This window comes from Plecotus auritus, assembly GCF_963455305.1.
Source record: "Plecotus auritus genome assembly, chromosome: 3".
Lineage (NCBI taxonomy): Eukaryota > Metazoa > Chordata > Mammalia > Chiroptera > Vespertilionidae > Plecotus > Plecotus auritus.
Genome location: NC_137772.1, coordinates 204,100,482 through 204,244,660, shown reverse-complemented (window position 1 = coordinate 204,244,660; position 144,179 = coordinate 204,100,482). Strand labels below are relative to the sequence as shown.

The following is a 144,179-nucleotide window of genomic DNA, read 5'->3' as shown; positions in this document are numbered from 1 at the left end:
ATTATGTTTTACACATCCAAGACTATTCCTTTAAAATCCACTCCCCCCCCCAAATTTTCACATGAAAAAAAAAGATGAATCTTTTTAAGATTATTGAGAGAATTTTTAAACTGTTTTCCAAAGGTTACACTAAATCAGTTTATATTATAACCAGCAGTCTCTCTGGTCATATATTTTTTAACATTTTGTCCAGAATTTTTTTAGCAATTTAATTTTGGTTATGATATATTTCCATGTGTAAAAATCTTGTTAAATTTATAAAAATTGAGAACAAGCTTAGGAAAAGCATTGCCATATTTATATTATAAAATTTTGAATCAATTTAAGACTGGCATCTTATCATTTTTTAAATACTTTTAACTTTATTGAATTTCTAAAATTATGTAAAATAAGCTAGTAAAGAATTCTTTCCCTTTCCAGAGAAGAAATTGAAATTATCTTGGAAAAGCAAAATAAAACACAGATAACAATAATGATCTTCAACCAGGTATGTTCTCAGTCATTTTTCATGTATTAACTAATTCAGTTTCCAGCTATTTTAACTACATTTCTAACTAATTCTAAGTTAAACAGCTAATCCACTAGTGAATGGCAGAGATGAACTCAGGCAATCTTTCTCCTGGGATCTGGCTATTAACAGCAACACTTTCCGCTTACACATTTTATGGAACACAAATCACAAGACATTTTTTTCTAACATGACTCAGAAGAGTGACTGAAATATGTATAGCATTTTGGAATTGAACAAGATGCTTTTAGAGCATTGGTTATTAGGATCAACTATTCTCTTATTGGAGAGAGAATGAGGTTATAAATAGGTCCCCACAAAATGACATTAGGCATCTTCTACTTTCACTATACTTCTTTTTATTTAAATTTATTAGTTATAACCATCTTTTTAAAATTTTTTGTATTGATTTTTGAAAGAGGGAAACATCTGATGAAAGAGAAAGATTGATCAACTGCCTCCTGCATACCCTCTACTGGGGATCAAGCCTGCAATCCAGGCATGTGCCCTGACCAGGAATTGAACGCGTGACCTCTCAGTGTAAGAGACAACGTTCAATCAACTCATCCACACCAATCAGGCTTATGTTTCTTTAGTATGAGGGTGATAAACAATAAAGAATAAGAAAACAATAGAGATGAAACATTTTAAACAGCGTATATTCTTTTCAAGTCAATTATAATATTTACTGAGCATCTGCTATTATACAGAAAAATGGATAAGGCCTTTTTAGAAACAGACATGTAAAAACAATTCAAAAAGTAGAAACCACATTATAAAGCTAAGGTATTACAGTAGATAACTTTTTGAAAAAAAAATGTTATAGCATTCTGTTTTTCTTATTTCTAGTATGACATAATTTTTAGTGTATTTTAAGGGAGCAAACACTTCGCAGAAGTCATTTTGTTTCCGTTTTTATTTTAACATATATAAAAGCAGCTTATAATCGCACTGAATACAAAAGACAAACAAACACTTTATTGCACTAAAAACACCTCACATGAAGTACTGCATGTGATAACATCGATTAGGAGAGGCACAAATTTATAATCAGATATTGTATTATTCTAGGTTTGAACAATACAGAATTTTTTCTGATAAGGATTTGCCACATCATATATTGCACACTTTCCAACACTTATCTGTTTTACAAATATTTCTCATGCTCTTTGGTTTTGTTTTTATCTTTGTAAAATATGGTGGATAAGGTTTTAAAGGCAAAGAATTAAGTACCATTGAAATAGACATTGAAGAAGTAAAAACAAACAAACAACATAAATATGTGGTCATCCCAGTCTTTTGGGAGGAAAAAGTGACAAAGTAGCATGGCAGACTTCTCCAAAAAGAGAGAAACATTACGAAGCTTAGTTTCATAAGCATTTGTCCACCTGTAAATGTTCTCTGAGTTTAACAAATACGTTTAGACTAAATATCTGCGTTACCAGTTAAGATTTCTTTTGTTTACATTCAGTTTTTAATACTGCCATCTAATTCCTTCTAATAGTGCAAATGCATGAAGGACACTCATCATTGGTAGTCATTCGGCAATAAATAATAACTCTAAACCTAGCTATTATATTATTTTTGAATTTGAAAAATTATAAAGTGCATTCAAAAGGTTTAAAGTCATTCTTCTCAATCTTGGACATAGATATCCATCAACCTGTGATGTTTTCAGGTCACAACAAGGGTGTTCTGCAATGCAGATAGTCCTGCAATTTCCCTGCCTTTCTTCCACAGTCTTGTTTGGAAGAAAGTTTCCAAAATCATAGCAAGTTTTTTCCACAAAGTCATCATGGCAAACATCTGACCATAGAGCAGCATCCATCGACACAAATTGCCTTGAGTTCCATGATGTAATAGTCTATAAGCAAACATGGCTCCTCATTGTTTGAAGGGTTTGCTACATATCCAATGTAAATGCCGTCCACATTCTGTGCTGCTGACTTCTGTGCGATTCAGAAATGCACAGTTCTCTGACCCTGTGAGATTGAACCTGTCAAACAATAAAGAAACTGAGAATTACTTTCAGTTCATCATTTCCATTCAGTTACATGAACATAAAAACTTTGTGGTAGTAGTGGCCTTTGCATTATTTATTTATTTATTTATTTACTTACTTACTTACTTACTTATTTACTTATTTACATACTTACTGAGTAGAAATGCATGAAGCAAGTCTGCCAGTCAAATGATCATAGACTAATCTAGAGAGAGAGGAGACAGGGATTGAGAGGAAGAGTATGTGGAAGGAAGGTACAAAGCTAAGAGTAAAGTGTATCCATTTGGGCCGGCCAGCATGGCTCATTGGTTGAGCATTGATCTATGAACCAGGAGGTCAAGGTTCAATTCCTGGTCAGGGCACATGCCTGAGTTGCAGGTTCAATCCCCAGTAGGGGGCATGCACAAGGCAGCTGATCAGTGATTCCCTCTCATCATTGATGTTTTTATCTCTCTCTCACTTTCCCTTCCTCTCTGAAATCAATAAAATCTGTATTTAAAAAATAAAATAAATAATAATAAAATAAAGTCAGAATCTTTAATTCTGGGGCAAGTTTTCTTTCAGGTCCACAGAAGCTGCTAATTAGGGATGAAAATATTGTTCTTTATCCCTGTGGAGATGAGAACAGGGAGAGAGTAAGAGGGAATTGTTTGTCAAAAACTAGTTCATTGGTAAAATATTAATATGAGATTGAAATGTTAAATTTTATCATCACAATTATTCCTGGAATATTTCTGAGTCTTCTATTCACACTAATTTTTTTTTCTGCGATCAAATTACTAGAAGCATTTATTGTATGAATTCCAAGTAGATGAAAAGAGCAAAATGAGCCCTGACGGGTTTGGCTCAGTGGATAGAGCGTCAGCCTGTGGACTGAAGGGTCCCAGGTTCGATTCCGGTCAAGGGCATGTTGCAGGCACATCCCCAGTAGGGGGTGTGCAAGAGGCAGCTGATCGATGTTTCTAACTCTCTATCTCTCTCCCTTCCTCTCTGTAAAAAATCAATAAAATATATTTTTAAAAAAAAGAGCAAAATGATAATATGAAAGCTTTTCTTTAAAGAATTCCAAAGAGTATAAGCATACAAAAGCGAACAGTGGAAACGGAAAATGGTTTCCCTGAGCTACCAGCCTGGCAAAGATAAAGAAACATCTTGAAACTTACCAGTTGTTAAATTCTTTGCCATTTGACCATTTCCATGTCCGACCAGCATCATTTTTCAGCCCAATCCAGTGTTCAGCTCTACCCACATATCTTTTTAAAAAGATCTTGAAGAAATGACAAAGGGGGTGCTTGTTAAACAGCCGTTATGGGTAAATATATATAATAAATTCTCAAAAGCTGCATCTGAGGTAAAATAGCTGATCATTTATTAGCTCTGTGTAGAATTGCCTCATTTGGATTTCTAGCCTTTGAGGCTAGGCATCCAAATCAAATTTACAAGACTAAATAGAACCCTCATCTGACCTCAGACTAAATGTTCCTACATAAACACAGGTACAATGTCTTCTTCACTTATTAGGAAACAGAAGGAAATCACAGATTAGCTCTATAAAAGAAAATAGCAATATTTTATGAAATTGTGTTTGAATACTATCTTACCATGTCTTTTTCAGAATCAATGAGAGCAAGAGTAGCACCATGTTTGAAGCAAGAGTTTTGGGCCAAGGTCCAATTCCTTGTTATATTGGAAATAAAGTAGCATTTCCTCTGGTATCCAATCCAATCATCTGGGCATGAAGAAGCATGGTTGTTTGATGGTTCTGAAAACATATATTGTGCTGGACAATTGTACTGGCCCACTGTGGACAGGAAAATTGTTTTAGTAACAAAATAAGTTAAATACCCACAGCATGCAAACCTAGTTCTTGGGGTAGGTGATAAATGAGAAGGTCCTCATCTTATCAGATCTCCCATTGCGCCTAATCATCATTGGACAGGGTATACTAGTAAGAGAAAAGGAGGTGGCTCTTTGGCCATCATGTCCAAAAGTGGTAACAAAAAAACAAACAAACAAAAAGGACAAGAAAAATCTTAAAAACAGCCTTGGACTAGAAAGGGTAAAGTGCTTTATAAATTTCAAGAAGGGTTTTGAACCTGAATGCAGAGAGGTGGAGGGATTTAAACTTTCAGGAGACAAAACACTATATTGGAAGATGAAGGAGAGAATTATTTGCAGGGAAGTAATTCAGAACACAAAAAGATCTGTGACTGGAAAAATTTCATAAATTTATAAATATAATGTTTGCAAAAGACACAAATGTATCTTGGTATAGTGGTATTCTTTGAATATCTTATGACAATTGACTCCGGGAGTTTCTAGATACAGTCATAATTATTCATAGCCACAATTTGGCAGTCTTTGAGTTGAAAGACAAAAGACTGACCAAATCTTGATTAATCTATGGCTTAGATAATACATTTTTTTCTGTCAATAATGAATGTGAAGCCCACATTTTTTTCTAACTAACTGTTGATTTATTTAGAATCTAAGTCAGCTCCTGTCATCTCATATTTAAACCCATAGTAATGTAATTTTCTTCCACAGTAATCATAAATCAGAGATACTTTTCATACTTATAGAAAGGCCCCCGAGTTGTGGAGACTAAGGAAGGATATAAAACTGGAACTCATAGACACAGACAACAGCATGGTGATTTTCAGAGGGAAGGGGGTTGGAGGGCAGTAAACAGTAAAGGGGGCTAAATATATGGTGACGGAAGATGATCTGACTGTGGGCGGTGGGCACACAATGCAATATACAGATCATGTATCATAAAAATGTACACTTGAAACCTATGTGATATTATTAACCAATGTCACCCCAATACATTTAATAAAAAAGAAAAGCTCTAGAAAACTCTAAATGGTATTATATTAATCGCCCAAGGAACATGGAATTGTATTAGTAATTTTTAGGAAATCCACCATGTATGATATATGGGATACTGCTAAATTGCTCAAAATTGCTGATTAATTGGACCAAGGAATCCCACTGATTTCAGCTGAAATTACAACAGATACGGCAAAGAGACTTGATGAATTCATGAAGTGCAGACCCACCTGATAAAGCTATGAGAGCTATTGTCAAAACGGTGATGATGACCACATTCAGTACAGCACAGGGAATAGGAACTTGAAGGGACCCTTCATGATGTGTTGCAAAGTGAAGGCTGGCAGCATTGTCTGAAGAGAGAAAGTTGATGTGAGTTCAGTCAGACTACAGAAGTAAGATGGGGACATTTGATATTTTCTTGCAGTATTTAATTTAAAAAGTAATGTGTCTCCCTATCTTCTATAAAATTTATGCCAGTTTCCCCCAAATTTTGAGTGAATTTGGATAATTTCTTTTTGGCTAGAAATGAAACAATATAGGCATAATGATGAGATCATAAAATATCTTCCCAATATATGTACTTAGTAGCTATGAAAATTCTGCCTCTATCATAGTTTTATTGCTTTAATCCCAATAACATTTATTAAACACCTGATTACCCTAGATGACATATTTGAAAAAATCCCAACCATAATCCCTTAACCTCTCTGTATTTACTATTTACTGTTTAAGACTAATGATGTAAATGAGAATAAATGGGGGATAGTATAATGAAAATATGAACTGATATATTAATATCTATAACTAGCATGACAGAAAATAAAAACAATTGATAATTTTTGGTAAAGTTGGTACAGATGTGAAACAATTGAAATTTTCATAAGTTATTGTTGGAAAATTAAAATGAAAAAAAAAAAACTTTAGAAAACTGTTTCTTACACAATTAAGCATACACCTACCCTGTGATCCACAATTCTACTCCTATGTATTTTTTCAAAAGGAATGAAAATATGTCTCAAAAATGCTTTGTATAAAAATGTTCATAGCAGTTTTATTCTTAAGAGCTAAATTCTAGAAATAACCCAAATACACATCAACAGGAAAATTGATAAACAAATTATGCTATTATCCATAAAAGGACATATATTAAAAAAGAACAGCTGATACATGCAACAAAATGGAAAAATTTAAAAAAGTTGAGTGAAAAAATCCACCTACAGTTACATACTGCATATTTCATTTAATGTAACATTTAAGAATAGCTGAACTAAGCTATGGTGACAGAATTCAGAAAAGTGAAAGCTTTTATGTGTGTAGGAAAGGTAATTTGAGTAGAAAGGAATACAGGGGAACTTTCTAGAGTGATGACAATTTCAAATGTTGATTGGAGTTGTAACTATACCTCATTAAGCTGCACACTTATGATCTATGCATCCATTCTATGTGAACTATACCACAATTAAAACATGTGAATGAACAGTAAAATATTTGAATTTTCAAGATAATTTAAAATAATAGAAGAAATATTACAGTATTAAAGACCAAACATTGGGAAGAAGTTATTTTTTCCCATTTATCCTTTGTTTAATGCTAAAACAAAGTAAAATTTTGATTTCACCAATAAAAATACTTCTGTGGAAGGATTTAGAATATAAATATGATGTCAGTGATGATTCTTAGTTACACAGACACACACCGAAGAAAATCTAGAAGGGTATCTGTTCCAAAATACAAATAAATAATTGAGAAAGGAGAGAAGGGGATCCTGTGGCTCAGAGTTTGAATTTGATTTTTGCTAGGAAGAGCTGTCATTTTAAAAAACTTTGGCCTCACAAGAAATACATAGTTCCCTATTATGTTCTGAGAAACTGAAATATAAAATTGCTACTTGAATGATATTAAAATTTGCCGTCAAAACAGTCTCAAAATGAGAAAATATCTTGTTTTTGAATATAGATGACTTTTACAGTTAAGAGCACATATCTTGAAATGCATGTATTTTTCCTTAAAACATTTCTCTGAAGTTAAACTGGGCTAAGAGATGTTGCTTTCTTCACTAGGAATTTACCATGCACTGAATGTCAGCATCAGCCTCTGCTTGGGGGGTTGTTTTTCCCAGCGCAGATCTGCATTCAGGTTTTTCACGAGATGCCTTTACTTCGCTCCTATCTAGTTCTGTTTCTTTCAGCTTCTCAAAGCCAACCTTCCTTTTTTCACCAGAATCCAACTGTTACCGGAAGGAGCCCGTGGTAGGTAGATAGCAAGTTCAGAGCTCTCTGTCTAGTTTCACTTCTCATCATGTTTCTTAGCCTCCATGCAGCAACACAGCCCTTGTTCCCGAGCCAGTATTAACTCATCCAGGCAGCTCAGGGACTCCGAAGTACCTATTGGCTTAGCCAGTGGGTAAACTGTGCAGATGATTTTCAGGTTGTACTTTATATCCATTAGTGAGGGCTGTTGTTGTTGCTCAGTTTGGTTTATCACCTAGGTGACAAAACACTCCCGCAAGAGTGTACTTCCGCTCTGATTATGGTCTCTGTCCATTAATGGAGAAATTGAAAATAAATCCACCATTACATATTGAGTCACCTAAGGGTTATGCCCAGTGTTTTTTCACACTAATAAAGTATGTATAAGGCAGCATAAACTAAACATTCAACAGAAAATGGGGATGATCTCAGGAAAAGTTAAGAATTCCTGAATTAGGACCTTTTTGCAACTATGCCCTCTATTGAGTTAGTTTTACTATTACAATTATTTTTCTTTTTGGTAGTTCAACTAGTCCATCAAGTTATGGTTATGTGGTTACCAGAAATTTTGTATAGTTTGCACTTGTTATCCATAGTTGATTTTGTGTTCTAAAGTGAAAGATGGGTTTATGGGAGGTAATCAAAACTTTTCTAATGCAAGACAGTTTAGTGGACACACTCTAAAAACAATCTTTTCTCTAGATTTTTTCAGCTCTGCTATCCACAACGCATCCCTTAATTACTGCTTACAAATAAACTGTATTTCTTACATATTAGGTTTTGGGGTACCTCAATAATTCAAAAAGGAAGAGGCATAAATGAAAAAAAAGAAAGCCTCATAGAAATAAGTTATAGAAAAACTGGGAAAATTCTGGTATAATAAATAGACTAGGTCTCTGGACAGAATAGACAAATAGAAGAAAGGAAATAGTATACAGCTACTATAGTCATATTTTGATGAAAAAAAAGAAAGAAAAATGTCTGATTCATTTGGAAAATGAAGCCAGTGACTAGATACAGTGAAGGATGAAATGTAGAAAAAGAGTCCCATAAAGATTATAGAAGCAGAAGATGGAATTTTCAAGAATTATTTCATGACATTCTCTGAATAAATTTCCGTTAGACACTGTATATGTAAAGATGCCTATATGGCTATTCTCTCAAAGATTGGAAACCTTTATTTTCAGCAACTAGAAGATGCTGTCCTGAGAACACAAGATGAGGCACACAGAAAGCACACAAAGGTACAAAGTGAAGGCAGTCAAGAGTGTAATGGCTTATGTGCTACACGGAATTTTTATAAAGAAAGTCAATGCTTCCTGGAATATGTGCAGATGGATATGGAAAAATTATAGAGAGTGCACTGGGCTAGAGCGGGGAGTTTTATAATTCCGTCTAAAAAATAGATAATATAAATTGAAACAAAGAAACACATCTTTGAAAATCTTCTCAAATGCACCTTTGTGTTTCCTCTCTTCTCAGGAATCCTGTCTTTCCATAGATTAAAAAAAATATTTACTTCTTCCCATTTTCTCTTTTATCCTGACTGAAATAGAATCTAATCAAGTTCTTCAAATGACAAAGGCTCATTTTCTTCCCTAAGTTCTAAGTCCTGTTTCAGGGGGTGGGAGGGGGGCGAAAGTAGGTTTACAGTTGTTTGTATGGAAAAATATAGTAATTAGTCAAATAATAATATCAGAATAAACTCTGTGTTCATGTACTTACAACTGTAAACCTACCTTTGGCCCTCCCTGTATATATCATCTATACAGATAGTTATAACCAGAATATGAAAAGAAGATCTGACTTACTTTGTCGTCCTCTCTCCAAGGAGCTGTTCTCTGTTAGGGAACAATCTTCAGAGTTCATCTTTATGCTAGCCAATATCCTCTGGTTAATCTCAGGTCAAACCAATCTACCGTGAATGTCTTTGCTGGAGCTCTAGCTCAGTCTCTGAGAGAGCTCATCATTTATAGTCACACATGCTGTCTCCGCCCCCTTCCTCTTGACTTCTAATCACTCCACCACTCCAGTTCCTTTTAATTTATGCCCCAGTGGCCCAGACAATTGACAATGTGTTGTTGTGGTGAGCTGTGGGTTTTCCCTACTGTCTGAAATGTGCTTTCTCACAACTGTAGGTGTAGCATGAAAAGACACCTGGGATTTCCCAGAATCGGTGACATCCTTCCTTAAATTTATAGAAAACAAAAGTAGTTTAGGAAACGGTGTATCTAAATAAAAAATTCAAAGTTAGAGATTCCTATTTTTGAGATGGAAATAATTTTGAGAGTAATATTTCTCTGGAATTCTCATTCACTTATTTAACTAATATTTATTGAACATCCACTATGAACCTGACACTGTTTAGAGCTAGAGGATTTATTGTTTAAGAATTTTAAAATGTCTATCTTCCTGCATCTCTCTTCAGTGTGGAAGAGTTTCTTAGGAAGCTATAAGTTGGCTTTCAGAAGTCTATCATTCACTTCTTTCCTGGGGACTAGCTTTTTTTTTAAAGGTATCATTTAGTAAGTAGGTGCTTTAATGCAGGAAATAGAAACCCTGTGGTCTGGAACTTCCTTTCTATGTTCTAAAATTGTTTATCTTGAATTATCTGTTTCATTTATCTCCTGTTAATATTTTTTTTTTTGTCAAATTTTACTGTCATTTAAACCACTCTGGTTTTCCCTCAGTAGCATCTTATCCTCTTATTTTTCACTATGTACTAGATTATTTTTTCATATATCTCTGAGGTTTAATACATTTTAAGTATGATTATTATAAAAATATATTGCCATAGTATGAATATAATACAGATAATTTATTAAGATCAATATAAAATAAACACAAAATGTCCATGTATGGTGACTTAAGGAGGGGATCAAAATACCATTCTGGTTAACAATGGTGCCAAAAATTGTATCATTAATATCACTTCTTTAGAGTGGAGACATTCTGTTTGTACAATAAGGCCTCTGAGAAAATGTTTTGCTTAGGTGGGTTGGAAACTATCATCTACTGTAGGTTAGTTAGGCCATCATATTTATTTGTTTACCTAAGACATGAAGAGGTACATGTTGGTCCTAAAGTCTCTTTGCTTTCATTCTATTTTTTCAGTCAATTTCCTGGTATGTTTTCCAAATAGCAGCTCAAGGATTTGTTTTGTAATTAAATGATATAGTTTTCGTGAGTTGTTCAACTCTTCTCCTCTTTCCACCCTCAATGGCTTCTTGTCAGACTTACCATAAAATTCAACCTACTTATATTTAAGTAGGTCCATGATCTGGTCCCTGGCCACCTCTCCGTTGTTTTTCCTATTAGCCACTGCTTTCTCTCATAGTAACCTCTTTGCTGTTCCACAAAGATGTCAAGCATACTTCCACTACAAGGTCTTTGCCTTTTCTCTGAATGGGTCTTCCTCCACCTACCTGCATGGCTTGCTCTACCTTTAATTCAATTCCCTCACTATTAAACTTTCCTCAGCCCAGAGAGGTCTTCACTTGCCTCTCATATGTAGTAAAATAAAAATGTCACACTCTAAGCTTCCATAAAGCTTTATCTTTCTCTATATCTTTTGTCAATATCTGATATTATATTATCCTATAATCAGTGGTCAGCAAACTCATTAGTCAACAGAGCCAAATATCAACAGTACAACGATTGAAATTTCTTTTGAGAGCCAAATTTTTTAAACTTAAACTTCTTCTAACACCACTTCTTCAAAATAGACTCACCCAGGCCGTGGTATTTTGTGGAAGAGCCACACTCAAGGGGCCAAAGAGCCACATGTGGCTCGCGAGTTTGCTGACCATGGTCCTATATAATAAAAGGCCAGTGACCGAAATGGTGGAACAACCAGAATGACCAGAGACCAGAACGACCAGAGACCAGAACACCACGGCCCCTCGCCCCTGCTGGCCCTGCCCCCCAGGGAGTGGTTAGAGGTTATCAGGCAGGCAGGCGAGTGGTTAGGGGTGATCAGGCAGGCAGGCGAGTGGTTAGAAGCCAGCAGTCCCAGATTGCTAGAGGGATGTTCGACTGCCAGTTTAGGCCTGATCCTGCAGGAATTCCTGTGGGATTGGGCCTAAACCAGCAGTTGGACATCCCCCGAAAGGTCCTGGAATGTGAGAGGGTGCAGGGCAGGCTGAGGGACCCCCACCAAGCACGAATTTCATGCACCAGGCCTCTAGTATTGTTTATAATCTACTTTCCTTACTAGACTGTAAGCTGCTTGTGGCAAGAACTTTTCCTATCTTGTCCCGTCTGTCTTTAATACCTGACATAGTAACTCGAACCTAGTGTGTATGCTCAATATATACTCATTGAAAAAGTGAATAAATAAATCAATAAATGTGAATTTAAAAAAGAGTATGTATAAAAACATATGACTTGCAAAATGTTGAGTGTTACCCTGAGAGACTTGTGGGACTGTAGGGTTAAGAAATATGTAATTTTAGACTGCCATTAGATAGCAAGCACACATTTGAATACTGCTGATGATTGTTGGAGGTGTTAAATTTGGTACTTAAGGGAATAGCTAGTGCATTTGCTAATTTCTTTGGGTTAAAACAACTTAGATATTTTATTTATTTATTTATTTATTTATTTATATCTTTATTGTTGAAAGTATTGCAGATGTCCTCTTTTTGGCCCTGATTGAGCCCCTCCAGCCCGCTCCCACCCCCTCCACAGGACTTCCCTGCACTATTATCTGTCCACGGGCTATCAATATATGCATATAAGTTCTTTGGTTAATCTATTCCTGATCCTCCCCCCTTTCCTCTAAAATATGCCAGTCTATTGCATGCTTCAATGTCTCTGGATTTATTTTGGTCGCCACTTTATTTTGTTCATTAGATTCCACATATAAGTGAAATTATGTAATACTTGTCTTTCTCTTACTGGTTTATTTCGCTTAACATAATACTCTCCAGATATTTTAAATGTGTATCTGACACTAGCTATACATAGCATGTTGTGGTTGTGATGACGCATGAGAAAATATCAGTCCTATAAATCTGCAACATGATTTGATCTCTTTCAAGCCTGGGGTATAGAGAAAGAAAACATCCTTACACACATGATAATCCTTACCATATGTATTTTCCACATGCAAAGCAGGACTTTTCAACAGCTGATTAGACTAACATAAAAATCATAGTCCAGTTACACCATTTACCAATGTACCTTTTCTCCTCTAGTAATTCTCATAGAAGTGTGAAAATATAATTTTCTTAGCTGGACACCAACTATCTTTGAAGTTTGGATATCCTAGAATAGTTAGGCTGGTTATCGTAATGAAAATAGTGTACGTTTTACAGATAGATAACCATTTCCCAGGTGCGCAGGTGGGAGTAGGCAGTCATTGCAAAGGTAAAATCCAGCCAAGGTACGAAGCACAGGTTATCAGTAGGCCTTCAAGGTATGCATTGGCCCTCATGCTACTTAAGTCCTCTATAATAGTCTAAACTTTATAGTAAAATGAGTAAGTTGTTCATTAACTCTTCCTTCCTTCCTACAGTAATTTTTTAAGTGTAAGAACTCTCCCTTAGATTTGAGAAAGCAATCAACTTTAATTCCTGCAAAGAAGTGAACACTGAATAGGGGTTGTCCAGCACAGCCCTTGTTGATACCTACTGCCCTGACATAATTAGTAAAAGCATGTCATTTCTCTTGCAACAGTGTCTTCCTGTGTACAATCATTTAGATGCACAGATCATCCAACATTATTTGTTAAATGAAAGGAAGGTATCTGTACATGTGAAATTACAGCAAATAGGCCAAAAGTAGGTGTAGAGGGTCAGGATGCAGGGTGGGAGAAGTTTTGGGGTCAGAAGTTTTTTCAGTTGTCCCTATTTATCTAAATATGGAAGCAAACTTCCTGTGTGGTCAGCCCTGACGGATTCAATTCTCCAAAGCAAAGAAATACTTAATGAAAACCGAAGAAACAAAACTAGTGCAAATAAACTCTTTTCAATCTCCTTATAAAACACACATGACAATAATATAAAGTATCACGTTCAGAGATACTTTATGTCTTATTTCATAAATAATATATCAAAAATTTAAGGATATCCACCAGGCAGAGATTATCATTGACATTTTATAGCTCTGTTGAGGAAACTGAGGCTTAGAAAAATTAGTGCCTGGACAAAGTTGGAGGAAGCCACTCAGGACACCAGAACTCAATGTAGCTCTCCTTTATGTTTGACCTTATATGAAGAATCCGGGGGGAAGGTCCCAGAAAGGAAATGAAGTAATGTGAGCTAGATGCAAAGTGATGCAGAGAAGACAGGATATACAGTCCTTATCAGGCAGCAGCTCTGCAGAAGGCTTTTAGTGGCACCTGTTCACAGGGACCGCAAACTTCCGACCAAAGACAGTTTCCGAAGACAACCTGTTCATTTTTTTTTTTCAATTTCCTTTCTGTTTCAATGAGTGATTTAGGTTTCTGAATGGCTTTTAATCTTCTTGGGAAGCAAAACTTCAATTTATAATGTTTTTTCTTCTATTAAATCAATACAAATTATGCAAATTGGTAAAAATTAGTTTTAAATCACAGATGCGTTCATGCTTTCAATTGGTTACCATGAAGGGACAATCAAGGTAACCATGAGTAAGTGGGGGAATTTACAGTTCTAAACACTTTCCAACCTTCTCTCCTCTCTGAATTGATTCTTTGAACTTTCTAATTTTCCTCTTTGGTGGAAAATCTCCTAAAGAAACAACAGAAATAAGTTGGTTTGGAAAGTATGAGCTAGTATATTTCTCCTTATATCATTCACATGTACAGAAGCTCAGAATCTAAAAGATCTGACAATTTTTTGAAAGTAAAAGATATAAAAGAACTATGTCAAAGATGAGATACAATGTTTAACCGCACCATAGGACTTTACATAAATTAATTCTGGCCTTCTCACATGTATAAAATATTTAGGAGGATTATTCCCAAACACACTGGTGTGGAAATGGCAAATGTAGCATATAGAAATTTTAGTTAGGCCAGGGCCCATGACAGTAAGTGAATTAAAACATATACATTTGTATTTGAATCATGACAGATGAACAATGAACTTGAAAGAACTGTTTATCCCACCTCCTATAGGTCTATTAGTACCTACTTACATAAAAAGCCTCCAAGTAAAATATATTCAAGGATTGTTATTCTTCTTCTGCCCAACCAACTTGAAGTTTAAATGTATTAAAATAATTCTGATGGATCAGATTGGCCTTTTCTGAGGCAAGATGCTAGAATCCCCCATAAAAAGGAATTCTTCAGAAAGCAGGAGAGGTCAGTCAGCCATTAAAATGCATAATAGTGTATTATGAATGATTTTAAGCTAGCATACTTGACAATTTAAGTAAAATGAACACATTTTTTAACTAAAATGAACAATTCCCAGAAAAAAATCTTTAAAAAATAATCTTTAAAAATATTGAACAATAAATACATCCTCTTGGAGAAAAAAGAAAATGTGAAAAATATAACCAATAGACCTCCATGCCCAGATCATTTTATGTTCTAATCTACCAAACATTTAAGGAACAAATAAGAAATTACAAATTTTTCCAGAGAATATAAAGAAATCATGTCAGGAAAACACTTCAATCAAAATCTGACCAGCCAATCTTACTCATTAACATAGATGGAAAATTTCTAAAAATAAGTTTAAAAAAGTTGAACTTAACAATATGTAAAACATAATATACCACAACAATATTGGGTTTACTCTAGGAATATAATGTTGTTTTTCGATTCAAAACAAAATCAATTCAATTGAGAAATGGGCAGAGGACCTGAATAGACACTTCTCCCAAAATGACATACCAGTTGGCCAACAGATATATGAAAATATACTCAACTTCACTAGCTATTAGGAAATTACAAATAAAAACTACAATGAAATACCACGAGACAAGTAACAATAAGTCTTGGAGAGGTTGTGAAGAAAAAGGAACACTCATTCACTGCTGGTGGGAAAGTCAACTGATACAACCACTGTGAAAAACAATATGGAGTTCCTAAAAAAGTTAAGAATAGAGATACCATATGACCTAGCAACCCCTCTTTTGGTATCCAAACATTTTGAATACATTTATTTGTAAAGTTATGTGTGTCCCTATGTTCATTGCAGCATTATTCATGGTGGCCAAGACATGGAAACAACCAAAGTGTCCTTTGATAGATGATTGGATAAAGAAGATGTGGTACATATATACAAAGGAATATTACTCAACAATAAGAAAAGATGAAATACTGCTATTTGCAACGACATGGATGGATCTTGAGAATATCATGCTAAGCGAAATGTCAGACAAGGAAAGTTAACCATAGAATTTCACTCATATGTGGAATATAAAACTGAAAAAAAAACAAACACAAATGAACAAATAAGACAGACAAACAAACAAATAAAAACTCATAAGCACAGATAACAGTATAGTAATTGCTATAGGGGAAATGGGGTGGGGGTGGTAATAAAAAGTAAAGGGGGTCATATATATGGTGATAGAAGATGATATGACTTTGGGTGACAAACACACAATGCAATATACAGATGATGTATTATAGAATTATACACTTGAAACCTAAATAATTTTATTAACCAATTTTATATAATAAAGAGGTAATATGCAAATTAACCCTCACGCCTTCACAAGATGGCTGCCTATGACCAGGCCAGCAGGGGGGTTAGTGAGGGACAACCAAATGACTGAACAAGCAGGCTGCATGGGGCAACCAGGCTGGCGGGGGAGCCATGAGAGATGACCATGCTGGCAGGGGGTGCAGTTGTGGGTGCCCAGGCCGGCAGGGGGGACAGTTGGGGGCAGTTAGGCTGGCAGGGGGGGGCAGTGAGGGGCAACTAGGTTGGCAGGGGGGGCAGTTAGGGGCGACCAGGCCAGCAGAGGGGGGCTGTTGGGGGTGACCAGGCCAGCAGGGGGTCAGTAAGAGGTGACCCAGCTGGCAAGGGGGGCAGTTGGGGGCAACCAGGCCAGCAGTGGTGGCAGTTGGGGGCAACCAGGCCAGCAGGGGGGGCAGTTAGGGGTGACCAGGCCAGCAGAGGGGGGCAGTAAGGGGTGACCAGGCCTGAGGAGGGGGCAGTTAGGAGCAACCAGGCTGACAGGGAGGGGGCAGTTGGGGTGACCTGGCCGGCAGTAGGGGGCAGTAAGGGGCAACCAGGCCATCAGGGGGGCAGTTAAGGGCGATCAGGCCATCATGCAGAGGCAGTGAGGGGCGATCAGGCTGGCAGTAGGGGGGGCAGTTAGGGGCAACCAAGCAGACAGGCAGGTGAGCCATTAGGAGTCAGCAGTCCAGGATTGTGAGAGGGATGTCCGACTGCTGGTTTAGGCCAGAGATTTAGGCCCGATCCCACAGCATTGGGCCTACACTGGCAGTCAGACATTCCCCGAGGGGTCCCAGATTGGAGAGGGTGCAGGCCAGGCTGAGGAACACCCCCCCCCCCCCATGCACTAATTTTGTGCACCGGGCCTCTAGTAAATATAATAAAAACAACAATCAATACAATTTGTCACATTAACAGATTAAAGGGAAAAATTAAATCAAAATATGTAAAATATGGTATTTGATAAATTTAAGCATACATTCATAATGAAAGCCTATCACATACTAAGAATCATATGAACAACGTTAATCTATAGATTATAGAAGAAGGGTATCTATAAAATATATCATACTTAAGGACAAATAATTGAGAATGTTTTTCTGTGAAATCCGAAATGAGATGTAATGTAGTAAGGCAATAAGGGTAAAAAATAAATACAGTAAATATAAAAAATAAACAGATACAGATAGAAGAGTCACACATTTTTAATTTAGTTTTTTAATGTTTTGAGGTAATTGTACATTTCAATTACAAAAAATAAAGCATCCCTTTAAATGTTAACCATTTTGTTCCAATGGCAAAGTTTTACAAAACTATGGTGCAATATCACAACTAGGATATTGACACTGATACTGTTAAGGTACAGAACAAACCCACTGCCACATGAATCTGTTGTCCTCTTAAAGGCAAATCTATTTCCCTCCTGCATCTCCCTCAGCCCTGCCTGTCCTGGCCTCTGTCCTTAAGCCCTGGCAACCATTAATCAGATCTTCATTCAGTTCAATATCATTTTAAGGTTTTCATGACACTGTATTTGACCCATGGATGATTTAGAAATCTGTTGTTGGAGTTTCAAGTATTTGGAGATTTTCATATTCTCCATATGAAATACGTATTCTCCATTCACATATAAATGTCTTTTAAACTCGTTGGTTGCTGGCATTGTTGAGTTTTTCTATGTTAGTGTTTATGTCTAGTTATTCCACCATTTGTTGAGAGAGGATGTTAACATCCTTTACCGTAGTTGTGGCTATGTTTTCATCTCCCTTCATTTTTATAAGTTTTGCTTCACATGTTTTACAGCTCTGTTTTTGTTGCTTTTGTGTTTAAGATGGCTATGTCTTTTTTTTTTTTTTTAAATATATTTTATTGATTTTTCACAGAGAGGAAGGGAGAGGGATAGAGAGTTAGAAACATCGATGAGAGAGAAACATCGATCAGCTGCCTCCTGCACACCTCCCACTGGAGATGTGCCCTCAACCAAGGTACATGCCCTTGACCGGAATCGAACCCGGGACCCTTCAGTCCGCAGGCCGACGCTCTATCCACTGAGCCAAACCAGTTTCGGCTAAGATGGCTATGTCTTAATTTTATCATTATACAACTTCCCTCTGTCTCTAGCAATATTGTTGCTTTGTTTTATTTTTTACTTATAAGTCTATTTCATTTAGTATTAATATAGCCACTCCTGTTCTCATTTCATTAAGGTTTTCATGATACATCTCTGTCTACATTTTTATTTTAAACCTATGTATAACCTTATAACTAAAATTAATTTTTCATACAATATTTTGGTCATTTTATTTACTTTATCATATCAATCTTGTCTTTTAAATCTCATATTTAGGCCATTTACATTCAATATAATTGTTTATATGTGTTAAGGCTTAATTTTGCCACATTATTTTTTAAATATTTGTTTATTCTGTGTTTTATGATTCTTTGTTTTCTTTTTCCTGTGGACTACTTGAACATTTTCTTTAAAATTGCCTTTTGACTTATCTATAGTGTGTTTTTTAAAACGTATGTCTTTGTATAGCCTTTGTAGGGATTGCTCTAGGTATTGCATTATATACACATAACAACACAGTCTACCTACTGTATTAATATTTTACCAGTTTGAGAGAAGTAAAGAAACCTTATCTATCTTTATATCTTTGTCCTCCACTACTTAAATATAATTTAAAAAAATATCTCCTTTATATATTTAGTAGCACAGCAAGTCTCAAATGATTTGAAAATTTTAAGAGAAGTGAAGTCAAATTAGGTAAGGGTTGTAAATACAAACTTTATAGTAGATTTTGAAACCGACTCTTTTTAAGATCAAGAATTATTTTAAAAACTATAATATTTTAAATTGATAGTCTACAAACTGTGAGTAATTGCCAAGATATCCTATGTAATAAAGCCCAATATGCTAAGTATCCAGTCATTTGGTCATCAGTTCCTCCAATCAAAGTGTAATATGCTAATATGCTAAGGACACTCAACTGCTCACTATGATGTGCACTGACCACCAGGAGGCAGATGCTCCAACTGGTAGGTTAGCTTGCTGCTGGGGTCCGGCTGATCGGGACTGAGTGAGATGGGCCGGACATGCCCTGGAGCCCTCCTGTGGGCCCTCTCCAGCTGTCCAACCTCCCACATCCCTCCCCTGCTCTGATCGTGCACCAGTGGGGTCCCTCAGCCTGGCCTGTGCCTTCTCACAATCCGGGACTCCTTGGGGGATGTCAGAGAGCTGGTTTCGGCCTGATCCCACAGGCTAGGCTGAGGGACCTCACTGGTGCATGAATTCATGCACTGGGCCTCTAGTTTATTATAAACACAATGGACTAGTTAGAATAGAAGTGAACTCTGCTTACAAAGAGATTTTAATTACATGAACTCAAAACCTCTAATAATTTCTGCTATTGTAGTAAGACAAATACAACAAAGACAAGTAAAAGAGGCAAATCAAATGTAAATTGTTTTAGTGCTGGTGAAATATCTTTATTATGGACTGTTTTTCAAGATTAAAGCTCTTCTGGAATGAAAACTCTATGACAAAGATGTATGGTGCTTTGGGAAAGCTTAAGAGAAAGGCACATTAGCTTTCATAGGTAAAATAATTGTCCAGTGCTAATAGAACTAATATAACAAAAATCAATCTAAAAAATTAGTCTTTATGGCTATTTTTCTCTTCTGTATAAACCCATGGTGGTAGGAAATTTATTATGGAAAATGTGGGAACCCCTTTCATGTCCCACGTGGTTCAGGGTTCCAGTTCAGGGTTCAGGTTCTGGAGAAGGCCACACACTAAAATGAAGAGAGAGACTAGAAAAGACTTAATTTGGGAAAATGGGGGGCCAGGTGGGAGCCCACCTTTAGTGGGAGGACTACCCTTTGCTTTTGCCTTGCCATCCCTTTTTTTCAGGTTTGGGATACACCCATTGCTCTTAGGCAGGTAATTCCAGTAACAGGCAGATTATCTGATTATTTGGTGGGGAAGTTCCTTCAGCTACCGTTGTCTCAATTAGATAAGGAGTGGTTGGCTCTGACCTTTCAGAGCTTCAAGATTGACCAGCCTTCCAAGGTTCTTTGTCCACACTTTTCTAATTAGTGAGACAATGATTGGTTTCCGGCAGGAAAATAAAACTATAGTGAAATTTTCCCTACTTATAAAGAACAATGCTTGTCTTGAAGCATAGTAACCTCCATCTTGTACAAAACTGCTGTTTGAATTCTCTGCTATTGTTAGATAGTCCCTTGTTCTGTAAACTCTGTCATTTTCAGACAGTCTCTTATTCTGTAGAATAACTGTTTTAGTTTGAATAATAGAAGAAGATAAAAACTTAACTGTCTGACCATGCAAGCTAGCCATCTAACGTAATGGACTAATACTGATAATAATTCCCATATTCTTATGCCAAATGTTTGTTCTTTATGTATCCAAGATTACAAACTGTCTGTTTCAATAACTCACACAGAGCTCTTTGTAATATGTGCAAACAAAGAAGCTCGAAAAGTATAAATACGGGACACTTCCTGTATGTGTTGCTCAGAGATTTGGAAGTAACACCTCTCTCTGGGCCTCGTGCAATAAATGACTCCTAATTAATTGGCTCATTAAGGCATCTTGTATCTCATTCGCTGATTTACGATACAACAGTCTTATACACTAATATGCCACTAATTAATCAAGAAATCAGCCCACTGAACAAGTTTCCAAGCACTGTAGAGTCACAGAGAAATTTTAACCTGGTATAGTCCTCAGAATTACCCTATCCTTTGAAATAACCACCCCCCTGAGTCTTCCTGCTTCTAACTCTTCTTACCTGGAGATAACTCACAGTCTAGTTTTAGAGTATTTCCTCTCAGGTTCTTCACACAGGAGCCAGAACCTTTTAGTAATTTCCATGTTTTAGCCTACATGCAGCATATCTCTGAAAAAGTCTATTTCAGATAATCTATCCAACTCCTCTTTAGAAGGGGCTGTCAAGGATAGAATAATTAAGTTCAAGTTACTTTAATTGTTCCTCAATATTATTAACCTTAAAATGAAAATAATATGTGTATTTTGTCATATAAGGTAGGTGTAAAAGCTTAATGAGTTAACACATGTAAAACACTTAAAATGGTGCATGGCTAAAAGTTGGTAATAAACAAATGTTAGCTATCATGCCTGACTGGTGTTTCATAACCCAACTGTTGGCCAAAAATTGCAGTCACCATTATTATCAAGATCAATTAGGATTATCAACTGAGTTCAAGGGTGGCATCTGAAACACCATGGCCACATGGAATGCCTGAATATGCTCTAATTTCTATTAGGAAGAAGGAAGGCAGCGATTGCCTACTAGGCAGGAAGTCATAATAACCTGCAACCATTATTAAAGAAGATTTGCTAGAAAGAAATCTTTGTTACTGATCTTTTCTGCAAGATCTGGAACTTTATGTCCCCAGCTTACACTTTACCTTAGTCCCCTAACAGGAAATTTTAAAACCACATGAGTAACTTGAAAACATTTTTAAAGTGCTCTTGTCCAAACACAGAGATTGTCTATGATATAGAATTTAAAGAAGTGGGTGGGGAGTAGCAAGATCAGATAAAAAGAAAACACAATAGAGCTAGTTCACATCAGTAGTAAAAGCTTGAAATACAATGACTATAACATATGTAACACAAGTGGTAGAGCGCTAGGTTGGAAATCACAAATGGATGCAGTTTAAAGATGGACTGCAATCATAAACTTAGCGAAGTTGGTATACATCACCGAGTTGCACTCATTCGTTTATATTTAATGCTTTGTGCTAAACACTGAAATAGGTACTGGACATACAGAACTGGACAAAACAACCATGATGTCTGTGCTTTTAAAGAGTGGGCAGTCTCACAAATATGCCAGACAACTACTAATTTAATCTCCTTTCTTGGTCATTCTAGCTAAAATTTTAATATTTTGTTGATTAAAAAAAACTTCTGGTATCACTCATTTCCTTTTTTTTTTTTTTTTTTAAGTTTTTATTGATTTATTTGGGAGAGAGCAGGGGAGAGAGAGAGAGAGAGAGAGAAAGAGAGAGAGAGAGAGAGAGAGAGAGAGAGATTTGTTGTCCCACTCATTCATGCCGTCTTTGCTTCTTGTATGTGCCCTGACCAGAGAAAAAACCTGCAACCTTGGAGTATGGGAATGACTCTCTAACCAACTGAGCTACCTGGCCAGAATCTATCACTGATTTTCCGTATTGTTTTTCTACCCTTTATTTTCTTTCACATTTCATTTCCTTCCATCTTCTTGTTTAGGTTTAATTTGCTCTTCTATTTCTACTTTCTTAAAATAGAAGGTTGAATCATTGATTTAGATACTTATCATTTTTAAAATAGGTATTTATGGCAATACAGTTCTTCTACTGCTTTTACTTCACCTCATAAACTTTTTTGGTATGTTGTGTGTTTATTTTCATACATCTCAAAGTATTTTCTAACTTCTCATATGAGTACTTTTTTTTACTCATCGCTAGATGTATATTGCTTAATTTCTACATCTTTATAAATTTCCCAAATTTTCTTCTGTTCATATTTTTAATTTTATCCCATTATGTTCAGAGAGCATACCTTATATAATACTAGTCATTTTAAATTGATTAAGACTTGTTTTAACTTGTTTTGACCTAACATATGGTCAATATGGAGAATGTTCCATGTTCATTTGGAAAAAATTCTTCTGTTATTCTGTATTCTATAGATGTCTTTTAAGTCTATTTAGTTTATTGTGTTTTCAAAGGCTTCTATTTCCTTGTAGTATTTCTGATTAGTTTTATTCTTTATTGAAAGAAGGGTACTGAAGTCTCCAACTGTTATTGTTTAATTGATATTTTTCTCCCTTCAATTTTGTCAGTTTTTACTTCATGCTTTTTGGGCTATATTTTTAGATGCATTTATGTTTAAAATTGCTGTGTCTTTTTGATGGATTGATCTTACATCATTGTAAAATGTCCTTTAATGTCTCTAATAATTTTTTTTAAATTTATTTTATCTGATATTAGTGTACCATCTCAGCTCTCTTTTGGTTACTATTTGCATTGCATACCTTTTTCCATTTTTAAATTTTTTAATTTAAAATATGTCTCTTATATACACACCAGTGGCCCAGTGCACAAATTCGTGCATGGGTGGGGTCCGGTTGGCCCGCCTTGATTGGGGCCTGTTGGGAGGGAGGAGATGGTGGGAGATTGGCCAACTGGCCCAGCCCCAATCAGGGCCTGATCAGGGCCAGGCTAGCTGGGGGGAGGGGCTGAGGGCAATTGGTCAGCAGGCCCCGCCCCCGATTGGGGTGGGAAGGGGCCAATCGGGGGTCAGCATCCAGGGGAGGGGCCATGGGAGGTTGGCCAACCAGCCCCACCTCCAATTGGTGTTGGGGGGTGCAGATTGGGGACAGAGCTGGCTGAGGGGGGGGGGCTATGGGCTGATCGGGGTGTTGGGGGTTGATTGGGGGGGCTGCTCTTAGGGAGGGACTGTGGGCAGTGGGCCAGCTAGCCTCACCCCTGAATTGGGTGAGGGGGCCGATTGGGGACCAGTGGCCTGGGGGAGGGTCCATGGGTGGTTTGCTGGCTGACCCTGGCCCTAATCAGGGTGGGTGGGTCCATCTGGGGTGGGGCCAGGTGGGGGGAAGGCTGCAGGAGGTTGGCTGGCTGGCCCCACCCCCTTTTGGAGTGGTGGGGGCAGTCAGGGGTGGGGCCGGCAGGGGGTAGGAGCTCCAGCCCCACCCTGTGATCAGGCCAGTTCACTGGCCGCAGTGGGCTTCATAGCGATTAGTCATTCCTGTCGTTATGGCGTTCTGGTCACTGGCTTTTTATATATATAGATTTGCTTCCATATAACTGAAAGTATCTTTTACATACATAGTTGGAGTACCTTTTGTCCATTATTCCAATCACTGCCTTTTGATTACAGTGCTTAATCCATTTGCTTTTAATGGAATAAAGTGGTGTTAGAGTTTAGGTCTTTCATTTTGTTATTTGTTTTCAATATGTTTTGTCACTACCCTCTTGTTTTATTATTGCCTTCCTTTGTGTTAGATACTTTCTAGTGTACAATTTAATGATCTTGTTTCACTTTACAATATACTTTTATTTGTTTTCTCAGTAGTTGCCCTGGGTAATATAATTAACATCCTAATTTATAACAATCCATTTCAGACTAATATAAACTTACTTTCAGCCCTGGCCTCTGTGCTCGGTAGTTAGAGCATCAGCCTGTGCATCAAAGGGTCGCAGGTTTAATTCCTGGTTAAGGGCACATTCCCAGGTTGCAGGTTTAATCCCTAGCTCCCAGGTTGGGGCCCAAGTGGGAGTCAACCAAAGTGTCTCTCTCACATGGATGTTTCTCTCTCTGTTTCTGTCTCTCTCCCTTCCCCTCTCTCTCCCTCTGTTCCACTCACTCTAAAAAATCAATGGAAAAAATATTCTCCAGTGAGGATTAACAAAAAAACAGCAACTTACTTGCGGTAGTATCCATAGACTTTGCTCTTATATAGTTCTATTCCTTCTCCCCTCTTTTGTATTGTTGTTATCATACATATTACATTTGTATATATTAAATATCTACATAAATTTATAAATTATACATCTACACAAATTTGTAAGTATTGCTTTACATAAGTATGTTTTAAATAAGATAGAAGAAAAATAAAATTATAAACAAAAAATAAATTTATACTGTCTTCCATATTTACCCATATAGTTAACTTTACCAATTCTCTCTATTTTTTTTAATATGAATTCAAGGTACTGTATAGTGTCCTTTCATTTTGGCCTGCAGAACTCTCTTTAGCATTCTTGTGGGTAGGTCTGTTAGCAACTAATTGTCTTAGTTTTTATTTATACTTTCTAATGTTAAATCAGCTGTTAATTTCATTGAGATTACTTGTATATTAAGAGTATTTCTCTCTGACTGCATCTAAGATTCTCTTTAACTCGTTGTTGTTCTTTATAGTTTGATTATAATGTATCTAGTAGCAGATTTCTTTGAATTTATCCTACTTAGAGTTTATTAGCCTTGTGGATGTATAGATTAATGTTTTCATCAAATTTGGGGATTTTTGCCATTACTTTTTCAAGTATTTTTTCTGCTCTATTCACTCTCTCTTCTTCTCTGGGATTCCTATTTTGCATGGATTTGTTAGTATTCCACAGTTGTCTGAGGCTTTGTTTATTTTTCTTCTTTTCTTTTTGTTTTGTTCCCAGACTTGATAATCTCAATTAATTTATATTCAAGTTCATTGGTTCTATCTTCAGCTAACTCAAAGCTGTTATTAAGCTATTCTAGTAAATTTTTATATTTCACTTTTTGCAATTTTCAGCCCCAGAATTTCTATTTCTGTTCTTTTTTGCGATTTCTATATCTTTGTTAACATTTTCTACTTGATAAGATATTATTCTCATACATTATTTTATTTCTTTAAACATGGTTGCTTTTACTCCTTTGAAAATATTAAAATAGCAAATTGAAAATCTTTACTTTGCTCTCTGCTTGTGCAGAGTCTTAAGGTCAGTCAGAGGGAGAACTGAGGGCCTTGCCCTTTCTTGGGCATGTGCACAGCCGCACACGTGCACATAGCCTCCTATATTCTTAGCAATAGGTTAGATCTCTTTAAATGCCCTCTATGCATCTTATCCCAGAAGTTTCTCTCTTAAGATTTTTTTTACCAGCCATTTTTTTGCCCCAACTTTTATTGCCACTATAGACAACTAAAATGTATGGCAATTGATGCTGATTGTTTTTGAAAAATGCCCCTGGGGAAAAAGCTGTTGGCACTGAGCAACCTCTGTATGATTGTTTTTGTTCAAATAAAGACATGCCCTACAGGTGGGATTTCCAGGGAAATGCCAGATAGTTCAAATAATGACTACTCTAAGATTCATCTGTTGAGGACCTCCCAATTCTTTCTGCCCCTCCAGTTTCTGTTATGCTGCTGTTTTTCCCCAGCTGCTGTAGTTGTGAGATTTGGCTTTCAAGGTTACTGTGAACCGAGAAGAAGGGGATAGGAATAAAGGAATTCAAAACTCCACGACTTCTACTATTCTTAATGAGATTCAGCTGTTTCGTTGAGTAAACTTTTGCAAGTTTTTACAAGTCTTTGGTTATGTTTCAGCAACCTAAGAAAGTTGGTTTTGACCTCTTGTCAATGTTCCTATTGATTTCATAAAGAAGTAGCAATGTGTAGGTCATAATGCCACCATTTCTACTGATGTCTGGCCAGATAAACATGTTATTACAATGATGTATGTTTATTACTTCAATAGGAAAAGTAAAGGGAACTAAAGAAACATATTGGGGAATTTAGTATGAGAATAGCCTTATGTACAAAGTGACATTTACTATGAGAAGTAAAGATGAACAGAAATTTTCCAGATGAGTAAGGCAGAAGAGGTGTTAGATTTTGACAAATAGTACCTCTCAGATGTCGAAGAAAGAAAACATTCAAACCTATTAAAGAATTTTTGGGAGTTTATTTGAGCCAAACTGTCAACAATTGCGGGGAAGCAGAATCTCAATGTATTGGGATAATGCTCCGGAGAATGGCAGTTTTTTAACCTTGTTTTATACATTACAATCAAAAGAGATGTGAGTTACATGAACTTCATAAGTTAGGGAGGTGGGAGAAAGCAAAGTGGGGGAAACCTCTGGGATTGGATAAAAAGTAAAATGATAGACACGTATTTCTTTTACTTAGGTGGGTGCAGGACAGTTAATAGTCAACAATTAACTCAATAACCATGAGGGGCTTTGTGGTCTCAGAGTGGTGCCTGAGCTTTGAGGGGTTCAGAAAAAAGGAATATTACTTTGACATTCCAACAATATGTTACAGATGCAAAAAGATAATAAGCTCAGTCAAGGTAAAGATGGACTTTTGTCAAGGAAGGAAGATACCTGCCTAGGATGTGACTACCCACCATATACTGCTTTTAGTTTAAGTTTTAATAGCAGACCCTCCTTTATGGTTACTTCAGGTCTTTTGAGTTTACAAGGTCACCACACAGGCCTTCCCTGAGTTAGTTAGCATGTGGCCCCTTTTCGTCCATACAGAAATGAAAGTAGGGATGGTCAATTTGAGCAACTGAAGGAAATTCAATAAACCAAAATAAAGTGAGACTAGAGAGTGAAGCAGTAGATAGATAACAAAGCACCAAATAAACGTTGTTAAATAGTTTAGAATTATTCTGAGTACAGTGAAAAGTCTCTAAAGCATGACAAATTGTGAATAACTTGGATTGGATATTCATTTTTAGAAATATTCTCAGGCTGACTAATTGATACAAGATGGACTGGAGTGAACTGTTACCATAAACAGTTGATTGTATTCAAGATTGGTGTGAAGGAAGTATAGATAAAGGAAAGGTGTTGAATTAAATACATGATTAGTAAATATAAAACATGATTAATTAGATAAGGGAATTCAAAGAGATGAGATACAGAGACAGAGAGTGTGTCTGAGATGGCCCTAATGTCTTGATTCAGCAACTGTGGACAGTATTCCTTAAATAAGATGGAGAATAAAGATTGGATTTTGGTGAAAATCAAAAAGGTTAAGTCAGTTTCTAGAACCTGTGAGAGGCTTCAACTAGATATTTTAATAGACATTTGGATATATGATTCTAGTCCTAATCAAAGGAGTTTGATTAAGCTATTGTTTACATATGTGTATATTTGATTTTTCTATCTTTTGTTTAGAAAGGGATTTTCCTATCTGCAGTGAATGCAGTAGAGTGTCAGCATTCTGGACTGAAGCATTCATTCCCTCAGCTGATAGAATTGGCATCTCAAGGTTTACAGCTGAATATTTATGGAATGACTTTCAGCCCAAAGGTATCACCTTCTCAAAGTCACAGTATCTCAGGACCAACTGCATCAAATTATTATTTTATGTGAAACAATTACAACCTAGACCTCTTGACTTATATCAGGAGAAACTTAAAGGACCACTTATCTCCAGAGCTCTCTGTGGTGTCAAGTTAAAGCTTTTGCTGGGACTGAATCACAGTTCAAAGTTTTCATTTTCCCAGACATAAGTTTCTCTTTCTTTCTCACCCACAGAGGTTGATTTCAAAATACCTCCCTTATCAAAATCCTGTATGTAGAACCTGACTTGCAACACAGTCTAAAGAAATATTGGGGACATATCTTAGCCAAAAAGTGAATTTTCATCCTTGATATATTTATTTGTTTGGGGTGATACATGTAATCTTTACTCCCAAGAAGCAATACTACAAAGGAATGAGCAAATGTAGAATTCCTCTGCAGCCTGTATCTTGACAATAACTGTTTCTCCAACTCCTTTTTGCATTTGAAAATTTTGGATGATGATTATAATGAACTGGAGGCCAGGTGCACGAATTCGTGCATGGGTGGGGTCCCTCAGGGTGACTGTCAGGGATGGGGCCGAAACCCACAGTCCAACACTGCCTGCCGCTCCTTCTCATCCCAGCCCCGCTGCACCTTCCCCGGGCTCTCGCCCAGTCAGTCCTGATTGGGAGAGGCTTGCACCGCAGCGGCGCTCACCAGCTGTGAGCCCTGCATCTGGCACTGTCCTGAGGGGGGTCGGGGGGGATGCAATTGGCCCTCTGGGCGGGTGATGGGATGCCCTTGCAGGCCCAGGATCCGGACCCATCCGCTGATGTTCACGACAGCTGTCAGGAGCCACCTGGCAGCCGCTTTTATATCCCTTCTACCTTGCAGAGCATCTAGGGAGGGGAAGCAGCCGCAGTGCCCAAGGCCGACTTCCAGGAGGCCATTGGCCGGCAGCACAGGTCCATCAGTGACTGGTCCGTTCTCCAGAGATTGGACCTTCAGGCCTACTGAGGGAGTGAGTGGCTGCCGCCCGGCTGGTCAGGAGCACACTGACCACCAGGGGGCAGCTCCTGTGTTGAGTGCCTGCCCCCTGGTGGTCAGTGTGCATCATAGTTCAGTCGTTTGGGTTGCTTAGGCTTTTATTTATATCGATGTTTGACTCTCCAGTAAACACATGAAAATTCGTATTATGCATGAAATAGCACATTTGTAGAAAACATCAAATAACGCATACAAAGAAAAGCAAACATGGTTCTACTTACAGCAGTCAGAGTGCTGTGGGAACAGGCTCTTTTATGGGATCATGAGGAAAGAATTCCAAGGACCTACACATGGGAGATTGTGATCTCATGGCAAGTTTTATTTGGGCTGCCCCTATGTTCATAGTTGTGAAATTTACAATAACTAAGACATGGAAGTAGCCCTGGCTGGTTTGGCTCAGTGGATGGAGCATCTGCCTGTGGACTGAAGGGTCCCAGGTTCGATTCAGGTCAAGGGCATGTACCTTGATTGTGGGCACATCCCCAGTAGGAGGTGTGCAGGAGGCAGCTGAATCGGTGTCTCTCTCATGGATGTTTCTAACTCTCTATCCCTCTCCCTTCCTCTCTGTAAAAAATCAATAAAATATATTTTTTTAAAAAAAGACATGGAAGTAGCCTATGAGCCCATCAGATTAGAGGATAAAAAAACTATGGTACATTTACGCAATGGAATACTAGGCAGCAATAAAAAAGAAAGAACTGTTACCATTTGCAACAGCATGGACGGACCTGGAGAGTATTATTGCTGAGCAAAATAAGCCAGTCAGAGAAAGATAAGTATCACATGATCTCACTTATACGTAGAATCTAATGAACCAAATAACCTGATGATCAAAAATAGACCCAGAGTCATAGAAGCATGAACAGACTGTTGAGCCTCAGAGGGAAGGCAGGGGAGGGGGGGTGGGATGAGATCAACCAATGAACTTGTATGCATATATGCAGAACCTGTGGACACAGACAATGGGGTGGTGATGGCCTGTGAGGGGAGGACGGGACCGGCCTGGAAGAGGTTAGTGGGGGAAAAAGAAGGTCCTATGTAATACTTTCAACAATAAAGATTTTTTAAAAAACAAAAAAGGAAATAAAAGGAAAATAAAAAGATTTATTTGGGGAGTCTGCCCGTGCCCCTGGGTTTTCAATGTCCCATCGCCCTCTGTCCCGCCATGGAAAAAGTCCAGCTGTCTTCAGCAGGGCCAAATAAAAGCCAGTGTCCAGACTTTCTGCTTCATATTACAACTGAGCCCTTTGCAGTCTTCCACCGGCCCCAGGTGGCCACAAGACAGGCATGGTCACATGCTCCCGGGGAGAGCGAAAGCAATGGGCTTCCAATGGGGTCCCTGACGAATGATCCCTTCTCCAGGTTAGACTTCCTAGTCTCCATGGTCAAGCACCTCCCCTTGAACCATTTTGACTTTATTGTGCATGTGCTTATTTCTCCCTGCTCCCCCTTCAACAATCCAGGAGGGGAATGGAGGGGTATTAATCCTTGGCAGGGCAATGCTCTGATCCCCTGGAGTGTAGCTTCCTGGTAAAGCAAACAGGCCTCTGTTTCCCAGCTGAATATGCTCAACAATGTCTGACTCCCCTGCTCGTTTCCTCATTAATATCTAGCTATCTATAGTACAAGAGTATATAGATCCATATTTTATTTTATCAGTGGCTTTATCTGTCCATATTTAAAGTAATCATTTTAACTAGGGCTATGGTAGAGTCTGGCTGACAATCTCCCAAGACCATAGTAAGTGAGCAGATGATTTTTCCAAAGAAATAGGAATAGGAAGACAGATGCTTGGAAGACACAATTTGTAATAATGATTATTTCCATTGACTAAATAATGGGCTCAATGGTAGGTTTACTGAATTGAATATGATGAAAAGATAAAAATCAATGAACATCTAGTATCCAGAAGTATAACAGAGCATATCCAGTATTAAATTGATGAATAAAATAAAAATGACTTTATACAGACTTTCAACTTGCAAAACACTAGTGTCCCATGCTTCTCAATGAATATCAGAAAAGTAAGAACCATGAGAGGTGGGTGAAAAGATCAATGCCATGACCTCTGCTCTGGAGGTCTACAGTCTGAGTTTATATATAAGAATTATAAATAAATCATCTTACCTGCAAAAATGTAACTGTAAAATTACATAAGTACATAATTACACCCAGTAATAAGGAGAGATTTAATCATAAGCCTTAACTGTATGATAAACCAGTTGAAGAGAATATGCTACAAAATCTTGCTTTTATTAAAATATATTTTTATTGATTTTTTTAGAGATAGAGGAAGGGAGAGGGATAGCGATATAGAAACATCAATGAAAGAGAAACATTGATCAGCTGCCTCTGCACAGGCAATCGAGCCCGCAACCCAGGCATATGCCCTGACCGGGAATTGAACCAGCAGCCTCTTGGTTCATGGGTCAACACTCAACCACTGAGCCACACTGGCTGGGCTTGCTTTCTATTCTGAAACAAATTTCAAGTGTCCAGGTTTTGGGAAAATTGACTTTTAATTTTTCATGAAAGTTTCAGAATTCATTTGCAACCAAATAAGCATGTAACTCCTATACATCTGTTTCCTTTTCACATTTCTCTTAATTTGACCACAAACGCTACATAATTTATAGGAAGTCAATTTAACGTCTTTGCTTAGAAACAAGAAGTTACAAATTTCAAGGGTATTTTTAGGATTACTGAAAGTTTACAATTTCATTTAAGTTTTAAGAAAAAGAATTACTTAATTGGGTCATAGTGTGTAACTTTGATTACTATTTTTAAAAAACCTAATACAAAATATAGTCTAAACTAGGAAATAACAGAAATACTTTTTAAAAAGATAAAATTAGAATGATTATGAGTATAAATGTAGAAGCCAATGTATCTTAAAATCCAGTGAAGCCAAAAAATTATTTTCCTTAAAATATTTGTCTATATAAGCAATAAGTGGGCTGGAATTGTAAAAATCTTTTTGTAACAGCAGAATCACTTTTGCTTTATAGTGATAGTGTCTCTAGTCACAGCTATGTGGCTTGACTAATATAATATGGCTATTCCTCTGCAATTAAATCTACTTTTCTGCCTATATGATACCTGCACCTTCATAGATTTATCTAGTTGGGTAATAACACAGAACCATGTCGAAATGTCTCATAAAACTATAAACAACTCTAGATATATATTTTCTCCCTCCAAACCTCCCATCCCTCCACACTTGCCTCTCTCAATTTGGTTTGCATGAAACTGTCTCTCCTTCTAAGTCATTAGACATCTCCTCTGCAGAATCCTTCTTTCCTCTCATTTTCTTCTAAATCATACTCTATCAGCTTCTTAGATGATTCCTTCCAGCCCCATAGCGTTAAATGCTACCCATATTCTTATAACCTATATTTTTGACCCTGACTTCTTTCCTACATTCCATACCTGTCTATCAGTTCTGTACCCATACTCTGTACTTCAATATCAAATAGGCATCATAACCTTAAAATGCTCAAAAGTAACCTAACCTCAACTCTTGCCTTCCATTGTAGCAGGGTTTTGTGATCTTTCTGCTTCTATCCTTGCAGAAATTGCAAAGCAACCCCCATTTTTATGCTTTGACTTGATTTATCTTCAAGCCACTTCCTTACCAAATGAATCGTTATGGTTTTGTTTGTTTGCTTTGTTTTTGCATATCTTCTTCTATTTCAATGTAATCAGCATGAAAGTATCAGTTTTGTTGTATTCGCTGCTATATCCCCAGTGCCCAGAACATCTCCAGGAAGATAATTTTTTGTTGAATTAATGAATCAATTAATGTGTGTATATGACAGTGAGTGACAAAGGGAGTAGGTCCAGGTGGAAGTATTAGAAAAGGTGGTCAGAAAGGACTTTTCTGAATAATTCAGATTTCTCCTAGGCTTTGCATTTGTGGCTACAATAGTGCCCTGGAAAGAATCAGGCATTGCAGAAATGATGTGCAGACATCAATTCCAAAAAATAAGACAAGAGGCCTTATTACTTTAGGATACCATGTACCTTTCTTAGTCTTACCCCTGCTCTAAAAGGTACGATGACTCTGTAGCTCTCACAAAACTTTACTACCAATGGTCCATTAGATACCCAGCTTGGCTTTGCTGAAAAAAGGTTGTGTGTGTTTTTCTGGGCAGATGATATTGGTGGTATTGTGGTAGGGAGTCTAGTGTAGACAATAAAAAAAAATTATAAAGTTTGTACTGCATTCATTCCTTTCCTTGGGCCAGTTAACCACTGAATATTTAAGTCTATATCCTATCTCTGCCATGGGAGAATGATGGGAACTCCGAGAGCAGTGGTATGCGGACTGCTGCCACTTGTGAGGATGAACACATTGGCTTTTGCATGGGTTTTAGGCAGACCCACTTGATCCATAATGTTAGTCTTCACACCCAGTGGAACTATTCAAAAATTTGTAATTGAGCTGAAACCTAGATGGTGATTGATTTTTAGTTTGGGAAGACAATATTATTATTATTGTTATATCATATCTGACAGTTGAAGATACCACAATATTTTTTTCTTTAGGGGGAAAGAAACCTTGGTTTTTCTGCTGTATTCTTCTGGATAAATCTTAAAATAATTTTTTCCAATAGTCTCAAGGTCATTATTGACCTATTGCTCTATTCTATATATAAGTACTCAATTTTCTTTTTAACGGACTTTAAAAAAATTGACACAATTGATATTTCCCTTTCCTTTATAAATGTTCTTTTTTTGGCTGTTAGAGAAATAGTACTAGTAATATCATTAATATTGAAATTACAATCTTCATTACCTCTAGCACTTCCACTGAATCCACGACTATCAGTCTTCTCCAGTGAAATCTACACAAAGATGTTCTTTGTCTCATATTAACTCTCTTGGGTGTTTTCTTTAAATTAGCCATATTTGTAACTATAACATGTATCTTCCTATGTGATCTGATTTGACAGTGGAGAATTTATATAGAATGTTATTTTCATTAGCCCATATTAAAATTTCATGCTCACTGGTGAAATTTCTGTTGTTAATTTCCTCCCATCTATAATAATAAAAGTGTTATATGCAAATCGACCAAATGGCCAAACAGCGGAATGACCATCTGGACGACCATGCTATGACACACACTGGCGCCAGACCAGCCAAGGCGGGTGCAATGCAATTGGTTGGGGGCCCCACCATCATCCCACGATTGCCCCACAGAGGGAGGCCCAGGCCAGCCAAGTGATCGCGCCCTACACCTGTCGCCTGCAGAGGAAAGCGACAGGTGGCAGGGGGTGTGGAGGCAGTGGCAGTGGCGGGGGTGGGGCCAGCTGCTGGCAGTGGGGGAAGGAAAGCCCCGATAGGCCCTGATCACTGGCCAGGCCTAGGGACTCTACCCGAGGGGTCCCAGATTGCAAGAGGGTGCAGGCTGGGCTGAGGGACCCCCTACCCAGTACATGAATTTCGTGCACCGGACCTCTAGTAAGTATATATATTTAGTTTGTTGCCAGAATTATGTCTTTGTTCACTGGGATAGTCATAACTGTTTATTTCTTTTTATTTATTATTTATTTATTATTTATTTATTTATTTATTTATTTTTTAAATAAATCTTTATTCAGATTATTACAATTATTTCTCCTTTTTTCCCCCCATAGCTCCCCTCCACCCATTTCCCACCCCACCTTCTGCCCTTACCTCCCCCCCACTGTCCTCATCCATAGGTGTATGATTTTTGTCCATTCTCTTCATGAACCCCCCATACCCCTTTCCCCCTGAGAATTATCAGTCCACTCCCTTTCTATGCCCCTGATTCTATTATATTCACCAGATTATTCTGTTCCTCAGGTTTTTAATTCACTTGATTTTTAGGTTCGCTTGTTGATAGATATGTATTTGTTGTTCATAATTTTTCTCTTTACTTTTTTCTTCTTCCTCTTCTTTAAGAATACCTTTCAGCATTTCATATAATACTGGTTTGGTGGTGATGAACTCCTTCAGCTTTTTCTTATCTGTGAAGCTCTTTATCTGCCCTTCAATTCTGAATGATAGCTTTGCTGGGTAGAGTAATCTTGGTTGTAGGTTCTTGCTATTCATCACATTGAAAATTTCTTGCCACTCCCGTCTGGCCTGCATAGTTTCTGTTGAGAAGTCAGCTGACAGTCGTATGGGTGCTCCCTTGTAGGTAATTAACTGTTTTTCTCTTGCTGCTTTTAATATTCTCTCTTTGTCTTTTGCTCTTGGCATTTTAATTATGATGTGTCTTGGTGTGGTCCTCTTTGGATTCCTTTTGTTTGGGGTTCTGTGGGCTTCCTGGACTTGTAAGTCTATTTCTTTCACCAGGTGGGGGAAGTTTTCGGTCATTATTTCTTCAAATAGGTTTTCAGTATCTTGCTCTCTCTCTTCTTCTGGCACCCCCATAATTCTGATGTTGGTACGCTTGAAGTTGTCCCAGAGTCTTCTTACATTATCTTCAACTTTTTGGATTTTTTTTTTTTGCTTTTTGCTTTTTCGGTTGAGTGTTTTTTGCTTCTTTGTATTTCAATTCTTTGACTTGATTCTTGTGTTCCTCTATTCTGTTTCTGGGTCTCTGTATAATATTTTTTATTTCAGTCAGTGTATGTTTAATTTCTAGTTGGTCCTTTTTCATATCTTCGAGGGTCTCGTTATATTTATCGGCCTTTTCTAGGATATTCTTAAAAAGTCTTATAACCGTGGTTTTGAATTCTATATCCAGTCGTTTGTTTTCATCCATTTCTTTCGTTTGTGATCTGATTCTTTGACCCCGCATTTTCACTGATTCCCTGAGTTGGTAAGGTAGATATGTGTGCTAGGTTTCCAATATCGCCCAGTGGGTCTGCTTCCCCAGTTAACCTGAGGTGGACACTCTTGGTGCACCCCTTTGTGGACTGTGTGTACAGCCTTGTTGTAATTAAGTCTTTATTGTTGTTGGTATCACTGGGAAGAATTGACCTCCGGGCCAGTTGGCTGTAAGGATCAGCTGTGTCTATGCTGGGAGAAGTTCGGTGCTGGAGACAGCCTTATAGGATTAGACTTGCCAAATTGCAATAGCCTCTGTGCTCAGCTTGGATGGGGTGGAGTCTCAGTCTTGGCTTCCTGTCAGCCTTGCCCTTGCGCGCATGTGCGCTTTCAGTCCTCCGCCTTCCCCGGCTCCCGAGTCTCCGCCCGAGAGTCCAGACTCCCCCCACAAGAGCGTGGGTCCCCAGGGGCTCGCCTGGAACTGGGGTTCACTGCAGTCAGAACTGGGGCTCAGTGCAGTCAGAATCCTCTGACTCCCTTCCACTAGGGAAAGCCTGTGGCAACTTCCGCAGCCTTTGTGTGCACTGGCGCGTGCGCGCGCGGGCACTTTCAGTCCTCCGCCTTCCCCGGCTCCCGAGTCTCCGCCCGAGAGTCCAGACTCCCCCCGTAAAAGCGTGGGTCCCCAGGGGTTCGTCCGGAACTGGGGTTCAGTGCTGTCAGAACTGGGGTTCAGTGCGGTCGGAAGCTTTCTTCCCCCTTCCGCCAGAGAAAGTCAGCCAGGCTCTCAGCCGCCCTTCCTCTCTGCGTGCACAAAGCCCCTTTGCCGTACCTCCAATTCTCTGTGAGCTTTCCTCTTTCCTTCTAGTTGTAGAATTTTCACTCAGCCAGCTTTCCTGTGGTTCTGGATGGTGTCCGTTCTGTCTTTTAGTTGTAGTTTTGAAATTGTTGTGCGAGGCAGCAGTTTAGGTGTTTACCTATGCCGCCATCTTGGTTTCTCCTCTGTTTATTTCTTTTTAAACAAAGATGAAAATGTCAAATTCCAGGAGACTGAATAAATTAGAACTAGACATAAATTCTCTTTTTTCACTGTTTCTTTTATCTTAATTTACAGCAATATAAAATGTTCAGATATTATCTGGGCTGGCTAACATTACACTTTGTTTTCTCAGTGGAGTATGAAATAGGAAGCCAACATAATTTAGGACAATTCTCAGAAAAAAATGAAAAGAAAATATCGCATGTTTTTATTTTTTGCAATTTTGAAATGTAACTTTTAACAAAGCTCTACATAGACCTTAATGTGACTTTGACATAATACCTAACACATAACTCATTAATTCCATTTTTTACTCCTTAAAAAATTAATTAATTTTACGGTAATATTACAGTCTTCAGGCCTATTAAGAGCTATTTGACATAGGGTTTTCCAGATTGGCACTGAGAGTATTTCAACTTAAACTTTTGTAAGTTATTTTTACTTAGCATTCTTAAGAGGAAATCCTATATAATAAAGAGGTAATATGCAAATTGACTGTCACACCCTCACAAGATGGCTGCCTACGACCAGGCCGGCAGGGGGGTTAGTGAGGGATGACCAAAGGACTGAACAGCAGGCTGCATGGGGTGACTAGGCTGGCAGGGGAGTTATTGAGGGACAGCCAAATGACTGAGCAAGCAGGCTGCGTCAGGCAACCAGGCCGGCAGGGGAGTTCATGAGGGACGACCAAACAACTGAACAGCAGGCTGCATGGGGGGACCAGGCTGGCGGGGGGGGTGGGGCAATTGGGGGTGACCAGGCCAGCACAGGGGGACAGTTGGGGGATACCAGACTGGCAGGGGGCAGTTAGTGGTGACCAGGCCGGCGGGGGGGGGGGGTGCAGTTGGGGGTGAATAGGCTGGCAGGGGAGGCAGTTAGGGGCAACCAGGCTGGCAAGGGGGGGGGGAAGTTAGGGGCAACCAGGTCAGCAAGAGGGGCAGTTAGGAGTGACTAGGCCAGCAGGGGGGCAAGTTGGGGGCAACCTGGCTGGCAGCAGGGCGCAGTTAGGGGTGACCAGGCCAGCAGGAAAGGGGCCATTGTGGGCAACCTGGCAGACAGCAGGGGGCAATTAGGGGTGACCAGGCTGGCAGGGGAGGCAGTTAGGGGCAACCAGGCAGGCAGGCAGGTGAGCGATTAGGAACCATCAGTCCAGGATTATGAGAGGAATGTCTGACTGCTGGTTTAGGCCAGGGGTCCCAGATTGGAGGGGGTGCAGGCTGGGCTGAGAGGACCCCCCACCCCCACCATGTGCATGAATTTTGTGCACCAAGCTTCTGGTGTGTTTATAAAGCAGTAAAGTTTGTCATATCACTTTGTCATATGTATGTTTCATATAATAAAATTGAAAAACATAACTAGATTGATTGCTTTTGCATGCTTCATGAAAATAATTAGATTAATAAAAGCCAAAGAGTCAGTGAGTTAAAGCACATTACTTGATTTTTGTGTTCTGAAAAGCCTAGCGTAAATGAAATTGGCTGGTTGATTTCTGACACAAGGCTGCTTTTCAGCCTTCTTTTTCTGTATTCCAGCAACTCACATGGGCAAACCTTCAGTTCCTCTTGTGAAATGGCACTCTCTAGTGGCTGTGTGAGGTCTTAAAAAAAGAACTAGCTACTAGGTCACTGAGTTAGACAAATCTCTGTTGAGAATGAAATCAAAGACTCTCATGCTGCTCTCCCTGCAAGCATCTCCATTTCCCAACTGAATACCTTCACCAGATGCTACCTTCTTATTCAGTCGTTAGCCAAACACTCACTAGTGAAGTCTCATGGCTATAAGTCTTTGTCTTTCCATTCTGGATTTGCTACAATTGCCAGAGATTTGACATCTAGATACTTAAATTTTAAACTACTTCATCTCTTTTTTTTTAAATGTTTTATTTTTTTTATTTCAGAGAGGAAAGAGAGGGAGAGAGAGATAGAAACATCAATGATGAAAGAGAATCATTGATCAGCTGCCTCTGACACTCCCCCTACAGGGGACTGAGTTCGCAACCTGGACATGTGCCCTGACCAGAATTGAACCCAGGACCCTTCAGTCCACAGGCTAATGCCCTAACCACTGAGCAAAACTGACTAGGGCAAAGTTATCATTTCTAGAACTGTGTTACTCTTTTTGGTTTGGGCCTAAGGGAACTTTTTATAGTGAGAAAAAGTTCTAAACTAGATTTAGTGATGATTACACACACCTATATATTTACAAAAATCCATCCATTCATGTACATGAAATAAGTGAACAACATGGTTTGTAAATTAGACTTAACTATAGCTAAGAGAAAAAATGCACACATTTCTGCTCTGCATCATGAATATTGGGCATTATCTTTAAATATCAGAAAAGATCATTGGGAAATATGGTTTCTTTACTGAATTCACCCTGATGTTTCAAATATTATATTTAGGGTATCTTTAGCATGCCAAAAATTGTCAGTATTTTTTTTCTTCAAATTATATAATTATATTATTAGTATAATTTGAAAAGTTTTAGGATCAAAAAAATAATTTAACTGTTAGGTAATTGCAAGCTAAGTATTAGGGAGTGTAACTGAAAATTTACATATTTAGGCTAAAAAAAGGCAGCTATATATATCATTTAACTCAACTCTTAAAAGGATATAATTTCTATTCTTCTGACTTTATGGAGTTATGAGAAGAAATTTTTTAAAGAACCGTTATGATATTAAATTAAACATGTGGTAGAAAGTTGAGAAATCATGTTATCTAGGTCATGAGAAAAAGAAAACATTTCCTCTGAGGTTTTCACCAACGATGAAACTGTGAAGCCTTGGGTGTACCCTGAGTGGACACCTTGAGAACAAATTAGTAGTTTGAGGACAAACCCCTGATTAGCATCAGGTTTATTACTTTCTTATTACATATCATACTTAAAACAAAACAAAACATACACATATACACACACATTTACTCACATTAAAGATGCAAGATGAAGAAAGATACATGACATTGAATGTGCAGTTGAAAAAAAGGAGTTCTAGCCAAACATCCCAACTTAAATTTAAAGGTATGGAATTCAGTTTTTTTTCCAAGTGGTGTGGATTAATATGGGCATGGATTTAACATGGGTTAATATTAACATGAATATTAATGTAGATAGTAGCTTCTAATATTCTGTTCTTGAACTATTTCACTTTTTGGTGCTTCTGTCTTCCGTCTCTCTCTCCATCTCGCCTCTCTACCTGTTTCTCTCATTTATCAATGTGGGACTAACAGTTATTTACTTTTAAAATAATATTTTGTCTCATATAATTTATTAGGATACTCTCAGCAAATATATACATTAAATTAAATTTAATAGTTAGTAATGAATATGAGTTGTCAGTCATGCACCTCATTATTCATAAAATATGGCATTTTAAATACTAAATTTTAATTTAGCTTGTTAATCACTTTAAAATATGGTTTCCACCAGGTGAAAATTTTTGTTTTGGAAAATAGAGATATTAGACTGAAGATCACAAAATGTGTTGGTCCTATGTGCAAACCTTTTTCACACTCACTTTGTAGATGTCGCATAAAAACCAAAATGTGTTTTGGTGCAAAAAAAGGAGCTCAAGGTGCTACAAATAAGAAATTTGCAACTTTTACTAGTAGTTAAATAGTACATTCTAATATTAATACTTTACTGTAGTGTATTCTTCGCTAAAATTTAGTAAAGCTTGGGGTAAAACATTACATTTGAGTCTAGTTGACAATTCAAGCCTCGCAATTGTGTATTTGTATAACTTTCCTCAGATCTTGGCACCAATAATAAGAAGAAATTGTATTTTTGCCATATGTATAAAGTTTCAGAACCACTATAGATAGTATTACTAATAATAGAATTACTTACAACAGATTAAAATGTTTTGGTGGTTTTTGTTCTTACTATATACTCCATTGGACTTGCACAGTCAAGTTATGTTTTCAAATTACTTGAAATAATTTCTCCGTCTATAGTTAAGCCGCTAACTTAATACCCAGTTAGGGTCCTTTACTTCAGATTCCATTTTATTGTTAGTGATCACTTTTTAAAATTTTGGCTTATCTTTATAATTATAATTATGTATGAGTACATATATTATGCAATTATAATTATATAATACATGTTACACAATAAATTATAATTACTTTATAATTATGTAAAACATTATATATTTTTATAGCAAGGTAATTCCAGAGATTGCCAATTCCCATAAATCCAGTTTCTGTCCCTTTTACCCTATTCAACTAATTGATTCAACTAGTTTATTCAACTAGTTCCCCTACTGTTGGACATTTATGATATTTGCATTCTTTTAAAAATAATATTACTATTACAAGGCCTTGTACATAGGTCTTTTTTATATTTTTCTAATATGTCACTGGGACAGGTTTCTAGAAGAGTTGCTGGATGATGTCATAAATGCCGATAGAAGTTTGTAAACTTCTTTAAATATCTCTCCATAGCATTGTACCATTTCACGTTTCCATGTTTTTCATTGTTTACCTGGTTGCTTACTTGTTTGTTCTTCCAAATAATTTTATAATAAAGTTTGCAGAAGTTCATTGCAAACAACCCAAACCATAGCAGATTGATGTAGCTCCGTATACTAAACCACTTCTTAATTTATCAATTAACTTAGGAAAAGTTTATCTCTTTGACACAGCCTCCAGACCAAAAGTGGTTGAATTTCTATTTGTTCAAGTCTACATTTAAGCTTGTCAGTTCTTTATGTGTTTGTTTAGTTCTCCTTATGTTGGTTGTGGCACTTGGTTTGTTTGGGGTGATTTTTAAGTTTATTTCCAATTTTCTTCTTGTTTGTTTTTTGTTTTGTTAGCTACCCAAAGTGATAATTTTTCTTTATTTATATTTTTAAAGGATACTGGATATATAAAGGCAATTGATTTCAGTGTGTTAATTTTATTTCTAATTGTTTCATGTATCAATAGTTTATTTTTTTTATATTGCTGAGTTATATTACATGGTATGGGACTAAAGTTTTCTTAACCATTCATTGAAGGACTTCTGAGTTATTTTCAGTTAATGGTTATTATAACAAAACCGCTGTGAACATTATAAAAAAGCAAATGATTAATTAGAAAGGTTTTATTTGTGTGAATATATGTGTCTCTAAGTGCCATGCACACACATGTGGGAGTGTATGTGTATGGAGGGGAGATTATTACATATGTAGATTAAAATTCTTTTTTCCAAAGGTAAATTATGCTGAATAGAAGCAATATTTTAAGACTTAATATAATACATGTCACAGTTTCTGACCATGCAGAGTATTATAACTATACAATAAAGTAAATATTTTTCTATTTACTTAAGTTTTATGTTTTTGATTGCCTATTAGCCTTTGAAATTCAAAACCAATATTATATATAATTCTATTGTTATAATTGCCACTCCTTAGAAATGTCCTTTTCTAAGCTAATTTATGGGATTAATTTCTCAGATTTTTCTGTGAAGTTGCACTGGTACAAAATCTTATTGGGAATATCTGGAACAGTAAATGGTATTCTGGTTTTGACTTTTATCTCCCTGATTCTTTTGGGTAAGTGAAAATATCTTTAATTAACTAAATATATGAAAATGTGTACTTTTTATGATTCTTTTCATATTTTGTCTCATTTCACATTTATAGTTCCTTACATTAAGATTTAACAAGGAGCTCCTCTGTATCAAGCAATATATTATACTTCATTGTAATGTGTTTAGTATGCAGTCAGATGAGTATTTGTTCTCAAGTGGCATACAGTCTGATAGGAGGAAAGTGTGTGTATGTGCACATATCCATATTTTTGAGGTGAATATTTAAAAACAATATTTCTTTATTTGTCACCTTCTTGTAAATACATTTTCTGTAAGATTAATTTACTCTTACTTTTTTACAACAAATATTTTACTGAACAACAAGTATACCTCAAACAAGTATACAAACTCCCAAAATGAAGAAAGGAATAATCACGTGGAGGAAGCTCATATTTGGAAGAAATAGATTTTCGGTTAACAATTACGGTGGGATGGGCTAAACACAGTATCGTAAGCCTTGGTAAAACATTAAGAAAGCATGAAAAGAGCATGTGTACTTCCTAGAGCAAGAACTTTGTTTCATTTGCTGTATCCCCTATTCTCAGGACAATGCCAGGCACAGAATAGATCCTCAACAAATATATGTTATTTAAGTGAATTAATTGTACGATATTTGAAATAATTTCTCACTAGACATGAAAATGAAACAAGAAACTTTCTAGTTATCCCTTCAGTGATTTCTTGTTCCAATCATCAGAATCATGCTAAGAATTTGTCTCTGAGACATTGAGCAGGGAAGATATTTACCCAACCTTACAATAATCCTGTTTTCAAGTTTCTCAAGGAGTGTTGCTCAAATGCCCCAAAGGAAATAATTCAAATATCACCCAGCATGATGATACTGGAAACCTGAAAATGAAGAGTGACACAAGAGGAACTATAAGTACTAAAGACGTGGACCACAGTGCTTCAAGTGCTACAGACCATAGAGGTATTTTTCAAGGCTTTAGCCTATTTTTGTTATATTTTATTTATTTTATATATATATTATTGATTTTTTACAGAGAGGAAGGGAGAGGGAGAGAGAGTTAGAAACATCGATGAGAGAGAAACATCAATCAGCTGCCTCCTGCACACTTCCTACTGGGGATGTGCCCGCAACCAAGGTACATGCCCTTGACGGGGATCGAACCTGGGACCCTTGAATCCGCAGGCTGACGCTCTATCCACTGAGCCAAACCGGTCAGGTGTTTTAATCTTTTAGACCTTCTAAGTTTGAAAAATCTCATTGAACATATAGGTAACAAATTAAGTAAACACATATCTGGTATAAATCTACTTGACACTCAAAACTTTATTCACATATATATTTATAGTTGCAGGAGAGCTGTAAAACAGAAGGTAAAGATTTAAAATCAAGTTGAGACATATAATTATGAAAACTTAATTGTGATGATAAGGCAATATGTAATTACTATTTTTTGTTTCTTATTTATCTTTTTTTGAAATACAAATAGATAAAAGCAGTTATATCAAATAAATTGATATTGTGTTATTAAGCTTAGAACTTGAAATCATACAGAATTTTGGAAAACTGTTCTCTCAAATTTTTTAATTAAACATTTTAACAACTCTTTGAACCTTGGACATTTATTTTAAATATATTTTATTGATTTTTTACAGAAGGAAAGGGAGAGGGATAGAGAGTTAGAAACATCGATGAGAGAGAAACATTGATCAGCTGCCTCTTACTGGGGTTGTGCCCGCAACCAAGGTACATGCCCTTGACCGGAATCGAACCTGGGACCCTTCAGTCCACAGGCCAACGCTCTATCCACTGAGCCAAACCGGTTAGGACAGACATTTATTTTATAGTATATGTGATGAAGCTGCAGATTGACTTATTTTATAACTATTTATCTAAGTATTTTCTCTATTCCCCTAATTTGTGTAGTCCTCTTTATCATATATGAATTGTGATAATAACACATATCACACATAAAATATTATGGTCACCCTAGCCGTTTTGGCTCAGTGGATAGAGCTTTGGCCCTTGGACTGAAGGGTCCTGGGTTCGATTCCAGCCAAGGGCATGTATCTGGGTTGCAGGCTTGATCCCCAGCCCTGGTCGGAGCCTGTGCAGGATGTGTCTCTCTCACATCGATGTTTCTCTCTCTGTGTCTCTCCCCATCCCTTCCACCCTAAAAATCAATGGGAAAATATCCTCTGGTGAGGATTAACCAAAAAAGAAAAAAAAAGAGAGAGATTATAATGGCCACATTTGGGTAGTTATTTTGGCCTACACTTATATTTTATATATAGTTCACTTTCCCTCATTATTATTTCAAAAGTCTCAGATCTTTTTACTTGGAGACTTCAATTTAATTTAAGAAAATTAAAGGACTTGATGAAGTTGAAATTACAAAGAGATTGAAAAAAATGAATCTCAGTCTTACTTAATATCAAAAGGAAGACATTAAGAGAGATTACACAGATAAAACAAAGATAGAGATTCTAAAACTTTATGTGGATAAATTCTAAGCAAGTGGTATAGATAATCTTTTATTTACTCTCTCAAATAGCATTAGTGCAATATATATATATATATATATATATATATATATATATATATTAATTGGTTTATGTTATTTTAATAGTTATATTGGATCATAGCATGAAAAAAAACTTTTATGTCTAGGGTTTGCTTTGTCTCACTAAATTAATTTTAAGTCCCAAGAATTATATTTGTATTTTGGACACTGTGAGTCTGAACACCCTGTGATGAGTGCTTTTATTATAGCTCCACTCTTATTTATATAACACAAGTGTTCTCACTGTCAATTTTCAGAGATACACCTATAATTTAATTTTTCTTTGTTTTTCCTATTTCTCTATAGGATTGTGCCCATCAGAATGGCTCAAATATCAAGAAAAGTGTTATTGGTTCTCTAATGAATTAAAAAGTTGGAGTGACAGTTATGGTTATTGTTTGGGTAGAAACTCTCATCTAGTAATAATTCAGGACCAATTTGAAATGGTATGTGGTTTAGTATCATGGCATTAGCCTCTTTACAGTTCAAAAGGACTTTCCTCAAATTTCTTCTGACCCTTCATTAAATTATCATTTATCTTGATTACTGAGTTTTGGGGACCCTCTTAAATTGTGTGCTCGAAGCTGGTGCCTCACTTTGACTCATACTAATCCTGATCTGAATACTTTTTGCAAGTAGACTATGTGTATGCATATAATATATCAAATAACATGTATGAATAAGATGAATTAATTAGTATAAGAATCCTCATGTGCAGTGCGAGAAGCCCAACAAAATTCTAAAATTGTATATAGTATGTCTAAATTATTAAGATATTCTGTTCATCTAGTTACGCATTACTCACTTTTTAGGCTTTCATACAGAAAAACCTAAAACAATCAAATTATGTGTGGATTGGACTTAACTTTACCTCCCAGGAGAGAACATGGAACTGGGTGGATGGTTCTCCATTAGCTTCAAAGATGTGAGTCTTGACTAAAAGGCAATCTGGTTTATTGTTTATTGTAAGACTTATCTTTATAAAACATCTCTTTGTCCACCAAAATCAACTCTGAAGTAATTATTGGTACTAAAGAATTTTAAAGGATGAAAAGTAATTGAATGTTCACTGGAGTAATAACAAATATTGTAGTTAGGTTTACAAACTAAAAAAACTAAAAAACAATAGTAGTTGCACATTTATTGTTTAAAGACTACTCATGATTTGTATGAAAAGGTGGACTGAATCAATGTACTCTTGCGTTTTCAAATTCTCAATGTTTACTTCAGGATCTTTAGTAACTAAAAAACAACTTGTGTATAAAATTTTTGTACTATATGATTGATTGTCATAACATTAAAAGATAAATGAGAAATTATAAGATCAAACAAAAGAATACAAAATGTTCTCAGCAATTGCATGAGATTATTGAGGATTTTAAAATTTTCACCAATATTTTTGTGTTTATGTTAATTTTATAATAAAATATTTAGAGATACAAATAGTAAAACCAGTAAATTCAAATTTTATCCTGATGTTGGTAGACAAAATAATGGTCCCAAAGATGTCCATATCCAAATACCAAAATCCTTAGACTGTATTATCTCTCTTGGCAAAAACGATTTCAAGGCTGTGGTTAAATTAATAATCTTGAGATAAGAACATTATGCTGGATTATCCAGGTGGTCACAATGTAAACACCAGTCCTTACAAGAGAGAAAATAGGGGCATGTGGTCCAAGTGATATAGCCATGGCCCAGGCAGTGCATGCAGCCTCTAAAAGTTGCAAAGGGCAATGAACAAAACTACCCCCTAGGGCCTGTGGAAGGCAGCGCTGTACACACTTCATTTACTCCCGTAAAACTAGTTTTAGAATTCTGACATCCAGAACTGCAAGATAACAAATTTGTCTTGTTTTAAGCCACTAAGTTAGTGGAAATTCATTAGAGCAGTGATAAGAAACTAATACACTATGTAACCAACTAATGATACTATTGTGTTATTTCCATTCCATTACTTTGTCATTAAATATTACTTACTTTCCACCAGGGGGCAGATGCTCAACACAGGAGCAAAAACCACAGGCATGGAAACATGGAACAGACTGATGAATCTCAGAGGGAAGCGGGGCGGGGAGGAGGATGGGAAGAGATTAACCAAAGATCTTATATGCATACTAGAGGCCCGGTGCATGAAATTTGTGCATGGGGGGGGGGTCCCCTCAGCCCAGCCTGCACCCTCTCCAATCTGGGACCCCTCGGGGGATGTCCGACTGCAGGTTTAGGCCAGGGATCGGGCCTAAACTGGCAGTTGGACATTCCTCTCACAATCCTGGACCACTGGCTCTTAATTGCTCACCTGCCTACCTGCCTGGTTGCCCCCAACTGCTCCCCCCTGCTGGCCTAGTCATCCCTCACTTCCCCCCCACCAGCCTAATCACCCCCAAATGTTCCCCCTGCTGGCCTTGTTGCCCCACGCAGCCTGCTTGTTCAGTCATTTGGTTGTCCCTCACTAAACCCCCTGCCGGCCTGGTCGCCCCATGCAGCCTGCTGTTCAGTCATTTGGTCGTCCCTCGGCCCGGCTCTGGGTGTCTGGGCAGCTGACATCCAAGGCTTGCCTGTGCCACGGGCCAGTGCTGGGGGGCTGGGGGGTTGAGAGGACTGGGGGACACCGAAGGAAGGCACACGAAGTGGCCAGACCTACCTGGGGGCGGGCCTGGCCATGCCGTGTGCCTGCCGCCCCAGCGGAGCTGAAGGGACTGGGTGGGCGCTGCCATCTTGTGGCTGTGGGCACTGCCATCTTTGAGGACATGGCACTCAATTAGCAGATTCCCTCCTTATTGGCTGTGGGCGTTTCCATCTTTGTGAGGGTGTGACAGCAATTAGCATATTCCCTCTTTATTAGATAGGACTAGAGGCCTGGTCCATGGATTCGTGCACTGGTGGGGTCCCTCGGCCTGGCCTGTGCCCTCACTGCACTAAATGAATCAATGTAAGCAAGTCAATCAAAGACATTATTGGAATGGAGAATACACTTATGAGATGGTATCATCTGAGGGTAGGGTTGTAATACTGGACATTCTCTGATTGATCACCAAGGAAGGTGCTTAGTTTTTCTCTGCCAAATCCACTCAACACTACCTATAAGATTTAGTTTTAGCTTTAGACCATGTCTGGGGATTTTTGTTCAATGTAAAATTCAAACATAAACTTGGAAACAGTGTATTTTCCAACATGAAAATCCAGCACTTATTTGCTACTTATTAATTTGGAAGTTTTCTTGACCCTGTACAACTTGTTCATGATTCTTTCTTAAACTTTTTCCTAATTTTAAATAAATTCCTAACAGAATAAAATCACTAACGTTATAGTATTTTATAGATAACTTTATAATTGTATTTATCATACTTCTTTATGGATAATCTAGAGGCCCGGTGCGTAGATTCGTGCACTGGTGGGGTCCCTCGGCCTGGCCTGCAGGGATCGGGCTGAAATCAGCAGTCCAACATCCCTTGAGGGGTCCTGGATTTCGAGAGGGCACAGGCCAGGCCAAGGGACCCCACCGGTGCATGAATCCATGTACCAGGCCTCTAGTATGCATATAAGATCTTTGGTTAATCTCTTCCCATCCTTCTCCCCTCCCCCATTCCCTCTGAGATTCATCAGTCTGTTCCATGTTTCCATGACTGTGGTTTCTGCTCCTGCGTTGAGCGTCTGACCCTGGTGGTCAGTGCACGTCATAGATAATACAATAAATGTATACTTTAGTTAGAGCTTCTATAGGTCAGTTTGTGTACAAAGTTCTATGAAAACATTAGTTCATTTAACCTCATAATAGTATCATGAAGCAAATATTATTAATACCATTGTACAATTTGATATGAGAATCTAGCCACAAAAGTTAAGTGAGTTGTTCATGTGACTTAACCTTTTTTTTTTTTTTAACCTAAGTACCACATGGAACAATGCCAAAAATACTCAAATGGGAATGTGGGCACACATTTATTCTTAGCTCTATCATTTGCAAACAAAGTCTCTGAGAACTTTCTGCCAATCAGATAGTAATACTAAGTTACAGAGATACGGTAATGTTTAGTGAGTCAAAGTATTTGCAAATGCCTTGAAATTTTGAATTACCCTTTAATTAAGGGAGGACATTAGCTGCAAATACAAATGGATCTCTTCAGCAGCAATGATTAACAATGTATTTATCCTCTCTTCTGCAGATTCTTCATAAAAGGACTAGCTACTGAAAACAGCTGTGCTGCCATCAAGGGAAACAAAATTTACTCTGAAACCTGCAGCAGTGTTTTCAAATGGATTTGTCAATGTTAATATTCTAAAAAATAAATTATAGTGGAATAATCAGTTATCAAAGTTTTTTGCCTATTAGGTTCTAATATTAATCTTCAAGAGTAAGAATTTAACACTGGAATTAAACACCAAAATCTTTTCTCCATTTTCCCTTCATCACCCATATTGATCCTAGCCTCAAAATAACTCCTGCTTATAACCTGCAATATACCCTTTCTAGTTTTTAATGTGATACTATAATCTAGTATAAACCCATGCATTTATATTCAGGATTTTTATTCATTTTTTTTCATTTATACATTTTTTTCATTTTTTTTATTTCATTTTTCATTTATTATGTCTGCTTTTCTGTATTTTGCCTTTTTATTATTAACAATATTCTATGCAAGTTTCATGTAGTCCTGAGTTGCATTATGATGTGGATTTATAGATTCTCTACTCCTATTGATGAACATTAACTTTGTTTCTAGGATTTTGTTACTATAAACTGTTTCAATAAGCATTCTAAATATTTTCTTAAATAATAGCACTTTTTTCGATGATATAAACTTTAAAATTGGAAATTCTGGGTAAAAGTGTTAAACATGTTGTTTGTTTACTTTAGATTTTATAAAAGTTTTATCTAAACTTGGAAACTATTATAAACTTTCAAGAAGATTGTGGGTACAGAATAAAGATCTAAATATTTTTCTTGAACCTCTTGAGAATTAGTTGTCAAACTGATGTATTTAACTATGAAATTTCAGGTATCATTGAATAATGCTGTGTATATTTCCTACAAAAATATTCTACCTAATCACAATACAATGACCCAAATCCACATTAACATTGCCATAGTGCTACCAACTAATTCTCGGCCTACCTTCAGTGTTTGCCAATTATCAAAATAATGTTCTTTAGAGTAAAACAGCCAGTTCAGATGTTTATTTAATCTCCTCCCATCTAGAACAGTTCCTTAGCCTTCTTTGACATTCATGACCTTGATCTTTTGAATACTACAAGCTGGTGATTCTGTAAAATGTTCTTCAATTTGAATCTGATTATTTCTCATGGTTATATTCAAGTTATGCCTCCTTGGCAGGAATAGCAGAGAAGTGATATAGTGAAATTGCCTTCTTCTCAATGGCTCATAATTTCCTATTTTGATGATTGAATTGTTCTAAACTGAATCACAAGAGTTGCCCTTCAAGGTGACATCTGTCCCTGATCTCCACAATCCTTTGCTTGTTTGTAGTTTGTTTGTTTTTAATGGTAATAGCCTCAGTAGAATACCAATAATCATTTTTGCCAATATTTGAACTGCCCTTTATGTTCTAGCCCAGAGGTTTTCAATTGGTGCGTTACAGAAATTTTAAAACATGCAATACCTGACTATTTAGTCAACAGCACTGACCTCTTTCTTTCTTTTTTTTTCTTTCTTCAATTGCTTTGCATGTTTTCAGCTGTTCCTCCCACCTGAGACTGAAATGCCCATAATAAACTTTGAGTTTATGCCTAACACCTCCAGAGTGGTAGAAATACACAGCTTTTCTCCTGTGTTGCAACACCCTTTAAAGAGGCAGCCTCTTTTCTCCCTTGAGACTTTCTTCTCCTCTCTGAAGGTGCCCTCCCAACACCTCCAGGGTTAGGGGCACTGACCTCTTCCCCCCTCAGCATGTCAAATAAAAAATGACAACAGCCAACACAACAATAGATTTCCTGTGTGAATGAATCAAAATTATACCTATTTTTTTTGTCAGATTGGCAGAAAATACATTTTTTGGTGAGCCACAGAATTTTAATGTTGGAGTACTTACTCCTTGACCCTGCTCACCATGCCAACCGTGGGAGCACAGGTCCTTCTCTGCCGGAGGCTAACCCCCTGTAGACGCCGGATATTGGATGGAGAAGACATGAGAAGTCGTGGGCATATAGGAGAGTCTTTATTGTAGCCCAAGTAGCCATTGCTAACAAGGAGCCACTAGACGAAACAGTTCTTCAAAGTAGCCTCACCAAGTAGCTGCACAAAGCAGCCTTTGCAAATACGGTAGTAAACACAGGAGCCCTTGTAAACATGGCAGCCATTGCTAGCAAAGCAGCTGGACCGGTAGCCAGCCCTACCTAAAAGCAGCCTCCTGCTGGCTGGTCAGTAACACACTTTATACCAATTTAGACAAAAGAGACTTCTTGCCAAATAGTGACACCAGTATTTGGGTTATAGAAAAGCACACCTGTGTAGTGTATACAATACAATCACTGTGCCCTTGCTCAGATTGACCTTGAACATCTGGCGTACTCTGGACAGGGCCCCCATACTCCAATTGGCCTTGAACATCCGGCATACTTTGATTAGGCTTCCCACACTCCACCCCTTACACTGGATGGTCCTCTAGGGGTACCCTGGCCCATTTGCCAGCTCCTTGAACGTGGAGCCTATAACAACAATACAAACTGTAGGATGTTATGACCAGTGCTCTGGCCCCAATAGTAAACTTGCAAATGCCTAACTTCATGTCCCTGATGGTCTATCCCACCAGTCTTGAGGGGGGAGGGGAGAACGGGTCTTGGGAGAGGGCGTGTGGGGCCTGGACTTTACTATCTCTTACAGGGTACTGGTTACATTGCCAGGACTGGATCAAGGGGTGAGACTGTAACTTATAGTTGTACCTGCTTCCCAAAGGGATAGGAGGGCCACCCATAGCTCTTCCCCAGTAACAGGCCGTGGCCAGGTCCATACTCCCTGTGCCCCCTCTGCAAGGGGGAAGGCCTTGGGTCGCAGCAGTTCATGTGTTGCTTTCACCTGCACATGCAGTGTCTGCGGATACCTCCGTATATATTTGTCTAGCCTAATCTTTTAGGCAAGGTGGGTCCACCCCTAGATGGAGCTCTCATTTTCCTGTCCCTACATGGGGTGATGGCCTACTAGCCACTATTGCTTGTGTCATCGTGGCAACTATAAAGTTAAGCCTGTAAAGACAGCCCAGCTTCAGTTCTAATGGCCAAAGGGCTACGTTGCCCAGTATCTGAATCAAACTACATAGTTCATTAGTATCCAAACGGACAGTCACAGCTGTCCGTGTAATAGGATTCTTCGCTACTAGACCCGTCTTTACACCACATGTTCTTCGGGAACGGTGGCATACCCTCTCGGAACGGACTAGGGAGTAGCTCATCCATAGAAATTTTATCCCTTGACAGGGTCTCATGTCACAGGACCCAACAGGGTTTAAAATTCCTGTGACAGAGGGCTGGTACTCACCGCTTCCTTCTGTTCTAAATAGGCCCCCACTTTGCTAAATTTAGATTTGTGCCACTCCCAACATGGGCATGGTCACACAGGCCTGCAAGTCAGCACACATGGCTGCCAACTGTCTCTCAACAAAAGAATATTGGCTCCCAGTTTTCTTCCATAACTGGGACTAAAACCTGATAGGTACCCTTCTCTGCCAACTTGGGCAGCTGCCCTCTTGGCGGCTAGGTGCCCTTTTTTTCTGGGGTTCAACCCCACATCTCCCCCTTCTGAGACAACTGACACATGGCTGTAACAATGGCGCCAGGTGGGGACTAGACACTTGCTAATACCCCAAAAGACCAACATAGATCTGTAACAACTGCTGGCAGCTGCGTTCAAATCTGCAAGCGATTCAGAGGTTAACACATCATTAACACAGTGAAACGTTGGCCCTATGGGAGGCTTGCCCCAGGTAGCTAAATCTCATGCCATCAAACTATGACAAATGGTAGGGCTATGCAAACATCCCTGAAAGAAGGCGACCAACGTCCACTGTCAACGCTCCTATGCAAACGCAAACTGTCCTTGACTCTCTGCAGCCACGTCCATGGAGAAGAAGGCACCAGCCAAGTCCATCACATAGGGCATTGCTCCAACGCCAGTGCAAGACGATCGATGCAACCCTCTAAGCCAGCACCGTGAAGTGTAGCAGGGGAGTCAATCTGGTACCGGAGAGAGTTGCCTACATTACAGGGACAGCTCTATTCGGCACCCGTCTATATGAGCAACTGGGCCCGCATATCTATCCAGGCCACCACAGAGCAAACTGTAGTCCACATGCGGCCTCCTGGCCCCCCAACCGGTGCCTCCGCCATCCCTTAGCAGGAGATCAGACTCCTCGCTCTGATCCAGGGGTAGTGCCTTCCCTCTGCACTCTCAGGGATCACTGCTCCACCAGCAGCTGCATCCAGAAGGCCAGCAGCAGTCACTGGGTGGCGGATCTATTTTCTCCTTTTTAACCTCTGCTGTGAGCAGGCATTATCTTACAGTCACAGGCCTTGCCATGCCCCTCTCTCACCGCTTGAACTCCAGGTGGCCATGGAGCCACATACTGCTGGGGCTGCAGAGAGAATCAAATCTTCGTGTGCATTGCAAAACAGCAGCAGCTTGGGCACCAGACCCTCCTGCTGTCTTTCACCTGCTCTGGCCCCGTGGTGGTGCCCTCCATGGCCTCTGCTGTAGCCTCTGCGGAACTCGGCTCCGCCTTCATCTCTGCCTGGGTCCCAGAGGCTTAGTCTCTTTCAAGCTGTGCAGCTCCCAGCCACTCCTCGGGGATCTGGTCTGGCAGGGACCAAGGAGTCTTCTCTGCTGCTACCGGTGTCACTGCTACCAGATACTACAGCCTGGTTGGAGGAAACATGACCTCCAGCGGGGCAGATGGGACACTTATCCCCACATCCTGTTCCTGATGCCAAGTGTCCGAGTCCTTACTCCTTGACCCTGCTCGCTGGGCCAACTGTGGGAGCAGAGGTCCTTTTCTGCCAGGGGCTGTACCCCTGTAGACAACGGGTATTAGATGGAGAAGGTATGAGAAGTCGTGGGCATATAGTATTGTAGAAGACCGAAGAAACCCAAGGGAGCTTAGAGAAATGGAGTTACACAGCTTTATTACCCTGGCAGTCTCAGAGGAGTTGCCTCCAGAGTCTGACCAAACCAATGTGGTGGAAGCCCTTCTTTTATCCCCTTTTGGTTTATTTGTCCTCCAAATACGGACCTTTCGTGGGCTTTGGAAAAAGCCCTGTGGGTTGGGATGGGGGTCTTGAGGTCATATCTCAGGGCCTGGCCTGGTGCCAGCGCTGATAACCCCCTCCCGGGGTTATTTATTGTTCATGGTTTATGGCATCTGTAAAATGTGAGCATTTAGGTAACAGGTCTTGCAAGACCAGATTGTGGAGGAAAGGGGCAGTGACTTAATTATAGGTTATCAAGAATGTACACTGGGCTTGCTGGCACAGATGCAGATCGCTAGCCCCCCAAACATCAGGGTTACATTGGAATTAGCCTTTTAGCCTTCTCAATGGGACAGTATTGTAGCCCAAGTAGCCATTGCTAACAAGGAGCCATAAAGACAAAACAGTTCTTCAAAGTAGCCTCACCAAGTAGCTGCACAAAGCAGCCTTTGCTAACACAATAGTAAACATAGGAGCCCTTGTAAACATAGCAGCCATTGCTAACAAAGCAGCTTGACCCAGTAGCCAGCCTTACATAAAGGCACCCTCATACCGGCTGGTCAGTAACACACTTTATACCAACTTGGACAAAAGAGACTTCTTGCCAAATAGTGACATCAGTATTTGGGTTATAGTGACATCAGTATTTGGGTTATAGTGACATCAGTATTTGGGTTATAGTGACGCCAGTATTTGGGTTATAGAAAAGTACCCCTGCGTAGTGTATATACTACAACTGCTGTGTCCTTACTCAGATTGGCCTTGAACATTTGGCGTACTCTGGACAGGGCCCTCACACTCCAATTGGCCTTGAACATCTGGCATACTTTTGTTAGGGTTCCTACATTTAGTAATTAGTTTATGTGTGCCATGAGATGAAAAATGTTGAAAATTGCTGTTCTAGCCTGATTCATGAACATTAATTGAATAATGAACCAGACAAATATAAAAATAAAACTTTCTTTTCTCAAATAACTTGCTTTTGTTTTCGTCTTTCAAAATACTATATTTTATTTTTCTCTTCTAGAATTTAAACTCCATGTGGGCAAGGTTTTTGCCTTGTTTAGATATCTGTTGTATCCTTATTTTCAAAGCAATGCTTGACACATAATAGATGCTCAATAAATATTAATTGAATCAATTTTGATAGGTACTATAAATTAAAAATTGCATGATACTTATGAAAATATAAAGTAGGGTATCTGATGTATCCAACAGAAATAGCTCTCAATAATGAAGGGGGGGAAATACTTTTTCAGACTAACAAAAGTTGAGGTAATTTATTGCCAGCAGGTCTGCATTATTAACAATATAAAATGGAGTTCATATGTGGACTCTAATGAACAAAATAAACTGATGAACAAAAATAGATCCAGAGACATAGAAGCATGGAACAGATTGCTAACCTCAGAGGGAAGGCAGGAGAGAGAGGATGGGTGGGAAGAGATCCACCAATGAACATGTATGCATACATGCATAACTCATGGACACAGTAAGGTGGTGAAGGCCTGGGGTGAGGGCAAGGGTGGGCTAGAAGAGGTCAATGGGGGACAAAAGGGGACATATGTAAACTTTCAACAATAAATATTTAAAAAAAAATAAATAATGAAGGAGTCTTGCCCATGGGTGTGGCTCAGTGGTTGAGCGTCGACCTATGAACAGGAGGTCACTCACGGTTCGATTCCCAGTCAGGGCACATGCCCGGATCATAGGCTTGATCCTCAGTATGGGGCATGCAGGAGGCAGCCAATCAATGATTCTCACTTTATTGATGTTTCTATCTCTCCTGCCCCTTCCACTCTGAAATCAATAAAAAATACATTAAAAAAAAACAAAACACTCCAAAACAAAAAACAATAAATATTAAAAAAAAAATAATAATAATAAAGAAAGTTCTTGCCCAGCCAGTGTGGTTTGAGCATCGACCCATGAACCAGGGGATCAGTGTTCAATTCCTGGTCAGGGCACATGCCCAGGTTGTGGACTCGATCCCTAATAGGGGGCGTGCAGGAGGCAGCTGATCAGTGATTCTCTCTCATCATTGATGTTTCTATCTCTCTCTCCCTTTTCCTTCCTCTCTCTGCAATCAGTAAAAACATAATAAAAAAATAATAACGCTTCAATAAATACAGGGGTGCATGCATTCTTTCAAACTGTTGCCTCTGGTTTCTTCAGATGTATTCCCAGAAGTGGGATCACTAGGTCAAAGGAAACTCCATATTGTTTTCCAAAGTGATGGGAATGCAGACCTTGGAAGCTTCTCTTTCCTCCACATCTTGTTTGTTGATTCATTGATGGTAGTAATCGCGTCAATGATAAAAAGAAAGAAAAAGAAAAAAGAAAAAACTCACTTTAAAATTATATTTTTAAAAACTAGGTAAAACACCACTAATGTTGAAATATTTGAAACATTTCCCTTAAAATGTCAAACAAGTCAACACTATTCCCCATCAATAACTTTCTGGCAGTCTTACCTTTTTTCATTAGACAAGAAATAGTAGTTATAACACAGGAAAAAATAAAGCTTATTATTAAATGCTATATTTTATAGCATTTAAAATAATCCACAGATTATTTGAAATTGTGAGAGCTTTCAGCATGGATGTTGAACAGAAAAATAATCAAAAGCAGTTATATTTCTATATAGAAACAACTATTTTAAAAGACAATAAAACTGCATAACTCCAATAGGAGAAAAATTATATATATATATATATATATGTGTATATATATATATATAAAATAAGGATGCATGTAGTAAATAATTTTCAGTAACTGTTTAGAAAAATTGTAAATTATATAAGAAGACAAAAATCAATAGAAGATACATATTATAGCCCTGGCCAGTGTTGTTCAGTAGTTAGAGTGTTAGCCCATGCACCAAAGAGTCGAGGGCTCAATTCCCAGTTAAAAATTAGATAAAACGCCACTAATGTTGAAATATTTGAAACATTTCCCTTAAAATGTCAAACAAGTCAACACTATTCACCATCAATAACTTTCTGGCAGTCTTACCCTTTTTCATTAGACAAGAAATAAGTAATAGTTATAACACAGGAAAAAAATAAAGCTTATTATTAAATGTAATATTTTGTAGCATTTAAAATAATCCACAGACTATTCAAAATTGTGAGAGCTCATATCTGGGGTGTGGGTTCATTCCCTGGCCCCAATAGAAGCACATGTGGGAGGCAACCAATTGGTGTCTCTCTCTCACATCGATGTCTCTCTCTCTGATGCTTTTCCTCCATCCCTTCCATTCTCTCTAAAAATCAATGGAAATAAGCCCTTGGGTGAGGATTAATAAAAAAAAGATACATATTATCTATATATATAAAAGCCTAAGCGACCTATTGACTGATTGCTATGATGCACACTGACCACCAGGGGGCAGAAGCTCAATGCAGGAGCTGCCCCCTGGTGGTCAGTGCACTCCCACAGCCAACTTCCTGTGGCCCCTTCCCCTGGCCAACCTCCTGCGGTCCCTCCACCCAGCCAGCCAACCTCCTGTGGCGCCCATCAGCCCCAATCGCCAGCCAGGCTGAAGGACCCCACCCGTGCAAGAATTCATGCACTGGGCCTCTAGTAAATTGATAAGAACATAATGTTATAAATATAATACTGCCAACACTGACCTATAGATCCTGCGAAATTATAAGATTCTTCTAAAATTGATATAGAAAAGTAAAGATCCAGGACATATGAAAAGTAAAAAGTAAGTTGAAGGAATTTAACAAAAGTGAAGTTATACAGAGGGAAAGAAAAAAAGGTTATAGATATTAAAACTTTATTACCTATGGTTATAAGCCATAATCAGAAATGTTTATGTAGTACTATTTTTTTCCCCTGCAAATCCATTTTCTTTCTGTGTAGCATCTAGCTGTTGCTACACCATCATCACTGAGGTAAGCACATTTTTCATTTCCTCTCACATCAAACCTATAATAGAGAGAGTACGTTAAACACTTTATACTAGGGAGTCCTATAATTTCTCCCTTGTCCAATAACACCTTTAAAAAATCTCTCCCCGAATCGTAAAAATGTGTACTGTGATATACCAGTAGTACTCTCTTGCTAGGGTTAAGATATCTGCACTAAACTGGACCATAAGAGTCTGTCTTCCAAGCATTTATATTTATCAAGCATTTATATTTATTAAGTTACATTAAGTGAGTTATACGTAATGAGTGGAACTCCCAGTTCATATAAATCAATGGTTCTAACATGGGGCAATTTTGCCTTCCCCCGACCCTCCACAAGGGACACTGGCAATAATGGGAGACATTTTTGGTTGTCACCAATGGAGTGGGTAAAAATCAGAGATGCTGCTAACATCCTACAATGCACAAGAAAGTGCCCCCCGCCTCCACCTTCAACAAAGAATTATTTAGTCCAATGTGTCAGTTGTGTTGCTATTGAGAAACTTGAATAAAAACTAAAGTGGTGAAGTGGCTGGCAGTCATCATTTGGGTTGGTTACACTGAGATCATGTGTGCAGTGAGTTCAGGTCTTTTGATCCAATTTTTCTTATTGTAAAATGAAAGATACAAAGCTCAGGATAAATTATGTTATCAATGCAAATAAAATCAGGTTAAAATAAACAACAAATTGATCATGAACTATGATCAAAATATGTCAGCAAACAGGTAGCACAAAGCTTGAAAAATAGATGTAGAATTGGAAAAGATAATTTAGAATCAGGCAAAAGTTTAAATTCTTTTGGACTGTATTTGTGACTTTTAGGTCTTTATTTTCAAAATAACCAAGTACAAGATCTTCCCCTTCTATATATATACATATATTTTAAAGCAAATTAACAACAGTGAATATTTATTAATTGCTGTGATCCAGGTTTTCTTTTTTAAATTTATCTTTATTGTTTAAAGTATTACAAATGTCCCTTTCCTCCCTTGCCCCCTCCTCCCCACTCCCATGTCCTCCCCATGCAACTGGCTGAGGATTCCTCTTATATCTTGATTCCCAGCCTCTCTGGTTGACTCCTGGAGTTAAACTCAATACATGGTACAATCTTCCCATTTCATCTTTTTAACATGTGCTCAAATCTTGAGCTCTAGAGAAATGTAGCTAACCCATGGTTTCTTTTGGTTGCACTATCTGAATTTAAATAATCTCAGAAAGAAAGAAACTCACCATTTGTTAAATATTCCTCCATTTACCCATTTTCCTGTTTCATTTTCTGTCATCTCCAACCCAATCCAGAGATCATAAATACATTTGTGTTGTCTTAGAAAATCCTTTAGAGACAAAATAAATTTCATAATTTTACTTCTCAGTTTTTACTACAGCCTATTGTGAGGAACAAGGTGACAAGTGTTCAACTCCAAGCTATCCCAGAAAATAAAAAATATTTTACTCTCTGACCCTCTGTTTTCTTATTTATGAAACAAAGATGTGAGATACATTTTCTTTCAGATACTTTCTGATTCCAAATGAATAATTTTTCATATGAAAATCTATTCCTCCAATATTTTTAAACAAAAAAATTATGGAAATCCAGTTTGTTATGAAGCTCATTTTAATCATCACATATTTACTATAATGGTTTTCCTGTTCCTAGCAATTACTAGTATATTGAGTTCCGTGTTGTATTTTACTTCAACTTCTCTCCCAAAATTATTATCACACACACACACACACACACACACACACACACACACACACACATGCCCCTCAGATAACTAGTTATTTTATAATCTAGTTATCAGATTGTATTTTTTGCAGATATTTTAATGTTTAAAGGTATTATTCAGGGAAATTATAATTTTTCCTGATATTTCTTCTTTTCTCCTTCTTATTCATTCAATGTTACAACTGAGCTCATTTTCAAGTCATGGAGTCTTCTCTGCTACTGACTACATACCAGGGAAACCTTCAGCTTTACATTATATAACTCCATGTTTCAAGTTAATGATAAATATAAAGGAATCATGACAAATCACAATACTCATGGTCCATTTCGATCTAATACTAGTAACAGTGACAAAGTAGTCTTTGTCATTTTAATATGCCATCCTCTGCAGCATTTTATAAATTTATTTTTAAAAAGTTCATTTCATTGAGCTAAGCTTTGGGATTACAAAGAAATATATTAATAAAATATTCTCCCTGGATTGAAAGGGCTAAATTTAGTGAGAAAAATTATGTAAATATAGAGTTAGAAAATATCCTACCAGTTAAGGGGAAGATAATGAGTATAATAAACAAAAATTAAATTTGAGTTTACAAAAAAGACGTATCTGGTTTTTATGGGAGACTTTCACATAGAATGTGCCCTAAGAGGTAAATCTGGAAGAGAAGATTTCATGATACATATAGAGGGTGAGGGAGAAAAAGACATTCATAGTCTAGATTTAGCAAAGAGCTTGTCTGAAGGCAGAAAAAAATATATTAGGATAAACATATTGGAAACCAGCAGGGGAGATCTATGCCTATGCCTATGCCTATATATTCATAAGAAAAATAATACAATAATTAATGAATAGTAATACAAAAATAAATTGTTTTGTGTACTTGCAACTGTAAATCTATTTTTGCCCAGCCTATATGTGTATATATAAATTATTGAATAATGGGAAAATTGGATGATGTTCAGTAGCTGTGGTCTTGGTGACAGGCAACTGGGAGGTGCATTTTCTAGAACCTGTCCAATGAAAAAATATTAATCGTTATTTGTTCAACACAGGGGTACCCATATAGCTTATTGTTAAAAATGCAAGATAATTTTAAGTAGATGGAAATAAACAAAAAAAGTTTCATGAAACAAGTTTTATCTCATTTTAACTTAGGACATATTTTGTAATGTAAATATATATATATATATATAATATTTAAATTTTTAAAAAAAGTCTTAAAATTCTTGTATACATTACTGCCCTGGCTGATGTGGCTCAGTTGGTTGAGGGTCAGACCATGCACCCAAGGACACAGGCTAGATTTTTAGTCAGGGTGCATGCTGGGGTTGCAGGCTCTATCCCCAGCAGGGGCCGTGCAGGAGACAGCTGATCAATGTAATGTTTTATCTGCTGGAAACAAAGTCCAGCAGGTCATAATTATGCAAGAAGTTCATCAGAAGGCTGATGGATCTTGGGGCTTCAGTGGGACTGAAAATCTGCATATATTATTACCTGCTGCTGAACAGCTGTAGGCATTTTCCCTAAACTGATAATCTTTTCCTGTTTACCTGCTGCTGGAGGAATGGCTGAAGGAATTTCCCCTAACCTGATAATCCATTATTCCTTATTGTACCTTACCTTTGATATGTATATCTGCTTTGCTAAAGGGAAAGATCTATACTAATAAAAGGGTAATATGCTAATTAGACTGGGAGACCTTCCGGATGTCCTTCAGGACAAAGCCATAGTGGTGGGGCCAAGGCAGAGGCGGTTAGGGGCAATCAGGCCAGGAGGGGAGGGCAGTTGGGGGTGATCAGGCCGGCAGGGGGGACAGTTGGGAGTGAGCAGGCTGGCAGAGGGGGCAGTTGGGGGTGGTCAGGCCGATAGGGGGGGCAGTCAGGGGTGAGCAGGCCAGCAGTGGGGGGCAGTTGGGGGCGATCAGGCCAGCAGGGGGGACAGTGGGGGTGAGCAGGCTGGTGGGGGGAGAAGTTGGGGCAAGCAGGCCAGCAGGGGGGACAGTGGGGGTGAGCAGGCTGGTGGGGGGAGAAGTTGGGGCAAGCAGGCCAGCAGGAGGGGTAGTTGGGGGGTGCAGGCCAGCAGGCAGAGTGGTTAGGGCAATCAGAGAGGCAGGCAGGTGAGCAGTTTAGGAGCCAGCAGCCCTGATTGCTAGAAGGATGTCCGACTGCTGGCAGTCGGACATCCCCCAAGGGGTCCCAGATTGGAGAGGGTGCAGGCCAGGTTGAGGGACACCCCCCACCCCTGTGCACAAATTTCGTGCACTGGGCCACTAGTGTCTTAATAAAAAGCCATGGGTCCGGAGATTCAGAGAGCTTAGTCACTAGAGCTAAGACTCCACTGGCTCCCCCAAAATGCCTTCCAAATTTATATTTCTTGTCTAGTTTATCCATTTATATGCAGCCCTTTCTCCAGATTCCTGAACCCTTGCTGTGAAAAGACTGCAACATTTATCGATGTTTCTCTCTCTCCCTCTCCCTTCCTCTCTCTCTAAAATCAATAAAAAATATTAAAATTATTGTATATATTACTTTTATCACTCCTTTACAGACAGGTTTACCTCATTCTGTTGGTCACTTATATTTTGCCCAGATTATATAGTAAACTAGAGGCCTGGTGCACGAAATTTGTTCACAGGGGAGGGGGGTGTCCCTCAGCCCAGTCTGCACCCTCTCCAATCTGGAATCCCTCTCACAATCCAGGACTGCTGGTTCCCAACTGCTCTGCTCGCCTGCCTGCCTTCCTGATTGCCCCTAACCGCTTCTGCCTGCCAGCCTGATCACCCCCTAACCACTCCCCTGCCAGCCTGATTGATGCCTAACTGCTGCCCTGCCAGCCTGTTTTCCCCTAACTGCCCTTCCCTGCAGGCCTGGTCCCCCCCAACTGCCTTTCCCTGCAGGCCTGGTCGCTCCCAACTGCCTTTCCCTGCAGGCTTGATCGCCCCCAACTGCCCTCCCTTGCAGGCCTGGTTTCTCCCAACTACCCTCCCCTGCTGGCCATATTGTGGTGGCCATCTTGTGTCCACATGGGGGCAGGATCTTTGACCACATGGGGGCAGCCATCTTGTGTGTTGGAGTGATGGTCAATCTGCATATTACTCTTTTATTAGATAGGATAGAGGCCTGGTGCATGGGTGGGGGCCAGCTGGTTTGCCCTGAAGGGTGTCCTGGATCAGGGTGGGGGTTCCCTTGGGGCATGGGGCGGCCTGGGCTAGGGGCCTGTGGTGGTTTGCAGGCTGGCCACACCCCCCAGTGACCAAAGTGGAGGCCCTGGTATCTGGGGTTTATTTATCTTCTAAAATTGAAACTTTGTAGCCTGGAGCGGAGCCAAGGCTTCTGCTTGCTCCGTGGCGACAGCCATTTCTGTTGGGATTTATGTATCTTCTATAATTGAAACTTTGTAGCCTTAAGCGAGGCCTGGGCCAGCCAGGGTGTGCAGAAAGCTTGGCTTCCTCCATCGCCGGGGGCAACCCTAGCCTCCTGCTCTTTCCAGCTCCATGGCTGCTGCCATTTCTGTTGGGCTATATTTATCTTCTATCATTGAAACTTTGTAGCCTTGAGTGGAGGCCTAGGCTGGCAAGGGCAGGCGGAAAGCTTCGCTTCCTCCATTGCCAACGAAACCCAAGCCTCCCTCCTGCTCTCTGTGGCCATAGCCATCTTGGTTGGGTTTATTTGCATATTCACTCCTGATTGGCTGGTGGGCATGGCTGGTGGGCGTGGCTTGTTGGTGTAGCAGAGTGGTGGTTAATTTGCATATTACTCTTTTATTAGATAGGATAACAGGCATTAACAATCTTCAAAATACATCAAGATATTTTATGATGAATTTTTTTTAATCCAAATAGTACCATCATTCTTATTTGCTATGTTTAATGATTTCCCTTAAGCTTAAAACTATTGTTGTGTACTTCTGTTCTTGGTGTTCTATAATATTCACTATTTTTCAGTCTTTGCCAACATGATTCTTGTAAGTGAAGAGTTTAAACAGTATGCCTTGTTCTTTCTTTATCCCTCAAGAATTTTATTAACATTCATTATTTTTCCATTTTGCCGGTAATTTAGCCTCTTTTTCCTTAAGAGGAACTGTAAAAGGCAGTATAAATATTTCCCAGAATGTTCATTATAAAAGTCTTGCAAAATTCATGAGTGAGATTATTTATAGAAGCTCTTCCATTTAAGCATATTTTATTTTCTGTGTCTGCTCTTAACATAACTTGTTTTTCACATTTTATTCAGATTTCCATACCTTTTCTTGCTTCCAAAATAGTTTAGTTTCTTTGCACTGATCTGTAAATTGTTCCAGTCTGGTTTACATTCATTTAAATTTGTACCAATCATCAAGCAGATTATATAAATAGACTGTTCACCACAGAAATAACATACAATTCTAACAATGTTGACTGCTGTGCTGTATTCTTTACATTTTAAATGCTTCTTAATTGTACATTATTCACAAAGATATTTAAATCAAATTACATTATCTCTTATATTGATCCTTTTAAAGAGATTAAACAAAAGCAAAACCATATGTTTACTGTAAAAGTGATTTAGGGAAATAACAGATTTCACAAGTGCAGCGTTACAGAGTTTCACAATCTCTTATTCTTGGAGATTCTCTTTACTAAAAGAAAAAAATTGTCAGAAGGAAGGCAGGGTGGGGGATGGGAGGGGACTGATTAACTGGGGAATTTATATGCATAAATGCATAACTTATGGACACAGACAATAGAGTGGTGAAGGCCTGGGAGGGACAAGTTCATGGTGGAGGGGGTCAATGGGGAGGGGAAACACAAACAAAGAGGATATTTGTAATACTTCCAACAATAAAGATAATTTTTTTAAAATATATTTTATTGATATTTTACAGAGAGGAAGGGAGAGGGATAGAGAGCTAGAAACATCGATGAGAGAGAAACATTGATCAGCTGCCTCCTGCACACCTCCCACTGGGGATGTGCCCGCAACCAAGGTACATGCCCTTGACCGGAATCGAACCCGGGACCCTTCAGTCCGCAGGCCGACGCTCTATCCACTGAGCCAAACCGGTTTTGGCAATAAAGATAAATTTTTAAAAAATTTGTCATGGAAAATAATATTTATTCAACAAATATTCATTAAACTTTTATTTGTATCTGTCTTCATGCTACAGCAAAAGATACAATTTCAAATAAAGCATAATATTTATTTACTGGAAGCTCATACTCTGGTCTAGGGGGAAACTTTCAATTACACACCTATTGCATTACCAGTAGTGAGGGCTGTGATGGAGGCTGCCATGGGACCGCAGAGGCAGAGAGCAAAGCAATAGTGAGTAGTTAGAGGAATGTGGAGTGAAGAATTCCATCCACCCCGAAGCAGTTCTCTGTTTGTGGACTATTGGCTTTTAAAAGGGTTTCCAAATATTATCAAGCTCTTCTATTTATACCCCTTAAAATATAAAGTTAACTATCAAGTCTACTAACTTGATGTGTTACACTATGACTATTCAAACAAAATATCATCAGGCCTGCTATGAACATCTTTAATATTCCATATACAAAGACAGGCCTGGGTAAAAGGTTTTAAAAATCATAATGGAATTTGAATATTTCCAATGCCCTTACACACACAAAAAAAAATCCATAAGGAATATGTATTAGATTACTTACCATTTCTTCTGTAGTATCAATCACAGTTAGGTCAGCATGTTGAGTAGAACACTGGTATCTACTTGAATTCCAATCCCCTTCTTGTTCAGAGAAATAATAGCAATTCTTTTGAAAACCAATCCAACCATCTGGGCAAAAATACTGAGTAGATGGCCATTGACTTGATATAACTAGAAATGAGACAAATACATAGTTTAAGAACCAGATGAAATAATATACCTCTGTATTTGAGATTATTGGGGAAAGACAGGATTGTGATGTAAAAGATTATGATCATGATTAGAATTGCATATCTACCACATAATACGTTTTTAAAAAATTTCTGTTACATTAAGTGACAGCAGCTTAGGATTTGACAGGACACTCATATTCCTTTTGAAGCATAATAATAATCCCTCCTTTGGAAAAACTGCTGTTTGAAACTGCTGTTTTAGAATTCTCTGTTGTTTTGAAATTCTCTGCTATTTTTTTGCTAGTCCCTCTGTTATTTTTAGACTGTAAAATAACTTCGTTTTTTTTTTTAGTTTGAATAATAGAAAAGATAAACTTAATTGTCTGACCTTGCAAGCTAGCCATCTAACATAAGGGACTGATATGTTGATACTGATGCCAGATGTCTGTATAGATATGTACTCAAGGTTACAAGTTGTCTGTATAGATATGAGAGTTGTTTGCTAGATATGATATATACTCAAGGTTACAAGCTGTTTGCAAAAATAACTTACACAAAGACCTAGAAGGATATAAAAAGGGAATACTCCTTCCTGTGTTTGTTTAGAATTTGACAGAGGTATTCTGCTCTGAACTTGCGCACAATAAAGATGACTTCTAACTAATTGGCTCATTAAGGCATCTTGTCTAGATTGCTGATTTCCAATACGACACTTTTAACTCTAACCTCAATGATACATAGGCATTTCAGAGTAACCATTGTTATTTGTGTCAATTTCACTTGTGTTAAACCACCTTTGTCATTTAAGGGTAAATGAAATATAATAAAATCCTAGCATTATCTGCAAGTAATAAAAAATACTAACTATACTAGACTGTAAAAATGCAGGAAGCATGTTAAATGCTAAGGAAGTAATGGAAAGAATAAAACAGAATTAGATTGCCTATTGTCAAGAAGGTACCGCCATCACTGTCTAGTTCTGGGTTAACCAATGAAAAGAACCCACATGAGATTTAGAAGGGGGAAGTGAAGCAGAAGTCATGATTCTTAAAGACTTGGGCATTGGCAATTCATAGGTCTCTTCATGAGTAGCCTTGGCAGCTAGATGTGTTAACTTCTTAGACTTTCTTCTAATCTCTGGATTCTTCTAAAACATTATTAGTGGTTTAAGCCAAAGTTATTAGTGACTATTTCTCCTCCAGCAATGCAGCTTTCCCGACCATAACTCCATAGCTCCTTTAAAGTCCTAGTCTTGAAACATTTGTAGTGTCTGCTTTTCTGAACACAGGGAGACTTGAGTCAATTTTTGGTTCCAAAATAGTTCTAAAGAAATAGAACCTTAAGGTTCATATTGGTTTTTCAATGTCATTTGCTTTAAAGGCATTAATCTAATCACCAGTTGTAAATGGGATGCTGGTGATTAAGGGTGTACAGAGAGAAAACAACTGGTTGAATTATTATCTGCACTCATTTCCACAATGAGTCAATGAAATTTTGCTTCATGTTATGACATGGAAGAATAACACAGCATAATGTGGAACAAAAGAAATGAGATGCAAAGGCTACATGCAAAGTGCATGATTTTATTTATGTAGAAATGTTTTAAATGGGCAACACTAACCTATGCAACAGAAATCAAAATAGTGATTATCATTATCAGGGTGAATAATTTTGTCTTAATCTTTGCATCTCCCAATGCCTTACATGGGCCACATATTTCATAATAACTCATTCACTGACACCATTAAATATATCGTGACTAATGGAAAGGGAGTGAGAATAATAAGAAAAGATCATGATGAAACAAAAAGAAAAAGAATCATTTAATAGTGAAACGGAATTTTTGGACTGGAACCCGTATTCTTTTAAAATATATATTTTATTGATTTTTTTTACAGAAAGGGAGAGGGATAGAGTTAGAAACATCGATCAGCTGCCTCCTGCACGCCCCCTACTGGGGATGTGCTGGCAACCAAAGAACATGCCCTTGACTGGAATCGAACCTGGGACTTCACCTGGGACCATTCAGTCTGCAGGCCGACGCTCTAACTAAGCCAAATGGGTCAGGGCATGGAACCTGGATTCTTTGTTGGCCGGAATCAAAGAATGAATCCATGGACAGAAGATGGTATAGCAAAGGTGGAAATTTATTGAAGAGCAAGTACGGACTACCACATGGGGAGAAGGAAAGAATCCCACAGAATGGACTCCCACGTGGGGAGGGGGAAAGGGTCCCACTGAGTTCTTTTTCCCCATGGCTTATAAAGGCTGCAGATCCTGGTGCCTTGATATCCCCTCTGATTGGTCACTATTCCCTTAGACTGGTTACTATAGTAACTCCTAGGCACAAAGGTGGAACCTCAAGTGGGACATGTGATGCCCTCCTCCCTCATTGTTCTTTTCTTCCTGGGTTTTCTTCCTTCCTCTTTATTTTGTAAATATAGACCTTTTGGCTACTTCCAGCTCCCTTGTCTTATGTAAATGCAACTGTTGCTGCTCCCTGCACCTGGCTTCCTGGTGTTATGGGGATGTACCTATTGCTGCTTCCTTGTCTTATGGAAATGTGACTGCACCTGGCTTCCTTGTGTTATGGAGATGTACCTTCTCCCAAGCTGTAGCCCTGTGTTTTCCCATGGACCCCAATCCTAAAAATTCTCTAAACCTCCCTATATTCCCCTAAAATTCCTGTTTCAATAGGAAGTCCTGAACAGGGGAAAAAAAGAAAAAGATGAAGAAATAAAGAATGTAATTTACTCACCACATATAATTAAGACAATAATTACAACTAATACAATAGTTGACACCTTATTCTTGTCAACACCTGAAAAACAGCAAAAAAAAAAAATATATATATATATATATGTTTAGATTAAGAAACAGCTAAAAGAAAAACTAAAGTTTGCATTCATCACTTTCTAAAAACCTCTTTAGGCAATCTTATTCTGCTACTTCACAAGGAATGACACAAAACAATTTTTTCCTGTTTGTCATATGAGAAAATAATTCTGATTTTTATTTTTTTGCTTGAAATTTCTCAGAATATCCTTATATCCACTTCAAGTGTTACCGTGGATTTTGCTGTCATAGCCCAAGGAATCAAAGACGTACGTGTCTTTAGGCTAGACTTTCCTCAGGCCTGGAGCCACTCCCAGACCTTCACTCCCCTTCCTCTATGGCAGTGATTTTCAACCTTTTTCACCTCATGGCACATATAAACGAACTACCAAAATTCTGCGGCCCACTAGAAAATACATTTTTTGCTGATCTGACAAAAATAGGTATAATTTTGATTCATTTACAGCAGATGGATATTGTTGTGTTGATCGTTGTCATTTTTTTAAATTTGACAATGTAAGGAAAAAGAGGTCAGTGACCCTGGCTAAATAGTCAGGTGTTGCATGTTTTAAAGATACTTGTAGCACACCAGTGTGCCATGGCACATTATTTGAAAACCACTGCTTTATGGTAAAATATTAGGACATCCTAACATTCTTTTAATGTTTCTAAGAAAATAGACTTTCCAACTAATGAAAAGTTTACTTTAAATTACAGACTGCATAGCATATTTGAAAGGTCATAGAATAATAAATCAAAAGATTTGGGATTATAATTTTTAGCACAAGCAAGCAATGGGAACTTGGTTAAGTCATTATTTTTTTCTGGCTGTATATTTCCTCATTGGCAAAATCAGTAGAACACAACTCATATCTGGCCAGAAATTTTTTTTCTTTTATTAGTGCCCATTTTGGGAGAAAAATGGTATATAACTTTTAAAAAATGAAATATTTTTATTTTACATGATTATAAACTATTTATCCTTATTGTAAATTTTAAAAATTTATAAAAGTTACCTTTAGATAGACTATAAACATTGAGAGTGTTTATCATTCCTCTTTGTCACCTAGTAAAAAACTATTCTTTTGTTGAATACTTTTTCCATAGTATATGTATTAAAAATAATATTTACTAGTAAAATGCATCCAAATTTACACTACTTAGACAAAATCAGCATTCTCATTTGAATTAACATCCTTCCATCTATGTATCTCTCTAGTTCTATTTTCACACATAGAACCTCTCTCCAAAATACATATAATCTTAAATAAGTACAATTATCATGTACCCATTGTCATGTAATTTAATATTTTCAGTTAACAATTTGTTCTTACTACTGTGCACACTGTTTAAAACGGCCCCCAATGAATCATGCCTCCTGTGTCTACCATCCCTTGCACACATGATCTTGCTACTTCTCCCATCAAGAGGTACACTGTATTTCCTGAAACTTGAGTATGAATTAGCTTTGTGCCTTGCTTTGCCCAATCAGATATGGTAGATATGACAGTCTAGCACAGCCGTGGGCAAACTATGGCCCGCGGGCCGGATTCGGCCCGTTCGGCTGTTCTATCCGGCCCACGGAGCCGAAAGAGCGGAGGGTTCTCTTGCTCTCCCCTCCGCTCCTTTACTTTGAATTTATATTAGTTCACACAAACACTCCATCCATGCTTTTGTTCGGGCCCTCCGGTCCAGTTTAAGAACCCATTGTGGCCCTCGAGTCAAAAAGTTTGCCCACCCTGGTAGCACATTAGAGCCCAGGCCTGGAAAGATACTGCAATTTCTATTTTCATTAGTCTGGAGCCCCGTCATTGTCTTAAAAAAGGAGACAGGAGAATGTGAGAGAGAGAGGCGGGGGGGGGGGGGGGGGGGGGAGGGAGAGAGAGAGAGAGAGAGAGAGAGAGAGAGAGAGGAAGAATATAGCGGATAAACAGCTGAATCCAATCACTAAGGCTTAAATCTGTGAGTGACGACTTAAATCTGAATGATGACATTTGCATCCTCAGTCCCTGCCCAAATATAGCAGTTGGTATAACATGGAGATGAGCCATTTCACAAAACCTTGTCCACCTTCCTAACCCATAGAACCACCAGCACCAATGAGAAAGCTAAAAGGCTAATTCCAATGTAACCCTGATATTTGGGGGACTAACAATCTGAATCTGTGCCAGCAATCTAATGCACGTTCTTGATAACCTATAATTAAGTCATTGCCCCTTTCTCCACGAACTGGTCTTACAAGACCTGTTACCTAAATACTCACATTTTACAGAGGCCATAAACCATGAACAGCACACAGCCCCTGGAGGGGGATTATCAGCGCTGGCGCCAGACCAGGCCCTTAGGTATGGTCTCAAGACCCCCAACACCTGGGGCTTTTTGCAAAGCCCGTGAAAGGTCTGGAAGTATAATCCATATTTGGGGGGGAAAGACACCAAAAGGAGATAAAAGAGGGGCTTCCACCATATTGGTTGGCTCAGAATTTGAGAGGCAACCTCCTCTGAGTCAGCCGGCATAATAAAGCTGTGTAACTCCATTTCTCTAAGTGTTGCCTGGTTTTTCTCTGGTCTTCTACAACACTATCATGATTGTTGTTTTAAGCCACTAACATTTTAGGGTCGTTGTTCATTCAGAGCAACAGATAAATTTATCTGCCATGCAAAAGTGTAATTTTACATCACAATTTTAATGTCTGATAAAACTCTTTTATATGGCTACTAGAGGCCCAGTGCACAAAATTCGTGCACAGGTGGGGTCCCTCGGGGTGGCCTGCAGAGATCAGATCCTAGTTTGTGCCCCCAGCCTCGCAGCCCCGCAGCCTCGCATCCCCGTAGCCCTGCCTGACACCCCACCTTGGCCTGTTGCCACCCGCTCACCCCACCCCCCGCCACCTCTGGTCGCTGTCTGTGAGGTGATGGGGCCCCTGTGTGCACCCGCCTTGGGCTGGCACTGCCTGCTCACCTGCTCCACCATCCCGCCACAGTCCTGGTGGCCAGCAACGCCTCCATTGCTGCCAGCTGCCAGCGCTGCATTGCCCAAGTCCGCCATTTTCTGTGCCGCCCCCTGGTGGTCAGTGTACATCATAGTGAGAGAGGACAATTTGCATATTAGGCATTTATTATATAGGATGCCATTAGAATAAACATTAATCCTCTTCTGATGGGTCTTTAAGTTGGTTCATTCCTTTTTTTTTCAACCAGAATTAAATAAGTATAGGTTAAATGTACTTTTGCATACTTATCTAATTATCTTTTTAAGATAAAATTTTAAAAATAAATAAGTTGATATATATTGGTTAAATGTTCTTCCAAAAGCATGGTACTAATCTAAATTATCATGAGCAATACATGAAAATACTAGTACCGATAAAAATTCAAAATAAAATAATTTTTAAAGAGTACTATAAAGAGGGAAAAGAAATGCAGCAAAAGAATATCAGCATTGTTTTTGAGCCACCCAACTGTTATTTAACTATTTGAGAAATATAATTATGGAGTAGGGTCTAATCTTATAGATTTCTTCCAAATTTCTGAAATGCCTATCATTAGCTGTGCATTTCTTCTTCCTATCCAGAATTTCAAAGTTACACAATAAGCATGAACTATTGTATCTGCAATGCTTCACCTTTGAACCAGCACTGTTTATTTATTCTTTCATCCTTTAACAAATGTTAAGTCACCTACTATGTGCTGGTTTCCATTAGTGCAATAGTAAGCCAGATAGACCTAATGCATGCTCTCTTGGAACATACATTTGGAAAAGACTGACAAACTGATAAAAACAAATTAAAAAATTACAAATTGCAACAAGAGTAAGAAAGGCAATAAACGGGGGAGAGCCTAAAAAGGATAGGTAGGAGGGTCACTCTGGGGAAATGATGTTAAAAACCAAGACCTAAAATATGAGCAGTAGCTAGAAGGGTTGTGGTACACCAAATCTTGCAAGGCATTTGGCCCTGTCTAAAACATCCACAATGCCCTGGCCAGTGTGCCTCAGTGGTTAGAGCATGGGCCCATGCACCGAAGGGTGGCAGGTTTGATTCCTGGTCAATCAAGGACACATACCATACCTGGTTTTCAGGTTCTATCCTCAGCCCCAGCCGGGTCCTGGGTGAGGCAACCAACCAATGTTCTCTCACATTGATATATCTCTCTCTCTCTCTTCCCCTCCCCCCCCCCCCCCCCCCCCGCTTCTCTAAAAATCAATGGGAAAAATATCATCCTGTGAGGATTAACATAAATAAGTACATACATACATACATACATACATACATACATACATACATCTATCCATGCATACATCAATACATAAAAATAAAACATCCAGAAAGACATTTTAGTCTATGCCAAAATGTCCTTGATAGTTGGCCCTGTCCAAAATGTTCAGAGCATATTTGGCCTTCACCAAATCCACAAATGGTCCTTGATACTTGTTCAAAATGCCCATGCTTAAGAAAACATCGCTGGGTTCAAATAGCCCATAATATTTATTTCTACTTTGGGTTTACAGAATTAATACTTAAAAATATGATCATGTTTTGTTGGTCCAACAATTGTGTTGTAGCTGCGCTGTGGATAATAAGCCTCCCTGTCCTGGTAGCTTTAGATAGATGGGTCCGGGTTCAAATCTTTCAGATGAGCAGGATTTATGTTAACTATGGACCACATGTTTTCCATGGACATTTTGGACATTAATCAAATGAAATAAACAAGAAAAAAATATTTCAAGCAACAAGAACAGCAAGTGCAGTTGGCTTGAATCAGGAAAAAGATTAAAAGTATGTAGCAAAGAACAATATAACAAATGTGACTAGGTTAGAGTAAAGAAGATAAATGATGTTAAGCTTTGAAGGAGCTGGAAAATAACTTGATTTTCTTGTAAGTATAATGGGAAGCCACTGAATTTTTTAATATGTGTTTGGCATTACCAGATTCATGTTTTTAAAAGTTTTCTATTACTATTGGGTGGAGAGTCTATTTAGGAGGCTATAACTTCAGTCAAAACATGGTGATGTCTTAAACAAGGATATTAGCAGTGGAGACTTACAAAATCATATGGAGCACATGGAGGTCATTGGTGTTTTGCTAGAATGGTTTTATGTGGTAATGCAGAAGGAAGTTAAATTGTTGGAAGAGTGAAATCCCCAGACCTTTCGCTATGTGAATGGAGTGTAAGCAGAGTTAGGGAATGAGATGAATGGCTATGTTAGGATTTTGTAAAAAGATATAGCAAATAATATTGCTATGCATTTGCTGATGACTTAGTGTAAAGGGATAAATTGCAGATGCCTGCAGGAGGGGGATGAAATCATTAAATTAAAAAGAATGCTTGCATAGGCTAGAAGGGTTGTGGTCTAAAGTACAAATGAAGGGATTGTTCCTAGTAAGACCCTGTCTCCAACGTAGCAAAGGTCAAAAAGAGGAGAAACAGAACATACATCTGTCTTTTCAGCCTTTTTGGTGCTGTATATGGCTCAGTTCAGAACCTGAGTCCAGGCTTTTAATCACCTTTCAAATATCACCTCATTAATTTATTTAATTCCTTATTAGTTTTCTTCAAATATTAGGTATCCTGGAAACAAATGCTTGTTTTCCCTTTTCTATGCCATCAGTCAAGTCGATTTGTTATTATGGCAGTCTGTTTATCTGTCCATGAACTGGTATGGTGAACAAAAGGATATTTTCAATATCACAGGTTCAAAATCTTGATCATATAGTTACAATACATAACTTTATTTTCTTACCCCATTTTAGCATATCTCTCTTCAACCATTAAATAACACTATCTATTTTTAAAAATTAAATAATATAAATATGTTATTTTCAGAAGGTCAGCCTTTTAACAGGAATTAAGTACAATAATTTTTTCTTATTACTTTTACTTGTGTTAGCTGTCCGATCATTCCATATATTAATTATGTATGGGAGGAGGTAAAAATTATTTATTGCCATATTGAGTGGAAATTTTAAGTACATTTCCTATTCATTATTTTAAGTAGGTAGTTAGGCTCTTTTGGAATTCTTTCCCTCTGAGCCCTAAAATCTAGTTTTCTACATTCACTATAAATAGCTTTCATTGTACAAGACCCTCCTTTCTATTCTTATCCAAAAAACAAAACAACAGAAAATATTGGTCTCCCACTATAAATTTCATATTGACAGATGGTTACTAGACTTAGTGTGATGAGCACATGGGTAAGATATGTAAATGTCAAATCACTATGTTGTATGCTTGAAACTAATGTAATACTGTATGTCAACTAAATTTTAACTTAAAAATAGATGAATTTCAAAGTTGCTCAGCCCTTATGTGTTCAACAAAGGAATGTAAAAAACATAACATCCTACGACAGCTCAATAAGAATACCTATTTAAGTAACAATTATAATCCTATCTAATAAAGAGGGAATATGCTAATTGGCTGGCTCGCCCTCAAAGATGGTGGTGCCCACAGCCACAAGATGGCGGCGCCCAGTCCCCTCAGCCCTGCCGGCCTGGCCTTGCTGCGCACCTGCCTCTGGAGTCCCTCATTCCCCTCAGCCCCCCAGCCACTCAGGGCTGCCCAAAGCTCAGGTAACCAGGGCTGGCCAAGGCTTGTGCTGCCGGCAGTGGCAGCAGCAGAGGTGTGATGGGACGTCGCCTTCCCCTGATCGCCAGGTTGCCTCCCGCCCCTGAGGGCTCCTGGACTGTGAGAGGGGGCAGACCTGGCTGAGGGACCCCCCTCCAGTGCATGAATTTTCATGCACTGGACCTCTAGTGGAGAAAATAAAATGGAATAAGCATTGCTAAGAGAGTTACTGAAACTAGAGTCTGGAGGCCATTAAGGAATGGGTGGGGGGCTATGCATATTTTATGCCTAAGTTCTCAAAGATGCTACTAAGTTGCTTAACCTGTTGCTAAACTCAGCTCCAGGCTGACTCATAAACATCCTGGAACACCAATTGCTGCATGAACACATATTGGCTTAACCTCCTCCTTCTAGTCTTTGCCTCCCTTGTTGGCATATTGCATAAACAATCCCTAGTAACCTAGCCAGCAATCATTTATTTGCATGGAACAAGTACATTTTGTGCTTGTTTGTTTTTTAATCCTGTGCTTTTTTTGTTCTCTCTGGGACACAATTTAAATTGCCACCTGCATCTGTGTCTCCAGGATTGTACTCCTTTTGTTCAGATAAATATTTTTTTTTGTTGTTAATTACAGCCTAACCTCTTTGGTTAACACAATATAACTAGAATAGTTCTAATTAACCTCTATGACAGGGGTCCTCAAACTTTTTAAACAGGGGACCAGTTCACTGACCCTCAGACCGTTGGAGGGCAGGACTATAGTTTAAAAAAAAAAAAGTATGAACAAATTCCTATGCACACTGCACATATCTTATTTTGAAGTAAAAAAACAAAATGGGAACAAATACAATATTTAAAATGAAGAACAAGTAAAGTTAAATAAACAAAGTTACCAGTATTTCAATGGGAACTATGGGCCTGCTTTTGGCTAATGAGATGGTCAATGTCCGGTTCCATATTTGTCACTGCTAGTCGTAACAAGTGATGCAAGTGTGCATCAGTTAGTCTAGATCTGGTTGGAGATTTCAGATGTTTCGTTCTGGAAGAAGTCTGTTCACAGACTTAAGTGCTGCCAAAGATGGTTGCCATTTTGAGTGCATGGTTCCTGAGATTAGGATATGTCTTAGAGGGGAGAGATGCATAGAAATTAGGAAGGCTGCTTGACTTGAATGCGTCTTTCAGAGAGTCACAATTCTGCAGTTCAGCCAGTTCCATTTGGTAAATTGTATCCACATTTTCAATGTCAATAGAAAATGGGTTACGGAAAAGCTGTATGTCCTGTTCATGGAGATGAAGCTCTTTAAATCTAAATTGGAACTCCTTTTGCAACTTTTCCAGTGAATCCACACATGTTTTGTTTGGGAATGCAACCAATGGTTTTTCCGCTAACAGATTTTGAGTTGTGGGGAGATGGCAGAAATTTTCCTCCTTCACTTGTTTGATGAGGAGGCCTAATTTTACTTCAAATGCTTTCACATGTGATTGCATATCACAGATGAGCTTCCCCTTTCCTTGAAGTTGCACATTGAAACTGTTGAGTAGCTCTGTTACATCTGCCATTTCCATTCTGCATCATTGAGCTCTGGTACTTCTTTGTTTTTTGAAAGCAGAAGAGCTGTGATCTGTGGAAGTAAGTCATAGAAATGTTTCAAAACTCTCCCTCAACTCAGCCAATGGACTTCTGTGTTGTACAGAACATCTTCATAGGCAACATTTAGCTCAGACAGAAATTCCTGATATTGTCTGTGGTTTAGTGCATTAGCTCTAATGAAGTTAACACAAGATACCACAATTTTCATAACAGAGTACCACTTCAGTGATTTACTACACAGCGCTTGTTGGTGGATGAGGCAGTGTATGGCTATTGGATGAGAATGGTTATGTTTGTCCATCTCTTGGTTAATGTGAGCAATTACTCCTTTCTTAGACCCCACCATGCTAGGAGCACCATCAGTTGTCACACTGGCTAGTTTAGCCCAGTCCAGCTCCAAACCATTCACAGTTTGGCAAACCTTTTCATAGATATCCTCTCCTGTAGTTTTTCCTTTGATGCTTTGCAGTGCAGCAAGCTCTTCTGTGACTTCAAAATAGTCATTCGTCCCACGAATAAAAATTAGAAGTTGTGCAGAATCACGAACATCATTACTTTCATCGAGTGCCAAGGAAAAATAGGAAAGTTTTTTTGCGGAGTTTTGCAAATGCTGATGCAAATTGTCTCCCATTTCTTCAATCCTTCATGTAATTGTAGGTCCTGAAAGACTCACTGTACTAAATAAATCGGCCTTCTCTGGACACATCTCTTTGGCAACAGAAAGAAGGCATTCTTTAACAAATTCTCCCTCCACGAATGGTCTGCCAGTGCACGCTATTAGCTTGGCAACTTGAAAACTTGCTCGCAGTGATGAACTATTTAGCTGCTTCTGCTTCACAAACGTATTTTGCTGAGTTGTCAATGTATTTTTCAGTTTTAATATTTTATCTTTTCTCACTTCTCCGACCAAACAATCATATTTATCTTTATGTTGAGTTTGGTAGTGTTGACGCAAATTGTATTCTTTGAACACAGACACTATATTCTGGCATATCAAACACACAGCTCTTCCCTTGTACTGCATGAAAAAGTAATCATAAGTCCACGGTTCATTGAATATCCTACACGCCGAGTCAATTTTTCTCTTTCTTGATATCATTGTTTCCTAGGGATTCCAAATTGCTATTAGTAAAATACCAATATATATATACAGCACTACAAAAACAATATACCAGCAATAACTTTGCCCACACAGAGACATATAGACTGCACTGCCCATCAATGCAGTCTGATCAGTGCCCATCAATGCAGTCTGATCAGTGTCCATCAATGCAGCCTTGCCAGTCCACACCATTTCAGCCTCACCAGTGCCCATATTGGTGGAACTCCGCTTTTACCTCAGGCTCACACTGGTGCAGTGTGGGAACCGGCACGATTACAGAGCCGGTTCCTCCACCACCTTTCCAGTTCACACTACCCTGTGTGAACTGTACTGCTATCTGTGAACTCGCACAGGAATCTGATCGCATGGGTGAGAAGACCCATACAATCAGATTCCACTGCAGGAAAAAAGAAGGCACGTATGCCTTTTTTCTTCCGAATCTAATGCGAGTCTAGCCATACAAGCATATGGCTGAACTCGCACTGCTCAGAGATCGCAACAGTGTGAACCGGGGCTTACACAGCACACAACGTACAACATCACACACAACTGAACAGCAATCAAAATATAAATGCACTTACTGTCAATTAAATTGGGTTTCCTACTCCTCGGCTGTCTGCAGAGCCGGATTAAGTTCCCATGGGGCCCTAGGCAGATTACCAGTTTGGGGCCCCATGCGATAACACTGAGCACTGACCATTTGCATTGACACTGACCGCTGACCATTTGCGATAACACTGACCACTGACAATTTGCATTAATACTGAGCGCTGACCATTTGCATTAACACTGAGCACTTACAATTATCATTACCACTGAGCACTGACTATTTGCATTACCTCTGAGCGCTGACCATTTGCATTACCTCTGAGCACTGACAATTTGCATTAGCACTGAGCGCTATTTGCGTTATCACTGTGATGCAACCCCCCTAGAAACCACCCCCAACCAACTAACCAACTTTAAAAAAAAAAGGCTCTCCTAACTTTAAAAAAAAGGCTCTCCTAACTTCAAAAAAAAAGGTGCCCCCTATCTGCAAAAAAAAAGAGCTCCTAAATTCAGAAAAAAATGGGCCCCCTTTACCGCAAAAAAAAGGCCCAACTAACTGCAAAATAAAAAAAAAAATAGACCTCCTAACTTCAAAAAATAAAAAATAAATCCTAACTTGTTCTTACCTCGGTCCTCAGGCAGCAGCAGGCTCTGCACAGGCAAGCTCGTGACTCCTCCTATCATACCCGAGACTGAGAGGAGTCGAGAGACAGAGAGAAGGAGTGGAGTGCAGAGTGCGGTGCACATTCCACACATGCGCACTGCGGGCCTGGGCGAGTCGGCTGCTAAGCAGGACAGGCAGTGGCGGCAAAAACACCTGGCAGGCCGGATAAATGTCCTAGGCAGGCTGCATGTGGCCTGCGGGCCATAGTTTGAGGACCCCTGCTCTATGATAATCTAAATTGTGAAGGATTCCAATTATTTTCCTCAAAGATAAGCTCCATTGATTTAACTAATTTTTCTCAATTTCTGAATCTAATCTTCACCGAAGAGGGTTGAAAGGAAAGAGTCAATGAATTTTAAGTCAAACAAAATACCCTACTTTCTAGTTTATATCTATAGAAAAAAAATCATAAACTACCAATAAGTAGAAATCTACACTAATAAAAGAGAAAGATGCAAATTGACCTCCACAACACCCACCAGCCAATCAGGAGTGAGTATGCAAATTAACCCAATAAATATGGTGGGTTAATTTGCATATGCAGGCACCAAGCAGCCTGGGTCCCAGACAGGCACCAGACCTGGCCCCCAGGGTCCCAGGACCATCGGCATCCCAGCAAGGCGGGCCGGGCAGCACCAGGCCCCACCCGCAGGGTCCCGGGACCATTGCTGCAGGGTGAGAGCAGAGTGGGCAGCTGGGAGAACTTTGCAGAGTGGGAGGCCACCAGAAGGAGAGCAGAGTGAGAGAGCTGGCGGCTTGGAATTAATTCACTGAAGAAAAAAAAGATCATGGAAAAGAAATAGGTGTGACCTGTTTAGATTAAAGTAATCAGGTGCACCTTCTCGGTAATGTTGATGGTGATGGTAACATGTGAGATAGAACAGAGTGTGAAACTGCCTGGAGTCAGAAGTAGCATGTGGCCTCCAAAGGTGTGAGGAGTCCAGTGAGTGAGAGCAGGCAGGGAGTGGGACATGGGCGGGAAATTAGGTGAAAGAGGGAACAGAGGCCAGATGTCCACCATGGTTTATTCAGATAAATCTTAAAATAATTACCTCGGCATGCCCAGCCTGCATGGCTCAGTGATTGAGCATGGACCTATATACAAGGAGATCGAGGTTCAATTCCCTGTCAGGGCACATGCACTGGTTGTGGGCTTGATCCCCGGTAGGAGGCATGTGCAGGAGGCAGCCGATCAATGATTCTCTCTCATCATTGATGTCTCCAGCTCTCTCTCCCTCTCCCTTCCTCTCTGAAATCAATAAAAAATATTTTTAAAAAATTACCTCGCAGCCTGAGTTTTCCCTAAGTCATGTTTAGTTATGTTAACCACTATCACTCCAGGATTAAGCAGTGCCTATGAATGGGTTTAACCAGCATTCCACCCAGGTGAACACTGTAATTTGGTGATAAGAATGTAGTTGCAATAGGTCGTAGTAATCTACATGATCCTTGATGTTCCCTAAGGTATGTCAGAACATTGTACTAGGGCTAAACAGTGTACTTTGCACTTAAAAAGAAAGTGTTTTCATAATATTTTTTTCAGAAAAATAATGTTTATTAATGTGAGTTGTGCATTTAATAATCCTATACTTTGTTGTCTATGTATACACACACATACATACATAAAATTGTTATGTGGGCATAAATGAGTTGATGGAAGATAAGTTAAGATTACATATGTCATTACCTAGCCCAGTCCTGGACTTACATTTAGTAAATATTAGTTTATTTCCTTCATCTTTTACATGTCAGGCACTGGATTAGACACTTTATTTGTATCTTACATAAGACAGTAAATTTATTTTATTTTGCCTTCATCCACATAAGAATAGGGAATATAAAATTATTTTCAAGTCTCACAAGTAACATTATTTTATACTATACAGGGAAGTGTCTAAAATACCCTGGAAATGTAAGCTAAAATGAAATACACAGCAAGAAGATTTTATAACTTTCTATAGGAATGCTATGAACAAATGTATGCCAGTAATTTAGATGACTTCCACAATTGGTGTAAATTATTATACACAGTGGGGCAAAAATAGGCATACAGTGGTTCATATGGAAAAAGACATGCAGCTTATGATTATTACAATAGCTTTATTAACTCTGTTTTGCATATTCACAACGGTAAATCTACTTTTGCCCCACCCTATACATAGGAGGTTTTTACAACAGCCTGGTAACACAGCCAGTTTTTCCCTACCCACAACCTCTTGCCTATCACCTGAGGCAAGGGCGCTCAACTTTGGCTACTTATGAGGATCACCCTGAGAGCTTTTAAAGTCTCCGTGACCAGGCCTCTTCTGAGATCAAACAAACTCTCATCTCAGGGGCAGGGGCCTGGCATGTCTGCCTTGAAAGCTCCCTGGGTGGTTTCAGTTGGGCAGGCAAAGTTGAGAATCACTGTGCCAGGGTCCTCTGTGTAGCAATGGAGGGCTATCTTCAAAAATGCATGCACTTGGCTTTTCAAAAAATGTCTGTCCCTTTTCAAATCCTACCCTGCTTTCAAGTCTTCAAAGAATTGGCAGCTGCATTGTGAAGCCTTCCCATTTGGCACAACCTTTGATATTCAATCTGCTCTGTGCATAGCTTTATTATAGCTCACACAGAAATAGTCATTCCTAATGGGAGGAAAAATGAAATATTAAACTGAAGGCAAGTTCTTTGAGGGCAGGGAGACAGATGGATAGATAGGTAGATAGACAGATAGAGGTATCCTATATAATAAAACCCTAATATGCAAATCAACCAAATGACAGAACGACTGGTCGCTATGAGCGGGGCCTAAGCTGGAAGACGGACATCTCCTGAGGGGTCCTGGACTGAGAGAGGGTGCAGGCCAGGCTGAGGGACCTCCCCCGCCCCAGTGCACAAATGTTGTGCACTGGGCCTCTAGTAAGAAAATATTAAAAAATAAAATCCAAAATAAATATATGACTAAGTTATATCACACAGTTATTACTTTTACAAGGGTGTTTATAATTTCAAATGATATATCTATATATTTCATATATAAGCCTATCTAATAAAAGAGTAATATGCAAATTAACCATCACTTCGCTACACTCACAAAACATGCCCACTAGCCACGCCCACTAGCCAATCAGGAGCGAGTATGCAAATTAACTCCAACCAAGATGGCTGCAGCCACGGAGAGAGCAGGAGGGAGGCTTGGGTTTCCCGGGTGATGGAGGAAGCCAAGCTTTCCGCACACCCTAGCTGGCCCTGACCTCTGCTTAAGGCTATAAAGTTTCAATTATAGAAGATAAATAAATCCCAAAAGAAATGGCTACTGCCACCGAGGGAGCAGAAGACGTGGCTCTGCTCCAGGCTACAAAGTTTCAATTATAGAAGATAAATAAATACCAGATACCAGAGCCTCTGCTTGGGCCACTGGGGGGCATGGCCGGCCTGCAAACCACCACAGGCCCCTCACCCAGGCAGCCCCATGCCCCAAAGGAACCCCAACCCTGATCCGGGACACCCTTCAGGGCAAACCAGCTGCCTCCACCCGTGCACCAGGCCTCTATCCTATATAATAAAAGAGTAATATGCAGATTGACCATCACTCCAACACACAAGATCCTGCCCCCATATGGACACAAGATGGCCACCACAAGATGGCCAGCAGGGGAGGGCAGTTGGGAGGGACCAGGCCTGCAAGGAAGGGCAGTTGGGGGCAATCAAGCTTGCAGGGGAGGGCAGTTAGGGGTGACCAGGCCTGCAGGGGAGGGCAGTTAGGGGCAAACAGGCTGGCAGGGGAGCAGTTAGGCATCAATCAGGCTGGCAGGGGAGTGGTTAGGGGGTGATCAGACTGGCAGGCAGAAGCGGTTACGGGCAATCAGGAAGGCAGGCAGGCAAGCAGTTTGGAGCCAGCAGTCCTGGATTGTGAGAGGGATGTCCGTCTGCCCGTTTAGGCCCGATCCCTAAACAGGCAGTTGGACATCCCTTGAGGGGTCCCAGATTGGAGAGGGTGCAGGCTGGGCTGAGGGACACATCCCCCGTCCCCCCTGTGCATGAATTTCATGCACCAGGCCTCTAGTATTATACATAATATATGACTTAATGTAATTTCAAATTCACTTTATGATTTAAGTGAAGTTGCCTTAATACATTTGTTTATGACAAAGACAAAAAAAAGTACTTTTTAGAAGCAAAGTTGATATGAGAATGAAGTAAGTTGTTTCAGCATGTTATCTCGTCTATTGTCATGATAAGTAACTCAGCTGCCACTGAGACATTGAGACTATAAATACTGAGAGTTTGTGAGATCTGTTTGAGAGTTTTGGTTTGGGTGAGCCCACTCTTTCCTAAACTTTTAATTTATATATTTTTAATTTTTATTATTTTTATTTAAGTATAGTTAGTAACCAATATTTTATTAGTTTCAGGTGTGCAATATAGTGACGCAATACTTATACACCTTACAATGTGATCACCTCTCTAACACTAGTAATCAGTCATCATGCAAATTTATCACAATATTATTGACTATACTCCCTTTCACCAAAACTCTCCCAAGACCCTTGGGGCATTAGCTCCTACTGATAAGGGTTACCATCTCTTTGGTAGCACAAAAAGTGAGGCAGCCGCCTGACCCGTGTGGCTCAGTGGTTGAGTGTCGAGTGGTTGAGTGTCGATCTATGAACCAGGAGGTCATGGTTCGATTCCAGGGCATATGCCCAGGTTGTGAACTTAATCCTCGGTGTGGGGTGTGCAGGAGGCAGCCCATCAATGATTCTCTCTCATCACTGATGTTTCAGTCTTTCTCTCCCTCCCGCTTCTTCTCTGAAATCAATAAAAATATATTAAAAAAGAAAAGAAAATGAGGCAGCCAACACCTGCTTTTTTGTTTCCTAGCAAAGGGTACTTTAACTTTGGTGTGGCAGATGGAAATCAGCTCTCCTTTGATAGCTGTCCTTCCTAAGTAACTCTAAGTGTAAAAAGCTACACCTCACATTAAATTTAGACTTTATTCTTTTATCCCCCTTGCCTGGAATAGATTCATAATCTATAGTTGGTTTGGTGTATGTTATTTCTTTATTCGCTTATTAAGAGATATTATCCTGTATGTTATTGGCTTGTGAAATTATTATAATTATCACAGGGAATCTGTATTATGTAAATTCCTGACAAAGACAAAATCAGTTTCTGAAGCATAACTTTTGCTGTTTCCCCCAAAACAAAGCAATACAATATTAAGTAACTTACAGAATATATTTGTGTGATATATAGAACTTACTTATACATACAACATACAAATCCAAACTGTTGATTGATATGTAAAGTTGAACTTAACACTGATTTTATGCATGGCTAGAAAGTATTCTTAAAACTTTTTGTTCAGATATTTTCATGTTACCATATAATATTTGACTCCATTTTTTCCCAACCCTCTTTGATTTAACCTTAGAAAGAATTATTAAATTGTCAAAAACAAAAAGAGAGGATTCTAGTATGCGTTCTGATACAAACTGCAACAACAATATTTGACTTGCATGTACTGGTAGGTTGAAATAAAACTAAGTGGAAGTGTTTAAAATCCACAACAGTCCCCAAATCATGGATTGCTACATATCATGCGTTGCAGTTTCATTCCCTCTCTTCTTCACCATAGTATGACTATAAAGAGCTCTGTTGAATAACTTGGATTTTCCTGTCAGATTTAGAATTGGGATCTGAGTTTGTTATTGAATACACCCAAGTAATACCTAGTTGTTGTCTAAGGGTATTTTTTAGTACATTTTCTTCCCTCATCCTTCTTAAGGTTGCCAGAGACATCCTCAAAAATATCAGGATACCAGCAATTACTTAGGTAAGAGTAAGACAGGCAGATAATCTTTCTGCTATTAAAAATTAAAGTGTAGTTTATCTTGAGTTCCTCAAAGCCTATAAACAATCTTTTAGAATATCATAAATATTGGCCATTTTTAATATCTTCTGTGTATTCTAGTCTTTGAATGAGTCCATAGAATATATTTAGCATCTTCTCCAGTTATGTCATTATTAAATACTAAGTTAAAGTGAATCTAAGTCTTGAACAGTTTTAAGCTACTGTTAATCCCTTTCCATTGTTAATTAAGATAAAGTGAATCTGAATTAAAAGAACAAAATAGTTACAAATCTGAATTTTGTTGTTCTATTTTTCAATAGGATTTTTTTTTTCCCCGCTGTGATGGGAGAAACTACAAAACTCATTTCATGTTTTCTAAATTTTTAACATTAAGTTTCATAATTTCACTAAATCACCTTGATTCTGCACAATTGAAAGTGGACTTACCTTGCTTTTTTGAATCAGTTTCTGGCACCCCTTCCTGAATGGCAGATGAGGCGATATTTTTCACTGTATCTTCCATAACTTCTCTTCAAAGTTTTCACTTTAAAGCAAAAATGTTGACGTTTTTACAACACAGTTTCAAGCTATGGTCTTACTACTTTTATAAAGGAAAATAGACTTTTAAAGAATATTTCTCAAAATGAAAGTAATCATATGACGAAGATCCTTAGTCATGCGTACTTCTCTCGTTGTGAAAGGAAATTCAGTAAAACAAACAACAAGAAAAAAAGGTGAAGGCCTGGGACTGGCCAGAAACCAGCTGGAGGCGGGCAATGGGAAGAAATAAAGGGACATCTCAACAATAAAGATTTAAAAAGAAAAGAAAAGGAAGTCATATATTCGTGTGTGTGTGTGTGTGTGTGTGTGTGTGTGTGTGTGTGTGTGTTCTGGTGAGAAAGCATTTCATTTTTCTCCAAGTTTAAGAATTTTCACTGACAGAAAATCAACACTTTCATAAAACCTCTTCAGCTTTTGAATCTTGTTTTTGGCAAAGGTATCACCATATTTCTCTGGGATGTGGACACCCACGCTGTGACAGTAGTTAGTTAGGTTTATTAACAAAGGAAGAGGGCACATGGCATGAGACATTAAGCCTGATGAACTGGGAAGGGGCAGCTTCACCGACACCCTAGGGAGCAGCTGCATCCTCTGCCCCAGGCCAGCAGGCAGGAAAGACTGGCTTTCCAATCCCCCCAGGGAGCAGCTGGCCAGTGCCCCAGGTTCATGGGGGAGAGGGGTAAACACTGAGGGGGGAATTCCTCTGTTGAGGCCCATGCAGTGGTGAAGCATCCATCTTATATAAATACCGCTGTTTGAAATTTTAGCCCTGCTCTTTGGCTTCTGTAAATTCTTGCTTGCTAAGACTACTCCCACTTCAGAGAGGCCATTAAACCTTCCCCAGACAAGGTTATCAGTGCTGGCGCCAGGCCAGGCCTCTGGTTGAGGTCTCAAGGCCCCAGCACATACGGGTTCTTTAAGAACTTGCAAAAGGGGCCGGAAACACCCCATATTTGGGAGACAAAGAAGGTAAAAACATATAAATAGGCAAAATTCCTGCATGTTGGGGCCCAGAATTTGAGAGACATTCTCCTCTGGACCCGCGCGTAATAAATGTAACTCCATCTCTCTAAGTATTGCTTTGTTCTTCTTCGGTTTTCTGTAACATTATGAGCCAAAATAGCAACTATAAAGGGGAAGAGTTTAGCCTGGGAATATGGGGGTCGGGGGGAGCAGATATAATAAGGGCACCAAACCCCAGAAGATCCAGGAAAGGGGTTGGATAGTTTGAAAGAAAGCCTGCTCTCTCCCAAACCCAAGGAAATATAATCAAAGCTTAACAACGGCCCGAGGTTCAGGGTCTCTCTCTCTCTCTCTTTAGCAGCCACATGGGCAGGATGGGAACAGAGACAGTGCTGGACTCTGGACACCTCGGATGCTGGGCTAAGGGCATAGCTGCTCTGGTTCCAGGCCCTCCTCCTGGGCTTGGTGGGGCAGCTTTGGGCCTGTGGCCCCACAGGCTGGACTTCTTCTGCTGTGAGATGGAATGAAGCCACCTGGTCTTAGATAGGACATTGAGCATGGAGTCCTTTGTTTTCATTCCAATAAATCTTGCCACTATACCTCAAATCTTCCTATGTGTGTATCCCTAAAATGCTTACCCTCACATACCATGGAAGAATCCTATTTCCTTCAGCAACAGTTCCACCCACAATTGACTGATCAATCTTAACTTCCAATTTCAATATTTGGCTTTTACTTAGGAAGCTCTTCAGGACCATTTTTTTTTTATTCAGAACGAGTGGCTTCATCTAAAGGAGACCCAGAGGTCACTGTACAAGGCACTGCTCCGTGGTAGACACTCATCATGGTAGAAATGGCAGAAATGATTCCTGGGGTACTGTCCTAGAAACCATTTTCAGCAGGCAAATTGACCCAGCTTGGATGTGAGGGGAGAAAAAGCTCTCTTTGGAGGTCATGTCATTTAGGTTTTTCACTTTAATAGAACACTTAACGTTAGGGAGTCATAATTGAAGTAGCCATTTTGTGTTTCTTTGTGCTACTCTCAACGATTCCTTTCCTACCTGTTCCAGTTTATTCTGTTTGGATGCAGCAGAACAAAGAGCAGTGGCATAGTGACCCGCGGTACCATATTTCTGGGCAGGTGCCTCCCAAACTTGGCAAAGGGCCTGACCACAGATGTTACTAAAGCCTTCCACCTGCTGGGGGCTCCTGGAACTTGCTGGGGAGGCCCTCCTTTCCCAGGCGGCTGTAGGAACTCACATATTCTTACTGTTCCATACAGAATCTACATCTGAATTATATTGTAAAGTTTTTCAATTCTCCCAAGAGTGGTAAGTAACTAGTGTCCTTCCAGAACCACGGGAGATAAAAATACTGAGGCATGCTTTAGGACATTACCACTTAATTATCACATGTTAAGAAAGTCCATCTTAAAAGTGTTGAAATCAAAAGAAACAGAAAGCTATGGTTTCAACTGGCTACTGAAATAAGAACAAAAATCACTTTCTCTTTTGAACTCAAATATCATGTGGATATCTGCATGCACAAACATACACAGAGGAAAAAACAAAGGGAGAAAAAGAAAAAGGTAGTTAAAAAGTCCTCAGAATGGAGTCATGAATATTCAAGATGATAGTGTGATGCTAGGTTATTAAGACACAATTTTATTTTCAAATCTGTCCTCATCAGAGTTATCAAATTATTTTATACTAGAGGCCTAGTGCATGAAATTCATGCACTGGGGAGGAGGGGTCCCCTCAGCCCAGCCTGCACCCTGTCCAATCCGGGACCCCTTGGGGGATGTCCGACTGCCGGTTTAGGCCCGATCCAAGGGATCGGGCCTAAACCGGCAGTCGGACATTCCTCTCACAATCCTGGACCACTGGCTCCTAATCACTAACCTGCCGGCCTGCCTGATCACCCCTAAACTGCCCCCCACTGATGGCCAGGTTGCCCCCAACTAAGCCCTCCCTGTTGCCCTGGTCTCTCCATGCAGCCTGCTGTTCAGTCGTTTGGTCATCCCTCACTAACCCCCCTGCCAGCCTGGTCATAGGCAGCCATCTTGCGAGGGTGTGACAGTCAATTTGCATATTACCTCTTTATTATATAGGATCCCTCCTCAACAGTATAGATACATGTATTATACACAAAAGGGAGAAAACTAAAGGGAAATAGCTGATGTCCCATAAGAGTAGCACAGCGTTTGTTCTGACTGGGACACCCTGAGGGGAAAATAAAATGAGAACAGAGGAAAGAGTACAAAAGAATAAAAAGGAAGAAAATGTGATGAGAATAAGAAATGTAGCATTAAACTCTTTTGGGTGGCTCCAAATAAATAGCTCTGGTCAATTCTGTCATCACCCAAAACAATATTATGCAAGGTAAAATACAGAAGAAAAGAACAAATTACAGAATTGTTGCTTCCATCTAGGGACAGAAGATTAAAAGTTTATTAGGAAAATATATTCTACCTATGTCATCACCAAAATATTCTAGTCATAAAACTAAGAGTGCATAATTATGAGAATATAGAGAGATTGCACTATCATGGTTGAGTGAAATTTAGTTTTGTTGCTAAAGGAAAAACAGTCAAACCAAAATTTGAGTGGAAATATAAAACATTTGCATCACCAGAATATATCCCCTGATGTGTCTTTGCAGTTTCTCCCCTATCTTTGTAATCAGCCAGCCATTAATCTACTATCAATGGAGATGAATTTTGCTGCCTTTAGAATTTTATATAAATGGAACCACATAGTATGCATTCTTGAAAGCCTGCTGTCTTTTGCTCAGTATAATGCCTTTGAATTTCATCCACCTTGTTGCATAGACCAACAGTTCATTCCTTGTATTGCTGTGTAATATTTCATTATGTGGATACATAATAATTTGTTTATCCATTACCCCATTGGGTTGTTTCCAATTTTTGGCTATCATTAATAAAACCAGCATAAGTATTTCTGTTAAAGTCTTTCTGTAGACATTTATTTTCAAATCTTTTGAGGAAATACCTTGGAGTAGAATTGTTAGGTTATATAGAAGAATGTGTTTTTTTCTCCCCCTCTATTTTTGTGATTAACATGCAATCTGTGAGGTGGTGGATATGTCTATTACCTTGACTGTGTGCTAGTATCCTGGGTGTTTGCATATGTCCAAACTCATCAAATTGCAAAAATTAAATATGTGCAGTTTTCTGTATATAAATTATATTCAAATAAAGCTGTGTTTAAAAAGGAAATATATGTCTAATTTTATAAACATACTAGAGGCCTGGTGCATGAAATTTGTGCACTGGAGGGGTGTCCCTCAGCCCAGCCTGCACCCTCTCCAATCTGGGACCCCTTGGGTGATGTTTGACTGACAGGGATCGGGCCTAAACCGGCAGTTGGACATTCCTCTCACAATCCAGGACTGCTGGCTCCTAACAACTTGCTTGCTTGCCTGCCTGATTGCTCCTAACCACTTCTCTATGCCAGCCTGATCACCCCCTAACCACTCCCCTGCCAGCCTGATTGATACCTAACTACTCCCCTGCCTCCCTGATTGCCCCCAACTACCCTGCCCTGCTGGCCCAATCACCCCCAACTGCCCTCCCCTGCAGGCCTGGTAACCCCCAACTGCCCACCCCTGCCAGCCATCTTGTGACAATGTGGGGGCGGCCATCTTGTGACGACGTGGGGGCACCCATCTTGTGATGTGAGGGCTTGAGGGTCAATTTGCTTATTACCACTTTATTATATAGGATAACATTTTCCAAAGAGGTTGTACCATTCCCATCATTAATGTAGAATAGTCCCAGTTGCTCCACATCAAAGCAGTATTTGATATGGTCTTACATTTTAACTATTCAAGTACTTATATGATGATATCTAAATGTAGTTTAATTTGCACATTTTAAAAAAATATTTTATTGATTTTTCACAAAGAGGAAGGGAGAGGGATAGAGAGCCAGAAACATTGATGAGAGAGAAACATCGATCAGCTGCCTCCTGCACCCCCCGACTGGGGACATGCCCGCAACCAAGGTACATGCCCTTGACCGGAATCAAACCTGGGACCTTTCAGTCTGCAGGCTGACGCTCTATCCACTGAGCCAAACCGGTTTTGGCTAATTTGCACATTTTTAATGATCTGTTGAGCATTCTCATGGGCTTATGCCAATTAATACATATACATGATAGATATGTATATAATTAGTTGTAATCTATATATATATATAAAGCAAGTGGCCATAATGCTGTAATGACTGAACTACTGGTGGCGCATTGACCACCAGGGGGTAGATGCTCAATGAAGGAGCTGCCCACTGGTGGTCAGTGTGCTCCCACTGTGGGAGAGCCACTCAGGCATTAGCCGGCTGCATGAGCCTCTCTCGCCTCTGGCAGGCGCAATCTCCAGCAAACAGACCGCAGTCCCAATGCCTGGGTGGTGGGGGTGTAGCCAAAATGACCATGGATCAGCCATCACTGGCCCCTGAAACTCTCCCTCCAGACCCTGTGGCTGCACTGCACCCCTTACCTATTGCCCTTTGGGTCTCTGGATGCAGGCTCGGGGAAAACCCATAGAGGCACTTCACAAATGTGCTGCCTGGGCCGGCCCCCATCTCAAGAGCAAGTGCTGGTGAAGTCCAGCCCAATGACCAACATCCACATGTGTCTGCAGGCGAGCCCTTTGCAACTTCCACCTACCACCTAGCCCCGGCCCCATCTCCTGGCAAGGTCCGCAACCTGGCACCAAATATTTGCTCCTGGATCCCTGTTTGGTTCAGGCAGCCCCACACTTAGGCTAGGAGTTGCATGGAAAAATCACCCCCTATACTCTGCTGGTACAATCTACTGTGAACAAATGCAGCAGAAAACATTTGTGCATGACTAGGACAACCTTGATACTGACGCTGGCCCCCTGAATCTCCCCCTCAGGCACCAGGGCCATGTTCTACCCCTTGGCTATTGCCATGTTCCTTTGGATGTGGAACTGAAATTTTAAGAACGCGCCTTACCCTGGACTGCGATCCACCTCTCCCTCCTTCCTTCCTGCCACCCTCAACTGCCACTTCCAAACTGGACTGGTCCCCACCTCCAGAGAGAGAAAATCCCAATCTGATGAGCAGGTCTCCCATGGGTGTCTGTAGCAGAGTCCATCGCACCCTTCCTGGGCCTAGCCTACGTCCAGGCTCCCTCTGGGCTCCCACATTCCTCACAGATCCCCAGTGGCTCCTGAGGGCAGGCCCATGGATTGCAGCTCCTGTGGATGGATACCTCCCTCCAGCGGTGCTGATACCTGGCCCCAGGATGCCCACAGCTCAGCCAGAACTTGCCCCAAGGCACATACCCCATAAGCCTACAAGTACAATTTCCAGGGAATGAATGAAGTGCGGACATTCAGAGTAACCAGGACAAGCCTGATAACACTGCCAGGCTCCTGGAACTCTGCCTCGGGCATAGAGATAAAATCTCATCCCTTACTGATTGCCCCAGAGCTACAGAGGAAGGCAGCAATACAAAAATGGCCATAAGGTGGTGACTGGCAATTGGGGTGAAAGTTGGAGAGATGGATCTGAAGGGTGGGGGCATGGGAGAGAGAGCACTCCCTCCCTCCAAGATCCCCAACTTTGTATTGTTCACCTCTGAGCATCTCTTATCCAGCTTTGAGCAGTAGAAAGCATTCAGCACGGCCCAAGGTGTTCCCTGGGGACCTCCTGGCCTGTAAGGTGCGACCCTGACCACAGAAGGGACTTTTGGAAATATTTTTTCAGGAAGCTGCGGGGAGGACAGACTACCCACGCAACTTCCTGGTGGTTCAGGGAACATGGAAACTCCCGGGGCACAGGGGTGTGGGTTCCTGATTTCCTTTCAATGTTCCACCCCTTAGCTATTGTTCTCATAGCTTTGTGCACCAGGCCACTAGTCTGTAATAATAAAAGGGTAATATGCTAATTAGACGTGATGTCTTCCGGACATCATTCTGGACGTCCTTCCTGACAAGCTGGGGCTGGAGGGAAGCCAGAGGAGGGAAGCAGCCAGGGTCCCGGGTGCCAGATGGAAGTCAGTGCTGACAGCCAGGGAAAGGACGGCCTACTCTTGCACAAATTTTCAAGCATCGGGCCTCTAGTATATAAATAATATAGAAACAATCATTTTAGTCAGATACATGTATTACAGATATTTCCCACCATTTGCAGAGAATCTTTTCATGGAATTTCTTAAGAATACTTCTTTACTGTTTTGCCCAGGTATATGTCAGTTCTCCTGATTTCTGCCATAAGATATCTTAGTGAGAACTAGCTCATTTTGACATATCTCAGAACATGACATAGCTATTATGAAGAATAGATTCATTACATTAATGACGTTGGGCTAATTGTACCTGGTGAAGAATAAGCAGTCAAGAGTCTATAACTTTAGTATGATATTCATTCACTGGCAGGAATATGACCTCATGTAACCAATTTGACCTAATAGATACTAAAATTTGAAATGTAAAGCAGCATTCTATCATAAACTCAAAAGGAGCTTATTGGAGGCTAGGCCTGAGCAATTCCAAAAAGGTACAGTAAACTGCATGAGCAGATGGCTCAAACTTCCATGGTATATTTCTGTATTAATTTTCTCTCTTCACCTAAACCATGTACATAGACTTGGTGCAGGAGAGGGAAAGGGTTCCATATGATCACATAGGGGAGAAGTAAAAAGAAAAGTTTTATCACTGAATATGAAATGTATGACTGCTAAAAATAGATGCCACATTATAGTCCCATTCAAGGGGTTCCCTTGAAAGACAAGTAGAGTTAAATTAAATCTTTGAGTTAAACAGAAATTTGGGTGATATACCTGGCTCTTTATCTAGCAGGAAAGATGAGTATCTAGCGATATAAATCTAAAATGACTCATATTCAGAGATTAACGGGTTCATTGTCTGGTGAAGAACTCAAAAAGGACAAAATTAGAACATTAGTGACAAAGAGATTTGGGGGAGAAGTATGCATAGGGATTATTCAGATTGAACACTGATTGTTAAGAAGTTAATTCTTATGTAAATACCCACAAGTTTTGATAACCAGAGTTGAGGAAGAGACTTTCAATAATCAGATAGACAGAATGGTATGTGGTGTGGGCATCAGGAAGCCTCTTTCTCCAGACACTCTGATATTTGATCAATGTACTAATACAGAATGGCCATGCAACTGAAATGAGTCCTATGCCTGGGATCAACAAAGCTGTCATCTACTACCCAAGGATGCCCTGGAGCTGAGTGCCCAATGTGTCAAATGCAATGGCCAAATCTGTGTCCCAGATAAGATACCAATTCTGAGAGGGATAGCAGGCTAGCTTGGTGGAAAATTACATTGTGACTATCATATTGAAGAGGGCAACAGTGGGTTTTAATAAGGTATACTCTTAATCCAATAATGAATTTGACTTCCTGCCCACAGATCTACTGTAGTACCACAAGGACTTCATAGTATGTTAGATCCATCTCCCTTGTATTCAATTTACCATCGCCTCTGCACTGATCATTTCTTGGAGAGTCACCTCAGACCATCATAGCCATACCTCTCTCTGGGATTTTGGACAATTATTTAAAATAACTGTTATTACAATTGATTGAATGTAGGTCTGATATTACCTTTCTTCATGCCCTCATTTTATGCTCCTCACCACTGGCTTGTGATTTACCAATCACCACTAAAAAGTGATAATTTCCTCTGTGTATGCATGCACAATACTGACGTGTCGTAAAGATAGTAACCTTTAAAAGTTTTATTCTTATCTAGCCAAGCATTGGTTTTGTTTGTTTGGTATTTATATATTTTTTTTCTCATTAGAATATAAAGATAGAAAGTATGTTTGTCTTCTTCATTTTTATGTCCCTAATACACTGCACACAAATGACTGGTACATAGTAAGTGTCCAACAAATATTTGTTGAAAAGAACAAAGCAAAATACCCACTTTTACTTTGCAGCATACAGAATTTTACTCAGAAATTAATATGTCTGTCCATTTTCATTCACCAACACATCCTGTGTGGTCAGACTATTTTTGGACTTCCTTTTAGTCTTTGGTACATTGTGCTAGCAGGAATATTCATCCAATGCTGAAACTAATCTCTATTTTCTTTTACTATTTTCTGGGTAATAACACATGGAAATATTTGAGGAGATGGAGACTGAAGATGGCTACATGAGGTTGAAATTCAAGGATCGTTTTAAATCCAGGCAGAGATCTAAAGGTAGGAATATTGTTATTTTTCACTCAGACTCCAGTTTAAAATTGCATTATTCTTGTAGAAAGACAATTATCTTTGAATAATTTTAAAGTATTAAAATTAATCATATTCTGGGATTTTACAAAATGGTCATATGTTGCCTAAGATAGGTTATTTAGACTCATTTGCGCATCAACAATAAAAAAATAAATAAAAATCCTCCACAGTACTTTTGTAGCCATGGGGTCATCGAAATGCTAATAGATAATGTATAATCTTCTCAATGTGGTATAATAAGAATACAAAGGTAACTTTCAAGTAAAAGGTCAAAGTTAGCATTTTCATAAAAATTATTCCTCCTACAAAACATAAGATTCTTGAAGGCAAATCTTTGGGTATGATATCTGTATGAAGATGCTTATTATACCCAGAGGTAAAGATCTAGTGCTGAGGGTGGGAGTAACAGTGGTCCTATAGCATTTTACAGCTTAAAAAGACATTTTTGTATATACATATTGTATTTTATTAATCTTCTGAAAAGAGCCATGGGACTGGCAGAATAATCCACTGGGAATGAGAGAGGGCAAAATAAATGACAATATTAATCTTTGCTGTTTAAGATTGCTGTATCTGGTCAAGGTTGTTTTGTTTTCAGATCTGTTACAGGTTTTATAGACAAGTTTAATATGCAGCATATTGATTTGGCAATGAGTTTAAAATTTCCCTTCCTGGTAAGCATGGAACCAGCTAACTGTGGATAAATATGCCTAGGATAGGTATTCCCTCATAATGTGCAGAAATATATTTTGAGGGTTTTTAGCTAAGTAGAGGTCTTTCTACTTTTGCCTGAGTGAAGAAATATCCACAGGCCAGAAAAAGAAACTTACTTGGGATTTATTTTGAAATACAGACATTTGAGTAGTAAATTTCAAAAGTTTTACAACATACAGCACATCTTATAACTATGTATTATAGATATAAAGAGATACACTAAGTCCATAGAAATCAATTGAAATGAAGCATCCAGATTTGAGAAAGAGCACTCTTTTATTACAACCTAGAACAGTGATTCTCAACCTTTTTCATCTCATAGCATGCATAAACCAATTACTAAAAGCCTGTGGCATACCAAGAAAGATGTTTTTTGTCATTTTTTAATTTGACAATCTAAGGGAAAAGAGGTAAGTCCCCTGACTAGTAAATGCTTAGATATTGCATGTTTTAAAAATTCTTGTAACACATCAGTTGAAAATCACTGACTCAGAACTATTTGTGAAATGTAGGACTATGGTGATGAAATTAAGTGCATGTTTATTTATAAGCCAATACAAACTGGGGAATAATTTCCTGAGTATCAAATTACTTGACTTTCTCTTTGGCGACTAGCAAGGCAAATTGGCTAGAATGCTTCTAGATTGAAATAATATTCCTATGATTATATTAAATAATATTCCTAATTCTCTGGAGGTTCCTCATTTATTCCTCTTTAAAGACAATTCCTGCCAACTACGATCCAAAGTAGTACTATGCCAACATTCTGTATACGCAGCATTGATTGGAGATCTACACTGCTTAGGCTGACACTGATTCCTGTCTGAAAATTTAAAACCAGAGATATACAATATATCATATGTAAAGGTGAGATAACATGTGAATATTCCCACTACAGTGACTGGAACATAATAGGACTTCAATAATGTTCCTTTCCTTCTTTTATTTCCTACAGTGATCTATTAAAATAAATAATACCCACAACATATATACACTTGGCACTGAACAATCCAAAAATGAAATTAAGAAAAAGAGTTCCATTTATAATAGCAATATACATACAGTATATAATCACATATTATATATAATTTCCATTTTTCTATATATAATATACACTGAGTGGCCAGATTATTATGATCTCTGAACACGTAATAATCTGGCCACTCAATATATATATATATTAGAGGCCTGGTTCATGAATTTGTGCATGGATGGGGTCCGGCCAGCCTGGCCAGTGGGAGGGGACATGGGTGGTTGGCCGGCCTGCCTGCTGGTCAAACTCCTGGTCGAGGGGACAATTTGCATATTATCCTTTTATTATATAAGATATACACTGAATGGCCAGATTATTATGTGTTCAGAGATCATAATAATCTGGCCACTCAGTGTATATTATTTATATAGTATATGCTACATAGTATTCTGTGTAATATAAAGAATATAAAAGATATATTTATATTATATATAATGTTATGTTATATATACAATACAAATTTTATAGTTATATTTTATATAATAATATGTAATACACATAATACCATACGTTATAAATTGTATATATTTATACAATATATAATTTAATAAATAATGCTAAATTATAAAAAATATCACCAATTAACAAAGACAGGAAAATGTGTTTAAAGTGAATTATCACAAGAGTTCTAAAATTAATGAAAAAACAAATCAACATTTCAGATTTTGCCCTGTATCTACATTATTATGGCATTTTGCTAGTATTTGGATGCATCGGGATCCTTATTTACCTGATGACAGTGATTGGCCTGAACTTTTCAAGTGAGTATGGAGTTTTTATTTATTTTTGCTATTTTAGAAGATAAACTGATCTTTATTTTTTCTTAATATCAAGATCTGATCCACATGTAGTCCAAAATCGGTAAATTAAACTTTCTAACCATATGTCATGTTACAAAATTATTTTAAACTTAAGAAAAATTAAGAAACATTCAAATATAATATACACACTTACTCTGCATCTTTTTTTAAAAAAAAAACTTCCAATGAAAAGTTGACTTATTATGTGCTTATTCGTATTACTTTGAAAGACAATGATTTAAGTGTATTAATGTGCTAGTTAAAACAAGGGAGGGGGACCTGTATGAAAACCCTGTTAGGTGGACTTCTGCACCGTCCTCCCTCTTCAATGGTATTCAATGTGTGTATTATGTGTTCAATCTTTTTAAAAACAACCAGACCAATGCATGGATGCATGGTTTCTACAGTTTTCTAAATAATGCAACTAAGAAGCTGAAGACACTTGATATAATAAAATGGGAGTTTCTGGAATAAGAAGAAATAACAAAAAAGAATATACAAAAAGTAGGTATGATGTTTAATAGCCTCATCCATCTCGAGAAGGAAAAACACAAGTTGGAGGTATCACAATATCAGATATCAAACTATACTCAAGGCCAATGTAATTAAAACAGCCTGGTACTAGCATAAGAACAGGCATATAGATCAATGGAGCAGAACATAGAGCCCAGAAATAAACCCATGCCTTATGGTCAATTAATTTTTAACAAAGGTGGCAAGAGCATACATAGGAGTCAAGAAAGTCTCTTCAATAAATGGTGTTGGGAAAATTGGACAGAACCATGCAAAAAATGAAACTAGACCATCAACTTACACCACACACAATAATAAATTAAAAGTGGATAAAAGACTTAAATGTAAGCTGTGGAACCATAAAAAATTCTAGAAAATACATAGGCAGTAAATCCATGCAAAAAATGAAACTAGACCATCAACTTACACCACACACAATAATAAATTAAAAGTGGATAAAAGACTTAAATGTAAGCTGTGGAACCATAAAAAATTCTAGAAAATACATGGGCAGTAAATCTCAGACATCTCTCTTAGCAATATTGTTACCAATACATCTCCTAGGGCAAAGGAAACAAAGGGAAAAAATAAACAAATTTGACTAAAAAGCTTCACCACAGCAAAAGAAGCCATCAACAAAATGAAGGTGGAACCCACTGTATGGGAGAACATATTTGCCAATGATACATCTGATAAGGGATTAATTTCTAAAATATACAAAGAATTAATACAACTTAACACCAGGAAGACAATCCAATTAAAAAATGGGCAAAGGGCTTGAATAGACACTCCTCCAAAGAGGAAACACAGATGGCCAATAGACATATGAAAAATTGTTAAATGTCACTAATCATTAGAAAGATGTAAATTCAATTCACAATGAGATATCATCTCAAACCTACCAGAATGGCTATCATTAATAAATCAATGAGCAACAAGTGCTGGTGAGGATGTGGAGAAAAGGAAACCCTAGTGCACTGTTGGTGGGAATGCAGACTGGTGCAGCCATTGTGGAAAACAGTATGGAGTTTCCTAAAAAAATAAAAAAATGGAACTGCCTTTTAACCCAGTGATTCCACTTCTAGGAATATATCCTAAGAACCCCAAAACACCAATCAGAAAGAATATATGCACCCCATGTATTCCTAGCAGTGTTATTTATTATACCCAAGATCTGGAAACAGTCTAAGTGCCCGTCAGTAGATGAGTGGATAAAAAAGCTATGGTACATTTACGCAAAGGAATACTACATGGCCATATAAAAGAAGGAACTCTTATCTTTTGTGACAACACGGTTGGACCTGAAGATTATTACGCTAAACAAAATAAGGCAGTCAGAGAAATATAAATACGTATTGTCTCACTTATATGTGGAATCAAATGAGCAAAATAAACTGACAAAATAGAAATAGAGGCATGGATACATGGAACAGACTGACAGATGTCAGAGGGGAGAGGAGTGGGGAGAACTGGAAGAAAGAAGGTGAAGAGATTAGCCAAAGAACATACACTGAGTGGCCAGATTATTATGATCTCTGAATGCATAATAATCTGGCCACTCAGTATATATATATTAGAGGCCCGGTGCATGAATTCATGTATGGGTGGGGGCTGGCCAGCCTGGCCAGGGGGAGGGAACATGGGTGGTTGGCTGGCCTGCCTGCTGGCCTCCAATCTGGCCACTCAGTGTATATGCAAATAATCCAATTAAAAATGGGCAAAGGACCTGAATAGATACTTCTCCAAAGAGGACACACAGATAGCCAACAGACATGAAAAATTGCTCAATGTCACAATCAGTCAAAAGATGTAAATTAAATCCACAATGAGATACAACCTCAAACCTGCCAGAATAGCTATCATTAATATATTAACAAATAACAAATACTGGCCAGGATGTGGAGAAAAGGAAACCTGGGTGGAGGTGGGCAAAGGGGAGAGGGGAAGGGGAACATCTAGAATAGTGTCAACAATTTTTTAAAAACAGGAATGAATGCAATATTTAGAATTGTGATTAGCACTCAAAGGAATAAAAAGAGATATGATTAAAAAATGGCTAATTCTGGGGAAGGAGAGGAGTAGAAGCCTAGTATAAGAGAAATACTTTCAGTTTTTATTTGCATGTCTTTATCTTATGTTAGTATTTTTATTCTCATATACCTAAATTGCTATTTATTAAATGTTACTCATTATATATTTTTTTCTTTGCACTGAGTATAGATAAAAAAATGGATTTCTCACATAATGTAAATATCAGCAGCCTAGCAGGTAATGTTTGTTTGTTGTTTGTTTGCTTGTTTTTTTCTGTAATGTGCTTGTCTATGTTTGAATCAAGAAATTTCAACCAACTGGTCACATAAATTTAGGCAAATTAAATATCATCAGTTTTTTTAAACTTTCAAATGGCGATATGATAACTATGTCATAGAATATTTAGTGTAGTTTAAATCAGCTGTGATGGTTAATTTTGTGTGTCAACTTGACCTGGCCATGCATGATATCCAATATTTGGTCTAACACTAGTCCAGATGTTGCTGTGAAAGTACTTTTTAGAAGCACTAGCATTTAAATCAGTAGATTTTAGTAAAACAGATTATCCATCCTTTGCTAAATGATACTTAAATGTTAGGTCTTAAAGGTGGCCGAAATTATGACTGGTTAATTCAACATTTTTGTACCTTACAATGTGGTCACCCTGCTAATGCTAGTAATCATCTGTCACCTTGCAGACCTATCACCATATTTTTTATTAAATTCCCTATCCCCTTTTCATCCATCTCTCCACCCCTTCCCTTCTGGTAACCATCCCTTTGGTCTGTTTCTATGAGTCTATTTTTGTTTTGTTTTGATTTTAGAGTCTACGTATACCAGTAAGTGAAACCATATGATATTGGTCTTTCTCTGCCTGACTTATTTAACTTAGCATACTATCCTCTATATGCATTCATGTTCTCACAAATGGCAAGATTTCATTCTCTTTAATTACTGCATAATATTCCTTTGTATATATACACCACATATGAAGGCTTTGTTTCTGAAGTGGAAGTGCAATTGAACATTAAAAGATAAGTTAATTTAGAGCAATGGTTCCCAATGTGGGGCACACGCCCCACAGGGGGGCATTTTGGTTTTTAAGGGGGGCAATTCGAGAATGAGTTATGAACAGTGAAATTTTTGCATTTCTTACGGTTCTAGGAACCTCATATACAGTATATAAATATATATTGTGAGAGATTTATGCATTTCAGTTCTCTATTGTATGTTTTGAATCTTTATTTGCTATTTTTTTCATATCACTTCATATTATTATTATTTTTAACAATTTCTTAGTGATTTCTTCCTCAGTACTTCAGCTGTCCTTTTGTTCTTTTATTTTTCTCTTTCATGGATGCCATGTTCTTTGGAAGCTTGTTTAGACCAAGTTAATGGCCTTTTAGGCTTCCTCCCTGTGACTAGGAGTTCACTTTTGAATAACAAGAATGATATGTCACAGCGGGGTGGTGGATATCAGGATTTTAGAGATGCTTAGGTGGGGCATGGCCAAAAAAAGGTTGGGAACCGCTGATTTAGATTATGCAAGGAAAAAATACTGAAGGCTAAGGGAACAGTATACAGAAAAAACCCAGTAGGATGTATGTATCCAATGCAATGGAGTAAGTAATGGTAATGGTAAGTAATCTCAGAGAAATGAAGTGCCAGTTGTAAAGAAAACCTTGAGAGAAAGGAATTAGAATCAAATAATGGATGGACTTAAACAACAGGCTTTTACTTTTTCAGTTAATAATAAACAATCAAAATATTATACATTGTTTCTTCAAATATAGAGGTCAGAATTCACAAGCTTTGCTCTTTCCAACTGTCACCCCAAACCCTGCCCCCAGTACTGGAAATATACAAATGAATGAGTGAATCTCATTTTCATTTTTCTAATAGAGCTACCTTTTAATCACAAAAAAGTGAATTGGTAAAGGTCTATTTTCCAGTCAATCACATTAGATACTATTTATACTTTCTCTATTAACTGTAGGCTTAACTTTTTCTTCATACATTTTCTTCAGGAAATAATTATGTATGTCCAAATGACTGGCTGCTGAATGAAGGGAAGTGTTACAAGTTTTCAACGTTTTCTAAAACTTGGAATGAGAGTCAGCGTGATTGTTCAAAGCTCCAGGCACATTTGCCCGTGATTCACAATTTGAAAGAGCTGGTGAGGAGTCAAAAACAGGCTCTAAGTGCCCAAGGAAAAATTCTAGGTGCAATTCTAAAAAGTGTGGGTGGTTTATAGTCATTGATTTGAACATCCATTAGCCCTAATGTAATTACTATTGTTTATGATTTCAAAAACCCCTACTACTTATGAAATACATGAATATTTTCTTTATCAAGTACCTTACTCTGGCACATTACCTTACTCTATAGAAGGCATTCACATGTTTTTGAATAAATGAATGAATGAATATACTGTTTTGTCTCTAGGAATTCATACAGAAGAGTTTAAAACCTGGATGTCCTAGTTGGATTGGATTATATGTTATATCCCCAGGAAAGCAATGGACGTGGATAAATGAACACCCTCTTGTGGAACTAAAAAAGTAAGTAGTTATTTGAAGCAGAGGGATGGTGTAATGATGCTGCTTTATTTATAGAAAAAGTACTTTTAATTGTTTCCTTGATTTTTCAAAATTTTTCTCTTCCTTCTTACCTGCTTTCTTTTAAAATTATTTTTCTCTCCTTTCTTTTTTCTGCCTCCCCCTTTTTTGGGGGGTGGGGGGTTTGGAATAATGTTGAGAAACAGAGTTAGAAAATATTCATTATGGCATTTGGAAATTGTTATTTGTCAAAAATTGACTACTTAAAAATGTTTAAGCTTATTTGAATCTCATTTAAAATAATGGTAAGCAAATATTTCCTATATAGTAAATATAAAAATAAAATTTACATATAAATAAAAGCACCCAGACTATGTAAAAATGCCTCTTGAATTGATATCTGAAAGTATGAATTTAAAATCCTGCCCTTAGAAAATTCTTCCAAACTTATTAATATCCATTTGTTCATCTGTATGAAAAGAAGAACGAAGCTTTCCTCACAATGTTCTTGTGTGAACAACATAAGGTAATGCATGGAAGAGTGCTTTAACATTCCTAAGTGTCATATACATTCACTGGTTCTCCTCTGCGCACTCATTTTCTTTGCACATTACACTGTTAGAGCACCTGAGACCTGGCAAGTTGCAGCAAAGCCACGGAGTCAGAGTGATTTCAGTCTGGATATTTATACTTCTATTCTCCATCATCTTTCATGAATATAAAACTAAGGCATCCAGTACTATTCATTTTTTGGACTTATTTTGATTGTAATCTTTGAAAATATTAGTAAAAGATATGTAGGCTCATTTTACTTGGAAACTGACATATTGTTAGGGTAACACATCTTTTTTTAAAGCTTTAATTTAATTATTTAATAAAAATGATGTGCAGATGGTTATAATAGTGTTTGGTTTTTATATTTTAAACAAGAATCAGTAACTAAAAAATAGTTAAGAAAATAGCTTTCTCCAAAAATATTCTAACTACACATTTTCCTAGCCCTATTACACTATGGAAGTTAAATAAGGAAGTTAACATTATCTAAACAGTTTTACTTAACTTTAAAAAGTATTTATTTTTTTCTATGTTACTGCTTTGTAACTCCCATTAATATATTATGTCTTTACCAAAACTTCCACTTTAACATCTAATTACCTTTTAAAGAACAGTATTTATGCTGCCATGTGGAAAATTAATATATAGAAACAAAATTGAAACTGAAGTTCATTTAGAAGCCAATGACCAGAGATATGGAAGAGGTACCAGTAGCCCGGATTAGAAGTGAATAAATATGAGGATTTATCTTGGGATAGAATACCCAGGGCTTGCTGATATACTTAAGGAGAGAATGGAGAGGGAAGGGACAGGGATTCTTATAGACTTCAAGTTTGAACTGATGTTATTCCAATAAGAGAGACATTTGGTTGGGAGTTCAAGGGGTAAGGGAGGGCTTGACCGGGAAACAAATCAAGAGTGCCCAAGTACAATCATTGGCAACATTTGAGAAGGTACCTATACAAGTTTGGCTGGAGAAGACTTTAACAAATACAATTATCATTATAAATAATATAAATTCTCTAAAGTCTGACCTTTATCTCCTAGTTTTTCGATGATTGGACCAACTGATAGCATGAGCTGTGCTGTCACAACAAGAAATCAAGTGTATTCTGAAGACTGTGGCTCCAAATTTCATGGCATTTGCCAGAGAGATGTTGTCTGAACAATAAAAGCAAATCTGTGCATTTAAATAAGAAAGTGGAAGAAGTGTGTATGGATGTTAACAGTGGCTATTCATTTTTTAAGATAAATTTACTTTGTTTTCATTCAAATATAAATTTTTAAAATATTCTTATAGAAATAAAACTTCAAAATAAAAAATATATATTTATTTTTAGACTAGAGGCCTGGTGCACGAAATTCGTGCACAAGGGAGGATGTGTGTCTCTCAGCCCAGTCTGCACCCTCTCCAATCTGGGACATCCCTCTCACAATCCAGGACTGCAGGCTCCCACTGCTCACCTGCCTGCCTGCCTGATTGCCCCTAACCGCTTCTGCCTGCCAGCCTGATCACCCCCTAACCACTCCCCTGCCAGCCTGATTGATGGCTAACTGCTCCCCTGCCAGCCCAATTGCCCCCAACTGTCCTCCCCTGCAGGCCTGGTTGCCCCCAACTGCCTTCCCCTGCTGGCCTGATTGCCCCCAACTGCCCTCCCTGCAGGCCTGGGTCCCCCCCCCCAACTGTCCTCTCCTGCTGCCTGGTCGCCCCCAACTGTTCTTCCCTATAGGCCTGGTCCCTCCCAACTGCCCTCCCCTGCTGGCCTGATCGCCCACAACTGCCCTCCCTTGCTGGCCATCTTGTGGCAGCCATCTTGTGTCCACATGAGGTTGGCAATCTTGTGTCCACATGGGGGTGGCCATCTTGTGTGTTGGAGTGATGGTCTATTTGCATATTACCTCTTTATTATATAGGATAAAAAAATATAATTTCTTATTATTTTAATGTCTAAAAAAATAATTAAATTTAATCTTTTTCTAATCCTGCCTATTCCTCATGTGTGTTCTATTCCTTGGTTTCTAACTCTTTCTGAACATTTGGTAAAACAATAGACCAGGCACATAGATACAGATATGCCATTTTTTTCTTCATGGTAGGCCTTTACCCCAAGTTGACTGTTTTCAATTTTATCAAAAAGAAATCAAACTTTTAGCTGGTAATAAAGTATTCAGGTGTTGTAAGCATAAGTTGTCTATTTGTAGTGACATATAATCTTATTTTTAGTGTGATTTTAGAATTTATTCTCCTTTAATAAAATTTATTTTAAATATATTGAGAACTGTCTTATTCCCTTAGTTTTCTAACTGAAATTTTATCAAAAGTAAAGTTTCTAATTTGTCCTCTCATTTATTCAAAACACATTCATATTATAAATAAATACCAAAGTTTGTGTCCACCTTATAAGTGAGGTAGTTATTTAAGTTCAAGAAGTTGTATGTAGTTAATTCTAAGTCATCAGGAATTTATACCCTATTAACTGTGACTCAAAGAAAAAAAAAGAGGGATGAGTTACTCTAAATTGCTAAGCAATTAACAAAATTAACTTGTAACCATGAACCGACAATAAAAATAAAACCTATATTATGAACCAAATTTAACACATCTTCCTGTAATGCCCAATAGTGTCTAAAGATTATCATTTTCAAATTTTCTTGGTTGCAACATGATGCATAGATGTAATATGCCCATACTTGATTACATGCTGACAGTTTCCAGGATTACTTAAAGTCATTTGCTTTTACATAAAGTGCCAGGTAAAAGGAATGATGGGTGGGGTTCATAAAAATCTCCTTTTATCATTATCAGAAAATTTCATCTGCAATGAAGAAATTAAGCTCCATAAAGATATTTAAAAAGGACTTGTTTGTATGTGTTTGCCCTGTAACCTAGATATTCCCCTTTTTTCCAGATTCTGTATCACTCTATCTCTTTACATACACTCACATTCCTTCTTGTGAGTACGCACAGATTATAGTTACTTAGGCAGGAAATGTAACAAACACAGACTTGCTATAATTATTCAAATGTTCTGCAGGATTGAATTTTATGACACACCCAGGCAGGTATCATAGCCCATCCTATTTCCTTGATCTTACTTGTAAAATTAAATTTTTACAAAAATCTATTGTTTGGTCACTTTTAATGTCATTATTCTAGTTTATGTTCTATAGTCTAAGCTTTATAATTCTAATGTAATTATATCAGTGATTATTATTTATAGAGTTAGGATCCTTCTTGGTAGATTTTCCCTTGTTTTTAGGATAAAGTCAAAGTTACTATGGTTAGTATCTATAATAATAAAAGCATAATGTGCTAATTAGACCAGACAGCTGAATGACCTTCCGGACATCATTCCAGACGTCCTTCCAGATGAAGCTGCGGCAGTGGGAGCTGAGGCGGAGGCAGTTGGGGTGATCAGCAGGCTGGCAAGCAGTTAGGGGCGATCAGTTGGACATCCCCCAAGGGGTCCCGTTTTGCAAGAGGGTGCAGGCCGGGCTGAGGGACCCCCCCCCTACCACCGTGCACAAATTTCGTGCACCGGGCCTCTAGTTTTATAATGTTTACACATAAAGAGCACTTATATTTCTCTAACTTTTAAACTGTAAATGTTGCTGGCCTATTCATATAGATCCATTTAAATTTGCTTTTTATAACCATCATTGCATGTAATTGTTTACTGTTATTTCGTTTGGATCTAATAGAAGTTTCCTGACTTGTGCTCATATTGGTAATTATGTGTCTTGAATTAATGAGGTTTTGCCTGTAATCATTCACTCAATTAAAAAAAATATATATATTTTTATTGATTTCGGAGAGGGAGAGATAGAAACATTAATGATGAGAGAGAATCACTGGTTGGCTGCCTCCTACTGGGGATCGAGCCTGCAACCCAGGCATGTGCCCTGACAGGGAATTGAACTGTGACCTCCTGGTTCATAGGTCGATGCTCAACCACTAAACTACATAGGCTAGGCTCATTCAACAGTTTTTAGTTCCTTTTGTTACCTGACCAGTTCCTATGCCCTGCCCTGGTATAGTCTGGCACCTCCAGACCCTTGACTCATGCAGGAAAGAATAAAAAACAAACAAAAAACAAAACCAAAAATACGAGTCTGAATGAGAAAAGCAAGTTTTATTTAGGTAGAGAATGAGTCTAGAACTCGGGTTCCTGGAAACAGGTCAGGGGTTGAGCTATGGTCTTGTTACCCCGGAGTGGATGTAAGCCAATTCATGAGTGAATTGCACACTGTGTCAGTCAGTTCTTGGGATTTTATGTGTTTCCAAGGGTGGGCTGTTTCTGGACTCTGTCGCACAAAATTCTGACTCCGCCTTCTGGTTGAGAGGGGTTCTTGTTCCCAATATGGTCCATTTTGGAAGTGTCATGGTGTTCATCCACCCCACCCTTTCTACTTATAGTGTCAGCTTTCATTACAATGGTGACATTTTTAGATTAATTTTGCGGTGATATTGGTTAATAAAATTATACAGGATTCAGGTATACAATTCTACAGTACATCATCTGTATTGTACTGTGATTACCATCCCAAGGCAAAACTTCTTCCATTACCATTTATCCCCCCTTTATCTTCTTCTCTGGTCAATGTTTTCTTCATCTTGGATTGATCTGGTTGTAGCTTTGATTTCTGTGACCACCTCAGGAGTTTTTTCTGACATAAACTATTTCCCTTTGATCATGCCTGGAGGTGGGGGCTTTGATGAGATGACCGAGAGGCTTATCCTCCTATGATGCCCCTCTAGCTTCCTTATTTTACTTGTTGGGAGTTTTCCCTAAATTCTTCCTATCCTGTTACACTTTCACAGCCTCAGAAGTGAAAAATAACTTTAGTCTTTCACTTTATTTTTATTTTTTGTATCCTCACCTGAGGATCTGTTTGTTGATTTGAGAGAGATGAGAGGGAAACATCATTCTATTTCCTCCTGAATGTGCCCCGACTTGGAATCTAACCTGAAACCTAGGTATCTGTCCTGAGCAGGAACCCACAACCTTTTGGTGTACAGGACAATGCTCCAATCCACTGAGCTATCCAGCCAGGGCTTGTCTATTCCCAAACTATGGTAATCATTTCCCAGTTTTTTTCTCTATTAAAATCTAGGTTTGCTGCAAATCCACTTGATATCAACAAATCCCCTTGAACTGTAAACTCCATCAGCATTCAGAAAAGCAAATAATCCATTCCCGTCAATTTCAAACCTAAAAAGGAACAGCCAAAATCAGTTTGGAAACCACTTACAGCTGTAACAAAAAATAAAATTAAGAATACAGTGATTTTTTCCCAGCCGGTGTTGCTCAGTGGTTGAGCATTGACCTATGAACTAGAAGATCACAATTTGATTCCTGGTCAGGACACAAGCCCGGGTTGCAGGCTCAATCCCCAGTAGGGAGCATGCAGGAGGCAGCAGATCAATGATTCTCTCTGATCATTGATGTTTCTCTCTCTTCCTCTCTGAAGCAATAAAAAATATATAATTTTAAGAATACAGTGATTTGAAACACTTTATACCAGACACTGAGCTCCATACTCACCCATCACTGTATGCTACACAAAAATATGTGTTATATTAAAGAAATGTAAGATTGAATGTATTATTATTAGTGTAATCTGTAACATTATTTAGAACAATTAGGAAGACAGATATAGGTAGACATGGAAAAGTCAATGATATAAATATATCTCTATTTCTATTACGTTTACTTATATCTACCCCTATCTATCATCTATCTGTCTGTCTATCTATCTGTCTATCTATCTATCTATCCATCCATCCATTAGCTATTTATCTATCATCTATCTATCAGGAGTCACTAAATCTAAAGGTCTCTGGAATTTCTTAAAAAAGCGGTTTTCTCAGACTCATAGATACAGAAAACAGACTGACAATTGACAGAGTGGAATGGGATTATCGGGCTGGGTGAAAAAGGTGAAGGAATTAAGAAATATAAATTGGTAGTTACAGAATAGTCTTGGAGATGTAAATTATAGCATAGGGAATATAGTCAATAATATTGTAATAACTATATGTGGGATCAGGTGGGTACTGGATATATCAGGGGGACCACTCAGTAAAGTACATGATTGTCTAACCACTATGCTATTCATCTAAAGCTAATACAAGACAATATTGAATATATACTATAATTGAAAATAATAAATAAATAAATAGCAGTTTCCTGGCATATTTTTAGCCAATGTCCCTTTTTGAAAGTAATAAGATTTATACATATACTTGGCACTTTTGAAACATACTGAGACAAAAACCAAAGATACTAATTATAATGTTGTTCTTATTAATTTGCTCTGCTGATGACAAAAATTATCCCTTTTTGTAATAAATATAATTTATCTTATCATACACGTTTTAATATTTATTTAATTTTAACTAGCACTTAATGAAATATTAAGGCAAGAATACATATATACAAAAGAAAATTAGTACAGTTCTTGTAGGTAAAATAGAATATAAGTGAGGAAACAAGATTCACTCAATAAATGCTTTCATAAATAATGTTGCTTATGACGGACATTTGGAAAGTTAAAGACAACTATGTGGTCTCCACTTTAAGAAGAGTGATCTTGTATAAATTTAAGTAGTTGGTTGGAATTAGTAAAGTATTTGAATTTGAATTATCAGTAGGAGGACTGATTAGCAAGAGTTTGACAGTGAAGAAATAAAATAGGAAACAAATAAAATGGAAAATTTCAGTCATTTAACAAGGTAGAGAGAAGATGGGTTGCTCTAGGGTATGTTTCAGTGTGAAAGGGCACATATCACAACTCAAACCATTTAAGTTTTTTGTGCAACCAGATTAAAACCTTTCCTACTAAATTTGAAACTCACCAAGCATTGAATGTGGTGCCATTTGTCCATTCCCAAGACTCTCCTTGTTTTCTGCTCAACCCAATCCAGTGCATAGATGTTCCTGTGTGCTTCTTCAAAAAATCCTTTCACAAAAATCAGGGCATAATCTATTTAATATTTTAGAGCATAATGCTAAACATGCTTCTCGCCCCACCCCGCCAGATTTTATGATTTACATCTTAACTTGCATGCCCTAATGCTTCAACAGCAACTAACAGCACAGATGTTTAGTTTAATTTTACCAAAAAGATTTTCACTTTGCTCTTACTTCTTAAATGTCTCTAAGTAGTAGAGTGACTTTATCAAGTCACTGAAACTCTCTGATCTGCCCTGACTCTAACTGTCTTTAAAGGTAATTTCTGTTTCAACTTCTAATTCTAATGCATAAACTACCAATATCTTTTAGTCACAGAGTGAATGACAAAGGTGATAAACTGATATGATATGATATCTTTCTGGATGACAGAATCAGAAGCTAAGCAGTTTTTATAGGAACTAATTCAGCATGTTCTTTAAAGGTGACAGAGAACCAATGCTTATATTTTGTGTTCTGCACAGCTCTGCTCTCAAAAATCATCAAAGGATTTCAGGGGGGAAAGGTTTTAATTGAAAGTATTAAGTACTGTTTAAACAGTAAAAACTCAGTAATGAGCTACTTTGACTAAATACCAGAATAAAAATGCCATTGCTGTTGTGTTTTCTCATAGAATCAGAAATCTAACTTCTGAATACCAGGTATTGCAATAAAATATATTGAGCGATGAGTTTAGTCCCTCTTCTATGGGTTCCTAACTATTGGACCACAGACTTGTCAGTCAGCTTTTTTTTTTACAAACAAACAACTTCCACTGTTACACTGAGGTCTGGATTCCAAGTCCCTCTTTCTCTGCCCTTTCACTTATTCCATTAATTGTCTCACTTTCTTCAAACTGTATAGATTTTCTTCACATCTTCATCTCTAAATTTTCATATCCTTTATTTGTTTCAAGTTTCCCAGGCTACTCTGGAGAGAACGCCATTGTAAAGGTATTAAAAACAATCTATTTAATAATCTAAGAATACTGAACAAAACCATTAGCTATCTGAGCAATATGTATTGTGACTAAAGACATACAATCACTAGATAATTTGCTTGTGTTCAAATCCAAGTTCAACAAATTATGACTGTGACAATGACTGACACATAATATCTCTGTGCTTCATTATCCTCACCTTTAAATGGGGATATGTAAATACTTAATTTGTAGGTATTAGTTGAAGATTGAATGAGGTTTTGTTTTGTTTTGTTTCATCTTTATTGTTGGAAAGTATTACAGATTTTCCACTTTTTTCCCCCACTGACCCTTTTGGCCCCCATCTGCTCCCTACCCCAGGCCTTCACCACCCTACTGTCTGTGTCCCTGGGTTATGCATATATGCATATAAATTCTTTGGTTAATCTCTTCGCACCCATCCTCCACGCCTTCCCTCTTGAGATTCTACAGTCTGTTCCATGCTTCTATGTCTCTGGATCTATTTTGTTCATTAGTTTATTTTGTTCATTAGATTCCACATATGAGTGAGATTATGTGATACTTGTCTTTCTCTGACTGGCTTATTTTGCTCAGCATAATACTTTATAGTTTCAGTGCTTAAAACATCATCTGACTTACATTATTGAGTATTAATTTTTGCCATTTTTATTCTCTTTTTGTATAAGCTTAAACTCTGAAATGATTGAAAACTTTCCCCTTTTCTTACCATATCTCCATGTGTATCAATTTGAGCAAGTTCTGATCCTTGTGAACTGCAAAATATTTTACTGCCTGTCCAATTCTTAGTATCTTTAGAAAAATAGAAACACTTATCTTCTACTCCAATCCATTCTCCTGAACATTTTGTAGTTTGGGGATGTTCTGACATTTTTTGAGTGCGTGCTGGAAAAAAAAGAACAAAATTATAAAAACTTAAAAAAAAATTAAAAAGTGTTTCTACTCATTCTGGTGAATCAATTTTACTTTTAAATCCCATGGTCTGAGGTTTGCAAAATTAGCTTCATTCATGGGATAGTGAACGAATTCAATTCTTTGTGCAAGGAAGACCATTTAGTGGCCAAGTAGTCTATTTTATTTTTCTGGCTTCTACTTTGAGAAATGGAACTGATAACCTCTCATGGTCTATCTTGACATTCTATCAAAAATAATGCATAAAATTTAGCAATCAAGGAAGAGACCTAGAGACCTGACTATAATTTAAGCCTCAAAGACTAAGGTAAGAAATGAAGGATTCATTTTACCTTGAAGATATGAGAAAGTTGTAGACAAGAGAAGATATCCAAGTTACAGAAGTGAAACTCACCATAAATGATAACAAACCATTGAAACGTAAGAGTTAGTGGAACATTTGTTCTACTTCAACAATATTCAGTGCCAAAGGAGCCAGAATAATAATGAATATATTTCTCTGGAAATTGTTTTGAGAATTTACTGTCTCAGGATTTTAGTTAGGTGCTGAGTAATGAGACTAAAATAAAAAGTTCCCACCCTCCAAATGTTTGAATAAGTTAATGGAACTAAAAAAGAACCAAGTAAATGTTCAAATGGAGGGCCAACTTTAAAGCCTTCTCTCCTCACTTTGCAATGATTACTTATTTACTTGTTTGCTTATTTATTTTTTATAATACTCAGAAGTGGATCCAGGCACAAAAGATGGGTAATAAAATATATTGTGTTTGATATTGTACATAGAAAATCCTAAAGACTCCATCAAAAAACTATTGGACTTAATAAATGAATTGGCAATGTAGCAGGATACAAAATTAACACTCAGAAATCTATGGATTTTTTATACACTAATAATGAGCTCACAGAAAGAGAAACTAAAAAACAATCCCATTTACTATTGCAACAAAAAAATCAAGATACACATGAATAAACTTACTAAGGAGATAAAAGACCTGTACTTGAAAAACTACAGGTCGTTGACAAAAGAGACAGAAGAAGACATAAACAAATGGAAGAATATACCATGTTCATGGATTGGTAGAATCAACATCATTAATATGTCCTTACTACCCAAAGCAATCTATAGATTCAATGCAATCTCCATTAAAATACCAATGGCATATTTCACAGACCTAGAACAAACTCCAAAAATTCATATGGAATAAAAAAGACCCTGAATAGCTGCAGCAATCCTGACAAAGAAGAACAAAGTTGGAGGGACCACAATACCAGATATCAAGCTATATTACAAAGCCACTGTTCTCAAAACTGCCTTGTACTAGCACAAGAACAAACATATAGATCAATGGAACAGAACAGAGAACCCAGAAATTGACCCAAGCTATTATGCTCAATTAAAATTTGACAAAGGAGGCAAGGGCATACAATAGAGTCAAGACATTCTCTTCAATAAATAGTGTTGGGAAAATTGGACAGATACATGCAAAAAAAAATGAAACTAGATCACCAACTTACACCATATACAAAAATAAACTCAAAATGGATAAAGGACTTAAATGTAAGAATATATTGGCAGCAAAATATCAGACATATGTCATAGCAATATCTTTATCGATACAGCTCCTAGGGCAATGGAAACTAAGGAGAAAATAAACAAATGGGACTACATCAAAATAAAAAGCTTCTGCACAGCAAAAGAAACCATCAACAAAGCAACAAGAAAGCCCACTGCATGAGAGAACATATTTGCAATGTTATCTCTGATAAGGGTTTAATCTCCAAAATTTACAGGGAACTCATACAACTTAACAAAAGGAAGATAAACAATCCAATAAAAAAAATGGGCGAAAGACCTAAATAGACATTTTTCAAGAGAGGACATACAGAAGGCCAAGAGACATATGAAAACATGCTCAAAGTCACTAATCATCCGAGAGATGCAAATCAAAACGACAATGAAGTACCATCTCACACCTGTCAGAATGTCTATCATCAACAAACCAACAAACAAGTACTGGCAAGGACTAGGAGAAAATGGAACCCTCGTGCACTGCTGGTGGGAATGCAGAATGCTGCAGCCACAGTGAAAAACAGTATGGAGTTTCCTTAAAAAGTTAAAAGTGGAACTCCCATTTGACCCAGTAATCCCACATCTAGGAATATATCCCAAGAAATCAGAAACACCAATCAGAAAGAATATATGCACCCCTATGTTCATTGCAGCACAATTTACAATAGCTAAGATTTGGAAATAGCCTAAGTGTTTATCAGCAGATGAGTGGATAAAAAAGCTGTGTTGAATCTAAACAATGGAATACTATGTTGCTCTAAAAAATAAAGAACTCTTACCATTTGCAACAGCATGATGGACCTGGAGAGCATTATACTTAGCAAAATAAGCCAGTTGGAGAAAGATAAATATCACATAATCTCACTCATTTGTGGAATATAATGAACATAAACTGATGAACAAAAATAGATACAGAGAAAGAAGCATCAAACAGACCGTCAAACCTCAGAGGGAAGGCAGGGGAGGGTAAGAGGAGGAGGTAGGGATCAACCAAAGGACTTACATGCATGCATCTAAGCATAACCAATGGACATGGACACGGGGTGGTGGGGGCATATGCTGAGGGGTGGGAGTGGCTGGGGAGGGGTCAATGGAGGAAAAAGGAGACATATGTAATACCTTAAACAATAAAGACTTTTTTTAAAAAAAAAAAACACACCATCTACGGGGCTGGGGTAAAACTAAAAGGGGTCAATGGGGGGAAAAGGGGACATATGTAATACTTTCAACAATAAAGATTTAATTAAAATATATGTATATTGTGTTTCAACACTTCTAAAAATTAAATTAATGAATTAATCAGTGATATAAAGATATCTCATAGAAACCCTTTTCTCCAAATATTTGCATTGCAGATGTTTAAATTGATGACATTGAACTCCTAGGACTCTATAGTGACAGAGGAGACTGTGAGCAAGAAGCGTATCCAGTACTCTTGGAAATGACAAAGGAAATAAGAACCAGGAGTGTAAACTATTGTACTTTAAGTGCCAAAGTAAGCAAAACATGCATAGAGACAATCAAGCACTGAAGACTATTAGGCCCTACCTCAGGAATAAAAATCTACCTTGTATTCTTTTCACAAAGTAGACCTATAATACCCAGAAGAAAATGAATGCCTTCCTTTTTAAAAATCTACTCAAACAGAGAAAATTTTACAACATTACTTATGCTATTATTTTGTATTTTTCCTTTCAACATAATAGGATAAAAATAAATAAATATTTCATAGAACAACTATTCATATTATTACTTACTCTTGATCCAAAATAAATTAGAGTAAAGATACACTGCAATTATGGAGGAGTGTTGCATGGTGGTCAAAATATTAGGAATTATACGAGAGTCACAATTTTGGCACTGGAATTTATTTCTAAGAGTCTACTTATTCCCTCTGGCCTCTATTTCTTTGTATATAAATGGATTTCATAATTATACCTATTTCATAGTCTTGTCAGAATTAAATATATTAAAAAAATGTATTTAATATTAGTTCTTTAACTCACACAAAGTACTCTCAATTAAAAAAAAGTTATTGCTTGCCCAGTGTGATTCAGTTGGTCCCATGCACCAAGAGGTCACCAGTTCAATTCCTGGTCAAGGCACATGCCTGGGATGTGGGCTCGATCTGTTGTAGGGGGCGTGCAGGAGGCAGCCAATTAATGTATTTCTCTCATTAATGTTTCTATCTCTCCCTCTTCTTCTCCCTTCCTCTCTCTCTAAAGTCAATAACAACATATTAATTTAAAAAATAGTTATTGCTGTGGCTGACAGTCATCTGAGAATTTATGATTACTTTACTCCAAGATCAAAAAATACAATACAGTTGAGAAGATGACTGTAAAACCTGCTGAACTGGTAGGAACCTGAGGACAAATCTCTACAAACCAATTTATTATCCCAAACTGAGAGATTCTGGATTAAGCTTGAAATATAAAAGATATAAAAGCTTGAACCTGCTGAACATAAGTAGCCATAGAAAGTTTATGAATTAAGCCACTCACCTATAATAATCCCTGCAACAATAGCAACAACAGTAATAGAAGCTACAAATATAAAAATCTTCAACTTGTGAACTGCAAAAAAAGAAAATAAAATAAAATTAACATCTATACTAATAAAAGGGTAATATGCTAATTAGACTGGACACCTTCCAGATATTCATCCAGAGTCCTTCTGGACAAAACCATGGTGGCGGGGGCCGAGGCAGAGGTGGTTAGGGGCGACCAGGCCAGCAAGGGAGGGCAGTTAAGGGCATCCAGGCAGGCAGGGGAGGGTTAGGGTTAGGAACAATCAGGCCGGCAGGCAGAGGCAGTTAGGGGCAATCAGGCAGGCAGGCAGGTGAGTGGTTAGGAGCCAGTGGTCCCGGATTGTGAGAGGGTGCAGGCCGGGCTGAGGGGCCCCTTCTCCCCCACCCCATGGACGAATTTCGTGCACCGGGCCTCTAGTTTATAATAAAATTTCCAGAGAAGCCCATACTGGATATTTATTATTCATTTACCTGATATAATAAAACCCTAATATGCAAATTGACTCAACGGTGGAACTACCAGTTGCTATGACGCGCACTGACCACCAGTGGGCAGATGCTCAACACAGGAGCTGCGCCTGGTGGTCAGTACGCTTCCACAAGAAGAGTACCACTCAGTCAGAAGCCAGGCTCATGGCTGGCAAGTGTAGCGGTGGTGGGAGTCTCTCCCACCTCTGCAGCAGTGCTAAGGACCCCTCGGGGGATGTCCAAGGGGGCTAAGCCAGCAGTAGGACATCCTCGGAGGGGTTCCAGACTGTGAGAGGGCACAGGCCAGGCTGAGGGACTCCACTGCCCCTCCCCCCACCAATGCAGGAATGTCATGCACCGGGCCTCTAGCTCTTCCATAATATTCAGTCCAGAGGTTCTCATTAAAAGCATCTACCTCTTGGTGTTTTGTCTTGAAGGGTTTCTATTCTGAAAGAGCTTCATTTAAAACCAGTTTTTGTAGGTGACACTCATGATCTCTGCTACTCAAATTGATAGTCATTGGGCTTGGTGGCAAAGAATAATGCAAAGAGGATATTCAAGTAGAATCTACGGATGTTTCGTGATTATTTCTAGTATTACATTTTTCATTGCTCGTAAATGGATGGCTATTTATGACAGATACTGGGAGTCACAGAAAATCGCCACGATCCGACAAGAATTATCAAGGTATTTCATTAACAAGGATCAAAGTGATGCCTCAGTAAGGAAGAAACTGATGGACACCACCTCAGGATGATCTTAAATTAAACCTGGATGCCTTTGGGCCCTTTAAAAGTCTCTTAAGCATTTTAAAATAGAAATAAATTCGGGCTTCACAAACTTAATACAAAAAGCATCTAATTCTTAAAGTAGTAAAGGGTCCAATGGCCTTACAAAGTGCATAGAAGGTAAGTGGCAATGACTGCTAGAGCAGTTCAGATGGGATGAGGAGATCAATTAGATTTGGAAGGCGGGAGGAAAGGCAATGTTATTTCCAAAACTGGAAATAGTGTGAATGGGAATCGTAATCAAGAAAGTATAAGGGTCATCAATAGGACTATGATCAGAAAAATGTCTATAACACCTATACAAATTTATAAACACCCAACATCGGAAAGGAAGGGAAGTTATAAAGTCATATGACAGAAGAATTTTAAGTATAGGATACATTGTTCTCTTTATACTGTAAGCAATAAGCGGAAGAAGTTGAATGAGTTATGGCCATACGAGTACATTAAAACACCAAAACCACTCACCTTGGAGGAAAAGCGGCATCTTGCAGGTAGGAGAACAGCGTTGCAGCCCCCGAGGGTGTGGCATGTGCTGTGTGACGTGGACACAGGGAGCAGCAAGCTCTTTCATCCCCCCGGCCCCACCCCGCCCAACACGCAAAAGCTCTTTCACGGGCGCATGTGCAGTAGAAGCCAAATGAGGCAGCAGAACGAAGAAGCATGCGCAGTAGAAGCCAAATGAGGCAGCAGAACGAAGAAGCATGCGCAGTAGGAGCCAAAATGGTGACACTAGAATGGGGAGTGCGCTAGCCTGGGAAACTCTAGGAAAGAGATTGGATCCTTTGAAAGGAAGCCTACTCTTTCCACCCGCCACCCCCCGCCCCCGGGCCCCCAAAGAAGGAAATATATGGAAGCTTAGCCAGGACCGTGAGGCAGCCACTACCCTGTATCCTGCCTGCTCTCTGCCTCTCCGAGTGTGTGCTGTCACTCCGAGTAGTCACATTTTGCTCTAATAAATCTTGCCATTATCACTAAAATCCTTGGTGAATGTCCCTGGAATTATTTTCCTGAGACTCCACTGAAGAGCCACAGCCTCCAGTAACAGTAATTACGAAACTTTCAAGTAATAGCTAATGCTTGTACTATATATCCTGCTCCAGAAAATAGAAAAAAAAAAAAAAAAGACATCTGCAAGAGAGGGCATATGCGCAATCATTTAGGAATTCCTTTATTTACATTAGCCAGATATGAGCTGTTTTTTCCCACCCTTGGGCTCTGCAGGTTGAGACAGGGAAAGCAATCTTGGTTATAAAATGGGACCAACTTCTTTCTTATCTGTAAAGGAACTTTTAAAAATCATTTCTATTGGGATGTAATACACATACCGTGAAATTCACTCCAACTGTCTTCATCCACAAGCTTGTGCCTTCCTTGCAGGTATAATACTCTACATCAGGGGTCCTCAAACTTGGCCCGCGGGCCACATGCAGCCCACCAAGGACATTTATCCGGCCCTCCAGGTGTTTTTGCTGCCGCCTGTCCTGCTTAGCAGCCGACTTGTCCGGGCCCGCAGTGCGCATGTGTGGAAGTGCTCTGCACTCTCCAAGTCCCCTCCTTCTCTCTGTCTCTCGGCTCCTCCTCTCAGTCTCAGGTGTGATGGGACAAGTCATGAGCTTGCCTGTGCAGAGCCTGCTGCTGCCTGAGGACCGAGGTAAGAACAAGTTAGGATTTTTTTTTTTTTTTTTGAGGTTAGGAGGCCTATTTTTTTTTTTATTTTGCAGTTAGTAGGGCCTTTTTTTTTGCAGTTAAGGGGGGCCTTTTTTTTCTGAAGTTAGGAGGTCTTTTTTTGCAGATAGGGGGCGCCCTTTTTTTGAAATTAGGAGAGCCTTTTTTTTTAAGTTAGGAGAGCCTTTTTTTTTTAAAGTTGGTTAGTTGGTTGGAGGTGGTTTCTAGGGGGGTTGCATCACAGTGATAACGCAAATAGCGCTCAGTGCTAATGCAAATTGTCAGTGCTCAGAGGTAATGCAAATGGTCAGCGTTCAGAAGTAATGCAAATGGTCCGCGCTCAGAGGTAATGCAAATAGTCAGTGCTCAGTGGTAATGATAATTGTAAGTACTCAGTGTTATCGCATGGTGGCCCCAAACTGGTAATCTGCCTAGGGCCCCATGGGAACTTAATCCGGCTCTGCAGACAGCCGAGGAGTAGGAAACCCAATTTAATTGACAGTAAGTGCATTTATATTTTGATTGCTATTCAGTTGTGTATGATGTTGTATGTTGTGTGCTGTGTAAGCCCCAATTCACACTGTTGCAATTTCTGAGCAGTGCGAGTTCAGCCATATGCTTGTATGGCTGAACTCGCATTAGATTTGGAAGAAAAAAGGCATACGTGCCTTCTTTTTTCCTGCAGTGGAATCTGATTGCATGGGTCTTCTCACCCATGCGATCAGATTCCTGTACGAGTTCACAGATTGCAGTGCGGTTCGCACAGGGTAGTGTGAACTGGAAAGGTGGTGGAGGAACCGGCTCTGTAATCGTGCCAGTTCCTGCACTGCACCAGTGTGAGCCTGAGGTAAAAGCGGAGTTCCACCAATATGGGCACTGGTGAGGCTGAAATGATGTGGACTGGCAAGGCTGCATTGATGGACACTGATCAGACTGCATTGATGGGCAGTGCAGTCTATATGTCTCTGTGTGGGCAAAGTTATTGCTGGTATATTGTTTTTGTAACGCTGTATGTATATATATTGGTATTTTACTAATAGCAATTTGGAATCCCGAGGAAACAATGATATCAAGAAAGAGAAAAATTGACTCGGCGTGTAGGATATTCAATGAACCGTGGACTTATGATTACTTTTTTATGCAGTACAAGGGAAGAGCTGTGTGTTTGATATGCCAGAATATAGTGTATGTGTTCAAAGAATGCAATTTGCATTGACACTATCAAACTCAACATAAAGATAAATATGATTGTTTGGTCGGAGAAGTGAGAAAAGATAAAATATTAAAACTGAAAAATACATTGACAACTCAGCAAAATACTTTTGTGAAGCAGAAGCAGCTAAATATTTCATCACTGCGAGCAACTTTTCAAGTTGCCAAGCTAATAGTGTGCACTGGCAGACCATTCGTGGAGGGAGAATTTGTTAAAGAATGCCTTCTTTCTGTTGCCAAAAAGATGTGTCCAGAGAAGGCCGATTTATTTAGTATAGTGAGTCTTTCAGGACCTACAATTACACGAAGGATTGAAGAAATGGGAGACAATTTGCATCAGCATTTGCAAAACTCCGCAAAAAAACTTTCCTATTTTTCCTTGGCACTCGACAAAAGTAATGATGTTCGTGATTCTGCACAACTTCTAATTTTTATTCGTGGGACGAATGACTATTTCGAAGTCACAGAAGAGCTTGCTGCACTGCAAAGCATCAAAGGAACAACTACAGGAGAGGATATCTATGAAAAGGTTTGCCAAACTGTGAATGGTTTGGAGCTGGACTGGGCTAAACTAGCCAGTGTGACAACTGATGGTGCTCCTAGCATGGTGGGGTCTAAGAAAGGAGTAATTGCTCGCATTAACCAAGAGATGGACAAACATAACCATTCTCATCCAATAGCCATACACTGCCTCATCCACCAACAAGCGCTGTGTAGTAAATCACTGAAGTGGGACTCTGTTATGAAAATTGTGGTATCTTGTGTTAACTTCATTAGAGCTAATGCACTAAACCACAGACAATTTCAGGAATTTCTGTCTGAGCTAAATGTTGCCTATGAAGGTGTTCTGTACCACACAGAAGTCCGTTGGCTGAGTCGAGGGAGAGTTTTGAAACATTTCTATGACTTACTTCCACAGATCACAGCTCTTCTGCTTTCAAAAAACAAAGAAGTACCAGAGCTTAATGATGCAGAATGGAACTGGCACCTTGCCTTTCTGACAGATGTAACAGAGCTACTCAGCAGTTTCAATGTGCAACTTCAAGGAAAGGGGAAGCTCATCTGTGATGTGCAATCACATGTGAAAGCATTTGAAGTAAAATTATGCCTCCTCATCAAACAAGTGAAGGAGGAAAATTTCTGCCATCTCCCCACAACTCAAAATCTGTTAGTGGAAAAACCATTGGTTGCATTCCCAAACAAAACATGTGTGGATTCACTGGAAAAGTTGCAAAAGGAGTTCCAATTTAGATTTAAAGAGCTTCATCTCCATGAACAGGACATACAGCTTTTCCGTAACCCATTTTCTATTGACATTGAAAATGTGGATACACTTTACCAAATGGAACTGGCTGAACTGCAGAATTGTGACTCTCTGAAAGACACATTCAAGTCAAGCAGCCTTCCTAATTTCTATGCATCTCTCCCCTCTGATACATATCCTAATCTCAGGAACCATGCACTCAAAATGGCAACCATCTTTGGCAGCACTTATGTCTGTGAACAGACTTCTTCCAGAATGAAACATCTGAAATCTCCAACCAGATCTAGACTAACTGATGCACACTTGCATCACTTGTTATGACTAGCAGTGACAAATATGGAACCAGACATTGACCATCTCATTAGCCAAAAGCAGGCCCATAATTCCCATTGAAATACTGGTTGGTAACTTTGTTGATTTAACTTTACTTGTTCTTCATTTTAAATATTGTATTTGTTCCCGTTTTGTTTTTTTACTTCAAAATAAGATATGTGCAGTGTGCATAGGAATTTGTTCATAGTTTCTTTTTTTTTTAAACTATAGTCCGGCCCTCCAATGGTCTGAGCGACAGTGAACTGGCCCCCTGTTTAAAAAGTTTGAGGACCCCTGGCCCAATCCCTGTAAACAGGCAGTCGAACATCCCTCAAGGGGTCACAGATTGGAGAGGGTGGAGGCTGGGCTGAGGGACACCCTCTCCCCACCCCGTGCATGAATTTTGTGCACCGGGCCTCTAGTGTGTGTGTGTGTGTGTGTGTGTGTGTGTGTGTATAATCAAATATATCTGGGCATATATGTGTGTGTATATATATATATATGCTCAGATATGGGTATATATATTTTATTATACAAATGTTAACATATAATGCACATTATTCTGTACCTTCTTGTTTTTTAACAATATATCTTAAAGTTTTCTCATATAACATAACTAAGAGCTGCAAGCTATTCTGTATGGATAACATATCATACCTGGCCCTTAGCAAGCAGTCATTTATTCTATGTCATATAGTTTTGTCTTTTCTAGAATCTCATATAAATGGAATAATATAGTATATAGTGTTTGTGTCTGGCTTATTTCACTTTTAATAATGCTTTTCATATTTTTCAAAGTTGTGCATATAAGTAGTTCATTCTTTTTTCTTTCTGAGTAGTATTCTCATTTTGTGTTTATATCATATATTACCTACCAATCATCATATGATATACTTTTATTTTTCTGTGTTTGACTACTAGGAATCTGCTTTGCACATTTCATAACAAGTCTTTTCATGAACATATGTTTGATTTCTCTTGGATAAATCCAAGAAGTGGGATTGTGGCATCATAAAGTATGTATATATTTAGCTTTATAAAAAAACTAGAGGCCCGGTGCACGAATTCATGCATGGGTGTGGTCTGGTCGGCCCACCCTGTTGGGGGTGTTCAGGGCCTATCAGGGGCTGGGCCGGCTGGGGACAGGGTAGGGGGGGCCTTGTGGCCCGGATCAGGCTGGTTGGCTGCCGCAGTACACATCATAGCCACCGGTCATTCTGGTTGTTCCACTGTTCTGGTCTCTGGGCTTTTCTATATAGAGATAAAAACTGCCAAACTGGTTTTCAAAATGGGAAAATTTTCAGTTCCCACCAGCAATGTATGGAAGTTTCAGATGCTCCACAACTCAACAACACTTTTGTTAACCTTTTTTTAATTTTAGCTATTCTAATGGAGGTACATTGCTCTCTCATATTGTGTTAGTTTACATTCCTCTAATGTCTAATTGTGCTTTGCATCTTTTATGTCCTTATTTGTCATTTAGGTATCTTCTTTGATGACATGTTTAATACTCTATCAATTTTTAATTGGGTTATCTCTTACTGAGTTGTAAGAGTTCTTTATGTATTTAGATACAAATACCTCACTCATCCTATATATGTTTTGCAAATGCTGTCTCCAGCCTGTGAATTAACTTTTCATTTTTCTTAGAATGATAAAAGTATTTTATTTTAATAAAGTCAAATTTATCACTTTTTTCTTCCATGTTTTATGAATTATGTGCCTTTTATATGAAATCTTTGCCTAACTTAAGATATCAAAGCTTTCCCTCTGTTCTTTTCTAGGTATTTTGTAGTTTTAGCTCTTATATTTAAATTTTTTATTCACTTAGAAAAGTTTTGCCTGTGGGATAAGGTAAATATTGGAGTTAAAATTCTAACATATGGATATCTAATTGTTCTAGGACCAGTTGCTAAAAGACTATTCTGTATTTTGTACCCTGTCAATTTTATTGGAAATCCCAGGACCTATGTTTGAGTCTATTTCTTGATTCTATGTGTTTATTGATATACTTTTTGTACTTATGCCAATGCCACATGATCTTGATTGTTGTAGCTTTGTGTTAAATCTTGAAATCAGGTATTATAGGTCCTATAACTCTATCATCCTTTATTAATAAAACGTTTTTATTATTATAAGTCCTTTTCCTATTCTTACAAATTTTAAAATCTGCTTGTCTATTAGAAAAAAAAAATACCCACCAGGATCTTTTTTTTTTTTTTCAGTTTGCATCAAATCTATAGATAAATTTGGGGAAAATTGACATCTAAATGACATTTAATCTCCATCTATGAGCATTGTTTTTCCTTCATTTATTTAGACCTTTAATATTTGCTCAGCAATATTTTATAGTTTTTAGTGTTATTTCCCTCCGTATTTCATGTTTTTATATCTGGAAATTGATTCTGTATTTAATTTCCATTCATCTCTTTTTAGAAAATAGAAATGCAATTGATTTTTATATATTGCATTGTGGGTCGTGAAACTTTGTCAAACAATTCATTCAGCAACTTTATTATCTACTAGAAGCCCAATGAATGAAATTCGTGTAAGGGCCACAGTCCCTGTCCACTGCGGCTTTGTCTGGAAGGATGTCCAGTCTAATTAGCATATTACCCTTTTATTTTTATAGATTGCTTAAGATTTTGTCCATAGATGCTTACACCATATGAGGGTAAAAGTCCTTTATTTCTCTTCTAATTAGTATTTCTTTTGTTGCTCTTTCTTGCCTTATTGCACAGGCAGCATCTGCCATAAGGTTGAATAGAAGAAAGAGGTTGTTTATTCTTGTATTGTTCCCAACCCTATGAGGAAAACGTCTCCCGCTATAAAATACGTTAGCTGTAGTATTTTGTATATACTGTTTATCAGGTGGGAAAAGTTACATTCTATTCCTAGTTTGCTGACCAATCTGTCTAGGTGTTTATTCATTTTATTAATCTTTCCAGAGCACTTGGTATTGTTTATATTCTATTTCCTTTTGTTTTTCTCTCTTCTCTTTCATTGATTTATTTTTACATTTTCATTTACTCTTTCTTTTTTTTTTTACATTAGGTGCAGTTTTCTCTTATTTCTTTTACTTTTTAAATGTAGATGTCTATATTAATTTTGGGCCTTTTTTTTCTTACATAGCAGTCTATTGCTTTCTGTTCCTTCCTGTGCTTTACATTCACTTCAAATCACAATACAATATATTGTTTTCATTTTTATTCAATTCTAAATGCACTGAAATTCCTTATGATTTCTTTTTTATTTTTTCTTGTGGATTGATTTGAAGGTTTTTACATTCTTGACATAAACCGATTTTCCAGATACCATGTGGTTGGTTCCTAGTTCATTCTGTTGTGGTCAGAGAAGTACTTTTAAAAAATTGAAGTTCATTTAGTCTTTTATTGTCCAGATATATTTTTCCTAATTTTTTTTTGTATAAACTTGAAAAAAAAATAGACTCTGCTACTCTTAGGTGAAGTGTTCTATAAATATTAGTTAAAATTGGTTGATAATGTTGTTCAATATTCTTGTTTTATAAATTACTATTATTCTATCAATTTCTGAGAAAAGTGGATTAAAGTGACAAGATATAATTGTGCTTTTATTCCTCTTCTTTTAAGTTTTTGTTTCATGTATTTTACATTTCTCTTATTAAATGCACACACAATTAAGATTGTTTTATCCTCTTAATAAACTGATCCACTTATTATGAAATGAAGCTCTTTATTCACAGTAATATTCCTTCTTCAGAAATCTGGGAGAAAGAATTATAAAGAGAATTTTTTGGGAAAGAGTTCTTGTCATATAGATATTTTGCAAGGCCCAACAAAATATATTCTTTTTTTTCCTATCAGCGATCAGAGCCAAGAAGAACAAGTCAGGGAAAAGTTAGCTTTATTACTAAAAACATTTATTTTGAATAATATGATATAAATGTACATGAGCATGGGTTTCCCAATTCTTCAGAATGAAGCATATTCCCCACCCAGTCACTGGCATCAATTGACAATAGCAGAGCCTCTGATGGTGATACAAAGTAAAAAATCCTAATTAATTTCTGAATATTTCTCCCATGGACCTCCTTTCCAAATCCTAAATGAGTTACATACTCATTCAAGGCTGAGTGGAACATCAAAGCTCACCTCACATTTCATCTTTTTTATCTCTTTTAGGCAGATTTAATTGAACTTTGGATAAGTAGAGGTATCTTTCCCTCCCTTCTCTCTACTCTACAATCTGTTTCACTGAGGCATGCTGATTTACCCGTTATGACCAAGACCATCACTATACTCATAAGATTAGATGCACCAACATCTGTGGTCCAGTATAAGTTGTAAAAACATATTGCATACATTTATCTCTTGGTTCTTTTACATTTATACAGTGTCCAGTATGTGCTGGGTATTTTTCTGGGTATGTGAGAGAGATTCATGAACAAAGCAGAGAGAAGTCCCTGTTCTCATTCTAGAAACATTAAAATTTCAGGTTAGTTTCTTGGGTTGTTAGAGATGTTTTTAAATAAAGATAAAAATCATTTAAACTTTTATCAGTAAAATTATATGTTTGACAGGAAGGAAATGTATCTATGTGAATTTATAATACATAAAAAGCTAGATTTTCTTTAATTGCTTTAACTCATATATGGGGAAACTAACGACAAACACCTTTTCTACTGCATATATATTTTTTTGCATTTTCACAATTGGCACTACTTATGCCCTTCTTAAAAATGAAGGCACAATTTCCACTTCCTTCAATAGTGAACCTGGAACAAAACAGAGAGATTATTTACCAAGCCTCATGAAAAATAACTAGGCACAGCCTAAAATATATAAAGTAAACTTTGGTGACCATGTTTCAAAATGTGCAATGTGAAACTAATAGAGCGAATAAAGTGAGCTGCTTCTCTTCTTTTATTAGTCTTCAAACTTTATCCAGGACCGTGGTAACAAAGACAGTCCTGGAACTTTATGCTGTTTTATAATGTAGTAAACATTGTAAATCATTTTGTTGATTACATTCTTCTCTTTATACTTTCAGATAAGAATTAATAAATCCATTTACTTTGCTATTTAAAGATTATATAGAGGGAGAATGTAATTGATATTTCAATGACCACCCTTCACACATTTAAAAAATTGGTCTATGTTAAGGCTGAAACATATATTCCCTTGTCCACTCTTTGCAACCATCATCATAGTGAAATAGGTATTTTGTATTTGACTATAATAAACATAAATAATTATAAATAAAATATCTAGAAAGAGTTTATAAATTCCTATTTTAAGTCATATAAAAACATAGGAAATTAAATATTCAAAAGAAAAATAGAATGGTAAATCATGAATTTATGGTTATATCATAATTAAAATGCTTTCAGCACTTCTTTTTTTTTGTGGGGGGGGGGAACTTTGTAGCACTTGGTGTGTACTTTCTCGGGTATCTTCAGAATTTTATCCTGCCTGTTTTAAAAATATATGTGTATTTCTGTGCCTATGCATTCTTTAGTGCCAACTGAGAACTTACCAACTCTGATGGACTGAATTATGACCCCCCAAAATTTATATGTTATAACCCCTAGCAGCTCAGAATGTATTTGTATTAGAGCATAAAGTGTTTACCAAGGTGATTATGTTAAAACGATGTCTTTAGGGCAGGCCCTAATCCAATATTACTGGTGTCCTTATCAGAAGAAGAAAATTAGATACAGATACGTGTTGGCAGAGGGAAGGCCATATGAAGACACAGAGGGAGAAGATGGCTATCTACACACCAAGGAGGGAGGCTTTATAAGAAATCAACCCAACTGACACTTCGATCTGGGACTTCTAATCTCCAGAACTGTTGTTTAAGGCATCTAGTCTGATATTACAGTGGCCTAAGCAAACTAATATACCAACTGTAAGCAACATATAGCTCTTTTACTTCTCCCTCGTTTTTAAAATGAACTACATATAATATATAATATGTTAAGCTGCCAATATTTTCTCTCAAGAAATACCATATTAGGTTTTGTAGTCAGAAAGTTTATTGTACTCTTTCTTACATTTTTTAAAGTTTAAAACATAATTACTGACTATATTATTTTCCTCAAATCATCGTGTGTGTATTTTTGCCCCAAATTGGAAATTAACACAATGGTACCAGGAGAAGTTACTCTAAATTTATGCTGTGTTTTTTTTTTTCAAATCTAGGAAATATCATAAAACATATTGCTACTCTTTTTATATAGCTAGTAAAAGGTAGCTAGTGGTCCCCTCTACGAGAAAATCAATATCCTTCCTATTTCTTTTTCTTCCTTGAAGTTGGAGAAAATCTTTAGTGTTTCAAGAACAAAAATGGAGTCTAAAGGTACAATCAGTTCCTCAAGCTAAGGAACATAGAGAAGTTCTAAAATTTGAAGTAAAAGCCAAGAAAAAAAAATATGTTATATTTTTCACTTATTCTCTTCCATTTCAGGCCACCAATGGATGGAGTGTTGGCCTGAGTGTATTTTTGAAGAGTCCCCTATCAATGAGAGTATACAGCAACAACAGATGAACAAAAAGCAAAGTACAAATGAACAAGGTGGGAAGAGGCAAGGATCAAACTACTTAGACTTTCATTTAGTCTAGGATAAAAGGAATACTTATGGCTCGCATGTGCTATAGTTCAAGTCACCATGTAGAAGTAAATATTGGTATCTGATGCCAACCCTCACTAAAGACCAAATGTTTGTCTGAAGGTTCTCTCTGGCATCTACTTGTTGAGGCCCTTTTTGGGACATGGTGTGGAGGACCTACGGGGCTAGAATCCTTATCATGCTTAATACATTTAACAACTAATACATGCTTTTAAGACTTACCTATTGCTTAATGCATTACCATTCGCCCACATCCAGCGTTCACTTGCATTTTGCTTTTTCAGTCCAATCCAATAAGAAGAGGTCCCCAGATGGTAGGTCAAAAAGTCCTTTTACAAGATACAGACTGTTGGAATGAATGTCTCCTCACTTTTTCATTCTCACTATCTTCAATGCTAATGTCCTTCTTTGAGCCCATTAGTCTCTTGTTAGGGTTACTGCAACAGCTTTGTAAGATGACACTGTGCTTTTATATTTGCCACTCACTAGTCCATCAGAGCAAAGACAGTGATTCTTTTAAAACTTAAGTCAGATCATGTCATATTTTTGTTCATAATTCTGCAATATCTCCCCATTTTACTTTACAATAGTCTACAGGCCCTTAATAATCCATATCCTTCACTCACCCCTTCATTCTAGGCCCACTGACTGGCTGCCCCTTTTCTGTTCCTTGAATATTCTAGGCAAATATCTATCTTGATGTCTGTGCTCCAGTTGTTTCCTCTTCAGGGAAGTTTATCCCTCAGGTTCACTTGACTAACTCCCTCATATACTTTATATTTTTTGCTCAAGTGTCATCATCTCAATGAGAGAAGACAATCTTACTTGTAGCCCCCCGCCTGGAACATTCACAATAACCACTTAATTTAAAAAATATATATATACTTTTGCATAAAATTTACTAACTTCTATTATCCTACATAATTTACATATTTGTTATAACTATTTTTTATTTCCTGTCTCTTCCCTTGGGATGTAAGCTCCATAAAGGCATATATATTTGTTTTGTTGCATGATGTATCATAACTATGAAGTATACTTGTCAGATAGTAGCTCAAAAAATTAAAGGAGATTTATATTGCAAAGGAAAAATCTAACCACTTCATTCTGGGAGCTGAATATGACCAGAGTTCCATAATAGGCCATACAGTTTGCCTGGCCGTCTCTCCAAGTTTTTTCTTGTTCAGATCGAAAGAAGCATTTATTATGGATTTGATTCCAGCCTTGTGGACATGTAATTGCATCCCAAGTGCATGTCTTTTCTTTAAAGATCCTTGGATTTTTAACTAAAATTAACACAGTGACAGAGAAAAAAAATGAAGTGTAAGTGTAAGAAATAGAAAGAATTTAACCTTTAGGGTAAAAAGTTATAATTTATTTAACATTGAAAAAAATGTATTTTTCCATATTCAATTCAAATGGTTTAACTTTAAACATCAATTCAAAAAAATTAAAGATAAAAAACAAAGTATAAAGAAATCATGATTGAAGAATTCAGATCTACGCTTAATTTAAGATGGTAATAATAAACAAATAAACAAACTTCCAGAAACTCAAACTTTTAAAGCCATTTTCTCTCCTGGTTTCTTCATACTATTGCCGTTTTCTCTATTCATCTATTTTGTTTCTGTAGCCTACTATGGCATCTGGAACATGTCCCACTGTAAATAAACCCATTCTCTGTATTCATAACCTGAGAGGGCTGACTCCCTTTTGTTAACTTAACTGTCAATAGATGTATTTCAAGAACTACATTTCCCCAGCAGTTGGCATTGTTTCTTTGTCTTTAAACACAAAACAATGGAGGGAAAAATGTTGAAATTTTATTAGTTTTTTACTCTCCACTTTTTACTCTCCAACTTACTGCAATTAGATAAATGAAGTTACTTGTTAATGTATAGCCCTGAGAAAAACAAGGTTTACCAAAAGGACACCTCCTACCCACAGCTGAAATAAATTACTGGTTCATAGTCAAGCCTATGAATGGGGAGATCTTCAAATGGAGCAATAAACTAGCAGTGTGAAACTGGTATAAAAGCTAAGTGAAACAATCAGGTCACCAAAACTGTTTAAAAGTATCAAGTTCAAAATGATTTAAAAGAATCAAGTTCCAAAAAACAGCTAGCACAAAAGTCAAGTATTTGGTTCAGAACTTGAATCACCAGAAAACCAAGCTTTCTCATTCATTCATTCATTCATCAACTACCAGTTGAGTTTTTATTATATGCAAGGCACCTTTGTAGCTCTGGAAATACAACAGTGTACATAACACAAAAAATGTTTGCTCTATGGGATTTACATGTGTAGGTAATTATTAGTTGGTCATAAAATATATCACAGAGAGGAAGATTGGGATTGTTGGTGGAAAGAGTTGCAATTTTAATGCAGTTGTCAGGATAGGGTTCAATGAGAAGCTGCTATGTACTTAAGGCTTGAAGTAAGTAAGCTAGTGAGACATAAGCACGCACAGGGGAAGATCTTCTCAAGCAAAGACAAGAGATAAAATATAAAGTGTTTGGCTTGTTTACAGATAGAAATGGAGGTAAGTAAGTAGGTGTGATCATGAAAATATTTGAAAGTTTTCTACCAATTGTTATAAAGAGATAAAAAAAATAGTGAATATGCCTATATGACTGAGGAAAAGGCAAGTAGTAAGAGATGAGATCACAAAGGTGATTGGGTGACTGGATCTGATAGAGCCTTATAGGCCATTAGCAGGCTTTTTGCATTATTCCAAGTGAATAAAAAATTGCAGTACTTTAAACAGATCTGATTTCTTTAAAAGTTTTGTTAAAAATATACTCTAAAACTGTACTGTCCAGTATAGTAGCCATTAGCCAGATGTATCTGTTGAACACTTGAAATATGACTAGTTCAAATCTAGATGTCCTATAAGTATAAAATATACACTAAATGTCTAAAACTTAGTACCAAAAGTGAATGCAAAAATCTTATTAATAAATTTATATTGTTACATGGTGTAATGATACTATATTGACTATACTGGGTTAAATAAAAATACAATCAAAACAATTTTTATTAGTTTCCTTTTTACTTTTTAAAATGTGGCTTCTAAAATTTAAATGACATTTTTGGCTAACATATTTTCACTGGAAAATTTTGCCCTAGAAGTTTAAGAGTGGAAAGGGGAAAAATATTTAGTAGGGAGAAGATGTTAACTAAGAACAGGGTAGTAACAGTAGATGTGGTAAAAAGTACTCAGATTCTGGTTATATTTTGAAAGACCAGGCAAATTTGCTGATTATATTTGGGTTTGAGAGGAGGAAAAAAGAGTCAAAACATGACTATAAGGATTAGTATTTCAAAATTGGAAGATAGAGGTGTTATTTCCTGAGATGAGGCAAACTTCAGAAAGAAGAGATTACAGGGAAGAGGTAGATAAACATTTCAGTTAGGCAATGTTAAGTTTGAGATATTTGACAGTCAAGTAGGTAGATTTAAAAATTTTGAACTCAGGGAAGAGACCCAGATAGGAGATTTGTATTTGGAGGTCATCAGTGCTTATGTCACATTTAAAGTTGAAAGTTTGGTCCAGGTTGCCAAAGATGCAAGGGTAGATAAAGAGGGAATTGACCCTTTTCAGGGAATGACCCTTGGGGCACACCAAAATTAAGAGGTCAGGGAGAAAAGAAGGAACAAGCAAAGGAAATCTGGAAAGAGGGATAAACTAGATAGGAAGCAAGCCATGAGAGAATGGTGTCTTGAAAGCCATATGAACAAATTATTATCAGGAAGAGGGAGTGTTGATTGCTGCAAATAGGTCAACTAAGAAGAAAATTGAGAATTGACCACTGGATTTAGCAATATGGAAGTTACTAATGAAATTGAAAGACAAATTAGGTGGAAAAAGAGGAAGTGGGAACCTGATTCAAATAGATATAACAACAAATGGGAGGATAGAAATGAGAAAAAAAAAAACTAGCCAAATTTTTTTCAAGGTGATTGTTGTAGAGTAGAAAATAAATATATTGGCAGCTAATAGAAATCTAATTTTTTAAGGTAGGTTATACACCACCATATTGTATTGATGATGAGATGTTTTCATTGAACATAAAAATAAACCAAAACAAACACCTGATGATGTAGGAGAGAGAGAGAGAGAGAGAGAGAGAGAGAGAGAGAGAGAGAGAGAGAGAGAGAAGAATTACTAAAGTATTATTACTGATTGGGCTATAGGATTTAGTGTGGAACATGACTACTTCATCAATAGTACCAGGATTCTGAACAGATAGAAATGGAGGTAGGTAAGTAGGTCTGATCATGGAAGTATTTGAAAGTTTTCTACCAATTGTCATAATTTCTGAAGTAAAATTGGAAGCAAAGATATAGATTTGAGAGTAAAGATGGGGAAACAGGAATTAAAGGTTTGGAGAGAAAGGAGATCTATGGGAGTGAGAGAGTTAATGCACTAGGGAAACGTAATACAATTACTAGTCTCTACCTCACTTCTTTTTAAACCTATCAGAATTACACCTGTGTGATTCTGTGACACTCATGCTCTTTTTCTCAGCTGAAGAGCTCTGATAAATGCCTATTGGACCTTAAGATTCAGCACAGATGCTTCTCCCTTCATAAGAGGGAGAATACCCAAAGCAAATTTATAATCTCCTGTTCTGCTTCAAATTGGGCCTACTTCTGTTTGCAATTATTTGTGTTATTACTGTTTGTTAATATGCTTGTTTCTTAGGTATAGATGGATTCCTTTGAGGCCAGAAATCCCATTTTTTTCATTTGGTTATCACCACCACCTAGTACTTGCCTGAAGTTCAATAGATATTTATTGAAAGAATGATCATTCTAGAAGGCAAAGCAAGTGCCTAAATTTGAAGATAAATTAGATGCTCTTTCTGGGAGAATACTTTCTGTTTCAATTGTTCTATGTAGAATAAGAAAATTACCATTAATATTTTTTTAGCAAAAAATTGTTCACTTACATTTTCTAGGAAATCCTAACATTGCCCAAAGAAGAATGGTGATGCCTCCAAATAGCATACTTGATACGATTAGCATTTTCTTTGTTTCTATACCTAGGGAAAAGACATGTATGCTGATGTTATATTCTACAGAAAAGCAAGCAAACAAACATCTTTTTTTTTCTGTTTTCTCTATGTTCTGTTCACCACCCAGTAATTAATATATTAGGAAGGTGAGAAAGGGCATGAAGGTCTGAATTTTCATCAGCAACAGCATCAAAGTGCATTGGCTCCACTTTTTGGTGCCATTTCTGAGAACTATGTTACTCAGTCTTCTGCCCCTTTTCTAGCATAGATAACCAAATATCCTTCTGGGACATTTTAATAAAAGACTGTCTGAAAAAAGAAAGAAAGAAGAAAGAAAGAAAGAAAGAAAGAAAGAAAGAAAGAAAGAAAGAAGAAGAAAGAAAGGAAGGAAGGAAGGAAGGAAGGAAGGAAGGAAGGAAGGAAAGAAAGAAAGGAAGAAAGGAAGAAAGAAAGGAAGGAAGGAAGGAAGGAAGGAAGGAAGGAAGGAAGGAAGGAAGGAAGGAAGGGAAGAAAGGAAAGAAAGAAAGAAAGAAAGAAAGAAAGAAAGAAAGAAAGAAAGAAAGAAAGAAAGGAAGAAAGGAAGAAAGAAAGGAGGAAAGGAAGAAAGAAAGGAGAAAGGAAGGAAGGAAGGAAGGAAGGAAGGAAGGAAGGAAGGAAGGAAGGAAGGAAGGAAGGAAGAAAGAAAGAAAGAAAGAAAGAAAGAAAGAAAGAAAGAAAGAAAGAAAGAAAGAAAGAAAGAAAGAAAGAAAGAAAGAAAGGAAGGAAGGAAGGAAGGAAGGAAGAAAGGAAGGAAGGAAGAAAGGAAGGAAGAAAGGACTGACTTCTCCAAATGCTGTGATGGTGCGAGTGTGGGGGTTGTATTTTCTTTGGGTGCAAATTGGGATCAAGAAAGGATGACAGGAAGATAAAACAAGGCGTAGTCCCTGTCTCCAAGGCCGACCTCTGTCTCTCCCTTACCTGGCCTCTTGGCCTCCTGCTCCACAGCTTCCGTCCCATCCAGACTCTCAGTCCCTGTTCTCTCCATCTCCTTTGCGCTCCCGGATAAATTCATCTGAGGTCACAGCTGCTGGGATAATCGTGGGGTTGAACTGCAAATTGCTAATTATATGTGGTGAATACTACAGGAAACTGAGACACCGGTATTTTAGGAGGATGGTCTTGCAAAACTGAAGTGGAAATAGCACATCAATCTAGTATCCTCCACTCAGGCCCACGGCAGGACTTGGGCTAGATGTGCCCGTGGGCAGCGCCTACCAACTGCCATTGCCTGGGATGTTTTTTAAGAGGCTGGGACAGTAACTGCTACCAAGCTAACAACAGCCCGCCCCCTTGCCCTGGTGGCTAAGGCTCCACGCCCAGGATTGGCTGGAAGACTCTGAGAATTCAATCTCTGATTGGCTCCTGCTAGTCACACCTGCTAACGGCTCAAAGCAGGGAATGGAGAGACCCATACTTTCAATTTTTGATGCTGTTATGCAGTCTCCCTAAAATCTCAAACCTGAGACAATTTTACAACACACAGGTTATTGGTTTGTATCCTGTGCATACTCTCCAGCACTGCAAAGTGGCTCTGCCCTTCGCCCCACTTTTTTTAAAGTTTTTTTTTAAATATAAAGTATATTTTACTGATTTTTTACAGAGAGGAAGGGAGAGGGATAGAGAGCCAGAAACATCGATGAGAGAGAAACATCAATCAGCTGCCCCCTGCATACCTCCTACCGGGGATGTGCCCGCAACCAAGGTCATGCCCTTGACCGGAATTGAACCTGGGACCCTTGAGTCCATAGGCCAACGCTCTATCCACTGAGCCAAACTGGCCAGGACTCGCTCCACGTTTTTAAAAATAAATTTTTCTGTTCTTAACTTCTGAGTTCTAAGTTTATCTATTGATTGCTTAGGGATATATTTGGGGCAGACAAACCCATTGTTCTTAAATGTTTGCATTGTACTTGAACGAAGGTTTGTTTCATATACAGGGAGTCCTCATTTTGAGCAGTAAAGCAGGATAGTAAAAATGTGTGAGCTACGACCATGTCATGTTATTTTAATAATCAAAGGGGGGAAACTATGGTTGTTCTATTTTTACCTTAAAAAATTTTTTTTAAATCCTCACCAGAGGATATTTTCCATTGATTTTTAGGGAGAGTGGAAGAGAGAGGGAAAGACAGAGAGAAACATTGATGTGAGAGAAACACATGGATTGGTTGCCTCCTGCAGGAGCCCTCCTGGCAGGGGAGGAACCTGCAACCTGGGTACATGCCCCTGACCTAATCGAACTGGGGACCCTTTGGTCCACAGGCCAACACTTTATCAACTGAGCCAAACCAGCTAGGTCTGACTTTAAAATTTTTGTTGAAACATTAAAAGCTCTCTTATTCTCCCTCAAAAATGTATAGCAAATAGAAAACCAGCACAACTAATATTTTTTAAGAACATGGTATATAATTTGAAACATTACAAGTATTGAGAATTAAAATGCTTCATTTTATTTTGAAAAAACAAAACAGCAACTTATCAAGAGTGATTTGAATAGGTTGACTCTTATATAACTTGCAATATTGACAAGAATCTTTTCCATGCTCTCTAAAATGTTGTATTTCAAAGTTTGAATGGGTTTCCAGCATTGGATATTTTGCATTTGAAATGTCAAAAAATATCTTTGAGAATTCTTTTGATATATATATTTTCTTGTGGCTGTAACTTCTCTGGGGTATCTCCATCCTTTTCAACACACGCACTTTCCTTATTTTTTGTTGATGTTTGCCTTCACTAAATTCCCCCAGCTGCATAGGCAGAGTCTCTTCAAAGTGGAAGTGTCAGTATCCCCATGAGCAGCTATTTCTTTTATAAGTCCATTTACCTTCTATTTGATTATCACTTTTTATTTCTTTGCTGCATTTTAATAATTGTTGACCAACTCCTCCTTTTGATTATCTATTTTTGTAAAGTGTTGTATGAATTTATCACTGTGAGAAAAAGAGATAATCAGTTAATCTATGAATTAACTGATGAGAGATAAACATTAAATAATCATTGAAAGACTTAGAAAGAAGTGATGTGGTGGGTCATTGATCATGATGTATAATGATTTGTAGGCTGAAAAACTAACAGTGAAGTTTGTAATTACTTATAGTCAATGTAATGTAAATATGTTGTAAATATACATAAGCATACTGTAAAACTGAAATTTAAATGTACATGTAAAACATGTATTTGGAGGGGGTGTTATTTAATTAAACCATGATAAGTAAATTTGTTCATAATCAGAATCATACAAAACAATTCACAATCATCCTCCACACATTCTCTTGCAAATTTGCCTATAAATACATCGTATCTAATAAAAGAGTAATATGCAAATTGACCATCACTCCAACACACAAGATGGCCACCCCCATGTGGTCAAATATGGCTGCCCCCATGTGGACACAAGATGCCCGCCACAAGATGGCTGGCAGGGGACGGCAGTCAGGCCAGCAGGGGAGGGCAGTTGGGGGTGATCAGGCCTGCAGGGGAGGGCAGTTAGGGGTGACCAGGCTGGCAAAGAGGGCAGTTGGGGGTGACCAGGCCTGCAGGGGAGGGCAGTTGGGGGCAACCAGGCCAGCAGGGGAAGGAAGTTAGGGGTGACTGGGCCAGCAGGGGAAGGCAGTTGGGGGCAACCAGGCCTGCAGGGGAGGAGAGTTAGGGACAACCAGGCCTACAGGGGAGGGCAGGTGGGGGTGACCAGGCTGGCAAGGAAAGGCAGTTAGGGGTGACCGGGACAGCAGGGGACAGCAGTTGGGGGCAACCAGGCCTGCAGTGGAGGACAGTTAGGGGCGACCATGTTGGCAGAGGAGGGAAGTTAGGAGTGACCAGGCCAGCAGGGGAGGGAAGTTAAGGGCAATCGGGCCAGCAGGGGAGCAGTCAGGCTGGCAGGGGAGTGGTTAGCAGGGGTGGGCAAACTTTTTGACTCGAGGACCACAATGGGTTCTTAAACTGGACTGGAGGGCCGGAACAAAAGCATGGATGGAGTGTTTGTGTGAACTAATATAAATTCAAAGTAAAGGAGCGGAGGGGAGAGCAAGAGAACCGGATAGAACAGCCGGATCCGGCCCGTGGGCCGTAGTTTGCCCACGGCTGAGTTAGGGGATGATCAGGCTGGCAGGCAGAAGCAGTTAGAGGCAATCAGGAAGGCAGGCAGGTGAGTGGTTGGTAGCCAGCAGTCCTGGATTGTGAGAAGGATGTCCGACTGCCCGTTTAGGCCCTATTTCACCAGGATTGGGCCTAAACGGGCAGTCGGACATCCCTCGAGGGGTCCCAGATTGGAGAGGGTGCAGGCTGGGCTAAGGGACACCCCCCATCCCGTGCACGAATTTTGTGCACTGGGCCTCTAGTACACATATAAACATACATTAAATATACATATACCTTATTTTACACCTAAATTTTGGACTAAATGTTTGTATACCCCAAAATTCATGTGTTGAGCCTCTTCCCCCTAATGTGATAGTATTAGGAAATGAGTACTTGGCTAAGTAATTAGGTTTAGATGAAGTAATGAAGGGAGAGCCCCCATAATGTGTGTGTGTGTGTGTGTGTGTGTGTCCCATCTACATTAATTTTTCTACTCAACCTGGTAATTAGGGCAAATTAAAGGCACATTACTATACTGCGTGCACTATGCTGAGTATTCAGAGATCGGAGTTGGTTTCCAAAAACACCTATACAACCTCACTATTAGGATCATCTATTTTGATAAAAGGAAAGGGAAAAATAGGACTCAAATACCGATAAATGTTCAAGTATAATGCCAGGCTATTGTGGGAGTATTGTCTTTCTTTAAGGAAATACTAAAGTTATTTGCTAAAATAAGAATGAATGTGTAGATTAAAGTAGACTTGAAAACATTTGAAGTCAGTCCAACAGATAATTGAGGGGGAAAGGGACTTGCCTAGCATAGATATTTTTCCAGCTTTATTGAAATACAATTGACAAATAAAAATTTATCTATTTAAAGTATACAACTTGATGTTTTGGTATATGTATACACTGTGGAATAATCACTACCACCAAGTAATAACATAAATATCACTTTACATAGTTACCATTTTATTTGTGTGTGTGGTGATAACAGTTAAGATTTACCTTTTTAGCAAATTTCCAGTATATAATATGGTTTTGTCAACTGTAGTCACATTTCTGCACATTTGACCTCCAGAACTTATCTTGAATAACTGAAATTTTATACCCCTTGACATTGCCCTATTTCCTCCTTCCTCCAGCTCCTGGGAAGTGCCATTCTACTCTCTGCTTCTATAAGTTTGATAATTTTTGATTCCATATATAAATGAGATCATGCAGTGCCTGTCTTTATCTAAATGTATACACAATATAAAAAGCAGCAATTTTGAATACAACACAAAGTGGTATGAGAGAAGTAGAAGTGTAGAGTTTCTGTATGTAATTCATGTTAAATTTATATCCATTCTTGAATCCGATCAACCATCTCTTATATAAAAAGCCCGTGGCCGTCATGCTGTAACACCATCACGACCAAATGAGCAGCGGCTCTCGCGGTGGGTGGTGCAGGGCACGAGCTACTAGTGGCAATGGACAGGGTGGCCAGCTGAGGCAAGTGGAAGTGAGCTACTCGTGCACCCTGGGCCTCTACTTACATATAAAATCAGCCTCTAATTCATAGAATGGAGTGTATATAACACATACATCTCACTCATAAAACAGGACTCTAGTTAAAATGTAGAAGAGAAGAATGTATTGGGATATATAACCAACAGTGTCTGATACAGTGTTAGTGCCAAAAGCTTTAAAAAATGTGTGTGGCACTGAATGGTGTAGCTCAGTTGGTTAGAGCATTGTCCCATGCACCAAAGGGCCGTGGGTTCAATTCCAGTCAGGGCACATACCAACGTTTCGGGTTTGAACCCTGGTTGGGGCACATATGGGAGGCAACCAATCAATGTTTTAATGTTTCTCTTCCTTCCTCTCACTCTAAAATCAATGGAAATATATCCTCAGGTGAAGATTTTTAAAAAGTGTGTGTGTAGCGGGGAGGGGTGCTATTTACTGATTGCAAGACACAAAGGAAGTGGTAGCACTAATACGCCTCACACACACTATAGCAAAGTCACAAAGACAAACCCATTCTGCTCAGTTTCAGCCAAGATATCAAAGGTTAAGAATAATTCAGAAGTACTAAGCACCTTGTAGCCAGTCAGTGCTATCACCTATGCAGGAGTTACTAAGAGAGTGTAAAATCAAGTTGACTTACATGAAACCATGATTCTCCTTATGAGTACAAAGATATTTTAGTGAAAATGTACAAAAATGAAACGCATTTGAAGAGAGTTGTCACTATGCTGTACATCACCTCAGTAATCCATGGTGAGGGAGGGAAACTGTTTTCCACTCATCTCCACACAAGTGAGAAGAGCTCTGAAGGGACACTCAATGGACACAGATGTGTTCCCTGGAGTTTGAATGAAGCAGATCACCATTATCTGACCCTACATAAGGAAGGTTACTACTTATCGGGTTACTACTTCTGGAGTAACCTGAAGCTGGCAGAGAAAAGAGATAAAGGATTTCAAGGGAGTTAATCTACTTCCACCAATCACAAAGTGAAACCAGATGTACATCCCACCTTGGGAAACCAGGTTGGGGTGATTGTAAAATGTATCCAATACAGATTTAATGCAGTCCTTATCAAACTGCCACCAGTGTTTTGGGCAGAAATATAAAAATCCATTCTAAAACGCATATGGAAACTTGAGATCCTAACTAGCCTGAGCAATTTTGTATTAAGAATAAGATGGAAGATGCTGATGATGCCTTGCCATACTAGCAGTCAGCATCTGTGCCTCGCAGTAGGTTGCCCAGGACCAAACCAGATAGGGCTGGACCTGCATTATCACCATTTGTCCACCATCCAGAACTGAAATATCATTGCTGACATGTACACATAAGGAACTAGTTGACATTGAAATTGGGACTCAAAAGAACTGTTGGCCCAGAAAGAAACTTACTACAGACTGATTCATTTGCCTCTCAGCATAACCATTATTGCTTGTCTCATTTTCTGTTCCTATAAGTGTATTTCTAGTATCACATGATCTCACTCATCTAGGGGAAATAATGAACAACAGAAACTGATGAACAAAAACAGACCCGGAGACAGGGAAGCATCGATCAGACTGTAAAACCTCAGAGGGAAGGTAGGGGAGGGTGGGGGTAAGGGGAAGAGATCAACCAAAGGACTTGTATGCATGCATATAAGCCTAACCAGTGGTCACGGACAACAGGGGGGTGGGGGCATGCATGGGGAGGGGTTTGGGATGGGAATGGGGGGATGAGGACAAATATGTGATACCTTAATCAATAAAGAAATTTAAAAAAAAGAATAACAAAGTTGGACAGTTTACACTTCTTGATTTCAAAACATATTACAAGGCTACAGTAATCAAAACAGTGTCGTATTGGCATCAAGACAGACATACAGAATAAAATAGAGGGCCCAGAAATCAATCCTCGGCTATATGCTCATCCTTTCAACAAGAGGGCCAAAACCATTCACCAGGGAACATACATTCTTTTCAACTAATGGTGTTGGGGAAACTTCATGTATATATGTTAAAAATAAAGTTGAACTCTTACCTTATACCATATAAAAAGTAATTTAAAATAGATCAAAGACTTAAATGTAAGAGCTAAAACTATAAAACACTAAGGGGAAAAGCTTTAGGAAGCTGGATTTGACAATGATTTCTTGGATATGACATAAAAACCACAGTCAACTAAAGTAAAAATATTTAAGATTAACTACATCAAAATTTTGTTTTAAATCCTGTGCATCAAACAATATAATCAACAGAGTAAAAAGGCATCCTAACAGAATGGGAGGGAATATTTGCAAATCATATATCTGATAAAGGATTAAAATTTAGGATATACAAAGAACTATATCTCAACAGAAAAAAAACAAAAAATAAAAATAAATTAAAAAAATTTCAAACAAACTGCTTAAAGAAAATGGCAAAGGACTTGAACAGATGTTTCTCCAAAGAAGACATATAAGTGACAAAAACTATGTGAAAATATTTTCAACATCAGTAATCATTAGGAAAGTACAAATCAAACCCAGAATGAAGTAAGATACTATTAGGGTAGCCATTAGGATGGCTATTTTCAAAATATCCTATATAATAAAGAGCTAATATGCAAATGGTCATCACACCTTTGTGCCCTCAAGCCCTTGCACCCTCACGCTAGAGTCTGGGGACCTGAGGCCGGGTTGGGGGACCTGAGGCCACGTCCCCTGCCCCAGCGTCAGAGCTGAGAGACCTGAGGCTGCACCAGGGGACCTGAGGCCACACCCCCCACCCCAGTGTCAGAGCTGGGGGGCCTGAGGCTGCACCAGGGGACCTGAGGCCATGCCCCCCACCCCAGCGTCAGAGCTGGGGGACCTGAGGCTGTCCCGGGGGACCTGAGGCTGCGCCCCCTGCCCGGCGGGGCTTGACGGGGGACCTGAAGCTGTGCCCCCTCACCCGGCGGGGCTTGACGGGGGACCTGAAGCTGTGCCCCCTCACCTGGCGGGGTTTGATGGGGGTGCCCCCTGCTGGGCTGGGGGACCTGAGGTTGTGTCCCCCGCCCTGCGGGGCTTGACTGGGGTGGGGCCTGCTGGGTCTGGGTCTTGTGCAGTTTCAAGGCACGCGTGGGTGGGCAGGGACTTGACTCTGGGTCCCCACCCACCCGTGCCAGCCTCAAAATCACGCGAGACCCAGAATCGTCCAGCCCCACCCACATCAAGTCCCGCAGGGTGGGGGGCACAGCCTCAGGTCCCCTGGCCCCAGCACCAGGGCGGGGGATGTGGCCTCAGGTCCCTCATCAAGCCCCTCTAGGCAGGGGGGCAGCCTCAGGTCCCCCGTCAATCCCCACTGGGTGGGGGGTGCAGTCTCAGTTTCCCCCGCCTGGCGCCAGGTGGGGAGCGCGGCCTCAGGTCCCCTGGGCCAGCCTCAGGTCCCTCTGTCCCAGCACCAGGGTATGCGGGCACGAGGGTGCGACGACCATTTGCATATTAGTTCTTTATTATCTACACTAGTAAAAGAGAAACATGCAAAGTGACCATACCTCCACTATGCCCACAAGCCACGCCCACCAGCCAATTAGGAGCGAGTATGCAAATTAACCCAACCAAGATGGTGGCAGCCATGGAGCTGGAGTGAGCCAGAGGCTTGGGTTGCCCTGGTGATGGAGGAAGCCAAGCTTCCTGCCCACCCTGGCCTCTGCTCAAGGCTACAAAGTTTCAATTATAGAAGATACCTGCTTCCAGCTGGCCCTGGCCTCTGCTCAAGGAGGTGCTGAAAAAAAAGAAAAAAAAAAAAAAAGGAGGGTCTGGGAGCTTGGGTTGCCGGGGGTTGATCAGGCCAAAATGGGATGGCAGTTGTGGGTGATCAGGCTGGTGGGGGGCGGGGCCATTGGGGGTAACCAGACCAGTAGGGGGGCCAGTTGGGGGTGAGCAGGCCATCAGTGGGGGTCAGTTGGAGGTGATCAGGACAGCGGGGGGCAGGGGCAGTTTGGAGTGAGCAGGCCAGCAGGGGGCAGTTGGGGGCGAGCAGGCCAGCAGAGGGGGCAGTTGGGGGTGATCAGGCTGGCAAGGGGGGGCATTTGGGGGCAAGCAGGTCGGCAGCAGGTGGCAGTTGGGGACGAGCAGGCCAGCAGGAAGAGTTGTTAGGGGCAATCAGGCAGGCAGACAGGCAGGTGAGCGGCTGGAGCCAGCAGTCCCAGATTGTGAGAGGGATGTCCAACTGCTGGTTTAGGCCCGATCCCTGTAAACCGCCAGTAGGACATCCTTCGAGGGGTCCCAGATTGGAGAGGGTGCAGGCCAGGCTGAGGAACACCCCCTGCCCGTCCCCCCCCCCCCCCGCACGAATTTTGTGCACTAGGCCACTAGTATAGGATATTTACCACAGTTAAAAAAGCAAAACAAAACCACAAGGTATCATAGGGGACTCAAGGCAATGAAACCCTAATAGTGAATGTGGATAGAATCCCCAAAACTGAGAAAGAATCAGATCAAGAGAAGTGTCTCTAACAGGAAGTAGCAGCCAGATAAGGGGATTTCTACAAAGCCCATAAAAATCACTCAGTAAGGGAGCCATCAACAACATACATCTGTGCTTCTCTTCCTACAGCTTTCTCCCCTCCTATGTGGGGTCAAAAACAGTAGCTATTAAATAGAGGCTTTATTGAAGCAAAGTGAAAAAGGGGAAGCAAGCAGAACATCCCATCCTCTGAATGCTTCCAGGTCTGAAATAGTTCAAGTCAGAAGATGGAAGAGGTTTTAAACTGAAGTTTCAGTTTGGATAGATGAGCTTAGAGTTTTGATATTATGCTGGAGATAAAATTTCTGAAATGATACTGTTCTTGTTATTGATAGGGACCCCAAAGCTACCCAGATGTGTGAAAATATGTCTCAGAGTGAGTTTAATGAGATGAAAGAATCAAGTTAATTTCTGTGTGCACATACAGAGCTGCAGGCCTTTCTTCCCTTCTAATGGGGCTGAGGGTTGTTGTGTTAATGCTTCTTCCTTGACCATAAACTTGGTGATGTCAGTTCCTGTTAGGTGGGCAGGAAGGGAGACAGAACCTTAAGAAATATCCCAATCATACAAACTACTGCTTAAATATATACAATGTTTTCTGGAATCTCATGGTTGTGTTGAAGTTTTCTCCTATGTATTTCATTAACTGTTTCATAAGGAAATGTTTCCTCTGATTTCTCAGAATGTAATGCTTCTTTTAAACCTTTAAATCACTGCATGTGCCTAGTCTCCCCCCCCCCCCCCCCCACATTTTGCTCAGGTTTTTCTACTACTAAATGTTGAGATGAGTTACTACAGAAGGAGTTTTGAATGTATTAAACCCAAAGTAGAAAATGACAAAATAATATATATTATTGGATAGCTAGCTTTGTGAAATTTAGAATCCAACTGCCTTGAAGTGCAGTAAACAAGAATGTGGAATATAATAGCCATAAGACCTTGAGTGTCTAGTGTGCAGTGATTTAAAGATGGTCTGGGGTTGAGTTGGTTGCCTGGCAGGATTCTTTTGATTCATCTCGCCTCCAGTGCCTGCTGCACTG

At 38.5% G+C, this 144,179-nt stretch overlaps 4 protein-coding genes and 1 pseudogene across 5 annotated transcripts; 2 read left to right on the top strand and 3 right to left on the bottom strand.

Moving 5' to 3' along the window:
* Positions 1-1,430: 1,430 nt before the first annotated feature.
* Positions 1,431-9,537, bottom strand: CD69 (CD69 molecule). Its single transcript, XM_080659371.1, has 5 exons — positions 9,406-9,537; positions 5,573-5,695; positions 4,112-4,311; positions 3,674-3,777; positions 1,431-2,504 (listed from the first exon to the last, which is right to left on the bottom strand). Exons 1-5 carry the CDS (start codon positions 9,461-9,463, stop codon positions 2,393-2,395), a joined length of 597 nt encoding a protein of 198 aa, XP_080515497.1. The 5' UTR covers positions 9,464-9,537; the 3' UTR covers positions 1,431-2,392.
* A 30,150-nt stretch (positions 9,538-39,687) lies between these two features.
* Positions 39,688-49,921, top strand: KLRF1 (killer cell lectin like receptor F1). Its single transcript, XM_080658985.1, has 6 exons — positions 39,688-39,887; positions 42,307-42,405; positions 43,219-43,374; positions 45,281-45,420; positions 45,787-45,899; positions 49,141-49,921. Exons 1-6 carry the CDS (start codon positions 39,803-39,805, stop codon positions 49,247-49,249), a joined length of 702 nt encoding a protein of 233 aa, XP_080515111.1. The 5' UTR covers positions 39,688-39,802; the 3' UTR covers positions 49,250-49,921.
* Positions 49,922-55,425: 5,504 nt separating this feature from the next.
* Positions 55,426-85,492, bottom strand: CLEC2B (C-type lectin domain family 2 member B). Its single transcript, XM_080658986.1, has 7 exons — positions 85,229-85,492; positions 71,433-71,534; positions 68,395-68,457; positions 65,465-65,634; positions 59,321-59,424; positions 57,964-58,108; positions 55,426-56,444 (listed from the first exon to the last, which is right to left on the bottom strand). Exons 1-6 carry the CDS (start codon positions 85,302-85,304, stop codon positions 58,003-58,005), a joined length of 621 nt encoding a protein of 206 aa, XP_080515112.1. The 5' UTR covers positions 85,305-85,492; the 3' UTR covers positions 55,426-56,444; positions 57,964-58,002.
* Positions 85,493-85,687: 195 nt separating this feature from the next.
* Positions 85,688-90,908, bottom strand: LOC308244310 (ATP synthase subunit O, mitochondrial-like; annotated as a pseudogene). Its single transcript has 3 exons — positions 90,824-90,908; positions 86,954-87,574; positions 85,688-85,814 (listed from the first exon to the last, which is right to left on the bottom strand). The product of its transcript is annotated as an ATP synthase subunit O, mitochondrial-like (transcript).
* A 3,447-nt stretch (positions 90,909-94,355) lies between these two features.
* On the top strand, positions 94,356-103,963 carry KLRF2 (killer cell lectin like receptor F2). Its single transcript, XM_080661166.1, has 6 exons — positions 94,356-94,536; positions 96,979-97,077; positions 99,850-99,897; positions 101,688-101,836; positions 102,106-102,221; positions 103,821-103,963. Exons 1-6 carry the CDS (start codon positions 94,449-94,451, stop codon positions 103,936-103,938), a joined length of 618 nt encoding a protein of 205 aa, XP_080517292.1. The 5' UTR covers positions 94,356-94,448; the 3' UTR covers positions 103,939-103,963.
* The last annotated feature ends 40,216 nt before the right edge of the window (positions 103,964-144,179 follow it).

Excerpts from the sequence above, each read along its gene's own strand:
- CD69 (XM_080659371.1), bottom strand. The coding sequence starts at position 9,463 with ATGAACTCTGAAGATTGTTCCCTAACAGAGAACAGCTCCTTGGAGAGA. Across the intron at positions 4,312-5,572 it reads AGCTCTCATAGCTTTATCAG|TGGGCCAGTACAATTGTCCA; the intron begins GTGGGTCTGCAC and ends TCCTGTCCACAG. Across the intron at positions 2,505-3,673 it reads GGCAAAGAATTTAACAACTG|GTTCAATCTCACAGGGTCAG; the intron begins GTAAGTTTCAAG and ends ATTGTTTGACAG.
- CLEC2B (XM_080658986.1), bottom strand. The coding sequence starts at position 85,304 with ATGGAAGATACAGTGAAAAATATCGCCTCATCTGCCATTCAGGAAGGG. Across the intron at positions 68,458-71,432 it reads GTGGCGGGATGGTGGAGCAG|GTGTTGACAAGAATAAGGTG; the intron begins GTGAGCAGGCAG and ends GCTGTTTTTCAG. Across the intron at positions 58,109-59,320 it reads GGAGGAATATTTAACAAATG|GTTTGATGTGAGAGGAAATG; the intron begins GTGAGTTTCTTT and ends TCTCTATTATAG.
- KLRF1 (XM_080658985.1), top strand. The coding sequence starts at position 39,803 with ATGCAAGATGAAGAAAGATACATGACATTGAATGTGCAGTTGAAAAAA. Across the intron at positions 39,888-42,306 it reads ATCCCAACTTAAATTTAAAG|ATTTTTCTGTGAAGTTGCAC; the intron begins GTATGGAATTCA and ends TTAATTTCTCAG. Across the intron at positions 43,375-45,280 it reads AAGTGCTACAGACCATAGAG|GATTGTGCCCATCAGAATGG; the intron begins GTATTTTTCAAG and ends ATTTCTCTATAG.
- KLRF2 (XM_080661166.1), top strand. The coding sequence starts at position 94,449 with ATGGAAATATTTGAGGAGATGGAGACTGAAGATGGCTACATGAGGTTG. Across the intron at positions 94,537-96,978 it reads ATCCAGGCAGAGATCTAAAG|ATTTTGCCCTGTATCTACAT; the intron begins GTAGGAATATTG and ends TCAACATTTCAG. Across the intron at positions 99,898-101,687 it reads AAATATCAGCAGCCTAGCAG|GAAATAATTATGTATGTCCA; the intron begins GTAATGTTTGTT and ends CATTTTCTTCAG.